The sequence below is a fragment of the Lissotriton helveticus genome, chromosome 12 (assembly GCF_964261635.1).
Source record: "Lissotriton helveticus chromosome 12, aLisHel1.1, whole genome shotgun sequence".
Taxonomy (NCBI): Eukaryota; Metazoa; Chordata; class Amphibia; order Caudata; family Salamandridae; genus Lissotriton; species Lissotriton helveticus.
Genome location: NC_136073.1, coordinates 656,642,605 through 656,786,783, shown reverse-complemented (window position 1 = coordinate 656,786,783; position 144,179 = coordinate 656,642,605). Strand labels below are relative to the sequence as shown.

At 43.9% G+C, this 144,179-nt stretch overlaps 1 protein-coding gene and 2 non-coding genes across 3 annotated transcripts; 1 reads left to right on the top strand and 2 right to left on the bottom strand.

Moving 5' to 3' along the window:
* Nucleotides 1–1,796: 1,796 nt before the first annotated feature.
* Nucleotides 1,797–1,910, bottom strand: LOC144801095 (U5 spliceosomal RNA). Its single transcript, XR_013604971.1, has one exon. It is a non-coding gene; the product is annotated as a U5 spliceosomal RNA (small nuclear RNA).
* A 5,276-nt stretch (nucleotides 1,911–7,186) lies between these two features.
* LOC144801094 (U5 spliceosomal RNA) lies at nucleotides 7,187–7,300 on the bottom strand. The gene has a single exon (XR_013604970.1). It is a non-coding gene; the product is annotated as a U5 spliceosomal RNA (small nuclear RNA).
* Nucleotides 7,301–41,102: 33,802 nt separating this feature from the next.
* LOC144799681 (uncharacterized) lies at nucleotides 41,103–141,136 on the top strand. The gene is made up of 3 exons (XM_078671164.1): nucleotides 41,103–41,282; nucleotides 64,430–65,104; nucleotides 139,418–141,136. Exons 1-3 carry the CDS (start codon nucleotides 41,249–41,251, stop codon nucleotides 140,998–141,000), a joined length of 2,292 nt encoding a protein of 763 aa, XP_078527290.1. The 5' UTR covers nucleotides 41,103–41,248; the 3' UTR covers nucleotides 141,001–141,136.
* The last annotated feature ends 3,043 nt before the right edge of the window (nucleotides 141,137–144,179 follow it).

The window sequence follows — 144,179 nt, the reverse complement described above, 5'->3', positions numbered from 1 at the left end:
CCTTTGTAACCAAGAACTGTAAATGATGTATTGCAAATTCGAAGAATGTTTGCCTGAAGCTGAATATTCTGTATAAAAAGAGAAACCTGACTTTGTAAATTGAAGCAGTCTCCTGAGAAAATACTTCCCGTGTGTTGTACTTCTAGGACACCTGTTACCTTGGTTGCAGCCAATAAAATCGATCCTTGACTTCACCTAGAAGACTCAGAGTTTCTGTGGTCTGAATCAGGAAGAACCCGAGGTCTCTGGGTGTACCCTGACACCGCTGGGTTGCCGGTTCTGTGCCGGTTCTGAAAAACCCAGTACCTCAGCATGAACAAATGCCAAAGAGCTCAGCACGATTAACAGGAACCTAGAGGGTTGAAGAGGAGGTCAGCGCTCCACCTTTCTCTTACACTTCAGGCAGTGCATGCAGGAGATGACATGTGCAGGCATTTGCAGACTTGCGGAGATTTAGCGGTCAAGCTCTCTCCTGCATAGTAGACATAGATTGACCTTGATGCATATGTGGGAGAGGTGCTGCAGGCGGAGGCGAGCATTGCAGATTTAAGGAGTTAGCGCACCAGCTCTCTCCTGCACTGATTACGACGTCCGTCCTTTCCGGATGTTCGGGAGAGAGCATTATACAGAGAGAGGGATCAAAGACCCCCATGGTCAGTGAAAGTTTTGAGGGGAAGTGCTGCAATTATTGAGTGCACCTAATAGAGCCTCGAGGCAATAATGGAAGTGGGGAAGAACTTTGAAAAGTAAGTCAAGTGAGAAACCGTTGGCCAAGTAGTACAGTTACTTGATGAGATAAAGATTGTACATGCCCACTGACAATGCGCAAATCCCTGTAATATAAAGTAAGTACTGATGACCTCTTAGAACCACTTCGGGTGAAGTCCTTGTCTAATAAAGTGGCACACTGTGGTTTCAGCGGGTTATTGGCTCAGGTGAGTGTGGTGAGGCGGCGAGGGGGGACAGGGCGCAGCAGGGGGAAAGCCGACAGATGACAGAATAGGTATTATTTATTTTTTTCATTATACTTATTCCGTCATCTGTCGCCTTCCCCCTCTCCCATCCCATCTCGCCTAGCCCCACTGCGTTTACCTCTGCCAGCCGCCGCTGGGTGGTTTGCTGATGTCCTTGTATAATGAAGAAGCACACTGTGGTTTTTGAAGATCTTCTCATTCGGGTTCATGGAGCTGGCTACTACGCCAGTGTGAGAGCCTGAGCTTAAGTTGCTTGAAAGGACCAGTCAAGGCAGGTATGAATATGAAAATGGAGGTTTAATCCATATGAGGACGATCCCATCCATATCACAGCAGCTGAGCCCAGAAACAGCTCATACAGTTTGAATACAAATATTCCAACCCAGCAGTGACATGGGTGCCACTCCAGTGTCTACATTCTATCGTCACTATGGAGAGCCCCAGAAATCCAAGACACAGATGCCACACCACCTTCGCACCTCTTAAGGCACAAATACCAGGCAAGCCCTGTGAAAAGCACAGCCTGAGTTTTGGTGGCCACCTTTGACAAGGAAGCTGACGGTTGGCCTCTGGCAGCAGAAATGTTGGGAGCAGAGAAAATATACCGCTTGCTATCGTAAAGATTCAAGAAAGTCAAGAAAAGCAGTCTCATGCACTGCACAAACTCTTTCCCATGAGCCACCTCTCCTACACTATGTCAATGCCAATGAGCAAGCAGAGGGGTCAGGAACAATACATCAATCTCAAATCCCACAAACAATAGCAGACAACTCACAGATCTTACCTAACTTCTAGCGCTTTTCTTTTAAACAAATGATAAACAGCCTCACCAGTGGCAAGCCCTCAAAATATTGAATAAAACTCATAAATGATCCTCACCAGAGTAATCTTTGGTAAAAGGCGAAAACAATTAGTTTTGAAGAGAAACCAGAGTGTGTTACAATATGATTGCAAAGGTGAGGACCTGAGAGGTAGTTTGAGGATCTACGTAACAGGGCAAGAACCAGTCTCTGCTCAAAGTACAGAAATGCAAAAAGGTGGATCATTCACATGGGTCTGCCTTGGCATATGCACATTTTGTTGCACTCACCTCAGCTCATTGGGAGCAGTTGGGCCTGCTGGGGATGGGGAACGGGGGAAGCGTGAAGCAGGCTTTAAGTGAAATGGCACCGTAGGCCTTTCATCCCCTAGCGATTTTACGCTTTCCCCACCATAGCACCAATCGATATGTAGTGTGCCAGCACTGTACTCTACACAAGCCATGCACTTTATGCCCATTTTTCACCCAAACTGTCTCTGACCCTGATTCTAGAAAGACATATCTGTCTAAGCAAGAGGCACAAGAGACAAGAAAGATGTGCTCCTTCAAGTGCACCTAAGAGCAAGCTGACTCAGGATTGGCCACCCTCACACCTCTAACGGGCACAAATCATGGGCAAGTCCTATGGAAAGCAAAGCCTGCGTCTTGGTGGTCACCTTTGAAAAGGAGGGTGATGCTGTCCATATGCTTCTCCCCTTCTACATGTGTAGCTCCACATTGCTTTCCCTCTCATCCATTTGCTCGCTCTCATGCCCTGTGTTACTTTCCACCCAACCTGCACTCTCCTTGTTGTTTCTAGCCCCCCCATGTTGCTTCAGCATCAACTGCCTCTCCATGTGACTTCAGTGCCTCCTTTCCGGCGTTGTTGTTTCCCTGCAACCCCCTTTGACCTTGTGTTTTTCCCCAACCGCTCCCCCAGAAACAACACCTTTTTTCTATTTATTTACCAACCCCAGTTTGATTGTCAGAAAAGAAAAAAGGGGCTGTGTCATTATGCAGGCACATGCATGTGTCAATGCACAATTTAGTCCTAATACGGACTTTGAAGGTCCCCAAAAGGAACCGTCCTATTTCTAGTTGCGTAAATTTGCATGAATAGGCAGAAACATTCTCTTAAGAAAAAATGACAGACAAGGGTTGTCATTTCAAACTTTCATATAAAGAATTAATGAGCAGATTAAAATAAACATGCCATAAGAGAGATTAGCATCAAAGCATACAAATCACAAGTACAAAACATTCAGTACAGTTCTAAGTGAAATCAGGCATAGATTTGCCTTCTAAAAGTGAGGAAAGAGAACTCTCTTGATTACAGAAATCCACATACTTTTATAGGGGCTTACACAAAGACTTTCACACATCCTGTGGGAATAAATGGTTCTCAGGATTTGCACCAATAAGGAACAAACTAGAAGAAACATTTTACTATAGAATACACTTAAGGGTTCTCTCATAACAGTAATACATTGAGATTTAGTCATTCTCACACCTTTAGCTAAATGGTTGAACAGATACATTGTTTGATTAAGATCCTGGGTCGGTTAAGAATGTCCTTGGTTCGGTACAGTGAGAACATTTCTCTGCTTGGTCATGTAGACACTAGCGATACTTTACTTAGAACAGAACACAGCAGAAGTCATCAAATGGTATAATGAGACGTTGATGCATCACCCATACCTCCTCCTACTGTTACCTCCCATTCTTTCCACCCCCTTCCTGAACACGAATCAGCTAGGAGATTAGAGTTTATTAATAACTCCTTTGTTCAGCTTTTACACCAACACCAACTGGTAATGAACACAACTAACTGTTGGGTTTGTGGCCTTATGCCTCACACTACAGACAAAGGTATCCCTTATCTAGTCCTGCCTTTCAGCCATAATGGTTCTGTGTGGGCATTCAGAACAATGTTCATATACGCACGTGAAGTCCAACCCCTACGTTCTGTAAAAGATAACCTCAAGACTAGCTCCCTAGTCAAAGGCATAGTTGACATGATTAAGGAAGAAATTTCTTATGAAAATACCCCGGAAGATGAGATATTTGCATATATAGGTTGGAACGTGACCGGATATGGAGTTACTTTAAGTGAGAAACAGCAAACTAAAAGATCGTCCCCGATTTGGATTGTACCCCATCAGGGTAACCTATGTCTGCAAGGTATTGGCAGGAATCCCAGGGCTCAGTTAGGGAAGAGTGTCTGTACTGAAACGTATGTTTTTGGATCTCAGACTTCCCCTGCGTTTTTAGCAGCTAAGGGTACCTATTTCATCTGCCACGATAGAGCCTATACATGGCTGCCCCCTGACTTTCGGGCTCATGTTTTGTTTCCTTCCTGTTGCCTCCCACCTACACAGCAGCGGCAGACTACCACAGGACAAGGGTAGTTAGAGGTGTTTTGAGTGAAGAAGACACTGCAGGTCAACAATTTGGGGACTTTGCAAAGGGTTTTCAGCCGTTCTGGGGATCCATGGCTAACAGCAGGAACATAAGGCAATTGACAAGGGTAGTTGAGTCCACCGTGATAGAAACTACTGGCGCCCTTAGTAACCTGACTGCTGAGCTCCAGTCGGATCGTCTAATGACCCTTCAGAACAGTCATACTTGCAGACCGAGGTGGGGTATGCAGATTGATCCAATCAGGTTGCTGTATTTTCATCCCAGATAACGCTCCAACAGTGTACCAGGCCATCTCCAAACTACATAAGATTTCCGAATCTATTCATGTGGATAAAGGAGATTGGTCGTTAGTGGGATGGTTCTGGTAACTGATATCCGCCTGGGGATGGAAAATTCTAATGGTCATTGGGATGGTCTTAGCCATTCTTTTCCTGTTCTGTCTGTGCATACAGTGTGCTCCTGCAATATGTGGCCTCTGTGTTACATCATGTGTAAGGAAGCCTGTATCAAGAGATGAACTGAGTACTAGAATGATGTTACAGCAACATCTCAATGACTTTAGGAATATAGATCTGGACTCAGATTGACATAAGGATAGATTAATTGCCTATGTAAGGGCAAAAGGAGGGTTTGTGGTTCTGAAAATTCTGGACTCGTGTGATCATTCTGGACTCGAGAATTAAAATTCTCCGAAACATGATGAATTTGGTATCAAAAGACCGAGAATGACGAACACACCATGTATAAATATTTTCAGCATATTCGAGTAACGATTTCACCTCGAAATTGTCATTTGCGTTCTGAACCCTTGACTTCCATTTATGTGTTGCCCTTTACATAGGCCTTAATCCAGCTGAATTCAATCCCACAAGGACACATACTCCCTAATCGACTTTCCTATGACCTATGCAAGTTGGAACCATTGCCCCAGGAGAACTCGTTAGGTCAGTTCCCCTCCCAGTGGCCGAACAAGATAGCATCAAGGTTCAACAAGCCATAAAACCATTTCAGCGCACACACCTGCCGTATCTTGCTCCCATCTGTCTCTACTCTTCTTGCTTCACTTACTTTATTGTGGGGAGGTGCCTGTTTTATTGGGGGTCCACCGATATCTGATGAAATGTTGGGCCTTGCCGGGTGATTTGTTGTGGGCAGCACGACGTGAAATATGTACATGTCATCATGACTCTGCTTTTCCTTTGTAACCAAGAACTGTAAATGATGTATTGAAAATTCGAAGAATGTTTGCCTGAAGCTGAATATTCTGTATAAAAAGGGAAACCTGACTTTGTAAATTGAAGCAGTCTCCTGAGAAAATACTTCCCGTGTGTTGTACTTCTAGGACACCTGTTAACTTGGTTGCAGCCAATAAAATCGATCCTTGACTTCACCTAGAAGACTCAGAGTTTCTGTGGTCTGAATCAGGAAGAACCCGAGGTCTCTGGGTGTACCCTGACACCGCTGGGTTGCCGGTTCTGTGCCGGTTCTGAAAAACCCAGTACCTCAGCATGAACAAATGCCAAAGAGCTCAGCACGATTAACAGGAACCTAGAGGGTTGAAGAGGAGGTCAGCGCTCCACCTTTCTCTTACACTTCAGGCAGTGCATGCAGGAGATGACATGTGCAGGCATTTGCAGACTTGCGGAGATTTAGCGGTCAAGCTCTCTCCTGCATAGTAGACATAGATTGACCTTGATGCATATGTGGGAGAGGTGCTGCAGGCGGAGGCGAGCATTGCAGATTTAAGGAGTTAGCGCACCAGCTCTCTCCTGCACTGATTACGACGTCCGTCCTTTCCGGATGTTCGGGAGAGAGCATTATACAGAGAGAGGGATCAAAGACCCCCATGGTCAGTGAAAGTTTTGAGGGGAAGTGCTGCGATTATTGAGTGCACCTAATAGAGCCTCGAGGCAATAATGGAAGTGGGGAAGAACTTTGAAAAGTAAGTCAAGTGAGAAACCGTTGGCCAAGTAGTACAGTTACTTGATGAGATAAAGATTGTACATGCCCACTGACAATGCGCAAATCCCTGTAATATAAAGTAAGTACTGATGACCTCTTAGAACCACTTCGGGTGAAGTCCTTGTCTAATAAAGTGGCACACTGTGGTTTCAGCGGGTTATTGGCTCAGGTGAGTGTGGTGAGGCGGCGAGGGGGGACAGGGCGCAGCAGGGGGAAAGCCGACAGATGACAGAATAGGTATTATTTATTTTTTTCATTATACTTATTCCGTCATCTGTCGCCTTCCCCCTCTCCCATCCCATCTCGCCTAGCCCCACTGCGTTTACCTCTGCCAGCCGCCGCTGGGTGGTTTGCTGATGTCCTTGTATAATGAAGAAGCACACTGTGGTTTTTGAAGATCTTCTCATTCGGGTTCATGGAGCTGGCTACTACACCGGTGTGAGAGCCTGAGCTTAAGTTGCTTGAAAGGACCAGTCAAGGCAGGTATGAATATGAAAATGGAGGTTTAATCCATATGAGGACGATCCCATCCATATCACAGCAGCTGAGCCCAGAAACAGCTCATACAGTTTGAATACAAATATTCCAACCCAGCAGTGACATGGGTGCCACTCCAGTGTCTACATTCTATCGTCACTATGGAGAGCCCCAGAAATCCAAGACACAGATGCCACACCACCTTCGCACCTCTTAAGGCACAAATACCAGGCAAGCCCTGTGAAAAGCACAGCCTGAGTTTTGGTGGCCACCTTTGACAAGGAAGCTGACGGTTGGCCTCTGGCAGCAGAAATGTTGGGAGCAGAGAAAATATACCGCTTGCTATCGTAAAGATTCAAGAAAGTCAAGAAAAGCAGTCTCATGCACTGCACAAACTCTTTCCCATGAGCCACCTCTCCTACACTATGTCAATGCCAATGAGCAAGCAGAGGGCTCAGGAACAATACATCAATCTCAAATCCCACAAACAATAGCAGACAACTCACAGATCTTACCTAACTTCTAGCGCTTTTCTTTTAAACAAATGATAAACAGCCTCACCAGTGGCAAGCCCTCAAAATATTGAATAAAACTCATAAATGATCCTCACCAGAGTAATCTTTGGTAAAAGGCGAAAACAATTAGTTTTGAAGAGAAACCAGAGTGTGTTACAATATGATTGCAAAGGTGAGGACCTGAGAGGTAGTTTGAGGATCTACGTAACAGGGCAAGAACCAGTCTCTGATCCACCTTTTGGCATTTCTGTACTTTGAGCATTCACATGGGTCTGCCTTGGCTTATGCACATTTTGTTGCACTCACCTCAGCTCATTGGGAGCAGTTGGGCCTGCTGGGGATGGGGAACGGGGGAAGCGTGAAGCAGGCTTTAAGTGAAATGGCACCGTAGGCCTTTCATCCCCTAGCGATTTTACGCTTTCCCCACCATAGCACCAATCGATATGTAGTGTGCCAGCACTGTACTCTACACAAGCCATGCACTTTATGCCCATTTTTCACCCAAACTGTCTCTGACCCTGATTCTAGAAAGACATATCTGTCTAAGCAAGAGGCACAAGAGACAAGAAAGATGTGCTCCTTCAAGTGCACCTAAGAGCAAGCTGACTCAGGATTGGCCACCCTCACACCTCTAACGGGCACAAATCATGGGCAAGTCCTATGGAAAGCAAAGCCTGAGTCTTGGTGGTCACCTTTGAAAAGGAGGGTGATGCTGTCCATATGCTTCTCCCCTTCTACATGTGTAGCTCCACATTGCTTTCCCTCTCATCCATTTGCTCGCTCTAATGCCCTGTGTTACTTTCCACCCAACCTGCACTCTCCTTGTTGTTTCTAGCCCCCCCATGTTGCTTCAGCATCAACTGCCTCTCCATGTGACTTCAGTGCCACCTTTCCGGCGTTGTTGTTTCCCTGCAACCCCCTTTGACCTTGTGTTTTTCCCCAACCGCTCCCCCAGAAACAACACCTTTTTTCTATTTATTTACAAACCCCAGTTTGATTGTCAGAAAAGAAAAAAGGGGCTGTGTCATTATGCAGGCACATGCATGTGTCAATGCACAATTTAGTCCTAATACGGACTTTGAAGGTCCCCAAAAGGAACCGTCCTATTTCTAGTTGCGTAAATTTGCATGAATAGGCAGAAACATTCTCTTAAGAAAAAATGACAGACAAGGGTTGTCATTTCAAACTTTCATATAAAGAATTAATGAGCAGATTAAAATAAACATGCCATAAGAGAGATTAGCATCAAAGCATACAGTTCACAAGTACAAAACATTCAGTACAGTTCTAAGTGAAATCAGGCATAGATTTGCCTTCTAAAAGTGAGGAAAGAGAACTCTCTTGATTACAGAAATCCACATACTTTTATAGGGGCTGACACAAAGACTTTCACACATCCTGTGGGAATAAATGGTTCTCAGGATTTGCACCAATAAGGAACAAACTAGAAGAAACATTTTACTATAGAATACACTTAAGGGTTCTCTCATAACAGTAATACATTGAGATTTAGTCATTCTCACACCTTTAGCTAAATGGTTGAACAGATACATTGTTTGATTAAGATCCTGGGTCGGTTAAAAATGTCCTTGGTTCGGTACAGTGAGAACATTTCTCTGCTTGGTCATGTAGACACTAGCGATACTTTACTTAGAACAGAACACAGCAGAAGTCATCAAATGGTATAATGAGACGTTGATGCAAGATGGAGGACAGTGTGAACACAATCTAATGCTAATATAAGCTTCATTAGTAGTGCTCGTTGTTGACAGAAAAACAACTCCCACAGTCCCTCCTTTGATGATTTTAATCATCACTTAAAATTCTTTATTACAAACACATCATTCATCAACTTCGGATTCTTTTATTTGGTCTCTCCCACATCATTCAGTGTCATAAGGTTCACTTTGCATCTCTTTAACCTTGACATCAAGTCTTTTCCACTTTCTTCCTCTCATTGTTGACTGCTTCTTATACCCACAATTCATCCCTTTCAGTGATGAAATTCCTTTGCAAAACATCAAAGAAATGAGCACATATGCAAGTCCGATTAGTTTAATCAAAGGAGGAGTTCAAACCAATTTTGGAATTCCTCCTCCTACTCTACCAAGCCAATCTCCTATGTTAGCAACTCCCTTACCAATACGTCCAAAGATTGAACCTAATCCTTCCCAGACACCTGGGATTTCCATCTCAGTTAATGTATGTGCTATATTTGTAATGTTAGTAATATAGCTGCCAAGCTGCTTATTTATGCGGGATTGTATGCACAACATTGCCGAGCACGAATGAGTTTGGAAACTGTGCCTTCCTTCGTGAGTAGTATATCTAGCAAAAGGCAGTTTTGCATATTCATAGCTCTCATTGCAAGCAATTCTTTATAAATTACTGTCAACACACATGTGGTCAACTAAGGTGGATAGTTGTCTATTCTTTACATCATTTAATGCCACTCCTATGGAGGGTATGCGTGCTCCAAAAATATCCCTACAGCTGTACATCGCAACTGCCTGACCTCACTTTTAAAGTGAATTCCTTCATCTGATTCAAGGTGAATTGCTTTCCTGAATTATGGTAGCAACCCCTGCAACAATAGTGTGGCAACTGTTAGGTTGTCACGTCTCCAGTGGGATGTGCCACAACCCATCATGAGAACAGAGGTACAAATACAAGATGTACCTCAATTGATTGCATCATAGCATTTCCATTAGGTCAATCTGAAGAAAGTTGAAAAGACCATCAGACTCTCCAATGTGACTCATGGACACCGCCACTATCTTGCCCACATTTTGCCTCCGACCTGTCCTACATCGTTGGCACAAATCTTCAGTAATTGTTGTGAAACTAGGATTAAACCAATATGAGCAGAAGGTAGATACTATTCCGCCTCTACCTACATGAGTATTACCATGCATGTGCCTCACCATCATGGGCAGGAGGTAACCAGGAAGAACTGGTTTTCCCTTATTGGCTACCCGAATATCACTGGTATCTCACACATCCCATACTCTCCAATTTGGCTGTTTGTATGTCAGTGGCAGTGTACTGTAATTCGCATAACTCGTTGAAGGTGTGTACAGTATTCAACAACATATTGGACACAGTCTCTTCCTCTGTAGTACATGGTTCATCTAGATGGAAAGTACTGGACTCAGGAGCGAGGTATCTTGCATCTTAGCCGGCATAATGATTTCCTACAGTGATAAAGGTGCTGCCACTCTTGTGTGCAGACACACTTCACCACAGCAACTTCCTTTTCCATTTAGAAGGCATTTAGTCAATTTTAACACACAGCCCATTTCAGATGAGTGTAACAGCTAAAGCGAGAAATCCTTTTTTTCTTTTTACAGATATGTTAATGACATTGAGGTCATTTTCTGTTACCTCACATTAGTGTTTTTCAGAATATATACTTTCTAACATTTAAGCACCCACATGGAACGCACCACACAATGTGTAAATGCCAGGCAATATGGATGAGTCAACACAGTATATATCAGCATATGTTCAAAGCTCTTATACATAATTCCATTCCACCCTGAGAATCAGCAGATAACAGCGCTGAGATCGTAAGGATCTTCCCCTTGCTCCATAGCCGGCTTATCTAGGTGTGTTATGTGATAAGCATCTTGTGTTTCCATGCATTGTGTTTTTGGACTATATAAATGGAGGCCAATTGTAAAGGGAGGAAATTGGAGAAACCAATGCAAAATAAACTAAACAGCTGCTAGATAGTTTATCAATTATGTCTCCGGGGTGGGGGGGCATCGGCCAGTCTATAGAGATGTATGTATATTTGTAATCATCTGTTAACAGCTGTAACCTCTCTCGGGTCCTGTGGTGACAGTGACCATCAGGTCCATGTCCAGGGGGGTGAATGAAGAACGGTAGTGGCTGCACCGTGCATATTGCTAGCAGGGGTTTGTTTTACCTATAATTTAGGATGGCGAATGCCCTGGGTCTCTGTTACTCATTCAGCAGAGCTACTATCTCCGTCCACATCTCCCTCAGTATCAAGCTCCCTGGGACCACCCCTTCCCTCACCAGGGTTGTCCAATTCTGAGTCTGTGTAGTCCCCCGGGTGGTCCCAGCTCATCAAGATCTCCCTCCACTGTTCAGTCAATGGATGTCTGCACACTCCGAGTGCATCCTCCCTCCTGGGTGCCTGTCCATCCGTTAGTAACATCCCTCTCACAAGTCTCTGGGTTCGGCCCCATGTCTGAGTTCCATGCCATTGCTATTCTACAGCGAACTAAAGGCAGTGCCGGCTCAATTAATCCAGAGTTCCCTTTACGTGACCTGGGTCAGGGAAGCCACCCACCCTCCAAAGAGACAGATCTGTATTTTACAACCCAGGGTGGTCTGATGCCGCTGTCTTATCGCGGTCAAAAAGGACTGCAGTACTTGGCATCCCCAAGTCATATGGCAAAAGTCAGCGTCAAACACTTGACAGTGTGGACAGCATCTATGTTCTCCCTGTAGTCTGTGTGGGGTAATGTATGACATGTGTACAAAGTTAAACTGTATATAATTTAACTTGGTATTGTAGGAGACCTTCTTGGGGTATGCTAGTACCCTTTCACATTCTTTATCCCTGATATCATGTCCCATATTGTTTCACAACGAGCTCTCAGTGTCTCTAATGGTTTTCTTCCCATCTCATTCAGTGCTCGGTAGAACCATGTCACTAAGTGTTGTGAAGAGCTTATTGACAGCAGGATTTGAAGGACAGTGAGGGCTATGAGTTCTTCCCACCCCTTGGGCCATAGGTCTGCAAACTTACTAGTGCTTCATAGGTCAGAAATTGACCTCTTGGTAGGGTATGAGTATCTGAAAAGTCTAATAATAGGACTAGGACTCCATGCAGAAAACAATCTTCCACAGTCCGATGGGCGATCCAGTGGTTGAGGGGTCCTCCTTACGCACTGGAATACTGGTTACGTTCAAGGGTACGTTGGGGAAATAGAGCATTTTCCATTGTTGCTCCCAAACTATGGAATCTGCTGCCTTATGAGATTAAGATGCAACCTTCTTTGATCTCTTTTAAAAAAGCGCTTAAGACCTGGTGTTTTGGCAGAGCTTACCCGTAATCAGGAGCATACTATGGTAGCTGGTATTGTTTGGTTAGGCGCCTTGACGCCCCCCGGGCTTAGTTGCGCGTTAAAAATTGTTTTTCATTTCATTTCATTTCAAGCCTGATATAGTTCCAAAATCTTCCTGGAACTGAGAGGCCCTCAGCACTCCAGCTGAACCACCCATCAAACATGGTAGGTGATCATCAGCATATAGCGTTAGATCATGTGTTCATGGCCGTCTTTCAATATACCAGTACCCATGCCCTCCTTCTGGAACTGTTCTGCCAGTGGCTGTGTGGCCAATGCAAAAAGCAAGAGAGGCAGTGGGCGGCCCTGCAAGGCTCCCCTAAATATGCTGTATGCGGTGGAAAATGTGGAACAGTCTTCACTCTGGCTGCCGGATCTGCATAAAGTAGGGAGATCCAGTCAAGTCAGTCAAAAGTACTTTATTCGGTTCATAGCAAAAACCATAAAAGTATACTAAGTCAAGACCACAATCAAATACATAAGAAAATTGTGCAAATTAGCAGTTCATACAGTACATTATCATATTTAAAAACATACACTAACGATATAGGCAAGGGAAAATGTCATTATATCTGCAAATATCATATACAAAGACCATTAAAAAGAGATCTGACTGTAGCCGAAAGGTCCCTATGCAGGTCAGCAAGGAAGTACACAATATTTTTTTTGATGCCAAGCTTAAGAAGCAACCCCCATAATTTGGACCTATTCACACGGTCAAAGGCCGAGGAAAGGTCCACGAAGGCTAAATATAGCGTGCCCCTATTGGCGATTGTGTATTTCCCAATTAATAATTGAAGGTTAAGGCTTTGATCTACAGTGCCTCATCCTTTCCTGAACCCAAATTGTAGGCCTGAGAGGGTGTTTGTTTCAGCCAGCCAGTCTGTGAGTTTGCCTAGGACCACCCGACCCAACACTTTCACAGCTGAATCAATGAGGGAGATCGGGCGATAACAGCTAGGTTCCCCTCTATTTCCTTTCTTAAAAATGGGTACAATGACGGATTCAGACCGGGATACCTGATTTACATACCCTATTAAAAACATTGGTAAAAACTCTAGACCAGGTCTTGACGTCTGATTTAAAGAGGTCGGCTGGAACGCCATCAGGGCCCGGAGCCTTGTTACTTGTCATCTTCCAGATGGCGTCTGCCACCTCTATCTCAGTAACCACTAAAGTATAGGGATCCACAATAGGGGTAGGTATAGTCACCTCCCCTGAGTTTTCCCCTTCATAGACTGACTTAAAATGAGAACACCACACCTGTTCCGGAATGCCACAATCCAATTGATCATTACAAAGATCATTGAAAAAAGGTTTGTTTACAACAGCCCAAAATTTGGAGCTATTCTTAAGAACATCTATATAGGTTAATTCTTCCCAGGCTGCTTACCTAATTTCCCGTCTTCTGACTTCCAGCGCGTTTTTATAGGCTTTCCTTAATAGAGCCACAATGGGATTATCCACTGGTTTACATTTCAGGGCAGCCATCAGCTTTTGATTAGCTGATGAACAATTTTGGTCAAACCAGCCCACCCCAGCAGGGTCCTTCGCTTTACCTGGTCGTCTAAGATTGGCTGCGATCTGGGTACAAATTTTTGAATAAGCCTCTAAAACCTCTTCATTCCCTGCTTGCACGTTCATACACGTGTGCAGCTCAATTCCTACTTTGGTTGGTAGGTTGTTAGAAAAGTCTCCAGGTACAACTCTGCTCCATCTAATTCTGCGGGCCTGGTCTGTCGGACGGATATCAAACTTATCCGTCCTATTATGGCCTCACTCTGGTTTTTTAATCAGGTCCATAATGCTAACAACCACTGGGTTATGGTCACTAAAATGTGACCAAACCGCCGAGTAACCATGGATCTTATCCCCCAGTGTGGAGCTAATAAAGATGTAGTCCATAAGTGAATGACTTCCATTCCCTTTAAAAGTAGGTATCTCCTCATCCACCATAGATGGAAGCATTAAACCTGGGGTTCCCAAACTGTGCGCCGCGGCGCCCTGGTGCGCCGTTATCAGGAGCCAGGGGCGCCGCGCACGATCTGGGAAAGGAAGTGTGAAAGTCACACTAAGAATGTGTCACTTTTGCCTCGTGATGAATAGGTTGCTCTGCCCCTAGTCTCTGCCTTACTGAAGCAGAGCATCACGGCGGCCGGCGGGGTGGGTGGGGGGGAGGGGGGCAATCAACTCTTTCAGCTGCTGATGAGCAGTGAAAGAGATGCTGGTCAGTGGCAGAAAGGAAGGTGTTGCAGCACAGGAGGGGGGTCATGCTCCTTGTGGAGTCATGAGCACCTTCGGTTATTTAGATGCAAATAGCATTGAAAGAGTAAATTAAACAAATTTTTTAATTTTTTCCCCTCAATTTTTATATAGAGCAAACCCAACCCAAACATATTGGAGTGCTTTACATGAACACCAATGACATTTCATAAGGACATGTTCCTTTTTTAGATACGGAGAGATTAAGTGATTTGCCCAGGATCACAGGATGTTGAGCCAAAACCAGAATCAAACCTAATTCCTCAGTTCCAAAGTGGGTAGCTCTGACCTCAAGCTCCATCTTCTCCCCTCCTCTACCCATGCTCAGGACCTGTCCAAGGAGTACACTCTTAATATGTATGTCATACATCTGTGGTTCCCAAAGTGTGCGACGCGGTACCCTGGTGCGCCATGAAGGGAAGCCAGGGGCGCCGCACCGCTGTGCAGGATGTGGGTCTGAAAAAAATATATAATTATCCTCAAAATGTAGTGAAACTGCGAGCTGCCAATTTTGGTGCTGGGGAACCGGGTTCAACCCTAGCTCAGAATCCGGTGTCATTCTGGGCAAATCACTTAATCTCCCAGCGCCTACAAAAACAGAATACATGACTGTATCCTTGTGTAATGTGACTGGTGCTCTTTGGGTCGGGTGCAGGGTCAGGGGCCTGGTGGAGAGCGTTGGGTGGGTGGGTGCGGGGTCAGGGGCCTGGTGGAGAATGTTGGGTGGGTGGGTGCAGGGTCAGGGTCCTGGGGGAGAGCGTTGGGTGGGTGGGTGGGTGCAGGGTTAGGAGCCTGGTGGAGAGCGTAGGGTGGGTGCAGGTTCAGGGGTCTGGTGGAGAGTGTTGGGTGGGTGGGTGCGGGGTGGGGGCCTGGTGGAGAGCATTGGGTGGGTGCAGGTTCAGGGGCCTGGTGGAGAGCATTGGGTGCGTGCAGGGTGAGAGGCCTGTTGGAGGGCTTTGGGTGGGCGTCTTATGCCCTGATGCAGCCGCACTCTGCCAGCTTCTGTCTTTGCCTCACTCCTCGTTGAGGGGTCGTCACTCGTGACTGCTGCATGTTGGAGAGTGTGAGGGGAGAAGGGTGCAAGGCAGAGGGGAGAAAGGGTGCTAGGCAGAGGGGAGAAGGGTGCAAGGCAGAGGGGAGAAGGGTGCAAGGCAGAGGGGAGAAGGGTTCAAGGCAGAGGGGAGAAGGGTTCAAGGCAGAGGGGAGAAGGGTTCAAGGCAGAGGGGAGAAGGGTGCAATGAGGAGGGGGAGAAGGGTGCAAGGTAGAGAAGGGTGCAAGGCAGAGAAGGATGCAAGGCAGAGAAGGGTGCAAGGCAGAGGGCAGAAGGGTGCAAGGCAGAGGGCAGAAGGGTGCAAGGCAGAGGGGAGAAGGGTTCAAGGCAGAGGGGAGAAGGGTGCAAGGTAGAGGGGAGAAGGGTGCAAGGCAGAGGGGAGAAGGGTTCAAGGCAGAGGGGAGAAGGGTTCAAGGCAGAGGGGAGAAGGGTTCAAGGCAGAGGGGAGAAGGGTGCAATGAGGAGGGGGAGAAGGGTGCAAGGTAGAGAAGGGTGCAAGGCAGAGAAGGATGCAAGGCAGAGAAGGGTGCAAGGCAGAGGGCAGAAGGGTGCAAGGCAGAGGGCAGAAGGGTGCAAGGCAGAGGGCAGAAGGGTGCAAGGCAGAGGGGAGAAGGGTTCAAGGCAGAGGGGAGAAGGGTGCAAGGCAGAGGGGAGAAGGGTGCAACGAGGAGGGGGAGAAGGGTGCAAGACAGGGGAGAAGGGTGCAAGGTAGAGAAGGGTGCAAGGCAGAGAAGGGAGCAAGTCAGAGAAGGATGCAAGTCAGAGGGCAGAAGGGTGCAAGGCAGAGGGCAGAAGGGTGCAAGGCAGAGGGCAGAAGGGTGCAAGGCAGAGGGCAGAAGGGTGCAAGGCAGAGGGGCGAAGGGTGCAAGGCAGAGGGGAGAAGGCTGCAAGGCAGAGGGGAGAAGGGTGCAAGGTAGAAAAGGGTGCAAGGCTGAGGTGAAGTAGGGTACAAGGGGAAGGGGGAGAAGGGTGCAAGGTGGAGGGGAGAAGGTGCACGGCAGAGGGGAGAAGGGTGCAAGGGGGATGGTGATGAAGTAAAAAATGTGCCCCCCCCCCCCCCCGAAAACATTTCTGCGGATACCCATGATCAGAGCCCACCTCACATAAACTTCTTGTAACGCCACAGAGCTCCTTGAGCCTTTCTCTAGCCTGGTTACTTTTAGTGCGAGTGTGTTATACTACTCTATGTACGCATTGAGATGTACTTTATAAGATCTTTGTGATTGCAAATAAAGTTTTATGATAGTGATGGCTACTCTCTGAATCCTTTATCACGTCTAGGCTTGATTCTTCATGTAGACCAGTGGTTCCCAAAGGGTGCGCCGCGGCACCCTGGTGTGCGGGTAAAAAATTGTGGGGAGCCACGGCCAACTGCCAATTAGGTCAAGGGAGCCACGGGTCAAAAAAGTTTGGGAACCACTGCATTAAACCGTTATCTGCCAATATTGTTTCAAGGAAGTCTCCTTGTGCAGAATGCTCAAAATGGGTATCCCCTTGCTCTACGGGGCCTAATTGATCTACTGCCTGACATTTATCCGAGCAGCCATGAATGTTAAAGTCTCCCAGAACTATGATGAAGCATTGACTTTTATTGACCTCTTTGTAATCTGCCAAAAAAAGATTTAGCGTGGCCAGATGTTCAATAGTGGTGACTCTATCATACGAATTATAGAAATTAATAATTAAGATACTGCCCACCCCGCTGCAAGCGATTTGTACTGCCAAGCAGTATGGTGACCCTGTATCTAATTGGGTATGGATGCCTGGGATGGTAGCCGAGATTAGTGTAACCAGCCCACCCTTTGCCCTCCCCATATTAGATGCTACTGCAGGAATGAAGTGGGTGGAATAGCCGTCTAAACTAAAAATATTCCCTGTGTCCCACGTTTCTTGCAGCCCAATTATGTCATCCCCACATAAAGATTTTCTCCAGATCGGGTCGTATAATTTATTTTTAAGGCCAGCGATGTTCCATGTTATAAGATTTATACTTACACCCATAACTGGTTGAGCCACCCCGTCTAAGAGACACATTTTGCTTACTGGTGGGTCCAAACTAAGGGCTATAGGTGGAGTGACAGAGGTAAGAATAACTTCTGGGGAACCTAGTCACTCAATATCTCCCAAATTTGAAAAAGCATCAAATCTATTAAAAACTGGTATAAAGAATTCATATGGACCTTTCCCTTTTAGTGGGTCTCTATACGCTGCCCCAATATTATGAGGGGGGATAAAAAAATCTCAATGGGAGTACATTTACATACTCATGATGAGTTCTAACTGACCCGGCCTGCCTCAGTATGTCATCAACCAATCTGGGGGACCGAAAGCTTATAACAACGCAATCACCTTCCAAACTTTTCTTAGCCTTGCCCACCCAAGGCACCCTTCTTATCATTTTAAAATTGTTATACAGGTGATCAGCTAACACTGTTTTATTAGACAGGTAGTGAAGAGCTTTATTTTTTAATGAGGTCCAATGTTCATCATGGCCATCCTGGATTTTTGGGACATTGGCCAGAATTATTGTATATGGGCATGCCTCCGATGGTAGATACAATGGCAGCTCTCTTTTAGGGGGCGATGCCCGAGGGCTTCATCTCCCCACTGGACCCCGAGGACCTTGATTCCCTCCCTGCGTAGCTCCCGCGGCTCCTAAGGCTGAAGATAAAATATTTGGTGCTATAGCTGGCGTTACAGCTTGTGGTACAGATTGAGAAAGTGGGGTGATCAAGGAATCCACCAAGTTATTGACAGAAGTTGTGACTGCACTCAAAGAATGAACTACAGGTGGATTAGTCCCCGGCATTAGGCCTTTGTAATCTTTAAGATATTTTTCAATTACGTTAAGTCGACCGTCTATTTGCTCTAATTTATCCATTAACGGAGAGGTAAATAATCTGAGCCGTTCATCCATAAGTCTCATGAAATCAGACACCTTTCCCCCCCTGTTATTTTCTACATCTAGAGCAGTGATTTCGTTTCTTCCTGCACCCCTGTCCTCAGCAACCTGATGGGAGGCATTAGTTCCCTTGCGACCCAACCCAGATGCGGAATTTATGCTCCTCGGCTGTTTAGCCGGTTGACGACTCCCTTTGGGGGTGTTCTTAGCCTTCCTTTTCCCCGGTATAGTCTTACTGCAGGTAGCCGTCGTATCCGGCCTAACCCTTAACTGCCTGGTACATATAACCGTAGGTGAAGGGACTAGGCTAGGTACAGGAGAATCAGCGGAAGAAATTAATAGGCTATCCTCTAGTACTGACCCATTGGGAACTTGATGGGGATGCATGCAGTCTGGTAGGGCAACAGTGGGAGCAGGAATCTCCATGTTTGGTAATGGAGAGACTGTTTGGCGAAGTGGGTCCAGGGACAATCTCCTCTCTACTAGCTCAATTTCTTTTGCCACTACAGATTCAACCCGTTTCAAATAGGCGTCAAGAGTCACCACGCCCCCAGCCCCGGTACACACTTTAAGGTTAGTTTTAGCCATAACAAAATATTAAACCTTAGTATCAACAGTCATCTCTTTAAGTTAAATAGTTCGATATCAATGGCCCATATAATAATGTCTCACACCTTGCTTATAGAAGGGTCAGCTAATGTTCATCCAAGAATCGAAAGGAGGTGGGCCCAGCCCGGACTCCTCTGGCCTCTGAGGGCCTAAGAGGGCCTGCTCTTTGCCCGGGCTTAGCCCAGCGCAAACCCGCGCGCATCCCGCGGCGTGGCGCTGTGAGTCAGTTTTAAGGCCTCCTGTCGCCTCCCTAGCGCGCTGCCGTCATGCGCGCCGCAAGGGATGATGGGAGTGGTAGTTCAATGACTCGTGGCGGTGGCGGCTACTGCGGGGCCCCCGGTGCTGCTTCCCCAGGTTGGTGCTCTCGCTAGCAAGTTCAGCGGTGTACTTGCGTTTTTGAATTGTTCCCGCTGGCGCTGTGAGTCAGTTTTAAGGCCTCCTGTTGCCTCCCTAGCGCGCTGCCGTCATGCGTGCCGCAAGGGATGATGGGAGTGGTAGTTCAATGACTCGTGGCGGTGGCGGCTACTGCGGGACCCCCGGTGCTGCTTCCTCAGGTTGGTGCTCTCGCTAGCAAGTTCAGCGGTGTACTTGCGTTTTTGAATTGTTCCCATTTCATCCACTGCTTTCCCAACCCCATATTGTTCATAACCTGTATTAGAAAGTACCACTGAATGGAGTCAAAGGCCTTCTCGATGTCTACAGCCATGATAAGAGCCTCCCGATCAGCCTGCACCTCAGGGTGATAAAGTATATCATACAGTCTCCTGAGGTTGAGTGATGTGCTACGGTTTGGTATAAAACCATTCTGGTGTCTGTGTACCAGGGTCTGCATGTATGGGAGCAAACCACTCACCAACATATTGCTAAGGAGTTTAAAGACCACATTCAGCATGGACAGTGGGTTAACCGACCATGGGGGGAAAACTAGTTCATCAGTCTTAGGAAAGGGAATTACTGTTGCACTCCATGTGGAGTTAGGAAGGCGGCCTATCCAGAAACAATCAGCATAGTGTGTGACCAGTAAAGAGCCAGAGTGCCAGCAAAGGCAGAGTAAAACTCCACCGGGAGACCAACTGGACCCGGAGTCTTACCTGTGGCAATGTATTTCAGTGCACTGCGCATTTTCTGAACCATCAGAGGGCCTCCCATGTCTTCTCGGGCATCTAGTGGAAAAAACAGGAATGACTCATACAGTTACCTCATACCACCACTTTAAATGTCTCTCATTCGGTCAAAGAACAACGTGGAGCCCTGATTGTGTTTAAAATAGTCAATAATACATGCATGAAGGGACTCCCTGTAACCGGTGTCTTCAAGAGAGGGCTGGACACACCAAGTCTAGACAGCAGGTCTGTCATAAATGGGCCTTAACCCCAGTAAAAGGGGGGCGTGGTCAGAAAGTGTACGCCCAAGGTATTCAGTAAAGGTGGCATATTAACTCAGCCTCTCTAAACATAAGAATTTGTCCAGTTGGGTATGGAGTGTGTACAAGGGGAAAAAGTAGGAATATTCAAAATATGTGTGTAACCTGCACACCACTATCTATCATTTGTACTCAAATGTTTTAACTAAATGGTGCAGACCTGCTCACTGACTAACCCCTGTCAGGTCTCTATAATAACTGAATCCACAGACACAACTGTGTCTAGTGCAGGAATGCACTGTTCAAATTTGCTTTAGTGCACTGCGTTTTCTCAATATATCTTGAAACGTATACCAAAATTTTCAAAATTTCAACCAAACAAATTGACTCAACAATACTTGTGCATTCTTGTACACATATAAAAATATCAGAACACCGACTTAATCATGTTGTCAAATTCATTATTTTTTATAGGTTCATAAACATTCAATTCCTTCTTTTTTTAGACCTATTTAGCAATTCGATATCATTGCAAGTACATTTCAAGTGTTCAAAACAAACATCAATTCAAGACGAAAATACTGCTAGCTTCATCTGTGCTTTCGTGAATTCCCAATGCATTTCGATGCCACTGCATCTTCGTCAGGGGAATGAACTGTATAAACAAATAACAATAGCCATATGTCCTAAATGAGAACTGTATCATTTTTTAAAAAAACATTTCAAACAGGTTATCTCTTAGGCATTTCTCTCGAAGATAGAATACAACTCTATTTTATCCAAACACACTGCCCTCCCAAGCAAAAATATGTTAATCATACTGTGGAAAAAGTAGGAATAGTCACTTGTGGGGCCATGTTGGGTGCGCCAGAGGTCGGACAGCCCCCAGTGTGGTGTCCAGTCCCAAAAGCCTGCTGCTAGGGTATGAGCTGCAGCTCCCGACAAGGTGGGAGGGTAGAGCGGTCTAGGTCCACATCTTCAACACAGTTAAAATACCCACCCAATAGAAGATTGTCACCTTGTGTTAGGCTAAGTGATCTTGACGAGGGGCATAAATGCATCCCAGTGTGATATCTTTCTCTAGTAATCTACCTCTCTCTAGTACATATTGCACTTCTTTGTCGATGAGTGAGTGCAAACACTCAATAGGGGTCCCAGCTATAACTCATATCCGTGTTCTTCTCGCATACGCAGTGTTGGACGTTGCATACAATTGACATCGCCATCTGCGGCGTAATCACTCCACTTCCACCCCAGGAAGATGTGTCTTTTGGAGAACGGCAATTTGTACTCCCCTACATCTCAGATAACAGTGTATATAATGCCTTTTGGTGGCAGACCCCATTCCCCGGTCATTCTACGTCATACATTTAAAATCTTGAGTCCTGGTGGCCATGATAGTGTCATAGAAGCTGATGGTGACTTTATATGTAGAGGTTATCCCGAGGCCTACTCCATCCCACCCTCCCACTCCACAGAGACAAAAAACAATGCATTCCTCAACACAAAACTCACCATTCCTGGGCAGAGCAGCAATGATTGTCCGTCCAAACAATTTACAATCTGGGAGCAACAACATTAATAAGGTTCCACCAGACTCCTAAAATGCATCACGTAATAGGGGCAGGTGAAAACAGATCAATTGGTGCTATGGCCACTCCCCCCCATCAGTGTGCATCCAAAGATATTGGAAAAGGCCCCCTGACCCGCTCTACAAAAACCTGTTGTAGAACGTCCGCTCCAGGGAATGGAGCCTCCAGCAATCTCCTCAGGCCTGCATCAAGGAGCATTCACAGCGTCGCAAGGGGCAAGGTCAGGAACCAAGGGCAACCCCCTATGTGTCAATCGTCCAAGAAGGGCTCATAGCCCTCATGCACAGCAGCCCTCCGCTCATGTCATCCACAAATCAATCCAGGTTCGCAACAGACTGCAGGGCCACCACAATGTTGTTGCAAGTCTGTGGCCTAAATCCCGGGGGGAGAGTTGCGTCCAGATTCTTGCCCCTTCTGTGCAGCCATGTCTGCCACTGCCCACAGTGCCTTGGCCCACCCCTGCTAGGTCTGTGCCTTAGTCAGTTTTCGCAGAGTGCTCCTGGACAGGCTAAATCACCATTTGCTCTTGGTTGTGTTCGGCCAGGGCTCTTGGCGTGTGCCCACTGGTGATCCAGCCCTGTGCACCTCGAGCCAGTCCCACACCTCCTTTGGGTCCTCGCAGAAGTGGGTGTTCCCATCTAAAATGATCTTCAGCTTGGCTGGAAACATGAGGCAACATTGCAGTCCTTCCTCTCTCTGTGCCCTCTTCACTTCAATATTTAACGCTCCCTATGTATGCATTCCAAGAGTGTAGTCAGGAAACAGGGTCACCCGCCCATTTCCAACTTGGTAAGTAAAGGCCCTCAGACCTAGCTCTCTTCATTAGGAAATTGCGGTCTCAATAGTGAAAGAGTTTGGCCACCACAGAGTGTGGCAGTCTCTCCAGGGCAGGTGGTGTCATACCCTCTACACCCTGTAAACCGACTGTCATACCCTCTACACCCTGTAAACCCTGTAAGCATTATCAGTGTCCAGCTGATGGAGCAAGGATTTGCATTTGAAGCGACTTGCTTGTATTCATGAACCTCGAATAACGATAACGAATTAACCAACATGTTTGTCTTATTAATTTTGCACCTTTTACATTGATATTGGGAATCCGAGTGAAGCTTGCTTATGTGTATTACTAATCCTAATACGCTTGAACCTAATATGGCTGCTGCTACGCTAGATTTTCTATTGCGCATGCGTCTGTCATACCCATGTGACATGACGTATTCCTTGCATTGGAGGGAAACTGTCGCTTCTGCGCAGTAGTGTTAATATGGCTGCTCTATGTTCTCACATACGAGAAGCTTGCACTGCTGCTTTTGCTAAGCTGTTCGTTCTGCCTAATCCTAATGCTATAGTTAAAGTTAAGGTAATGGGGATAGAGTAGAAATTCATGGTATACAGTGTACTAATTTTATCTGTGTTCTAATCATGTTTCTTTTTACTTTTCATGTGTTGTAATGTTTGGGCCTGGGAGGTGCTATTACTCCATTTTGAAAGTCTTTCTGCACATGACAAGATGCAGAGAAAAGTTGAAGTCATTTGTCATTGAAACCCAGCCAAAGAAAGTCACAGCCAAGAAGCACCTGGAAAGATGAACTCTCACCTTGCTAGAAGAAACTAAGCTGTACTTGTTGTATTACAATGTATTCAATGATAGAACCCCCATTGTTGGGTGGAATAAACCAGCATGAGAACCTGAATTTGATGGTCGGGAACGTAAATTTGAATAGGAGACTGTAAAAGTCTCAAATTTGGTGTGGTGTGATGACCTCTCCTCCTCTTTTGTCCAATCGAAATTGGGGATCCTTACACTTGCAACTGCCCTGGAAAATGGTATAACTAGAGTAGGTTTAGCTAGAGAAATTGTTCGACTTGTCCGAAAAGCTGACCGGTCACTGACCCAAAGCACTCAATAGGTGACTAAGAGCAGAGGACTGCGGAGCACTCTGTCAAAGACTTTTACTGACCCAATTGGGGTTCGGGAAGCTGAAGTGCTGGCGGAGCACTTTGTCGGTGAATGCTGTAACCCAATCGGGGTTCTGGATGATTCCTTGCAGAGAGGGAGTAGCGCAGGCGTTGCAACTGAATTGCGGGTGCTGGTCTTAACCTTTGATGGTCTGCGCCTGATCCAAATCTGGTTTTCACTGTCCTGATTCTAATCTGCACCTGCTGGCCTACTGGCGACTGCAACCTTTGGGGTTCTTTTCTATCCTTAACTGACCCGTGGCCAGGGTTGGTCTTCACACCATTCTAGGTAAATATAAAACTGTGTGGATAATCATCATCATACTTTGCGTCTTATTCTTTACCTTCCCTAAATCGTTAAAAGCTTTGATTGCATATGTTCCTTTTCCTTACCTTTTCATTTGAATGATCAAATCGTTATTCTGAATTACTAGTATGTTCCACTTTCTTACCCTCCTATAGATTATGCTGAAATATTCTCATGATTGCATAGTATATTTCTTTCTTTGAAAATACTTAAGTTTTGGTTATTAGATTTAATAGTGTGTTCCATTTTTCTTACCTTCCCTATAGTTATATGCTCAGATATTTTCATAATTGCATCTTATGTTCCCTCTTCTCAACCCATCCTTTGACAATTGATTAAAGTTATGATATTTAGTATGTTCCTTCTTTTTCCCCGCCTTTAGACAAATTTTGCAAACCTGTGTTAAATGACTAGCATATTCCTTGTTCTTACCTTCCCTTTAAATTCGAAATGATTGGCATAATATTTCTTTTGCATAGCTATACGCTGTTTCTAATGTTCGTTATTGATAGTTTAATAGCTTTTAACCTCTGGATCATGACTTATGATGAAATTTAGATAAAGTGATTAAAACTTTCCCGAGTCTGTGGTTATTTTATGAGACCATATGTTGTTTGCTACCAAATTTAAACTAACTCCCTGATCCAATAGGTTTCAGGTACCAGTGACAAGGAGTGGTAAGTCAAGGGTATAGGACCTAGTAGAATAAAATATCTGGTAGATAGCGTGGGTTACCGGATTAAGTAAATGTGTAATTGATTATGGGCCCAGGTGTGTATTGGTAAATTCCCAGTCGGTGACCTGCGCGCTCGATCAGTATATTTCTTTGGTAGCAGAGGATGGTTAGGGATTAGTGAAAAAGGTAGTTAGTTAGTTAGTTATGATTTTTTTTCATTTGTGATTGATCGATCAAATGTGATATTGTTTGAAATGTTTTGAAGTTTTATTGACTGTTGATACTTCATGAATTTTATGTATTAACCAAAATTGTTCGTACCTGTTATATGTTTTGTCTGGAATCCCCGTGGGCAGAATAGCAGGTGGTAAATGGAAACCACATCGCGTTGAGGTCGCTTACTCAGAGGAAGTTAGTGCATGGTTGGGCAGAACCGGAAGCACTATTTAGGGTTTTTCTGTATGAATGTATGAATAAATGATAGCAAAGAGTTCGCTGGCAAAACTTTTGTTGTGATATCACCTAGAGAGGGTCACACGGAAGGAGTAGCAGGTTCGTCTGAGTTTGATTGACAGCAAAGGGGTTCGCTGGTGAAACTTTGGCCTTAGTATAGCCACTGAGAGTCGCCGCGAGTCACCGCCACGAACCTTTGGGACCTACAGAGCTGAGACAACTGAGGCATTCTGAAGGTGAAGATGCAGGCGTTCTGCCCAGAGTTGCCTAGAGCTGTTCATCCATGTGCTTCCTTATCTGCCCGGACACTGCGGCCTGCGACCTGTGGATCTTTCACGATCTTCTAGACAACCCACGGACAACCGACTACTGACAACTGCCAGCAGGTGGGTGCAAGCAGTGCAAAGTAGTGCAAAGCAGCACCGAGAAGAGCAGCTTTGGGTCCAGGGTTGCCAGAGTTTAGCACCCTCCTGCCCTCCATGCTTGACCTCAACCTCGTTAAAGTCAAGGGCCTCGGGCTCCAGCCAAAAGTCAAAAGCCACTCCCAATCAGGCAGCCAAGACCGCCAAAAATAGCACAGCAGCGTAGGACCGACCGAATAGGGATACCTGCGGACCTAACTCCAGTCTCTAACTCCGGTCCCACTTAAGAGACCGTCAAGCGAGTGAGACTACCTGTCAAAGAAAGAGTGTCTACTTGTTCCCTCACGTATTTCCTTTCAGGCCCCCCCACAGGACCCCGCAGTGGGCGGGGTTTTTTTCCAGCCAGAGCCCTCACAAGTAAAAGAGACAGATAGATAGCAAGCCAGAGATCCAGCCAGAGAATCCGTACAGCTGCACAACAACTGACAATCGACAACACAGTCTCCCAATTGGCTCTCATTGATAAGCCGCTGCGGTTCTCACAGAGCTCCTACATAGCTGCCCCAAAAAGACCCGAAAAGACCCTTGCTGTCCAACGGATCAATGACCACCTAATTGAGAGTTATGAGATCGGGCAGAGTAAGAAAAGCTCTGGCAAAATCAAAATCAGATCCAAGTCTACACTCTAAACCAACAAAACGGAAGAGCGAGAGCGTTACTAGGATAGATCTTAGGGACAGCAGCCCTCAGGACCATGACCTAGGAAGTCTAAAGACAAAACGCGGGAAACTTGAAGAAACACAAAATAGCTCAACGGAAGACAAGGCAGACGGCCTCATGAGCAGCTTGCACCCAATAGTCTGCAACAGTAGCATCTTTTTGCCCCTGGAAGGCCGTACAACAGTTGAAACAAGGCTCGCAAATGCCACAGAGAGCTTCTGTTTGGCGGATCAGGATCTAATCAAAGTAGAAGGAACACCGACAAAGAGAAACCCATGCTTATATCAACCAAAAATATATACAAAGTTCTCTTTTTTTAAAGATCCTGGAACAGCAATATTCTCTAAGACCGCCACCGTAGAGGGGCTCCAATCCCCTCTTTTACCACTTGCAACAAACAGCCTAGACCAAAAGTCACTATTAGTAAAGAAAACAGTAGTACAAATCCATTCCAAAGAAACATCCCAAATAAGCTCATCATTTGAAACTAAGGATCAACTTGGAGCAAGCCACGGAATCAAAGACATGACGACTTCTTGTACAACAAAAGTAGATAAATGCGGACAACTAGGACAACCGGTTCCCCAACAAAATCACCAAGAGAAGAGTATTAATAATTACTCCAGCCCACCACAAAATAACTTAGCGGAAAGCACAAATACAGCTCAAATTAGAATCCCAACCTTCCATCAAATCAGGATAACAACTGGGGGAACACAGAAGCCATCTCAAACTCTTGACCAGCAATTGGGTCTAGGTCTTTGTTCCGAACCGCAGAACACCCAACTCCCCAGTCATACTGCAGAGAACACCTCAGGCCAAGGACCTAACTGCTTAGTTCTCTTAACTCAAAAAGCGACTCCAGATATAGGACCAGTCTCAAAGCCCAGCTACAGGCCATTATCAGTACCAGACAAGTTGGATGATCAAAACTTAAGGATACAGACACCACAATCAAACTACCCTCCCCTATAGATCTCATCACCTACCCTATAAACCACCAGCACGGATGACATACTTCCTCCCGCAGATTTACCAGCTCTTGACAAACAAAAGGGACCCACGCAATCTGAGCAGGGTCAACTGCCCCAAACTGACGACCAGCCCGCCACTGACTGTGACATGTCCCTCCTAGACTCTCAAGAGTGGGAAGACCTAGTCGCCCCAACAACTGTTGGCAAACCACAACTCACCTGCAAAGCAGCGTGACCATCCCTCGCCACAACCTGTCACTACCTTCACCTCTCCTGAGGAGTAAAGCTCTCTGGTGTCACGCTCTCACAATGCCCTCCACCACGGTAACCCACACTGTTCCTCCCTCCTCAAACCTTACAGCGCTGCACGGACTGAACTCCCGCACGATCAGTTTCCCGCCTAACCTCTCACCTAAAACGAAAAAGAATTTTAAACAAAAACTGATCAGACAGCACCCAGAATCACTCTTTGCTGACATTTATCACTGCTCCTCCAAAGGAAAGGTAAAAATGGACCTTATCTTTCACACTGAGAGACAAGAAAAATTAAATCCATCCTCAGAGCGCAGCTCAACATATCAAAACCACCAACACTTCACATAGCTGCAAATTGTCACCCTCACTCTCGTACCGCTCAAGGCGCACTGGAAACACCACGGTGACCATCTACACCAACTGCAATGTCCTGATACAAGCCAGCAACGACAATCTAGAGTCCTTCGATACCCTATCCCCCTATTTCCGGAATACACCCTCCCACGAACCCTACCCCCACACTCCCCTACTCCCCCTCCAGAAGAAACGGACGTGCCAACTGAACGCACCCCGCTCCGGTAATCCCTAGCAACCACACACGCCGTTCTCTACGCGGCATCCACCCTACCACCCTTTGGGAGAACAAGACCCTTCCACCTCCCCCGGACGGCTCCCACCGCCACCCGCCACCCACTCCGGTAATCCCTAGCAACCAAACACGCCCATCTCTAAGCGGTATCCACCCTACCACCCCCTGGGAGAACCTTCTACCTCCCTCGGACGGCCCCCACCGCCACCTACCGCTCAAACAATCCCCATCAACCTCACTCCCCCCTCACCACATGACATCCGCCTCACCACCCACAAAAAAAACAGGAACACTCTTCTTCCCGCTTTAGACCCCCTCTCTCACCCACCTCCTATAGGCACGCACCCTCACCTGCCTCCAGCCTCCCTCCCACACAAACCTATATGAGCAATTTGAACACCAACCTCTCCAAGCGCTCGGGCAATATAGCACCCACACCCCAACTAGTCCCCTCACCCCATGACACCCCTCAACACCACAGAGACCAAGACTCAACCACCCGAACCCACTACGAACAACCGGAACACCAACCTCCCCAAACCCAATAAAGCTCCTACTCCCCAGCAAGACCCCTTGCCTCATGACATCCCGCCCACTCCCATCAAGAACAATACCCACCCCCCCCTATCTTCAGCACCCTTCCCCACTCCCCAACTACCGGCTCCCACCCCACCCCCTGCCAATCCTCCACGCAACCAGAAATACCTGAATGCCCGCCTCCCCAAACCTCCAGGCAACATTGAACTCACGCTCCAACAAGACCCCTGCAACCTTGCCCTCACGGTCCCGCCCAGACCCCACACGGACAAAACACACAAAACAAGGCGATCCAATCCCCTGAGACTCTCTCCCCCCGGACCCAGAACCAACAACTCAGCCTCCACTAGGCCTCCCAGTAGCCCGGGTCTCCTCCTCCCAGACCCAACAGTCCCACCCAGGTCCAGCCCCGTTATCGCAATGACCCCAAAACTGAGCAGCGTCTCTCCAAATGGCAACTATTATCCGGGGCTTTACCCATATCCTAGCCAACCTCACGGAGCCCTAGCAGCCCCAGCATGCCCACTCCTCCACCCTCCACACACAACAAAGATCGTCCGTAGTACCCCCACGGGGATGGGTAGCAAAACCCATCCCCTCTCGGACACAGAGACCTAAAAGAAGCAGAGACGCCATGTCTGAGAGTGATGCGGCGGACCTCGCCTCCTCATACGACAATCAGTTAGCTGTCACCCCCAATCTAAAATCCAGGTGATCGCTGGACTGGGAAGAGTCCAAGCTCCTTCTAACTCACCCAGACCGCCGTCCACCCGCACTAGCAACCCAACTGCCCCACTAACGAAAGAACCCACAGCAGAGACTTCCCCACTAACTGCAAGCTCATAAACTGCAGCTCAGCCACCAAACATGCCACAGAATTATCAGAATCCATCCTCACTCACGAAATAGACATAGCATTCATCTCTGAAACCTGGCTCAATGACTCCTCCGCACATCTCCTAGACACTCTCATTCCCCCAGGCTTCACTATTACCAATAAAGACAGAAAAGACCACAGAGGAGGAGGCATAGCAATCATCCAAAGGGACAATATTTCCATCTCGGAAACAGACTCCCTCAACTACAACACCTTTGAGTGTCTAACAGTCAACATCAACACAAGCAACAACAAAACACTAACCTGCAACCTTATTTACCACCCCCCAGGCAACCCCACCACTTTTGCTGAGCACCTGTCTGACCTGATCGCCCACTGCTCACTACGAGAGGTGAATAACCTAATTCTGGGAGACCTCAACCTACACTGGAATGAAGATAGCAACCCGCTAACTCAAAACCTGAGCGAGGTACTACATAATACCAACCTCTCGCAACACTGCACAGAAGAAACTCACAACAAGGGAGCAATCCTTGATGCCATTATCGCCAAACGTGACACAGTGAAGATAATCCACACCCTGCCCTTATACTGGTATGACCACCACCTAATCCTCTTACATCTCAATCAGCCAGCCACTCTACAACCCCCATCCAAGAAGAACCCAAATGGACCAGAAACCTTACCCAGATCAACATGACCGACCTGGAAGAAAAAGTAAATTCCCTCCTCTACACCTCCACGGGGGACCTATCCACGAAAGAACTCACCGACCATTACAACACGTCCCTTACATTCATTCTTGACCAGATAGCCCCTCTGAAACAAAAAAAAGCCAGGAACATCCCCTCCAGATCCTGGTTCAATACAGACATCAATAACGAAAGGCGGCAACTCAGACCCACAGAAAGACTGTGGAGAAACAACCCTTTCACCAGCCTACTCGAACAACTCCAAGCAGCTCAAAGAAACTACAAACAACACATATGTAATGAAAAGTCGAACTTCTTCTGCTCTGCCCTGGACAATGCAAAAAACAGGCCCAACAAACTGTTCAAAATCATCAAACAACAAACCACTAAGTCCCCCGTGGCATCTACCCAGGCTTCTAAAGAACTGTACGGAATCTTTGCCAGCTTCTTTGGAGAACAAATCTCCAAGATTGAGCTCTCACTTAACATCACCACCAATCACGCCTGCGAAAGCCTGCCCCTACTCCCAACCGAAAGCACTTACAGGCACATCACTAACACTTGGAAATCCTTCAATCCAATCTCGTAAGCCGAAGTTATCAAACTAATCTCCACCTCCAAACCCGCCTCGCACGTCCTTGATCCCATACCTTCTCAACTGACCACGAAACTCAAACTCACAATAGCCGCGTTCTGGTGCAGAATTATTAACAGCTCCCTGAGAAATGGCATCATACCGGATTGCCTCAAAGAAGGCCAAACAACGCCTTTACTAAAAAAAAAAACAGGCCTGGACTCCACAGACCTGAACAACTTCAGGCCTGTCTCCAATCTCCCCCTCCTTTCCAAAATTCTCGAAAAATGCGTCCTTTCTCAACTGACTCAGCACATGGACAACATCAACCTTCTCGATCCCCACCAATCAGGCTTTAGAAAAGGCTAAAGCACGGAGACGGCGATGCTAAACATCACAGATGACATTCGCAAGTCACTCGATAACAATCACTGCTGGTAACTCATTCTCCTTGATCTATCAGCAGCCTTTGACACAGTAGACCACCATCTTCTCATCAAGGCCCTACAAGAAAGGGTGGGTGCCGATGAGATGGTCCTCCGCTGGTTCACCACCTTCCTCCACAACCGATCGCAAAGGATAAAAATAAAAAACTTCACCTCATCAACAGGGGGGTGCCACAATGTTCAGTGCTCTCATCACAACTGTTTAAAATTTACATGGGACCCCTCACCTCCATACTTAAAAATGCCAATATCCCCTTCTACCTATATGCTGATGACACCCCGATCTATCTGGAAACTTCCTCCCCAGATGACATCCTCAGATTAAACAACACCCTAAAAGAAATTAATCACTGGCTATCTCTAAATCACCTTAAACTTAATCAGGACAAAACAGAAATCCTCCTCATCTCCAACAAAGAAGAGAACCCACTTATTACAGAATGGCTTAAAGCTCTGGATACTCTAAATGGCAACCTCTCCCAGCTAACTCCGTAAAATCACTAAGAATCACCCTTGACCCCAAACTGGACATGACCAAACACATCAGAAATTCAGCAAAGACCGCCTTCCTCAACCTGAAACTTCTCTACAAGATTAAACCATTCATTCCCAACAAAGTCCTCAAACAAGCCACCCAAGCACTGGTGCTTTCTAGACTTGACTACGGTAACGCAACCCTAACTGGCACCGCAAAAACTCACCTAGCTCCCCTCAAAACAACCATCAATGCAGCAGCCAGAATGGTCACTGGAGTCAGGAAATATGACCACATTTCGCCTGCTCTAAGAGATCTAAAATGGCTCCCAATTGATCAGTGGGCGTATTTCAGAACAGTCTACCTCACGCACAAAGCCCTACACACAGGGAAACTGGACTACCTAGATGCCAAGCTCAAAAGGGCAGGTCAGGCAAGAAACCTCAGGAGTTCCAACTCCCTCCTTCTCATCCCCATGAGAGCACGCAAGCAATCAACCGCTGCTAGGTCATTCGTGGGAAAAGCACCCAAATCTGGAACTCCATCCCAGCAGACATCACAACGATCCCGCCCTTCACAAAATTCAAAATGTGCCTTAAAGCCCTCCTCCTCACCCGCTCCAACCCGAAGGGATAACCCATGCCTAACCCTACCCCCGCGCTGGCTCCCCACCATCTGACCTGCCACAACCAAAACCGAGACCTCCTCAGGTCTCCTGAACTACCTCAACAATGCATGCAACAAGACCACCCCAAGACTCTACTACTACCTCTAGAGCTTGCAGCACCCTTGAACTACCTCTACAACTGCATGCAACAAAACCTCCTCAATACTCTACTACTACCTCAAGAATTAGCAGCATACGTGGACTTTCGAACTTTTGTTTGATACTGCTTTATTAAAAATCTCCACTGAATCACTGTTGTAAAGCCCTCCGATACCCTCGGGTCAGGCTAGCGCTATATAAAACTCCAAATATAAAATAATAAACAAAACCATAATTTGTGAATCACTATTAAGTTCCATGCAATACTCAACCACGGCCTTGCAGTACCAATCCCATAAAATGGAGCTTCAGCTTACAGTATTACAGTCGCTTGCCAATTTTACCTCGGGGATTGACCAGAAGCTAGGCGAGTTAAACGGACTAATAAAGAGAGGGTAGGAAGCAGCCCTGAAAATGCAGTTTGTGCAGCAAGAATGTCTATGCGCCCGATAGTGGACAAACTACAAATGCTACCCACGACATTGGCAGACCTACTGTCGACTCTGAAACCAACAACAGCATCACAGATAATAGGAAATAAAGGCGTTCAGAGGGACAAAGCGGCATCACTCAACGAACAGCCGCCAGCGCCATTACCACTAACTAGTGATTCTTAACCAGAAGGAACCAGTCTCCCCCAAGGATCAAATAAAACCGACCCTCCCGGAAGCAAAAGTCTAACAACAAAATCAGGACCCAAGCAAAAAAGGAAAGGCAGGAGTAAGAAACCTACAGTCCTGGTGCACTACGCAACCGATCCCGGCCCGGAAGGCTTATCCAAAACAGAACTAGTAAATGATAAAAAACAAAACGAAGTAGAGCAAGGTAAAGCAAACAGCATGAAGAGCTCGACTGCAAGCCCCATAATTAATAAACAGTTGCAAAATACAACAAGCTCCCTAATAAGTGCCAGCAAAAAAGAAACGGAAAAGTGAGTATAGACAGTGATCCAACCTGAAAAGATTCCGCCTCCAACCATCTCCGCCCAGGAGATGCACCAAATAAGTATACATGAGAGGCAAGAGGCGTCAAATGCCTCACTAGGTAGAACGGTGTCACTCAAAGGAACACACCAAACAATAACATCACTCGGTTGAGTCTCTTGGGAGGATCAAAATAGGCACCATCAATCCCAGTGCCATAATCACGAGAAAGACAACAAATGCATGTTACAGACAGCGCTCCATCCAACCACGCAGAAAACTCAAGCTATGGTCACAACTTCGGACCACTCAAAGAAAATAACCATGATCATGGGCCCATTCTAGATAATGCAAGTAACAAAACAAGAAGGCCATTTCAAATCCAAGGAACTTCTGCCCATAGAGAGACCATTAATAACAGCACAAAGATACAAGATCAGCCCAAAGTGATAGCCAAAGGGACAAACACTATAATATTTCACTCTCAATACAAATCTAGAGGCCGTATGGACACATTAAATAGGGGGAACATTTTACGGCTTCTACACTCCATCCCATATCTAGCAAATATTGAAACCTTTGACTTACTGTCAGTGGAATTCGTACCATCTAACAACACCGAGAGTACAGAAGCAACTAGAACAACATGGCGAAACACAGAGGTCGCAGGCAGAATCTTACGGGAAAGGGCAAGTTTTACAAATTGGGGAATAGGCCTGGAATCTATCCCCAAACCCTTATACCCGGCTCCCTTCCTTAAAGCAGATACAAGCAGCTCAAGTCAGACGACTTTTTCAGTCTTGAGAGGAGCAAGAAGTAGTACACTAGGTACTACAATTGATGCAAACTTGGAAATTGCACTACAACCGACTCAAGCTCTCTCAGACTCACCATCCATTTCAACGTTCAACAACTGGACTGACACACACCAGCTAATAGTACCGGTATGCCCACAATGACAGGCGACAGACTTAGTACCGTCTTCAAAGCCAGAACGCGACGGAATAGCTGTATGTGTCTGGAGTTCAGTAACTATCTGACCACTTTTGACGTCATCCTGCTTCAAGATACTTGGGATGATAAACCCCTTGACCTTCAAGGCTACACCACTTATTCGTTGCCAGCAGCAAAGATGTCAGCCTTTGGTCGCCATTTGGGGGGCTTACAGTTTTCTGCCTCAATAACTAAAATAGGAGAGCTTCTCCCTGTAACCATGCACCTAACTTCACCAAGTAGTATCCAAGGAACAAAGGTAACTCTCACACTAAATCACCTTAAACAGGAAATTATAATAATAAACATTTATGTTCATCCGAAACAAAAATCAAAGGCAGCGAAAGAGATGTTACAGAAGTAAATGAGAGCAATGGAAGAAGAATCTACAGACCTCATGGTCCTGGCTGGTGACTTTAACATGCATCTTTTAGGGTCTACCAAGGAAGAAGATTTAATGCAGGACTTCTCAAGAGCATGGGGAATTCCAGCACAATGTCAAACACAGTCCACTAAACCACCAAGTGTAGCAATGACCTTACTTAGGGGCCTAGAACACCTAAATATGAGATCCCTGAATGGACGGTTCAAAGACGACATCCCACCAGCAGCCATATACCACTCAACTGCCACATCATCATATCTAGGCTTCACCTTCACAACACTGACCCTGTTTAACAAAGTAGCTCCCTTCAAGATCGGTAATAGCGATTTAAGTGACCACTTCCCACAAGAGGTGAATCTTCTTACATGGCAGCGTAGTAAAGGTCGTGCGGTGTAAACACCGCGTTGTAAACGACGTTTACCGAGATAAGCCTGGCTGCTCGTGCAAGCTACTAAGGGGGTGAGCAGGGCTATCTCAGATGGTGTCCTTACTTAGCCTACCATTGAAGCAAGGGGTCGGGGACTCCCGCCTCCAGCATTTGGTGGCGGCGGTAAGCGATAAGGACCCCCACTTCCAACAATCGGTATTCTCTCTAAACTTTGGTAGCGAGCTGGTAAAATGGAATAGATCTGATTGCAACCACAGGACATGCACATATGCGCCTTCCTGTATTTCACGCAATGGAAACTCCGTTACCTCTCCTCCAGCGGCGCCTTCCTTTCCCTTTACCATAACCTTTCCTTCTTAAACCACAATTCTCTGAACATTTCAGTGTCCTTCCATTCCCTAATGCTTTTAATCAACTCTCTCACATTGGTTCTCAGCCCTCTCAACATCACCATTTGCAATTCTTTCTCATTCATGTCCATCCTAGCATTCTTCCACAACTTTTTTCGCTGGGTTATATCAATGCCACATTGATTTGCCACCTTCTCCATTCTGGTATGTGCCTCTATTGACATTCTTGCGGCTTCTTTACTCATGTAACGCAAATCATTCTCCCCGTAATGTCCTAGGTAGTCCATACTCACATTTCCCTTCAAAGTTTCCTCAAATTCCGTTTTCAGCTGCTTGAGATTTATTACCAGGATGCTATGACCTGCACCTGTTGAGCTAATTGACAAATTTGTGCTGGTCGTTTGACCTACTAATTCCCTAGTGAGTGTGTTAGGTTAGGAACTATTGCCTTGCTTCCTGTACTTGATATTGAGTCTTGAGGTAAACTCTGGACATGTTGCCTTTGGACGGAAGCAACAGATGCCTCAACCATGGTACTGATACTTGGCAAAGGCAGGACAATTATTGCAACTGACACGGGATCTGAGTGAAGAATGGAACTTTTGTCTCTGTATAATGTTGGGGTGTTCGAACCTCTGTTGAGAGTCCTACGGGTATTCCTGTCTCAGGCGGCACCGATGGGATAGCACTTGGTACATCCGCTGTTGCTGCATTATATGGGAGGGTCAGGGTCTTGTACTAAAGAGATCTTCTATGGAGGCATCCTTCTCCTTGCTCTCTGTGTCCGACTCCTTTTTTGAACTATCCTTTTCTTCATTCTGTAGCAAATGATAGGACCCAACGGTCTCAATGACTTCTTCCCTCCAACTTTTCTACTTTTCCTTGTTCTGCTCCTTTCTCCATTAATGGGCCCTACAAGGAATTTTAAATTCAAACATCAATATGTTTTTTTCGCTTGCCATTAGTTATCAGAGCCACTTAATATTAGTTCCCAGTTATCGTCCACTGCATCCTCTCTCTCTGCTCTTACTACAACTCCAAACATGCACTACACCAAACCTATTTAATTTCCTTAATTTGCAAGCAATCCCTATTGATACGTCGCTGTTCTTCTTCAGCCACCTCGTCTCTCCAGAACCAGGATCGGTTTGGGACTGGGTCAATTTAAAAGTCGGAAGTAAACCATCTGAACCATAAAGGTACAATGCTCGGTTTCACAGCCAATTAATTTATAAGTTTATGGGTTGGCTCTAATCAGAATCTTCACCTCTGCTACGAAATCTGTCAGCCCACAATTTCTAGCTGATGGTGAGCATCAGCGGCTAGGACTGGGAGTGGTGTAGTCCCGATATAGACTTTGGTGCTCCCCGCATTCAATCAGCACTATATCTAATTCTGTATATTCGCATTATAGGCTGAAGCATTCTCTTAAGAATAATAGACAAAGGTTGTCAATGCAAAGCTTTTTGTAAAGAATTAAGAGGCAGAATGCAATTAACATGCCATAAGAGAGATTAGCAGCAAAGCAAACAAATTACAAGTATAAAGACCTTGTTACAGTTCTAAGTGAAATCTGGCATAAATTTACCTTCTAAAAATGGGAAAGGGGGCTCATTCTCTGCTATAGAAATCTAGGTACTGGTATAGTGTTTTAGACAAAGACTTTCTTGTATTCTGTGGTAATACATGGTTCTCCGGACTTGCACCAATCTGGAACAAGCATGAAGAAACATTTTTATTATTGAGTACATTTGAGGATTCGCTCATAACAATAAAACATTGAGATTGAGTCATTCTCACAGCTTTAGCTAAATGGTTGAACAGGCACATTGTTTTAGCAAGAGCCCAGGATGGTTGAAAACGTCCTTGGTTGGGTACAGTGAGAAAATTTCTCTGAGAACACTTTCTGCCTACTTATGTTGACAGTAGCTGTGAGAAGTTGGCCTGGTATATGATGCTCACTAGTTCTAGTGATCACCTTGTACCATGCCAAGCAACCCTTATGATGATTGGTTGTAAGTCAACCTTATAGACCAGCTATCCTAATGGTAGCATGGACAAAGCAGTCTTAGGCTAAACTCTGTAAAGGCATGTGAAGCAAGCTGTTTTACCATATACACTCTCCTTAAATACCAAATGAAAGGACACCACACAGATATATATTGAAAATATATATATATTTATTTACTACAAGTACCCCCTATACTCTTTATGAGCACAGAAGCAAATGCGTTAAAACAAAACAGGGTTTAAATATACAAAAGTGGCACAATATGGATAGGCCCTGGTGGCCCCTAAAACCATATACTAAAATAGTGGTATAAGAACCGCTATACGAACAGTGGTAAGGCTTAGGGCCTTCAGAATCGCTGGGACTACAAAGAGCTAACAAGAGTTAGTGACCAGGAGGCCCACGGAGTGTGTGTGCTGTGTTAGAAGTTACACGCGGGCGCCCATAGACTTTCAATGGGTGCGTAAAAAGTAGAAAGTTACTGCAAAGGGAACCTTCCGGATGGACCAGAACCTAACAACTTAAAACCTAGACACTAGAGATGTTTCTCTCAACAGGAGCACCGGAGTGCGAGCGTTACCTCACCCACAGGAAGCGGGTGCATAGGGTTCAAAGTGCGTCGGGTTTCGTCGTGTAGTTCAATGGAGCCTGAAGATGATGATGCTGCAGGCGGCCAGTCGAGAAGAGTTCCGGTGGATCCAAGGGTGGATCTGAAGAAGTGAAGACCTGAAAGCAGAGGGGACAATGTTCAAAGCCACTAGCCAGTGACTACCGTGGAACCAGGAGGGAACCAGGCGATGTCGGGTGCCAACAGGTGAAAAAGTGAAGATTGTCTCTGCAGCCACGTGGACACGAAGAGGTCAGCGACTTCCAAGAGTCGATCACGAGCTGTCCCACGACGGCTTAAGCTGATGGCGGTCTCGGCTTCTTGATTGGAGCAAACAGGCCTTGGCTAATGCAAGCCACGCAGGAAACAATGCAAGCTTCTTACTCTGACCAGCAAGGTCAGAGGGGCTTCTCCTTTTTACAGGAGCAAGGGCCAGTCTGGAGCAACCAGACCAGCGGTGTTGATTGTAGATTTCGTCGCCAACGGGCCAGTAACCGGGATGACGCGTCGAGTGGCAAAATGCAAAAGGGCCCCACGCAGATCGTGGAGATGCTGGGGGGCTGATCTTCGGTGCAGATGTTGCTCGGTGGAGGGGCTTCTCAAACCCCAAAGCACAGCATTGAGGATGCCTCGGGTGCTGCGCAGTCAGCTTCTCGGGGGTCTTTCAAGATGGCCGGTCCCACGTCTCTCGATGCCTCCACGGGTCTCTTCTTTTCAGGGACTGTGGATCGGGCTTGGAGATGTCTGAGAATCCAGGTCTTGTCGGGCTCTGGGCTCGGGCTTCGGCGGGAGGCGGCAGCCAAGCAGACGTCGAGTTGCTGGATGGTGCCTGTATTCACAGGGTGGTCACTCCTTGGCCACAAGGGAGATGCTCTTCAGTCTTCTGTGCAGCAGAATGTCGAAGTCCAGTTTTCTTCTTAGTTGCAAGTCGAGTTCAGGATGATCTGAAGTCTTAGGACACAGCTCCTACTCTTAAACCAAATCTAGGGGCTGGATCACCTACTAGGTCCCTTATCTGGGTTGGACCAGGAAGGGCGGTGGTTACACCCCCTTTCCTTTGTCCAGTTTGGCGCCAGGACTGGGGCTGGAGAGCCCCAGCACCGGTTTGAACTGGCATATGCACAGTGACACCTTGTGTGCCCCAGGCATGTCTCATTCTATTCAGCCCTCCCTAACCCACTACACAAAATCCTGTCTGGGGTGGTGCAAGCACCTCCCCTGACAGGAAACCCTTTGTCCAAGCCTCCCAAGCTGGAAGGACTCCCAGCAGCAGGAGGTCAGACTTGTGTCTGTGGTGGCAGCATCCATTTTGTGATGCTGAGGATCGTGTTTAACTTTACCCGAGTTTCAGGTTAGGTACATGTCGTGTCCCTCTAGGAGGGTGGAATGCTACCCCCGTCGCCAGAATTGGCGAGGGGGTAGTATTCCAATTCGTATGACACCTTACTCGACATGTTTTGATAAAGCCAAACCAAAGATAGCATTTAACCGCGAGGTTCATAATGCACTTAAGAGTATATGGTATGGCAATATCATGAAACAGCTGAAGGACGTTGTTCCGAAAGCTGCAGACAGGCTCAGCTCATGCCAGAGCACCATCTCACATGAAACCGAGCACTCTGCCTCCAGGATTGTCGAGGCCTTCCATAGGAGTGACTCATAGGTTAACATGTGTCCATATATGTTAGATATAGATATACTATACCTAAGTAAGAGGTGATTACACCAACTTACCCCAGCTGAGTGATCAGCCAGTTGTGTCAAATAGTAAAGCCGGGCCAGAGGTGGCACAATACATGCTGCAGCCCCTGGTAGGCCTTGGATACACCTATGCCCTGGGTACCAAGGGTACACTGTTACAGGGGCCTATAAGGTGAACCAGTTCCAATTGGTAATGCACCTAGAGTGCATTGGATTTAATTTAGAGAGAGAACAGCAGGCTGGGGGTCTGATTAGCAGGCCCACAGCCACATTAAGTCAGAAACCAGTGAAGCAAAAAGCAAAAATGTGGGGTGACCATAGGATAGCAGACCCTACTCTCCTACAGTAGCGATATTTTATTTAGAACAGAAAAGAGCAATAGTAATCACGTGGTATATTGTGACATTGGTGCAAGATGGAGGACATTGTAAACGCATTGTAAACGCAATCTAATGTTAACATAAACTCAGTTCGGAGTGCTCTTAGTCAGAAAATCAACTCCCACACATGCAAGGTGCACTGGTCTACAAATTAAAGCAATAGGCTTTTCTTTTTCTTGTTCAACCATGCTGCAAAGCATTTAGGATTGTGTATGGCAAAGCCAACCGGTCTCAAAGGCGAGACTTCTTGGCTTTGCCGATGCTTGTTTAGTGAAGAGGTTGACAGGTATGTATTATTTGTACAAACGAACAATAATGCATATTGAACAGCTAATAGACTGAACCATACAGTGGGATATCCCTTTTGAATGATTTGATATCCATACGAAATAAGAAAAAAAACGTAACAGAGATAGCAAAGAAAAATGATATAAATTTGAAGCGCATTCATTCTAAGTATATTGGTACCATTACCAATTTGAATATATGTTCGTCTACGTTATTTATCTGAATGTCTTAGTTTTTCTTACATATATTTTATAAGAGTTTACATTGATGTCTTGCAGCCCCGCTGCTTCCCTCCCGTACTCCTCCCCCCTCCCACTAATCCGACAATGACCCAGATGTTTGCTGCTGTGCTCTTTATATGTTCAGTAAACCCAGGCAGGGCTAGCACGATCGACTTCCGGGGCAGCGCTGGCAGAGCTAGTACAGGCAGCAGTCTCGCCTGTTCTATTGTGTGTGAGTGAGTGTATGTGTGGCCTGCCGCGAAGCCGTCTGGCCCGGCCCTGCGTACATCTGCTCCGGAGTCTCAGTGCATCTTCCCGTTTGTTGACAGATAGCAAGATATTTTCACGATGGCGGATCCAACTGACCCCGTTAGGATTTCGGGTAAGCGCGCAGGAAGGGGGTGGCAGGCCATCTGGCTTTGGGGCTGTGCTGTCCAAGAGGCGGGGTCCTCTGAGAGACTAGACTGTCCCAGCAGCGAAGATTCACTCTGGTGATGTATTCGTGGATTTCGACACACAGTCACTGCTACACGGTTCTGGCAGCAACCTCTGAATCCTCCTGACCCATCCCAGTTATCAGTGACGTAACGGAGCATGATGGTTCCCTGGCAGAATACGACGAGGGTCCCTAGACGCCTGTACCTCACAGACAGTAATACACTTTAAAATGGTAACACCCCCCGCTATGTTCCCTCAAAGTAACCTGCTTCACAGCCTCTGATCTCATATGACCTAACAACAAGCGCCGCCGACCTTGGAACTGGGAAGGGAGGCACGAGACGAGTCCTGGCGTCGGCTGAACACATCATGTGATTCTAGACAAATCACGTAATCTACCCCTGCCTAACAAAATAGAATGTGATCGTGTGAATTTAATTTAGTGCTCATGTTAAGCGCTTTAAATCTATTATGCCTAGTTCGCTCTACACTAAACTGCAAAAAATGACTAGTCCAAAACACATATAACACAAAAGACGACTGTGCCCGAACTGCCTCTGCTACAATGCAACACTGCTTCTATTTCGTGGCGCTAGTCCTGTTTAACCGCATCACCTGTCTCCCGACTCTATTGGCTCCTACTCGCTGTTACCATGTGGTCCACGGCCCCAATCGTCTTGCGGCATCCACGCCTGGACTCATCATTTAACTGTTTTTTAAGCTGGGCAGTTATATTTGAAAAGCAGAGTCGTCAAAGATTACGTCTATTGGCGGTCGATTTTCATGAAAATTTCCCAATTTCTATTAGATTACATTTACAATGGAAAGACAGTGGGGCATATTACCAAGGGGGGCGATAGACAATTATCGCCGATTTCGGCCGCTAAGCTGCGATAATTCTATCGCCCCATTAGCAAGCTGTCGCTAACTGATGTTAGCGACAGCTTTTAGGCGATAGCAAGCGGTTTGGGGCCCGCTTTGCATGTCAGCGATGTTTATCGCTAATGACATGCAAAGTGGGCGTACCCAACCCGTTAGCGACTGAAAGCAGTTGATAACGTCGCTATCGCCTATTAACAAGGCAGGCGTTGCGTTGGAAATATTCGCGCTAAGCGCGAATATCTCCAAAAACTAACGCCTGCTCAGACCAGTTCTTAGCCATGTTATCCAATGGGAGGTGGATAACATGGCTAAGAGCATTTTGTCGCTAATGCGTGAATATCGCTGTATACTCAGGGCTATCGCCGGAAAATGTATCGCTTTGGAGATAAACCTTGCTAATAGCAATCTATCTCAGCGATACTTTCCGGCGATGCTTAGCGATAAAAAATTTGTTGCTAAGCCTAGTTAGCGATAAATATCGCTAATAGTTGGTAATATGCCCCTGTATTTTTTGCTATTTAGGAGTGAAGTATATCACTGTGCAAAACTGATGGGTTTGAAAATCCAGTATTTTTTAAAAACTAAAGGTAATTGACATTACTCGGGTACATACTTACCTCACTTGTAAAAAACGCAAAAGTGTAGCATGATTATCGTGTGCATCTTTCTTCTAATGACAGCAATCAGGTTGGGCCGTTAGTCTGCCGTGTTTCAACGCCTGCTCAGACCAGTTCTTAGCCATGTTATCCAATGGGAGGTGGATAACATGGCTAAGAGCATTTTGTCGCTAATGCGTGAATATCGCTGTATTCTCAGCGATGTTCACGCTATCGCCGGAAAATGTATCGCTTTGGAGATAAACCTTGCTAATAGCAATCTATCTCAGCGATAATTTCCGGCGATGCTTAGCGATAAAAAATTTGTTGCTAAGCCTAGTTAGCGATAAATATCGCTAATCGTTGGTAAAATGCCCCTGTATTTTTTGCTATTTAGGAGTGAAGTATATCACTGTGCAAAACTGATGTATTTGAAAAGCCAGTATTTTTTAAAAACTAAAGGTAATTGACATTACTCGGGTACATACTTACCTCACTTGTAAAAAACGCAAAAGTGTAGCATGATTATCGTGTGCATCTTTCTTCTAATGACAGCAATCAGGTTGGGCCGTTAGTCTGCCGTGTTTCAAAAGACTAAAGAACAACGTTAACAGTTAGATGACAAGTTACTCTCATTAAACAAATTCCTTTGTCAACCTTTACTAATGTTTTAAACGGTTTAAACATGACGTATTCTTTTCCGTTCCACTAGCGAAACTTGTCAATATGCCAATGTAATATTTGCTTGCTAATATTTTGAGGAGGGAAACGGACAGTTCCATTGTTTTCAAACATAACTCTTGGAATCTAGGGGGTATATGTACTAGAACTGCTGCTAACTAACGCTAATTAGCAGCAGTTTTATTAACGCAGCATAACACAAAAAACTATCCCCCTGTTAGCGATATATTTACAATACGTCGCCACATGGTGATAGTTTTAGGTAGCCCCTGTGAAAATTGCCGCTAACACTAGCGTGAAGACAATAAAAATTCCAACGTTAGCGGGTGAAAACTGACAAAAGGCCCATTAGCGGCAACAAAAACTAACGTTAGTCATCCCAACGTGACTTTTTTTGCTTCTTGAGGCAAAAATAGCCTATAAGACCACCTCCAATGAAAAATAGGAAACAAAACCAATGGAATGCTGAATGGGGCAGCCAGGTCCAAGTGCAGCACAGATCAACAACCCCCCAACAGCCAGGATGACCAGCCAGAGTCCCAGGGGAAGAGGAAATTCAGGGCTACAGTCATGAAAAGAGGCGCATCGCTGGGCAAAACCAGTGATGCATCACTTATCATTGCACACTCCTTGCAGCACCATGGCATCCAAAACCTTGCATCAGGAGGTTCCCCCATGGACGTGGCGGTGACTGCTGTACCCAGGCTTGTGGAATCCTGCTGAGGCTCCTGCTGGCTGAGTCACTTATTTGGAGAGAGAACAGCGGATTTTGCCACAGTGTCAATGTCCAGGTGAGGAGAAGGTGAGAGGCGTAGCAGAGGAGCCTGGGGGTGAAATCGGGCCCAGGCTTAGCACCTGTGGGTGATGCACCCCCAGTGGCGACTCATCCTCTATGTCGAAAGAGCGTCGCTGCACTGCTTTAAAGCAGTGCAAGAAGGGGAAACATAATATGATGATAACTTTCTGAAGTACTCATGCTATGTTTCCTTTGCCGGAGGGATGGTGGGTGGGGCTGCACTACCCATGGAGCAGGGAAGGGGCGGAGCGGTATGCCCACTCAAGTGCGCTATGACTGTTTGGTTGGCCCTCTCAGACCGCCCAAAGTAGCCATGCACACTTTCCTGATTGCAATGCAGACTGCATTACAGTTTGCATGGAGTACATACCCACCCCTCCAGCCCCTGGCTGAACGCCTTGTCACGGTGCTCAAGAACAATCACAACACAGCATTGCAGCTTTGTCATTGACTTAGGGAAGGGAGCCAGGCTGCCTGCTTCATGTGCCTGGAAGCAGACTCAGGAGAGCAAGAGCACAGAAGACGCGTGACCTGGCCTCAAGGTAAGAATTTAAAAAATATAAATTTACAATCCCAGGTCCCCACCCCCTCCAGTGTGCTTTCCTGCATTTCCCGCCTCCCAGCTGTCCATTCCCCCCAATGCACTACCTAATGGTGCCTGCTGTGCTGCCATGCGCAGTGGGCGGACCACTGGTACGCCAACGGCAAGCCCATCTGCGTCCGTCTGCGCCCAGCACCGAGGCCCTCTCCTCTCAGACACTCCTCTGCTACGACTCCAGCACCCTCCTTGCCATCAACCCTGGACGCCACACTGCCTACCATCTAGCAACACAGTAGAATCCTCTTGCACCCTGTGCCTGTAAAAGCTGCAAACGCACCTTCTGCCACATCAGCGCCTCCTGCCGACCAACAGCGCAGTCTACCGGCTCAATTGCATCCTCCTCAACGTGCAGTACCTCCAAAAACATGCAACCGAAATCTGGGACCTCCTTGACACCACCTCTTCAGATATGGCCTTCTTTATGGAAACGCGGACCAACCTCTGCTCTGGACCGTGCATCGCAATCACCATCCACAACGGCTAAAAGTGTACCCGCACGGACCACCCCGAGCGCCCAGGAGGAGGCATCGCTATTCTCCAAAAAAAGCACACTCCGACTGACCACACACTAGGATCACCCAACAGTGACCATGGAACACCACCACTTCCAGATCCGGACCAACCCCAACACGCCCCTCCGCGGAACCTAATCTACAGGCCCCCTAGGCCATGAACCCCCATTCACCAATGCCATTGCAGACCTCATTGTACCCCAGTCCCTACCATCCTCCGGCTACATCCTACTCGAAGACCTCAAGTTCCGCCTGGACAACCCCAGTGAAAAGAACACCACCCCCATCCTGAGGAACCTCGCCAACATTGGTCTCAAGCAGCTAGTCACCGCACCAACCCACATAGCCTGACACATGCTCAAGCCCGTCTTTTCCACCAACTGGAACTTCAACTACAGCCACACCACAGGACTCTTCTTTACCAACCATCGTTGTTTACATCACGCCTTCACCACGCCCATTGTACACCATCACCATTATTGCCCCCCCATCGCAGCTGGATCAAGGCCACAGAAGAACTTCCCGTCAACTCCCTCAGCACCACCACTCCGCCAACGGATACATACACCAACACCGCAGCGCACAACATCCACCGATGGATCTCAAACTGTGCCGAACACCCACGCACCCCTCAAGAAAATACCAGGAAAATAACACTCCAAGCAGGCCAACTGGTTTACTCCTGCCCTCCACTAGTCCAGCCCAACCTGAAAGCATCTCCAGAAGAGATGGAGCCACAACATCAATCAACTCCACAACACAGTCACCCTTGCACCATGGCGCAAGATTGCCTGCGTTAGTGCATGGCAGCCATTATGCGCCAACGTAGGGGAAAAAGACAGAGGGCTTATTCATCAGCCCCTTCTGACAGTTTCACCCCCCCAGTGTGTTATTTTCTTGGCGTACTTGCAGCATGATTCTTGCACCACGTTGCACCGTATTTGCAAAGAGACGTATTCAGGCATATGTGTGACCTTGTGAAGCCCTGTGCCACATTATACCTGTATCAGGTATGATGTATGCAGGGTGGGCGTTCCCACGCAACAAAGGAGTGGCGCAGTGAAATCCTTCAGATTTCACTGCAACAATTGTAGGATAAGGGTGACGCTGTGTCACATGGATAGGCTGGCCCCATGAATTGCTGGAGTTGCGTCATGCTTGTGACACACCTGCAGCAATGCGTGACTTTATCGCTGACAGATACGTCAGGATTCCAGATGTATCTTTCATTAGTAGCGACATGGAGCACCGTACAGTGAATACAGCGCATCCATGGTGTCACAAGAAGGGCGTAGTGAAAAGTGTTGCAACGCTGTTTTGATGCAGCGATGCAACACTTTATAGGAATGAGGCCAAGGAATGCACCCTATCTTATTAATGGTGCGCATTCCTGCCCCATAGTTTTGTCGCAGGACAGCAAAATTCCTTGGAGCGCTTTCCAGCACCAAAAACCTTTGAAATGAGGCCCCAAGTGTTTGCACCATTTATAAGACCAGCTATTTTCTGATCTTAAAAAACTGCCTCAAACTGGAGTTAGAGGTAGTGTTTTTGGTTTTGCACCATGGTTTCCGTAATCGTATGGGGGTCCTACAAGATAATGATTGAGTAGGGCCTCCCCAAGTTTAGCGCAGAGGAACGCCTGGAGACACCGACGGAGAGAGCGGTGCTCCTCATTTACCTGCGCTGCAGCCAGGTGAGGTGAGGCGCTAACCCCACACTAATTGGATTGTGGTGGAGCATTTGAACCTGAAAACCAGGTGACATTTTTCCTTTTAATACTTATCACTATTTTTCAGCAGTAGCACCAACTAGGTCCTGATGAATGCATGGGTACTTCCTTAGATGCAGAAACATGTTGACCACTCGCTGAGCAGATATTTTGTTAAATCTGCCTTGTACACCCCTTTTTTAGAGTTAGGAAGCTGAGAGAAACTATTAAAAAAACATTTTCTACTCAGTTTTACCTACTTTTATATTACCACTAGTCACTTTTTTTGCACTGCTTTTTGCTACTGTGTTCGCCTAACAGATAATATCTGTAGGGTCTCTTTACTTTCACAGTCCTCCATTGCGTTTGGTGTGATTGTGAGGGCACACACTCCTGGGTAAGGAGAACCCAAATGATGTGATAGTGGCGGCACAGTTAGACAACTGATGGAAAATTTCCACCTAGAATATGTGCCTCGCGTGAATGTGCTGTCATCTTGTCACGTGATGCAATTAATGAATGTAGTTTCCACCTGTCTCTTATTTTTTCATGCCAATGTTTGTTTGTGATTAGATTTCACTTCTTTTAGACTCCTAGATACCCTTTGTTGTACACTAGGGGTCCAGTATGCCATTATCTAAATCAACCTAATTGTGCTAAGTCTTGTCACAAAGCATTCTTCCAATGATTGTTCCATAAAATGTGTATCCAGCTTTGCTGGGCTGTCTTTCCAAATGAACAGTTGATTGTTTTCTTTTTAATGTTTGTACATCATGTCAACTTAGTAGTCATATTTTCTTTGTATAATTCTTGATGTTCTTCTTCTGTGATTCCAAAATGTTTCAGTTTTTATTTAGCAGTTTCCTTTTTGTCTCAAAGCTTATATTCTGTCACGTCCTCTGTAGGTAAGATTCATCGGTCAACCCTACTGAATTTCAAATTCTTTGATCGATGTCCTGCTTTTACAAAGTGTACTGCCATTGCATTTCTATAGTCACATTATTCTGTGGGTCTGCAGTACCATATTATTTGTGCCTTTAAAGTTGGAGGTGCTACCTCTATATATTTTGTGGCATGGCTGCACATATATTTTTTGTGGCAGTTGATAAAATGTTCAGTATTAAACTATCTCATGGTTTTGTGCTGTTGATCCTGAGATGACCAAGCATTTTGTGTGCAAAGAAAACCTGGTTTGTGGTGAAAGTCTATTTGCTTTCTTATTCTTGCCGTTTATTTAGATAGACTCATACTCTCACTTATTGTGCCTCATCTTTTGAATGCAAATTCAGGTTTTAGACCTAATATTTTCTACAGCTCTGTCCATAACAAATACAGTTTACAATCGGTTGCATAGTTTTCCGGATTCATAACGCTATATTAGCCTTATTTTTCGCTTAGTAGTTTCAGTGTGTTTTGTTTGCTACACCCTTGTTGCAAGAATCTTTCATTGGGTTCTTTCATTTGGTCTTGGAATAGAGCATCATTTTTGCATTTTTCTCGTAAAAAAAAATTCAACATAAGGAAGTTATGAATTTGGCTTTTTGAATGTTTATTTGTAGTGACAGTCTTTGTATGGAGGGATTCCCTGCATTACCCCTAAGACTGGCTCTAGTCAGTTCTTCCCCGTTCCTCTGGTCCTAGCTCCAAACTGTCTATGGGGCCAAAGACAGGGGCAGAGTTGGTACCAGGTTCCTTTTGTGTGTGCTGCAGGCAACCAGGTCAATTGAAGCACAGTTAGGGTAGGGCACCTTTCCTCCTCAGTCATCCTGTCAGAAAGATCCACTCCCCTCAAACCGAAATCTTCTTTCTTGCTAAATCTAAAAAGAGTGCACAAAATGTCTTCACATCAATCCACTTCAGATTGAGATCTGTGTTTTTGAGTGTGTCAGCATAACTCTTTAGTTCACACTTTGTTCCTTATAAAATTATAATCCTCTTTGTAGCAACCCTAATATGTTAGAGATCTGTGCAGATGATTCAGTTTATTATTATAAACCAACAATAGTTTATAGCACCATGCTTGCTCACTTCCTTCAAACCCTGCCATGAACACGTTCGCATACGAGGGAGCGAAAATGGTGGCCATTGCTGTCCCTTGTTTCTGTGCGTATGATATATGGCAGAATCTAAAAGCATTTTTTGTTTAATGGAAAGCAGGCCATTTCTAGTTACATATTGAATTAACCATGTAATTTGCATATTTCCCCTTCAAGAAGCTGAGCAAGGCTTCTAAACCTTCCCATTGCTGTATAGTAGTACACACATTCTTACATTTAAATTAGCTAAATAGTAGATTTTATCTCTGACAGAGGATGGCAGTGCTTACTCCAGTGGTTACAAAAACTTGTCTACGGTCAGGGGAGTTCCATTAGAAATCCTATGCTTGATATCTTGGGCTTTCGTATTGCAAAATGTTTTTTTGCAGATTTTAAGTGCTAGGTGAAAAGTCTGTATCCCAGAATCTTAATTTCTTTATCCAGAAGCCCTTGCTATTTCAATTAATTTAGCTTCAGTTTTATTTGTTTTTGGGTTTCTTTAGTTGGATAATTAATGTTTTTTAATTGCATTCTTTTTTAATCAGTAGCTTGTGCTCTTCTTTAAAGTATTTGATGTTCACTATCACCAATGTTTCACCTCTGCCTGACCATTTTTTCATTGTGATGGCGTTGTCATTGTAATCGGGCCATAGATATCTGTAGCTGTCTGTTTCTGTTACCTAATGACATAAGTATTGACAGTAAAAGACATGCAGATGTATAAACTGCAGTTTAGAACATTATGTTGTGGCTGATGTGGGCCTCAGTCATTCTGTATTTAATTGGTAATGTTTGTATTAATGGCCTTACAAATTGTCTATTTTGTGAACTACGTGCGTACATGCAAGCCAGACATCTTGGCTTTGCCAAACACTTATTCGGTCTTGCATTGTCTAGTTGCAAAACACCTATTGTGGATTTACCACAACCTATAGTGGGCTTCGAGGAAGCTCATTTCTGGGTTGGTGTAGGAGGGTGAAGTATTGTGGTGAGGGGATTAGGCCTGACCATGTAACACTATCACAATACCTGAAAGATGATCCATGGATTTACACTAATAATTCCTTATCTCAGTCCTGTTAGTGTGGCAAAGAGCAGCTAGGCTTTACTAAAGGAACATGTGTTAAGCATTTATGATTTCCCCCTACCCCGCACCCAGTGTTGCTCTCTTTCATATGTTGCTATTCTCCTCCCTACAACTGGCTTTATTTTTAGTAGGCGATAAATTCCGTTCCGCTCGCGGAATTTGCGAAATGTGGGTAATTTGGCGTTTCGCGGAGAACGCGGAATTGGCAAAAATTCCACGACCCGCGGCATTGCGGAATTTTTTGCTGCTTCGGGCTTTCAAAATGCATGTTCGCGAGATATTTCTCCCCGAGCGCGCAAACAGTGTTCGCGAACAGGAAAAAAGCATTGCGAACGGGCGGAAAAAGCAATTCCACGTGTTTGCAGAATTTTTGCGTGCTTGCAGAGATTTTTCACTGTTTCGTGGAGCTTTGCGTAGTGCGACTAGGCAAATTCCGCCCACTCCTAATTTTTAGGCCTCTCTTAGGCAGTGCTTGCACTGTGTCTTCGAGACATGCAGTATAGGATATGGGCTTGAAAAAAATACGAATCTTTTTCACTGGGTTCCTGTTGCTGTCCTTTAGAAATGCTGCCTTTTCATTGGTGATTACACTTAGTATTTCTTCCTTGTGGAAATTTGCATCCTCACATTAGAACTGGCTCTCTTACATTTGTTCTTACTGTTCAGGTTATTTATACTTACAGAGAACTTTTATTTAGGTAGCCTGCCTCTTTGTTCATTCACTGACCTTTTCACTTATGCAGTGAAACTTCGGTCGCATCATTTGCTTGCTGAAACTTTAGCTCCCTGTGCCTCTCCCCCAGCCCTCCCACAACACTGCTTTGGTTGCTTCATGTTCCTTAATCTCCTCATGCCTTCCTCTCCCACAACACTGCTCTCAGGCACCCACTACCCCTCCGAGGCCACTGTTGTTTTGCTTGATTTTTTGTTACCTTATGCATAATTTGCAATACAGTGCCCTCGTTTAATATCCTTTAGCTGTCTACCCCCAGACCCAGTGCGGCATTACTTTCGCGCCCCTGAGATCGATGCATTGAATTCTTATGGTATTTTACATTAAACACTTTTATTTATATAGTGCATCTAGCCGTGGGCTATGGATAATAACCAATCTGCCCGTTATCACAGAACGTTGAGTCGACAGCGGACTCGAACACAGATCCCCAGCTCACCAGTCAGCAGCTCTCACCACTGTGCCATATCCTTTGCCTAGCCATGTTGAAGGGTGCACTCCCATATGTGGCCAAAAGAGGTCCCAAGGGACACCTGGTGACAGCCTGTGGTACTTCACCCTCATAACACAACTTTTTGGTTTTTGCAGTTGTAGCATGAACCCGATGGGAAGGTATTGGAGCGCTTTACAGAAGCACCTGTTATCCAGTTCCAAAGTGGCAGCTCGCCGTGCTAATATTTTACATCAAGAACATTTGAATTTTATTCAGCGCAATTGCTCTGTGCACTAATATGAAGCAGTGTTTAATTTCCTTTTGCAATCAGGCGTGCGTGCACAGTTGGGAGCGCTTCGGTCTCTACGCTCACTAACGGAGGCACCCCTTTCCTGTTTTTTTTGTTTTGCAGTTGTAGCATAAACCCGCCTGGAAGGTATTGGTGCGCTTTAAGTGAGCACCAGTTCCATTGTGGCAGTTCGCTGTGCTATATTTTCCAACAAGGACATTTGACGGCATTAGGTTTGCTCCTCCGCTCACTTGCTGAAAACAATGACAACAAATGGCAGCCTCAGAACGGAGAGAAAAAAAAGGTTCAAAATACATAAAGTGGGCAGATTGGTTTTATTCATAACCAAACACATTTGTGCCACTTTACTAAGTTTTCCAGTAAAGCGCTGGTTTAATTTCCTCTTCTTTCTTCAAACAACACTGTTCACTTCTCCTGCTCTGCCGCTGCCCCTCCCCAGCTCTCTCTCTTCCTCTTATTCCCTCTGTTCCTGTCTCTGTCTTGTTCCTAATCCCTTGCTGAAAACAAGGACTCTTATTCTCTCTTTCCTCTCCTTTCATTTATTTGTTCTTCTGTGAAATGGATACAAAAACAAAAAACAAAAAAAACACTTTGGCTGCAAATGTCGTCTTTTACAGACATTTTTCTATTAGAAAGTACAGCCTGAGGATGGAAAAAAAGGTTCATAATACGAAAAATAAACAATAAAGCAATACAGAGTGGTTGCAAAGAGGCCAGATTGGTTTTATTCACAACCACACACATTGGTGCCACTTTGCAGAATTTCCGAGTGAAGCGCTACTTTCTTTTTCTCCTTTTTTCTTTGAACAACATTGTTTTCTCCGGGTGGGGAAGTGCACCATTCCTAGAGGTACTGCAATACCTAGTTGATGCATAAAGTGGAAAACCTTTAATGTGATCCTTATCAGCGTTTTCCCTGATTTTAGCTTATAAAATGTGTACAGTGGTTCTGTGATCAGGGATGTGGACTTTTTAAACCATACTGCTTACGTTTTGTCCTAACTTTTCAGGCAAAAACACTCATGATTTCTGAATAATAAGTGTAAAAGTGTTAAGGTAACTATGTTGTTCCTGCTTACGTTGCACATGTTTTACTTAATCTTGCATTCCCTATGAGTGTTTCCAGGATGTTGTTGAAGTGTTTTTTTCAGCCAGCATATTACTCTCCCCTCCCTCATAACCTATTTCCCATTTTCTTGTTCTCCATTGCCGCAAGGTCATACGAATGCCAATATCGGTATGCAAACATCATCACTTCCCTTCATACAAAAATACAAAAGTAAAAAACATTGTCATATTCAACATCAAGAGCTCTAACTTTCACAAATGCAAAACACATTGCATTGCAAATGCTTGCTTATACGTCCACTCCAAACCAAAACAAATGGGTAAAATACCTTGTCATTTACAACGCCAATAGCTCTAACTCTTCCAAATGCAAGACCTTTTGCATTGCAAATGCTTGTTGTTTTAGTCCATGGGTTTGCACCTACCACATATGAACTCTTTGTAAATGGTACACCGAGTGAAACATTTTGCTCTTTCATATACATGGTTACACTCTCACATGGGTAAAATTGAGGAAAAATTGGTGCTGTAGAATAGAGAGACTAGAAATATATAGTACACCTAAGCAACCACCTAAAGCAGACAACCCAGTCCTACTCTCTACCATAAACAAGAAGAAAACAAATCACTTTTTCTGTGTCTACTTGCCTACAATTTAGGGCCCCAGTATGGAATAACATAAAACTAGAGATTAACAGAACTTCCCTCTACTGGGAGGGATAGTCCAGGATAGGTATAAAGCGTGTTAGAGACATGATAATAAATAATTATACTAAAACATTTCTAGAATTGAAAGCAGATTGATTACACATGGAGCCTCTCAGAATATTGGAGACACAAGTGATTCACTTGCTGCGCAAAGTGCTGGGTTCCCATACCTCTGACCCACCATAATCTCCCTTTTGGAAATGTCCATCAGCGTGGGAGCATTCTAAAGCGGCAGTTTCAGGTTTGTCCTTGTTGTCTGCCCCACTGCAGAAGCACTCAGCCTAACATGGCAAGACAGACTCCCCAAACAGTTTACTGATGAGATGTGGTCTGGGATCTTATTCCATCATGGTAAAGGTCTCCGAGAAGCTTCTTTAAAATGCTAGCCAAATGGCACTCGACACAACGGAGACATTGCAGAGCTAATCGGAGTCCAGTTTCCTATTGTTGCGGATATGGAAAAGAAGTATGGTAAAGAAGTAAAACATATCATACATATTCTGGTCATGCCCTATATTATCTACATATTTGTCTCATATACATTCAATATGCTGTCCCAGTGGACATAATGTTAATTTCACCCTTGCACTGACTATGCTACATGACACTTGTGACAGAGGTAGTGACACTGGGAAAGGTGGTTTGTAAAATCTCTAGCTGTGGGGAAGATGTGTATGTTAAGACAATGGAAGATGACAGTATATCCTGCTAGTGAAGATTTGCTTTGGGAAATTATAGTAGTGGCTGGACATGAAAGGTCGATTTGTAGGCTAAATGCAAGAGAGAATTGATTCTGACGATAGCCTGATTCTTCTAATATACCTCAGAATATCTATATTTATGACTATGGTCTGATCACAATCATCTAGGGTAGATTGTGTAGTGAACACTGGGTGTCCTTTGTATTGCTTTGACACTGATGCTTGTATAATCACTGTTTTCTCCCCTCCCCCAAGGCCGAACTCTCAAATAGGAAGTTGGGTACTGTAAAACAGGACGCTCAATGTTTCTTTAGCACAGGGAAATGTAACCACAAGCTACTTAAATGGTAAATAAATATAATCTCTGTGATATGGTAAGCACCAGTACATGATGGGAACTTCCCTTTTATCCCCCACCCTTGTACCCCCCCCCCCTTTAAAGTTGTATTGTGCGACAGAACTACCCATTTGTACTACGTATTGGACTATGTTAACAGATCCTTTGAAATGTTGTTGGACTAATGCCTCGCCTTAGAAATGTACACATAGCGGGAATGTCTTTTTATTAATGGATATATTTTACAATATGTTTATCTTAGTGCACTATGCATCAACCTACTGGAAATGATTGCACATTCATGTGTTCACTCTGGCGCAGTGATAATGATTGATTTTTTTTTAAAATAATTGTTTTGATTAGAAAAAGTAGTCTTAAAGATTGTCCTTATCTTTTTGAGGTCTTGTAGCTAGAATCGTACTGTGTCTCCTAGCTGACACGTTATAAATGCGTAATGTACACTATTGTTCTTCACGGCTCTTTCTTAATGGAAAGAATTGTTTTGCCGCATGAATCCTTTTCTGTGTTCACGTGCTGTGCATTATCCACCATTTAGTAGTTGGGTCCAGAATCTTCCTGCTAGTTCATTTTTCACGTCTCGCATTTATTTATTTATTGGGAGGGCGTCGTCTGTGGCCATGTGGTGCTATGTCCGTGCGCCCATGACTTCTGCCGTGCGCCCTGGAAGCCCTTATGCGTGGTCACCATCTTCTGCTTCTTTTGTTTTTTGCTGTTGTGTCTGGACGCGTTAGCCAAGCCTCCATGGACACCAAGAAAGAAGAGAACTGAAGTCGACGAATCTAATCACTAAAGACATCTTTGGAGAGAAATACAGAAAATCACTAAAGATCACCAAAAAGTAGATGTATCACGTGGGAGGACAACCACGCGGTCGAAGAATGCTCCAGCAGGGGACAGAATCAGTCGAGGGGAATGGAAAACACTCCCTTTAAATTCTATCTCAAGAGTCACTATAAGTTTGTCCAGAAGGGCAGCCACCAGGTCTGCAACCTCTGCTTGCTGAGAGACCATAGCCAGGCCGCTGCAAGCCAAGCTGAGACAGGCACACTACACCACCATGCAGACATAGAAGAAGGAGGGCATCGTTAAGAGAGCTCGGACTATCAAGCAAGGAAAAGGGCAACGTAGGTACAGAAGCGACACTAGCCAAAGGTTCAGATGATGAGAGAGAAGTCTTTCACCCAAAGTCACAGGTTCTGTCAAAGAGACATAAGGAGGGAGAACTCTAAATACACCCTCAGGTAAACAGGCAAAATAACAGGAGGGGGGGTGGATTATAAAACATCAGACCGAGTCCTACAAGACTGCCTCAGCACCGAAAAGTAGTCGATCGCAAGAAAGTCGAAACACGTTGATCCCCCACGGATCCAGTTTTACAGCTACTAGTGGAGGACATCTCCTGGTGAAGCACTTGATGTTGAAAGACAAGCAAGAGAGTGTGAAAGAACCAATACACGTCGGAGCCCAGGCTCCAAAGAAAAGACCACCAACTGCGACTGAAGCCAATGAGTAGGCGCGTGAGGTAGAAAGAATTAAGTGCTTTAAAGCTGGAATGTTGTCCATTCTCCTGACGAAGAAAGATTTTGAGCCATCCCTTTGGGAATTTCAAATCCCTTTGAAGGCTTTGGGGGAACCGAGCCGAGAAGAGATACAGGCGGTCAAGCTACAGCTACTGACCATACCATAGCCAAAAAAGTAAGAACAAGAAAGTTCTTTGAAGACCATAAGCTTGACAAGGATCAGAGATTCTCAGACATTAAAAAGCATCGACAACCCATGGCAAGACCTATACTAAGATTCACCAGAAGAGGGAGCCACCTTCTACCCCTTGAGGCCATCACCTCCAGACAACATCACCAACATCATCACCAACAACATCACCATGTACAACTCAAAATTCAAGCCAGGTTCCACTCGAACCATCTCAAACTTAACCCCAAAAAAACTGAAATTATTCTTTTCTCCCCAAAAAACAACCAGCTTCCCATCCAAAAGTGGATCACAGACCTTAACGCCCTCAACTGCTCCTTGTCCCTAGCCACCTCAGTCAAATCCTTGGGCATCTCCCTTGACAACCGCCTAACTCTCAACGTACACATCAACAACTCTGCCAAAGGAGCCCTCTTTACCCTCCGTAACCTTAAGAAAATTAAGCCCTTCATCCCAATTGATGACTTTAAACTGGCAGTCCAATCGCTTGCTCTATCGCGCATTGATTACGGCAATGCCATCCTGACCGGAATTCCCAAAACCCACCTGGCACCTCTTAAATCTGTGCTCAACCTCGCGGCTAGGCTTATCACAGACTGCAAACGATTTGACCACATCACTCCCGCCCTTAAATCCCTTAAATGGCTCCCCATTGAAGGTAGATCCACATATAAAACAGCCTGCATTACACACAAAATCCTCCACCAAAACACACCAACATACCTCTCCAACAAACTGACCAAAGCAGGCTGCACGCGATCACTGAGAAGCTCCAACACCCTCCTACTTATCCCCCCCCTACAGAAAAAGAATTCCACTCAGTCACGCTCCTTTTCAGGCAATGCCCCACTTATTTGGAATGCCCTCCCAAAAGACCTCCGCTGTAACCAGTCCCACCCTAGCTTCAAAAAGAACTCAAACTTCTTCTCCTTAATAAATACTGGGGTTTCTAATCGCTCCCTGGTAGCCCCGCCCCTCTGCACCACCCCGCCTAGCTGCTCCGCTTATGACTTGTGACCACCCGCCTGGCCAACTTCTTTTCCGTCTATCTGATCACCTTTACTCCCCTCCTCATGACCCTCATTTCTCTTGCCTGTTTTTTTTTTTTTTTTTTTTTTTACTTAAGTGAGGCTTCCTGCCAAACTGTGACCGCTATTTTGTATTAATCAGAGTGTCTAGCAATTTGTTTTTACTCTCTTATCTAGATGTCATGTATCCTATGTGGACTTGCTCTTTTATTTTTCCATTGTCTGTGCTTATACACACTGTACCTGTTGGAAACACCTTTGTAAAGCGCTCTGATACTCCTGGGTCCAGCCAGCGCTATATAAAACCTCTTAAATAAAAAAAATAAAAAAAAGTGATTAAAAAGATGGCAGCAGGTATGGAGTCCACCTCAAGCAAGAGAAGGCACATACCTGCTTTGCTAGGATACAAGAGTTTCAAGGAGAAAGCACAAGCCAGTACCTTCCAATGCTCATCAGCATTTAGGATCAGGGAAGAGCGGCTTTCAGAGAGCCTGCAGCCTGTAAGGCTTTAGCCCAGAGGTGCAAAAAGAAATATAAGCACTTTTCCCAAGACCCACTATACATCCAGGGAAATGCTATGACCGATTCTATAATTGTGGCCTCAGCAAATACCTTCAGACACAAAGGAAGCCAACAAAGACCAAGGAAAGTCGACAAAAGGGATAAATGAATCTGAAGATGGCGACCATGCACAGGGGCTTCTGGGGCGCACCTCTGGCGTCATGGGGCCACGGACATAGCACCGGATTCCCACAGACGGCTCCCAGTAAAAAAAAACAAGCATTTGCAATGCAATAGGTCTCGCATTTGTGAGAGTTTGAGCTATTGGCAATGTAAAGGACAATGCCTTTTATTTATCTTTTGAAAACCTGCAAGCGGTGCGTAAACACGCACTTTGTACTTACAGTCCTTGCATACGAGAAGCAAGGCTGGCAGTAAAAGAGGCGCATTTACTGCCAGCTTGCTATTCGTAAGCAACAACTGTAAGTGCATAGTTAGTGTTCAAGCATTGCTTGTAGGTTTTGAAAACACAGATGTATTTCAGTGAGTATTGTGCTCCACAAATGTCACTCTCACTCACTTGTACTGTACCTACCCACTCGCTCTAAGTGATGTATAAACACTGCCCTCAGGCCCTGTGTGTCGCAATACCTTCCACTTGCTTTTTAGCCAACAGCACTTTTGTTCCGGAGATAAAACCAAAACGTTAAACTGCAAGTCCTAAAAATGCAAAGTGCGGTTGGCTATACACGGGGTTCTATGGGGTGAGAATGCACTAGTTAGCTGATGTGTCGCGTGTGAAAAGGGGACAGCCTATGCTAGATGAACGTGGCACATGTTCTCAGGAATGTCGGTTTATCTACATCCCTTGTAACGCGTTACATGATTTATTCTAAGGCAGGTGGCTACAAAAAAGGACGCTGTTTAGACTGTAGCTACTAACCCCTGATCTTTAATGTACTTTTATTTATCTAGAAATAGTTTGACAATTTTCCATTAAAATGTATGGATGGGGGGATATCAGATGGGGGGGGGGGGGTATACCAAAGCACCTTTACATCGTATGCTTGCACTGTATTTGCATTTTACTAGTCGCTTTCTTTATGCGTATGTTGCTCATTTAAGCCTGTTCCGTTTTAGCATTCTGCTAGTTGTAGCTGTGAGATTCCTGTTAGAAAGCACATTGAATTAACACACATTCTTCGCACGTGGTGGGGGTGCTGGTATTTTTTAATTATTCAGAATAGTGAGTACCTGTAATACTGCAGTCCTAGTTCAGGCACTGTACAAGTACCAGAATGCAAAGAGTAAAACAATGATTTGTTCACCCACATGGAACAATTTGTATGGAGTAAATTCAATATAAAATATTAGTAAGGCATAACGTTTGCAATCGTCTACTTTATTTTATAGCCCAGTGCAATCAAATATTTTACTGATTCAGCTAAAGTGAACCGAGAATTTAACTCCTAGAATGCATCGACAAGTTAAAGTCCAAACTTGTCTCCTTGATAGACCCCTGGCGACGTGGAATCACATACTAAAAGTAATTTAAAAATTGAAATCGGCCACGAGCCTGAACGCGATGCCAAGGTATTGTGTACATACAACAAATAATCAAATAAAAACCAGTGGCCTGTAGAAAAGGGCGTAAATGTCCCCCACTCCAGGTACTGACATGGATGGACGCTGCACTTGTGTGTGTGGGGGCAGGGTGTGCGAGTGAGTCAGGAGATGGCCAGAGCTGGCCAACCAAAAGAGTCAATTGTTGATGTCCACTGGGAGGGAAACAAGCTTCGAAAGGCAAGACAGATGCACAATATCAACCAACCAGAGAAAAGGAATTTTAAAACGCAGTCCAACTCTCCAACCAAAAGCGATGGGTATGTCTAAAGTCCCCAAAAGCCCATAGACAGAATACAGCAAGCCTCTCAGGGCAGCGCATGCGCTGCCCAGGCTCGATCTAAAAATGGAACAGGATACTGCTGATCAACGAAAACAAAAAAATTTGGAGTGATTATGAAACCAACCAATGGAAAGTAATGGGCAGGCTTAAAGCCTTTTTCTATTTTTTTGATTTTATAGATAACAAAAACATTTTGTAAGGAACACCATATGCTCTGTCTCAGCTGAAACCTAATCAAGGAAGACAAAGATACCAGTAACTACAAAACGTTGATAAAAGCCACTTACTTTATGAGAGGGCATGGCGGTTATGTTCCATAAAGTGAGATCTAATTAAAATCTCAGGATAATTAAGTCACAGTCCACAACGAACTAGAAACAAAACAACCACATGTTAAGATCCTGTTTGGTAAACCTTTGCACAACGGTTATTAATTTTATTTAAAGAACTAAAAATGTCCATTCACAAGATGTAGGTGAGTATCAAGGAGGCCCACTGGTGATGAGCAACACTGTTTATCTGTATATGGCTTCAGAAATACTACCACCTCTACTACACCCCAGAGCAAAGTGGCATTACCTCTTCCCCACTGTTTTCCAACATGGTAAACTAGTGCTCAGGAAAACTAATGCCACACACAGCTCTTTCTCATGCATTTAAAAACAATCTTCTCGGACATATCGCAGAAAGATTAAACCAAATTTACCTTCATGGTGACTACACCAGTTCCAGTCCCCAGACTCTGTCCCATTATCAAATTTTATAATTTGTGGCAGGATTACAAATGAATGGACACCTGATATAACACATAAGATAGTGTGACCTATGCAGCCACACCCAAATGCATCCTCGTCAGGTCCATTTTGGTAATAAGGAGTCTACTAATGTTTAGGTGGCATGGGAGGGTAATGGGGACAGCAGAAAGAACTAGCAGTAACAGTCCTCATAACAGTAACTGGGTCTCATATGCTAGCTCTTTCTCCCTCTTAAAGGAGGCAGGTAAATTCCACAGCCCAGATTAAAGAAAGGGCATAGGAGTAAGAGGCATCAGACAACCTAATTGTAAGCTGTTTTTTCCTTTACCCTTTAGCACAGGACACTTCTTTGGAGTTAGCCCTCTATAAAAGGCGTCAATCATGTTTCTCAGAACCTCCTGCTTCGTATGTGCATTGTTGCTTTATCAGGAAGCATATACAGTGTAACAGCTGCGAAATGCATACAGAGTAGGCCATGTAGCTGCCAAACATACATCTCTGATAGGCTGTGCATGAATAATGAAACTGAAGACACCTTAATCTCTGGTGAAGTGCAAGGGCTGGTCTCAAATAAGAACAGCAGTCGTTAATCTACCAAGCAGAGCTGGCCGTGGACAACTTGGACAGCATCACTTCCCTCAATCTTTACAGTTTGTCACAAACAGTTGGTCTATGGACCTGAAGAGCCCTTTGTTGCTCTATGTAAAAGCATAAAGTTTGCCCAACAGTATAGTTTTGCAGCCTATTGACCATATATGAGCAGAAAAAGTACGAATAAAAGTGTTACAGGGAATTTAGTCATAAAATGGTAACGGAGGTAGAGTGAGTCGTCAGCGGTACATTGGTGTGGAAAACAGTCTAGGGATCAGGAGGAGTACAGGGCTTGAATAGAGGGGAGCCCAATGTCTCAGGAAGTCATAGGATTGATGGGCCTTTGCATTTACCAGACAGAGCCCAGTCAGAACTGCAACTCATCATGGTAGATCTAATGTGACAAACAGATACCAGGTAGCAGTCTAGTACGGGCTCACATTTTACACACAAATGCTCAAGGTCCCAAACGCCGCACACTAAAACGCTGTGATTTGGCCCCTAAAACTAACATACAAATATTCCTGCTGTAGCCTCGTGAGCTGCATATAGAATCAAAGTACTGGGTTGCTGAACTTTGAGAAAAATACTCTAGGTATAGCCCTCACACCTGCCCACAAATACATCAAGATTTTACCCAAGTTTTCTACACAAATTCTCCAATACCTACACGCCAGAGAAGCACACAATTACTCCAAGCTGCACAAATATGCTCCAGGTGTAACACACAATTTCTTCAGCGCCTGGCTACCCCAGCTGTATGCATATTTCAGGTGTTTCCCAAAGCCGCACGCCCCAAACTGACGGATAACCAATATGGTGCTATACTACTTTATGGCCACACACAATTTTACCCAAAATTAGATCAGCGTAACCGTATTCCCAGCTACGATATCGCCATCCTAAGCCACCTCCAACTGAGCCTTTTATTTAGGACTATTGTGCACCATGTTAATATTTCACAAACTGCACTCCGTATAAACACGGGTCCCTCAACCCAACCTAAAGAAATATCAGCAACACTTAATAGACACTGCTCAAAAAAATGAGAATGGGAGTTTGTGTTTTTTACGGATATTGCGTCCATAAGTAGTTTTCCCTCTTAATGGTACATTCGCTCCAAGATGAGAGATGCACCTTTAAAACAATGGCAACGCACCTTTTAAAGAATGGCAATTAGAAACTACGTCCTCCAAACTTCACTTTGCACAAACACCTGTGTTAGTGCAAAATATGGGCCAGCCTGCTTGACGTAGACATCGGTCTCAACAATTAAAATTAGTCTCACCAGAAAACAAGCCCGCGAGTGGTGCGCCCGAGCAGCCCACCTCCCTTTCCTTCATTCATTTAGTTGCTTCCTTGTGAAATTGATCCAAAAAAGAAGAAGCCCGCGAGTGGTGCGCTCGCTTGTGCCACAGCGAGACATGTGGTTGCAATTATCACGCCCGTGTCTGGGCACGATAATTGAAACCACATGGCAGCGGTGCTCGTAAGACACCAATAGGCCATGGGCGGAGCAATGCGCCCGCCTATGGCAAATTGCGTGCTGTCTTCTATAAAAAGACGCACGCAAAGGTCAATAGCGTGTGCCAAAAGCGATTCCTAGGTCCGTTTCTAAACCCCCTACAAGAGGCAGGCGCGAAACCTAAAAAAGAGAGAAGGGAAAAGAGGACTACCAAGATGATGATTCTGGATCCAACCACTAGATGGCGGAATAATGCACAGCACTGAATCCAGAAATTTCTTTAAGCTGCAAAACTATTCCTGCGGGTAAGTAACCTTTTTGTTTAGAATGGTCCACATATGGGTGCATGGTAAACCATAACCCCGTGCATGTTCATGACGGCCCCCGGGACGTCATAAGTCACGTGGGCGTGTGCTCACAACGGCCGGGGGCCGCCTGAATCACGTCTACTATGTAAATGATCCGCACAGCGCGAAAATTTGCAGCGCATTCAAGGAGGTAAACAGAAGACCAGTCCTACAACATATCTGGGATACACAGAAAAAAGAAGCACCTTTCATTACAATGAGTGTGCACATGTAGGCTTGTTTTCTGCTGAGTGCAGCAACATTTCTTCACTCAGCAGAAATGAAGCCTTTCTGCTTACATACTTAAATGATTTGATATGTATTTTTGCTGTACTGCATTTCTTTTTACTATAAACGTACTTGCAAGTCTTCCACATTTGGGATGTTTATCCTTGGTATTATTATATAGAGCTCCGGGGTTAGGTCTGTGCCCTGTAAATGCCCCCAACAAAATAAAAAAAATAAAAAAAAGTGCACACTTTCAACACACACTGTTCTACTGTTTGAGTTAGAAGGCACAAAATCATTATTTGTTGGTGAATAACGGTTTCAGCAGGACCTGAGACGGTATAGTTTTCTTTCTTGCGAAGCCATTGTCTTTTGCACAGTGTTTGCAGTGACTTCGGCATCAATATGTGCTGAAGACTCGAAACAGCAAATTAATACAATATCATCATCATAACGCTTTTTCAGCCAGATTCATCAAGCTAAATTGCGCTCGCAATGAGCCAGATTCTGAGAATCTTGCCCTTTGCGAGTGCAATTTTTGCATTTGGGATTCATCATCCCAAATGCAAAAATCGCTAATAAAGAATTCGCACATTTGCGAGGAATTGCATTTAAGGAATCTCTATTTGAGATTCCTTAAATGCAATTCATGAACCATTTAAAAATTGCGAAATCGCAATTTTGGGCCGCTATTTACCGCGAGGTCAAACCTCGTGGTAAATAGCGAAAACTTAGAAAAATGCATTTCAATGCATTTTTCTAAGTTGCATGTTACACACACACATGTCCTTTGGACATGTGTGTGCACAACACCAATGTAGATTACATTTCAGGGGTGCTACAGGGTGTCCTTTGGACACCGTGGCACCCTTCAAATTACAATCTTATTTGCGATTAGCTATAGCTAATCGCAAATAAGGAATCAGTGGGAATCGCAAATTAAATTGCGATTCCTACATGAATCCCGTTTTGCGAGTCGGTAATAGCGATTCCTTATGAATCGCTATTACAGACTCGCAAAACAGGACTTTGATGAATCTAGCTGCTTATGGTTTTGCCTTGGAATAGACATGGGTGCAGTAGGTCGTGAGTGAGCAGAATTGGCCGAGCTACATGTAGGTCCCAGTGCAGGATGTGCACAGATTTATTTGTGGAAGTTCCAGTTATTTTTGCATCAATTAGTGCTAAGATTGAAGGAATTTGGTTGGTAACTTCATGAGCAACATTATCTTTTATGATAACACGGAATGTGCTCTATGTGATATACCACGCTTCACTCAATGTATTGTGGGTAGCATTTTAAATAGACATTTCTAACAGTCTTGTGTGCCTTTTGTTTTATCTCTCTAGGGTGTGTGTCTGTGAGACCTGGAGTTATAGTAAGGGTAAAAGAAGAACAACACTCTGTTCCAGTGCTCCAATATGCAATGGGAATAGAGAGAATGATGCAGGACAATGACTCTGCTTGCAGAAACCCCAATGGTTCGAATGAGGAAAATGAGATACGGCAGAAGCCGCCTGTTAAATGTCACCAGGTTTCAATAACGAGGGGGGAGATGAAAAGGAAAGCGAGTTCATCTGCCCAAAACTGCCAGGAACACAAGAAAAGAGGGAGAAGGAAAAGAAAGGAGCAGCCGCCTCTTCGAGAACACCAGGACCCAAGGATGGTTGAAGAACAGGAACAGGGGTCTTTTGGAACCTTGGAGTGGCCAGTGCAGGTTGAGAGAATTAAAAAAGAGGAGACTTCAGTCGAAGGGAAACTGGGTTCAAAGGGCAGAGGGGCAATTACAGAAGAGGGAGAGCAACAGGGCTCAGAGAAGCAGATGGGCATCAAATTGGAGGAGGAGACACCTGTCGGAGATTGCCAAGAGGAAAGGCAGGAGACATATTTTGGAAGTTACCATGGTGCAGCGGAGTCCGAAAGAATAAAGGAAGAGGCAGCTACCGAAGTTCACCAGGACTCCAGGGTTGACGAGGCGCAAGCAGGTGCAGCAGAGACCAGAGACATTGAAAACTATTGCGCAGGTCAGTAAAAATAATTAAAAGTACCATGGACATAGCAGATATTGTCCAGATTTGCCTAGAATTCTGTTTTAACCTCGAACCCTTCTAAGGCCAGGCAGCTAATGGTTCTGAATAACCTTTTTCCCTTTGCCTTGTACTATCTTTGCCTCTTAAAACCCTCTGAGAATGTGTGAGCGTTGCTCTGAATACTTCATCACATGCTACACATGGTGGAATAACCAGCCCCTCCGTTCATTTGAAAAATGTATCCATGAAAGTGTTTGCCCAGATCCTTTGTACATATGCATTAACTTTGACGGGTGGGGTGAACCTGAAAAGCAAAGCACACCCACTCGCCCAGTCTTCTTTAGCCACATGCCATTCTAAGCTGGAGAGAAACTAAATAAACTGGATATAGGTTAAGTACCAATAGAACATCCAGGAGCTGCCCCCCTGCGCCTTGAGACCCTTTCGGATGAGTGGCCGCGCTCTACAAACCCCTGATCGATTGATTGATTGATTAATTGATGGATACAGAATATAAAAGTACTTAACAACAGGATGATTTCTTTGTATTGGATAAATGAAAATAGTGTCGGTCCTCAGCATAGCATAGGTACAAGTTATATGTTAATGATGCAATTGATGCAGACGCCGCTGCAAAACGAATAGGGTGTGTCTCCAATATCTAGAACGCGATACTTGAGTACATAGCTTCTGGACTCCTTTTGCAGCTCAGAGCAGGATTTAGAGTAGGGCTCACCATTGGCCTTGTGCTGTGTGAGGCAAAGACAACGCGTCTATGGTTTCATGCTCAAAGTGGACGTTTTTATTCGCTCCATGTTTCCTGCATCATAGCTCCATAGTCAGAGACTCTTTACAGGCCATGCGGAGCACTAAATACAGGAGATGGAAGGCAAGGTACAAGGTACGAGGAACGTCAAACGTGGGATAGTTCTTCCTTCACATGCCACTATTTGGAACATTAGATTAGGCAGATGCAACCGTATATCTATGCCTGTCCTAGATGGTTGTCCCATCAGTGTTTTTGTTCCGAAAATCCCAAACCAATAAGGCCTCCACCCCTTTTCCTGTAATATAATTTTTTTCTTTCTTAATCATATATTGTGGAAAGCTGGCTTTTTATGTAGTGTCCGAAAAGGAGGTACACTATATATAAAGTCCAGACGACTCTTATTGGCTTAGAGGGCTTAAATTATTAATCCCAAATGCTCTACCTTGTGGTACAGTGGGCAAGCTGTTTAGGCTTACCAGAGGGTAGTGTAATCATTTGTTGAGAACACAATCAGTAAATGAGACACATTCAAGATAAAACTCACGCCCAATTTAGAAAAATAACAGTTATTTTTATAAATATATTTTTTTAACACCAAGAACTTCGCAATTGGGTAAGTACTTTTTGAGTTATCAATTTTTTACAGGTAAGTAAATATGTCACATAAATGCGTTTTTGCGTGGTAATGCTTTCCTATTGAGAAAGAAACATACTGCATACCAGTATTTACAATCGTATTTCGGGGGGTGGGGGGACCCTTTATGACTTAAGGTGCTAGGGGATCACGGTCACAGTATCCACCAGCAGTTCAGGCTTATCTGCCCTGGAGTGTCCGGGTGCAGAGGTGCTTGACGGGTTGGTAGCCTTGCGCTACACCACAGGCAAAGAGGGTGTCCACCTAGAAACAGGCTGCAGAGGGGAACTTGGGGATAAGTCCAGGAGCTTCCATCAGGGGAAGTCAGTATGTGAGGGTCTTCGGAGCAGGAGGAACAGTCGTTGTTCATGGACCCGGGCCGGGGAGCTTGGGTACAGAGGGTTTTGGTCAGCTATTCCTGTGCATCTTAGGTGCTCAAGGTTCTCGTTTGGACCTGCAGAGGGGGGACAAAACAGGACAGCTGGGCTACTCTCGGTGCTGGCCTCTACAATACTGTCCCTCATTGGCTGGTCAGTCTTTGCATTGTTGGAGTCTGTATTGGACTTACAAGCTTTGGTTGCTGCAAGGAGTCTGGAGGGCGACTCCTGGGGATCGTGGCGTCTCAAATCTCAGTGGGGAGATGGACCTGACTTCTGGGAGCATTGACCACCTCCTGGTCGACTGCTGCATTGGTGTACCCGGTGGTCAGTAGTTCTGTGAACTGGACGTTGTGGTTTTTGTTTGCAAGCTGCAGGGACGTGGCTCCTCCACTTCAAGGGAGATGCTGACGGCTTGGCAAAGTGCTGGTGCCCCTTTGAGGCTTTTGGAGAATGCACAGCTGCAGCTCGAATCAGGTTGTCTGTACTGGAGCAGGCAGACAGGGGTTGGCACCAAAGTCCACCGGTAGTCCTCAGTACTCACTTCTTCTTTTGTCAGAGGAATTTGTGTTCCTGGTGTAAGGGGGCCACCAAAATACTGAATTTAGGGGTGTAAAAGGGAGTGAAGGGTAGTGGCCAATGTGCTACTTTCCCTTGAGGTCACTACACCCCCTATATGACCACTTCCTGTGGGTAGTGAGCATAACCCTTTTCCAGATTTCCTAATTCCACCACAACCAAGATGGTGAAATCTAATTTTCATATTCACTTCAGGCAGCCCACCATAGGGGTGTGACTAGCCTGGAGGTGCAACACGCCTCCAGGGATGTGAAATTCCTATTGCCCGATGCCCAGGACATATTGTTTGGGGTCAAGGGCAATACGTTTTCATGTGTATTTTGTCCTTGGGACAAGTATGCCCAACCCCCTGCAGCAAAAACCATTTGGCTGCCAGTATGCAGTACCACATTATGGATCAGGAAGGTCACTGTCTGCAGTTAAGGTAATATTTATGTCCATATGTAAATGCTTTTCAATCTTGTATTCATGGTTCATTAATTGAAAACCTTTATTATTAGGGTGAGCACTCTAAGTAAATGTTGTAAGCTCTGATTGCACTACTGACAGTGGTTCCAGTATAAAAATGTGTACACGTTTTCGAAGTTTAGCAATATGAGGCTATGCTTAATGCTCCCAGAATGCTCTTTGATGCAAGTATTTGCTGAAACTTGAAAGCAAGATTGATGATTCTTTGATTTCAAAATAAAATGTTCATAAAAAAAGTGAAAGCAGGGAAAACAGCATTTAGCTAAACTACTGCAACATTTCAGGTACCATTTCTTTGCTGCATCTTTTAGTAATGTGTTGATGCATGCTAGTATTTCCCTCAAATATTCATAATGGAAAATCAGTGCAACCAGTTTCAATAAAATTATGGAAAACAAAAATAAACAAGCTCTAGAAAAGCCAGTTGTTCTGAAATTGGTGGTCAGCTTTTTAGTTTGTCAATGTGTGAATTGTTTTGGCATGGTTTTTGTAAAACCTTATTGGTGTGGGAGCTGGCGGGCCCTCACCAAACAAACATTGGCAAAACCAAAAATTGTTTTTGGTCTCAAAAAGCACACAATTGTTATTGGCACTGAACTATACTACATTGTGTGCCGATATGCTCCTTGTGAAAGAGCAGAATGCTGTCACTAACAGTGAAGCCAGCTGATACAGAGAAGGAGAGAGAATTTTAATAAACACAAAAGGTCATGGTCAACGCCAGACCAAATTAGGTGCCCAATTATTAAAGTTAGTCTCAAAAGTGCACCCATGGTATATGTCCTTGCATTAAGTGCAGCTATACGGCTTTGTGAATTCCCAAGAATTTACAAATGCAGTACAAGAAATAGTACGCCTAGAAAATATTTGTTAAGTGCATTTCAGCATGAGCAAATATGCATGTGCAGATTTACTCATGCCAAAATGTGAGTGTTTGCAAGTTCACTTTCCCTCCAACCACTTTTTTCCCAACTCTGGAAGAAGGTTTACGTCTGCAATTGTCAGGAGTAAATTTACAACATTTCTGAGAATTGGAAAAGATTAGAGAAAAGTTGTTGATAACCCTTAAAACTAGCAAAGTAGTAGGTTTGCACAGACTCAAAAGGGCATTCTAACCCTGGAACTATTGCTTACCACTCCCGTCAGGCCCAGTATGTAGATCTGCGGAAATGTAGCAACATAAGGGGATTGCATGTATTCAAACACTACTGTGGTAGGAGCCCTGGCATAATCACAGAGGCTATATCAGAGCTCGTATATAATGAGATTGCTGCCATAATTTGTCGCTGCACTACATGGCACCAAAGGGACAAGTGGATTTTGTTACAGGAAAGTAGATTTATGAAGCAACTTTCCCCATAGGCAAGTAGATAGTTTATTAAATTCCACACCTCTGCGCCCTGCGCCTCCTTGCATAGCTAATTTCCCACCTGTCCTGGTGCTAGATGGGCCACAGGGCAGGGGTTTACATTCCTAGGTCTGGGAGGAAGCTGGGGTCGCATATCAAAGGCGGCAATGGATTTAAAGCCTCTGGCTTTGGTATGCAGATTCACTAGCCATCTGCTGGGTGAGGTGATAACACCTCCTACCAGATCAGGCATTGTTCCTGACCTCCTGAGAGGATGGGCTGTTGTGTGGCGTTTTAGGTTCCGATTGAATTTTCCCGATTCATGCCCTCATATAGGTACAATTCATGTTACCCTTATATAGGCATAGAAATCAAGCCCTTATTTAGGCATAGCCCATGCATACCAAATACAGGCATGGCTACTTCCATCCATTCACCAAACGTCACAACGATTTCTTGGAAAACCATCTTAAGCCGTTAGGGACTTCCCCTTGCTTGAATATTGATTTCTCCAAGAACTCAGTTAGTTTTACAATGAATAGCTATTCTTTAGGGGTTCATTCATGACGTTCATATGCCCGACTTTACGTCAAACGTGGCATTCCTGAACACCTTCAAGGTATAAATATACCTTCACTTGCTATGGCAAAGCACGGTGGTTCGGAGCAGATCGACGACCTACTTGCCCAAAGCAGCTCGCTACAGCAAGTGCTGAAAGAAGCCGACTCTCCATTTGACACACTGATCAGGAAGCTGCCCTCCTCTGCTGAGAAATCCAGCTCCAGTGTTTGGGACTCTTCTTGCGGGGTGTTGGGAAATCGAGTCCCGAGAAAGAGATACTAGACCTCCTTCCTTCTAAGGTATGGAGCTGATTAGAACCTAGAGAAACCTCTGGTAGATTCTTGGCAAAACTAAACCTATGCTAAAGACCACACTTACTTCTTCCCTCGTACTAGACCTAGGTTAGGTACATTGGGGTAGGAGTATTTTAGAAGCACCAGTTGAGTATTTTAGCCTGTGTTATTTATGTATGTATTTGTATGGCTAGGACACCATACCATGCTATTACAGTATTATTTCATAATACTATTCTCGCTGTACCCATTATACTTTGAATTCTGTCTAACGATTGTAGCAGTTCATATCTCTTGTATGAGAAATAAGACTGTTCAATAAACCCTTTTATTGAAACACCCATCTCTATTTTCTCTGCAACTCTGAAGAAACGAAGCATGCACGACTGACTGAGTAAAATAGTTTTGTATTGTTTCTACGACTGAAGATATTTTCCAGTGCTAGGGAAACAAAGTTGTCATGTTAATTCGGTTGTCAGAAACTAATCCCTTCTTGTGAATTTGAGAAAGTTTCTGGTGACCTCTGAGCTAGCTTGCACTCACAATTAAGTTAAGTATATTCGATAGAGACCTACTGACCTAAGTCCTACGTCAAATCTATAGGATATATTATTCCAATGCGCAGAGCCTATTGGGAATATAGGAACTACACTACATGGCGCCCAACGTTTGGTAAGGCACTAATTTAGTGGAGTAAAGGGATAATATCCACCATAGCTAAGTAGGACGAAAATCCTATGTATTAGCTTTTTGGTTTGTTCAACGTTGAAGGATACAGTGTTCCAAAATATTGTGCACCTTATCTTTGTTTCCTTGAAACTTGCTCTGCAATTTTCATTAAACAATGTCGAATAACGGAAATTACACCAAAAACGGTGGAGCCTCGGCTGATCCAGCAGTTTTTGACACAACAGGTTTTAAGGAGAACCATTACTCTAAAACTTATAAAAAATGGCCTAACATCGAGAGGTTGTAGGGTAGTTTTTGTGATAGAGGCACATGAATGTCACCAGACAGAGGTACTCTATTCATGGATAGTCTTCCCTGAAGCAAATCCAGTAACAAATGTGTTTCACTACTACAAAGAAGATGAACCACTAGCGGAATACATTCCTTTCGAGGATATTGAAATTCCACTATCTTACCAAGAGCATGCGCTCTGGTTTAATGATGCCCTAAAACATTTAAATCACATTACAAGGCTCGGTCCAATAGGTAGACCAGGAGCAATATGGTCGGCCATAGCCGGCTACACACCAGGCCCTGACATTGAAGCAATGTCGGCTGATGAATTACTTAGTAATATACAAAGATTAGTAGAATTATACAGTTAAACCACAACTGTCTGAAAGTCCTGAAAAGGTCTTTACTAAAAACACTCCTACTCCTCTAAAAAGAAGTGGGAAAGCACTAAACAAACTTCTAAAGAGAAGCGTTCTCATTCCCAAGGTAGGTCTCCTCAAAAGGAGCCCTCTGAAAGGAGGTATAACCACAGGAATAGGGATAATTTGAGAAAACCTGACAGATATCAAGATACTGATACACGTTCCTCTCGTACCTTTCAGACTTCGTCACAGAAATCCGAAACAAGAGGACGGTCAGAAAACAAGGAAGAACGCGTGAAGTCCAAAGACGATCAACACGTTCAGAAAAACAAGAAAACTCTTTTCACCAAAAAGAAGGTATCCGGTCTAAAAATCAGACATGCCGAGGATCTTGAGGACAAAACTCAAGAACGGGGAATGGGTTCAGACAATGTTGGGCAGTGCCGCAGAAGTCACCATAGCTCGCAAGAACTTGAAGGATCATCTGGAGACAGTGGACCTGAATGAATTCATTCATGTTGAAACTGCAGATACCAGGGTTAGTTCTCCACATACGTTATATGAAATAACACTCCGGATGGAGGGAGACATACCGAGAAAGATAAGAGCACTGTTTTGGGAGCGACTAGCTAAGGGTTATGAGATTCTTCTAGCTGAACAAGACTGGCCACCACAATTTGTCAGGGAGTGCCCTGATGGCGAAGACATCATTATGCCAGCCTTCTCCAACCACATTACAATTCATTCAAAATATGTCTATGCAGGAAATGGGCAGTCGTCCAGGCTCCAGCATTATACAAAAATCATGTAGGATGGGATGAGGACTCTCCTCACCATAAAATCCAACCTCAACCAACTGCGCAAAGGCAGTACCCAGTTAAGCAAGAAGCTAAAAAACAGGTCAGGGAGATATTAGATCAACTTGAATACCAAGGGGTGATTGAGACATGCACCTCATCAATGAAAAATCCTTTGTTTCCTGTCTCCAAACCAGACAATACATATCATCTGGTATTTGATTACAGACATCTAAACTCTGGTTTCAAAACATTTGCGGTACAAAATGCATACAGTGCAGAATTAATGAATAACATTGTGCGTAAGAAGTACAAAACCACATTAGATATTTCTAATGGTGTCTTCTGTCAAAACATTGCACCAGAAAGTAGGTATTTGACCGCTTTCTCAATCATGGGGTCACAGTGTCACTTCTGTCGTCTCCCCCAGGGATTCAAGACTAGTCCTGGGTTATTTTCAGCGAGAGTAACAGAATTAATACAAACATATGATGACGAAGCATTATCATATGTGGATGACATCTATCTGACAGACGATGACTTGGACAGGCACTTGAACAGGGTGAATACCATTATACTTGGATTCGCCTCTGAGGGTTATAAATTCAATTTTAAGAAATCAAGAATTAGCCATCTCAGCGTCCTTTTTCTAGGATACAAACTTTCAAGTGAAGGCAAAAGCCTGGCAGCAAACTTTCTAGAGAAATGTGCACTGCTCCAACCTCCAAAAACTGCTAAAAAACTTAGTTGATTCTAGGTTTCCTGAATTTCAGAAGAACTTACATTCTAAATTACGCAGAAAGGGTAAAACCTCTCTACGAATTAATCAAACCTGATTTCAAAACAGTTAATTGGACGCAAAAACACACGGAAATTTTGCGCTCATTGCAAACAGACATGTTAGCAACTAAACATTTACAAACACGCATAAACGTACGCAACTTAGTGATCCGCATAATTCCAGGACAATTCGGATTCATGTACTTAACTTTTAACGAAGGTAAAAAAGTACCAATAGCTTACAAATCACACTGGTACACACAAGCAGAAATGAAATTCACTTCTACAGAAAAAATTCTGACAGCGGTTCAAACTGCAGTAGCAAAAGAGAGAGCCCTCGCACAGGGTAAGCGCATTATGGTGTTATACCTGTACCTGCCTTAGAGGCAGTAACAAAAGCGATCATACCAAATGCTAAACCTTTACATCCGAGATGGATACAATGGGTTAATTCTCTTGCTGCAACAGACGTTGAATACGTTTTTGATCCTTATTTGAAAACACAAGTATTTCTACAGTAGAAACAAAAATGTCCTCTGCCTACTGAAATTCTGCCTCTAGAGAAGTATGAATGTATAATTTATACTGACGGATCAGCTTAACCCGCTTCGGGGGGTAAACAAGCCTATAGTGCGGCGTGAACGATCGTTAAAGGTCGCTGCCGCGATGGCAAATTCCGACCAATGGTCAATAAGTTGCAATCTTTAGGAGATTGTACAGCTCAGCGAGCTGAACTACAAGCTTTCAAGATGGCACTTGAGAATACGGATTGCGAATTCCCCCACACTCATAGTGTGCGATTCATATTATTGTGTTCAATCTTACAATGAATACTTGCAAAACTGGATTCAAAACGGTTACAAAGATGCAAAAGGTGGCACAATCAAGTATAAAATGCTTTGGGAACAAGTAGTTCAGTTAAGAAAAGGAACTACAAAACACTCATTTGATACATACGATGAGTCATCAACGTGATGGCGTTCACGTTGAAGGGAATTCGTTGGCTGATGAAGCCGCGAAGGCAGCTGTGCAAACGGCTTCCGTAGCTGCAATCACTCGTTCAAAAAACTAAAATAGCCAGCGAAATAATGCTGGCTGTCACTGCGTCCAGCAAAGACAGTTTTAAAACATTACCTAAAGGGTTTTCACTCAAATACTCATATGTAACTGAAGCGAATAATGTTCCGTTTGCTCGAATCCCTGGAGTGGGGGATAGGGTAATTCCAAACATGGAACATAGATTAGGACTCATTTTAGCAGCACTTGAAGGGCTCGCCTCTGCACATGCAGGTGTTTCCGCCACAGTATCATTATTAAAACAGAGATACTGGTGGCCGCGCATGAGGAAACAGACCAGAAACTATGTTTTGGAATGTGAAATATGCCAAAAGATGAAAGTCTCTACTGTGAAACGTCCTGCGCAGATGCCGCTGTTAATTTCACATAAACCATTAGCTTGCGTTTACCAGGACCTCTGCGGTCCCTTACAGAGGGATGGTAACTATAAATATATCATGGTCGCAGTGGATTCTTGCTCAAGATTCATTTGGATGTGGCCTCAGCGCTCGGCTGACGCTTGAACTGTTATAAAAGATTCGCAAGACTTTAATCGGCACATACGCAGTTGGCACACTACATTCTGACCAGGGTCCTGCGTTTAGTTCTCGAGCTTACAAGGAGGCCATGGTCAATTTGGGCGTTGCATTGGGGTACTCTAGTCCATTCCATCCTGAGGGAAATTCGGTAGTGGAGAGAAAAAACAGAGACATAAAGCAATCTATAACAGCTAGGGTATTAGGCTCGGATGACGGGTGGGTAAAACATCTAATAAGTGTCCAACGTAGTCTTAATAATCTGCCAAGAAGTTCTCTAGGGGGTATCACTCCATACGAAGTCCTTTTTGGGACCAGAATGTTAATATCGGATCTCGATTGTCAGATTTCAGTGGTAGACCCAAAACCCTTTGATATCAAAGACCGTTTGGCTGTTTTACAGGACTTAAATGAAATAAGACGAAACAAAGTAACGTGTTCCTGAAGCCAACCATCACTGAAGAGAAACCAACCATCCCAGCAAGGCCTGTCTGGATTCCCAAGCTTGGGGATCTAGTCAGAGAAAAGATCGCGGACAAGAAGGAATTTGGGCCTTCTTACAGACAACTAGTACCTGTCCTAACAATCCACGGATCAAGAGCAGTATTACTGCCGCCCCTTACTGGTAAGAAGGAGAACAGGTTTGTGTCAATCGACCTGGTAAAACCGCATCATGTGGCCGAACATAACCAGTAGGCCAAGTGGACCCCGCCAATGTAGCAGACGACTTAATCTGTATACTATCCAAGAGGTTCAAACTGAGAGACTCATCACCTTTGAAGAATCTGCAGTGCAAAAAGGACTATGCAACAAATCAATGGAACTTGTACCTCTTGAAACCCAAATAACAGTTAGTCAAGAAACACCTGTCTACAACTATGTAGCATCTGACTACACAAATGTATCAAGTGGTTCCAGTGATTTCAATGAATCCTGATGCAATCACTACAGTTGACAGAACTGCCTCTGGCTATTTCATTAACTTTGATACGTTTTCTGAGGATCCCAGCGAACGGGAAACAAAGCCAGTATAAAGAACTTTCAAAGAACAAACAGCAGAACTTTTTCATCACCTGGAAAAGACTTATCTGGTTTCACCATGGATTGAACTTTGGATTGTGTTGGGTGTGCTTTTTCTTCTGCTTTGGTGGACTCTGGTAATAACGCTGGGAATGCTGATAAATGGAAGATATGTTAAACAGGACACAGCAAGTAAGAACATCAACTTACTCCTCAAACCACACAAATCATCTCATCGTGAACAAAGAGACTTGTCATCAGTAAACATCACTGCCGTTCCTATACCAGGGGGTATAGCTTGGGACAGAACTGATTATGCCATTTTTGGCCCTGCAGAGCTGTTGAAGATTCCACATCAGTTCAAGATTTCCTTGAATGACTGTGTGTCATCTAGTACCTTTTCTGATGATTGGGACTTCGAGACTGTTACTAATATGATGTCAAACTTAGAAATGCTTAGAAGGTTCATTAGATTATGAACAAATGTATTGCTATAATCACTATGGTCATCATTTCTTGCACAAACTGCAAATCCTATAAGTGTACTAATGTATAACCAATGGGAACATTGTCCTACGCCACTCAAGGGTAGCTCAAAAACATTTTTGGGAAAATTTCCATACTTTTCAGGGTTCAATGTATCTAATCCAAAAAACATTTTACTTTAAAAATGAAAACAAAACCGGATTGAAAAGTATGTTGTCAAATACCAAGCAGATTTATTCTGCAGCCTTTTATGCCCAAGTGTCTAAACTAGGTTTTGACTTTTGGAAAGACAACATTGAGACAAAAACTGTCTGGAGTACAAAATATTGGCAAGTGCAGGATATAGAAGCTTTATTTCGAGCCTGCATCATCCCAGAGCAAATAATGTTTTTGAATGACACTGTCCAACGGACGTCTTGTCTTGGGTTAGCTAAGATAATAGACTTAAACAACCCATCCATACCTACACCTACACCTGATAGTAACACTTCAGAGTGGGAGGTCGACGTACATACTATTTTGCTTCACAACAGAACAGATCCAGATTGGAAAAAATGGTTAATCTGGCCCACAGACACAAACACCTGTCAAGATAGATTCCTGAATAAAACACGGGGGTGCACATTCACTAGGCCAGACCCAAGATATGTTCAGAGACAGCATCCAGGAATAGTAACAACATACAGTGTAGGGAAGCTGTGCCTTTCATTGGCTACATAGATCTACACTTAAGGATGTAAAACAACACTTATCTTTACTTAAATATGGCGCTGAAGGGAATTCTTGCTAGGACCAAGAACACTGTGTCATAGACGTTTTATATATGCCAGTATCTATGCTGCTTATAATGAAGCATGGAAGATTACACAAGCAGAGACTGCAGAAAGAATACGAGAAATTGATCGTATTCATTTAGAGAAAACTCTCTGTAGTTCACATTGGGTTAAGGGCTCTGTCGTCCAGGATATATTCTTTGGACAGCATAGTATCCTCTGCCTTAGACATCCTGGAGCAGGACTTGGTCATGTTGCAACATGGTCAGTCGCAATTACGTTCTATCATGCTATTAGGCTGGACGTTGCAAAACCTTCATTCAGGCTATGTGCCTTGGCGTTTAATCAATACTACGTCACTGTTTTCAGAATTCACTCTCACTGATAAACAGATCAAATTGGCGCAAAGGGGAGCAGACTATACGGTGCTGAGCATTGAAAAACTGGAAAGATTGCCATTTACAGTCGCTGAAAAGCCAGCTACTGAATGGATTATACATGGAACAATCACTCTGCCAGTTCCAATTTTCCATTTTCGATATTGCTTAAAACACATACCAGCAGGCAAATATGAAAGGTTGGGTAAAGAATACATCAATACATCCTGACAATTACCATACACACACAAATGTTGGAGTGGGGGAAAGGAAGTATTTCTTAGTGGAATGAACTGTGAAAAAGCACTAAGCGGTTCTCTCCTTTGTCAGGGTATAAACTTACACGGGGCCTGCGATGGTTCCTCAAATAACTTATCCTGCCACCTGCAAGGTTCACCAGCTGCGGTGATTGATCAAATTTTTGTACAACATTCAAATGGAAGTTACATTATGTTGAACGATCACAGCTGCTGTGGCATGTTGCCAGGTGTACCCTATCTAGTAACTGTGTCAGCCAGGGTCACTTGCTATATGCAAGTATTGTTTCCAAAAACCAAGACAGACCGGGAGTCGCCTTTATGACCTTCACTGAACATCTCTTCTATACAAATTGATACTTTAAGCAGAATGAAAGCCATTCTTTTGCAAAAAACTGTGCAACTGACCTCGACCAAAGACACCTATGATCTGCAAGTCGTAAGGACTTATGCAGACATACATGCCTTATTAACTACAAACTAACCTGTACATTTCTCAGAAATGTTAGGTCGTATCTCAAACATATCTGATACGAGTGGTATTGTACATGTATTTAAGACGATATTTTCTGGACTGTTAGCACCTTTTGAAGTGGTCCTAGGAATATTTCCAAACTTCATGCACTCTGTGTTTGGCGGATTACCTCTCATTTTGGGACTCGCTGCAGGGATACTATTTTTGCTCCTGCTGCTGCAATATGGCAAGCCAAATCACCAGCGACACCCAGTTCACCGTGGAGACAACTCTACTGGCAAAGAAGTGTCATGAGCGCATCGTCCAAACTTTGGGATTAACTTGTTTACGAGCATTAAATACCACATGGTTTCTGTCATTCAGACCAATTTGGCAACATTGCATCTTACCTGTTCTACGCTGCCTGCTATGCGGAGAAGAATGCGTGCTAGACACCTGTCTAAGACTCCCATCAGTCATGCCAACAGATGTTGATACTTTGGTTGAACCAGTAACGGCCCATGCACTATGTTGTCCCCAGCTGCTACCAATTCTGATGACGGCATTCATTGAGGCCTCACAGATGCAAAATGCTGACGGTGATGCACGAGAGGAAATAGGCACACAGGTATCATCCACTTCGAACATTGCTAATGCGACCAATGCTGACGGCCATGCTTCTCATCTATGTGCGGTTAATCTTCTAAACGAGGTAATCCAACTTTCACCTACAATGGCAGACACATTTTTTACAGACTTAGAAGATTTGATGGTTTCTCCAAGCACAAACACTGACTTTTGATTTGGCACACACTGTTCTGAGAGACTCTGAATTTAACCTTCAATTTTTCAAAACAAAGTTCTAACTTTGGGACTTTTTTCCTATGATTCATTTTTTTTCTCCAAATTTGTATTTTTCATGTTTTTTTTTACACAAAGTAATCTGCTTAAAGTAGAACTATACATAGAGAACAAGAATTCTTTGAAAAGCTTCCAGAGACAATATTTGACCTTATCCTCATAACCAACAGTTATATTTAATATGGCATGAAATGGTTTCGGCACCTTTCTTTTCTGTATTTAGAAGCCATTTCATTAATGTTTTTTTGTGATTCATTCGGATAGCATTTCCAAATGTCAACTATATGCTTTGAATGGAGCATTGCCTTTAATGCGTACAGCGCACATGCTTTTTGTACAACCAATACCAATGCATTTTTTATGTATTTTTGGGTGGGTTTTAACACATCATGTTTAAATATGTTTAACGTGTTTAGAACTTAGTAGAAATCGTATATAAGAAAGTGGAGTGGGTGTTGTGTGGCATTTTAGGTTCCGATTGAATTTTCCAGATTCATGCCCTTTTATAGGTACAATTCACGTTGCCCTTATATAGGCATAGAAATTAAGCCCTTATTTAGGCATAGCCCATACAACCCAAAAACAGGCATGGCTACTTCCATCCGTTCAGCAAACGTCACAACAATTTCTTGGAAAACCAGCTTTAGCCGTTAGGGACTTCTCCTTGCTTGAATATTGATTTCTCCAAGAACTCAGTTGGTTTTGCAATGAACATCTATTCCTTAGGGGTTCATTTATGACGTTCTTATGCCCGACTTTATGTCAAGTCAAGTCAATTCGTTTATTTGTTACGGAACTCCAACGGAGGTCCACAAAAATACGCCAATACAATAAAAAAAAAACATGCTTTATAACAAATACAAAAATCTACCTTAAGCAATCAGCAAAACATTACACATATCAACTAAACTAAAATTCTGAAATTCTAATAAATAGCCAGAAATGTTTAAAAAAATTGAAATATTCAATGGCAGATCATTTCATTAGGAGGTGACAACACAAAAGATCGGGCCTCCTCAACGGAACGAATATTAAATTTAATAAAAGAGGGTCTCAAAAACATACGCCTTGCCCTTAAAAGTTCTGGACACACAAATAGCACATGATTGAGATCCTGTATTTGGGAGCGGCATAGTTCACAAATTCTCTCATCTCTAGCAGTTTTTTCCCAAATGCCCAATACGTCTCTCAAGGGCAATAGGTTAATTCTTAAAAGAAGTATTAATCTTCTGATGCCATGTGGAACATTCCATGAGAGATAGGGCTGGGGTCCGCTCCCCGTCGCACTCACACGGATCACCTTGTTACGAACTTTAGGATCACTTAAAGCTATATCTCTTGTTGTACTAATTGTGCTTACAGACCTCTTTAAAAACGACTTCAGTACAGACTTTGGCATGGGTGAGTCACTATTTAAATTGAGCCCAAATAGATGATTTGCATGGGCAAAAGATCTAAAAAAAAAAGCTGATTTCTCTTTTAATTTTACAAACATTTCCAGCTTCAGAGTGGCCCTTAAAGTGCCCTCAACCCCACAGCAGAGAGAGTTCCCCCACCTCAGGACCGCTGCCAAGGAAGAAGTGTAAGAAGAAACTAAATGGAATTCCAAACGAAGAACATGTGGGGCTGCCATGGAATTTAAATTACAAATTTGACGGAAAAACCGGCCTTCAGCCTTATCGAAAGAGAGCCAGTAATTCCTATCCAAAACTTCTGCAGCATAGGTTAAAGTCGGGGGAATTTTAACCTTAAACACTGACAGAACATGATTAAAATGACGTCTCCCACAGGTCTTATCAAATCTATTTAGAGCTCCAGCCTGGGAGGCGGCCTTACCAACACACCGGTTGATGTGCTCTGAGTCACGCCCGTTTTTTAAAAAAACCTTCCCCAAATACAGGTATGCATTGACCAATTCAAGTTCTTCCTGCCCCAACAGCCATTTATACCCTTTCTTTATTCTAAGCCCTTTCTTGCGAAAGACTAAAATTTTACTTTTGGCGATGTTGATTTTCAAACAATGCTTCTCCGCATAATTAGTCAAGGCATCCAGACAACGCTGCAAGCCAATGGGGGTTAGATCAAAAATAGCAACGTCATCTGCATATAGTAGAGTGCCAATAGACATTGTACCAATTCTAGGGGCATCCCCCTTCGCTGAGTTTACTTTCTGGGGGAGGTCATAGATATAAAAAGAGAACAAAAGAGGGGCCAACAGGCAACCCTGCTTGAGGCCATTATATGTATTAATCCTGCAGGAAAGCCCCTGCGAGCCACCCATCATCACTTGACACCAAGTGTCTGTGTGTAATTCTATTATGAGGCCCAGGAGATGGTGTGGCATACCAAGATGAGAGAGCTTTCTCCACAGCGTCTGATCCACTTTGTCAAACGCCGTGGAGAAATCAATAAAAGCTGTGTAGACCAACATGCCTTTACGTCAAACATGGCATTCCTAAACACCTTCAAGGTATTTGCTATATATAAAATATATGCTATAGCAAAGCACGGTGGTTCAGAGCAGATCAGCGCCCTACTTGCCCGACGCAGCTCGCTACAACAAGTGCCGAAGGAAGCTGACTCTCCACTTGACACACTGATCAGGAAGCTGCCCTCCTCTGCTGAGAAATCCAGCTCCAGTGTTTCTGACTCCCTTGCGGGGTGTTGGGAAATCTAGTCCCGAGAAAGAGATACTAGACTTCCTTCATTCTAAGGTATGGAGCTGATTAGAACCTAGAGAAACATCTGGTAGATTCTTGGCAAAACTAAACCTATGCTAAACACCACATTTACTTCTTCCCTTGTACTAGACCTAGGTTAGGTACATTGGGGTAGGCGTATTTTAGAAGCACCAGTTGAGTATTTTAGCCTGTATTATTTATGTATGTATTTTTATGGCGCAGAAACCATACAGTATTATTTCATAATAGTTTTCTCGCTGTACGCATTATACTTTGCATTCTGTCTAACGATTGTAGCAGTTCATATCTCTTGTATGAGAAATAAGACTGTTCAATAAACCCTTTTATTGAAACACCCGTCTCTCTATTTTTTCTGCAACTCCGAAGAAACGAAGGATGCACGATTGACTGAGTAAAATAGTTATCTATTGTTTCTACGACTCTGAAGATATTTTCCAGTCCTAGGGAAACAAAGTTGTCCCTTCTTGTGAATTTGAGAAAGTTTCTAGTGATCTCTGAGCTAGCTGGCACTCACAATTAAGTTTACTATATTCAATAGAGACCTACTGACCTAAGTCCTACGTCAAATCTATAGGATATATTATTCCAATGCGCAGAGCCTATTGGGAATATAGGAACTACACTACAGGGCTGTCATCTGCAGGAGGTCAGAAACACATCAGTGGTGGAAGGCTGGATGGATCTAGTCAGCTAGCACACTAGAAGACTAGTAAGGTTTCAGGGGGCACCTCTTGGGTTCTCTCTGGGTGCATGTCATAATAAATCGAGTACTGGCAACAGGACAGATTTATTAAGACAAGGTGTTTAAAACCAAACACCAATATGTTCAGTGAATCCATCATGTAGCTGGGGAACTCTTAATGACTAGTGCTCAGTACATATATTTAAGATGGCTTCCCTGTTCACTTGCACTATCTAGCAGTTGAACTAGGCAGGACAAGGGCATAGCTGCTCATGCAGATATGTCCTCAGATGTAATATAATACACTCTGCCTTAGGGCCATAAGGCCTGTTGTAGGGGTAACTTACATATATTGAATGCAGTTCCTCTGGGCATAGCAAAACCAAAGGGGATCATGGACCGAGTGTTGAACAATGCAAGCACTCACCCCCAGTCAACTGATCTGGGTTTAATCCATCATCATCCTTTAGCTCACTCCGCCACCCCAGTTCAGACAAGGCCATATGCAAATCAGTCTGACCCTGTGCCTCATGGGAACAGTCCAGCCCGAACTGCCAAGCCATGTCTTCCCTGGACCGGAAACAAGCATCCTGGAACCGGTTTCTGGCTAATCGGCCGTCATAAGCCAGGCTAGCTTGAATCCAGTGGCAAAGTGAGCAAGGGACCCACGTCTGGGCATACCCTGCCAACATAGGGCGAACAAAGCAAAACCAAAGGGGATGAGGGACAGAGTGTTGAACAATGCAAGCACTCACCCCCAGTCAACTGATCTGGGTTTAATCCATCATCATTCTTTAGCTCACTCCGCCACCCCAGTTCAGACAAGGCCATATGCAAATCAGTCTGACCCTGTGCCTCATGGGAACAGTCCAGCCCGAACTGCCAAGCCATGTCTTCCCTGGACCGGAAACAAGCATCCTGGAACCGGTTTCTGGCTAATCGGCCGTCATAAGCCAGGCTAGCTTGAATCCAGTGGCAAAGTGAGCAAGGGACCCACGCCTGGGCATACCCTGCCAACTTAGGGCGAACAAAGCAAAACCAAAGGGGTTGATGGACGGAGTGTTGAACATTGTCAAACATTCACCCCCAGTCACAGATCTGGGTTTAATCCATTGTTATTTTGCTTGTCACGCCATTCCAGTTTGGACCCAACCATATGCAAATCAGCCTTGGCCCTGTTCCCCATGGGAACAGTCCAGCCCGTAATGCCAGGCTAGGTCCTCCCTGGACCGGAAAACAATTTTCCTGGTACCAGTTTCAGGGCATCACTCCTCATCAGCCAGACTAGCTTGATACCAGTGGTGTAACAAGCACGGGACCCAAGTCTGGCCATACCTTTCCAACTTAGGGTGAAAATACAAGACAAGAAGATAATGGGCGGAATGTTGAACATTGTCAAACATTCACCCCAGTCACAGATCTGGGATTAAACTATTGTTATTTTGCTCGCCACAACATTCCAGTTTGGACCTAGCCATGTGCAAATCAGCCTTGACCTCGTTCCCCATGGAAACAGTTCAGCCCAAACTACCAGGCTCGCTCCTACCTGGACCAGAAAACAAGCATCCTGGCACGATGATGGATTCAACCCAAATCCGTGACTGGGGGGGAGTGTCTGAAAAGGTTCAGCGCTCCGTCCACCATCTTTTGTTTGCTGTGTTTGCCCTAAGTTGGCAGGGTATGACCAGACGTGGGTGCCTTGCTCACTTTGCCATTGGATTCAAGCTAGCCTGGCTGATGAGGCGTGGTAACCCGAAACTGGTCACAGTATTCTTGTTTCTGGGCTAGGGCAGACCTGGCATGACTGTTTGGGCTGGACTGTTCCCATGAGGAACAGGCTCAAGACTGATTTGCATATGGCTGGGTCTGAACTGGGGTGGCGAAGTGAGCTGAAGAACGAAGATGGATTCAACCCTCTGTGACTGGGGGTGAGTGTCTGAAACTTTCAGTTCTCCGTCCATCATCTGCTTGTGTTTGATTTGTTCTTAGCAGATTTTTTTTTTAAATGGGGTTTCTAACCAGTTATCTTGCTGAACCTAGCTTGGCTTGGACTACCCAATTGGTTACAACTAGACTTTTGCCTAAATAGGTATGATACATGTGCCTTCTCTACACGGATGACGCAGTGCTTGTCTCTTATATAGCAAATGGGGTACAGGAACTAGTTGACTGTTTTAAGAATTTATGGGGGATTTGAAATTAAAGGTTAATCACCAAAAATTGTATATAGTGACCTGTGGGCCAGAGAATACCTATTCATGCAGATTTACTATCGGCGAGACCCCTATTACTAAGGTGCCAAATTTTTATTCTCTTGGAATTATGATGGACTCACATTTTAAGTGGGATAAGCTTTTATCACATGGATATCTTAAAACTTCAGGGGCTATAGATGCAGTATTTTAAATGTGCCTGAAAACCTGGCCAAAAACCTATTGAAGAACTCATTTCACTATATAATGCCACATGCCTCTCTTTGGGAACGTATAAAGCTGGGGTTTTGGGCTATATTGACCCTGGGCACCTGCAGGTAGTTGAAAATAAATTTTTGGGCATATTGTTAGTGGTCCCGAAGAGTGTGGCCAGTTCTATAACTTACATAGTAGCTGGTCTTTCCTTTATAGATAATACAATAAAAATTGCACCCGTTTTATTATCGATGAAGATATGGTATTCGCCTTACACAAATTTCTCACGGCAAGTTTTAGCAGATTGTGTCAAATTGGATCGCTTGGATTCCATCCCTTGGCTTACTTATCTCAAAAATCACTTACAGAATTTGGTTTACCAAAAGTATTTTTCCCCACAAACAAAATTGATAATAAATCAAGGCCCCTGCTAAATTCCCTATTCTATGATTATAGAAAAACTATAAGAATCACTATGATTCAGACGATGGACACGGCTTGCCGCTACGTAGAGCTTAAGAGCACTAAAGGATTGAACCTTATTTTATAATAGATTCCCAACACTGAACACAGATTTTATCTAACGTGTTTTAGATTGTACACACTGCACTTACTGGCAGCCTTCCCACAACATGGCACTTGGTTTTTTACCTTGCCCTTTTGCCCCTGTGATAATATTAGTCAGCAATCCCTTATCCATTTTATATTTTTTGTGGTTTTTACACTATGCCTAGAGTCCAGATTTTAATGCTTGTTTTACGCTTAAATAACCTATGGTCTTGTAGGCTCTGCTTCTGGTTTTTTTACAGCAGCTTTACTATTTATTCCTATGTCATGCTATTCTTAGTTATGTTCGTCAAGCACTGAATTAGGAGATATCCCAACATTTTGAAGCGGATGTAGAGTTTGGTGGACTGGGTTACTCCATCACAAACGTAACAGATAACCCATCCACCATATTACTAGTACATTATATCCTAAGGCACTTGTAATATGTGATGTCACTGACCATGTCATGAGTGATGCAATATGTGACGTCATCAGCAGTGCATTCCGGGCGCGCGAGTTATAGTTAGCTGGATTAACTATAACGGGGGAATTTCAATGGTTTTGTATGAGTGAAATGTCCAGCTAACTATTAACATGTGTGAAACCTATGGTTTTTTCACTGAATTTGCAAGGTTTTTGAAATGCTAATTCCTAACTATAACGTGTGTGAAACCTATGATTTTTTCAGTGAATTTGCAAGGTTTTTTAAATGCTAATTCCTAACTATAACGTGTGTGAAACCTATGGTTTTTTCAGTGAATTTCAAAGGTTTTGTAAAAGATAATTTTTTAATTTACTAATTATTACATTTTTTTCTTTTTATACTAATTTTTCTTTTTTTTAATAAATACATTGTACATATTATTTTTCCCTTCTTTATATTTCACATTTTATAGTTAAATAATTATAAAACAAAGTACAAAAATATATATATATATTTTTTTTAATATGATTACAAGGTCCGCGCACCGTGACTGCTCCGCAAGCACACCGTTAACTTTCTGTGCGCTTACCCCTGAAAGTTTTTTTAATTCCAAAAACGTAATATCCACTATAGTTTATCACGCTCTTGTAAATCGAGGTGCGCAACCGAGTGCGGGCACCTCGCAACTTTTTAGAAAAAAAATGGGTTTTTTTGGCCTTGGGGGTCCTTAATGGACCCCCTGAGAAAACCTAGGGGGTCAGGGAGTCTCTACCTTGCCCCCCTTTCCAAGATCTCCACTATAGTTTCTCACACTCTTGTAAATCGAGGTGCGCGGGGGGTGTGGCCAAGATGGCGACCGCGCCTGAGACGTGTGTCGTTGAGGCTCCCGGCCCCAGTTTATGCCCGCAAAATAGCTTACAACCCCCCCCCCAAAAAATATCGCCCTGTGACGACGCTGGCAAGCGATTTGCAGCGCTGATTTTGCCGGTGAGGCTGAGGCTGCAGAGGTGGACGGAGGCGGCGGCTCTTTCCCTGTCGGAATGGCCGCGGTATGCGAGCTGAGCGCCCCCTAAGTGCGGCGTACCCGGGGCTGGCACTGACTGGCCTGGGTGCCAGCGGAGCACGGGAGGCTGTAACCGGGAGCGGCGAAGGCTGGCAGCAGCTCCGGGACGGAGGCAACAGCGGAGGTGAGAGGTGGGGGTGGCGCCCCCGGACGGGACGTGCATAGACCCCGGGGGCGCGAAAATCGAGGCCCGGGATTCGGGGCCTACCCCTGGAGAGAAGGTCGACCCAAGGGATACCAGCGCCCCGGGGGCTGCGGAGGAGGTGCCAGGGGACCCCCCGAGGAGTGATAGCCGGTGGAGGACGGGGAGATATACGGCTGAGGCAGCGGGAGGAGACAAGGCCCACCTGCGGGCAGGCGGCGTGGGTGGAACTGGAGGCCCAGGCTTCGGGGCCTAGGCCTGGACGATTGCTTGGAAGCAGCGGGGGTGAATTGGAGACCACGCCTACTGGGGCCGGGGCTCGGAGGTTTGGGGAATTACTCCGCTGCCCCCGCTATCTAGGGGCCTGCCACAGAGCAGCGAGGGAGCGCCATCGGGTTGGCAGGACCACGTGGCAGTGCATAGGGGATCCCTGCAGCGACCATTGCGGAGTAAAGTGCCCACCGGGACTCTGTGGTCCGCCCATAGCGTGAGGCCCGAAACAAGGGTCTGGTCGAGAGGGGGCCCCTCTCTGAGGATTTGGCCGGCTGGTGAAGAGCAGGATCGGGGGGGGGAACCCACAACAGAGTGAAACGTCTGGAGGGGCGCAAGTGCCTACCCCCACTGGGGACCGGGCGGTGACCGGGACCCGGAACACTGTGGTCACTGCCGGCCACGTGGACAGAACTCTCGGTCTGCAGCAGCGCAGGGTTGGAGACCCTGTTGGAAGCGGCGGGCCCGGGTGACGGTGGTGGGCTCAGAGTGGCTGGAAGCTAACGCAGTGGCTGAGTTCTTTCGAGGAGCAGGTCAGTGGTGTGCCTCGTGATGTCGGGTGAGTCGCGCAGGGGCGGCCGCACCATACCAGACATGTTAGCAAAGGGGGCCGCTAAGGGAGAGAAGAGTCCTGTGGGTCCGGAGGTGGTCAAGGAATCTACGGGGCGGGAGGACGGAGGAGCTCCAATCACTAAGACATTCCTGGAGTCCCTGTTTAACTCATTGCGGGATGACTTTCAGACTTTGAAACAAGAAATGGCGGGCGAGTACAGAGAGCTCCGCCGGGACTTGGACGGCCTGGGAGAGAGGGTGGCCGCAGTTGAAGATGCTGATCAAACGCGGAGCGAGGAAGTTGAGCAGCTCCAGCAGGAAGTACTACGCCTGCAGGAGCAGCAACTGGAGTTACAGGCTCTTGCGGAGGACCTCGAAAATCGTTCCCGGAGGAACAACATACGCGTCGGCGGGGTGCCATCCAAGACGGAAGGGGCTGATATCACTTTGTTCCTGCAGGGCCTCTTCAGAGACATTCTGGGGGAAAGTGAGGACTTCTTGATCCGCATTGATAGAGCTCATAGAGTGGGCTTACTACGCAGAGCGCCCGGTCCTCCCCCGGATATATTAGCATTTTTGCCTGACTTTCCATTAAAGGAGCGGATAATGCAAGAAGCTCGTCGAAAACAGCCTCTAAGTTATCAGGGACAGCAAGTGGCTCTCTATCAGGACCTATCCGCTATTACCCTGCAAAAGAGAAGGGCCTTCAAAATCGCCACCGCGTTCCTGACTGAGAAGGGGATCCCGTACTCATGGGGTCACCCCTTTTGCCTGGTTTTCAAGTGGAATGGTGTGCTGCAGCAGCTTAGATCTCTGAAGGACACGTGCGCCCTGTTGGGGATAGATATGGCGGAGGACTCGGTAGGCAGCGAAGATGCAAGCGGGCCCTCACAGGGGAGGCCCTCCCGCTCTGCAGGGGAGGGCTGGCAGCGAGTGCGACGCAGGCGGTCATCCAGGGCGTCACGCAGGCGGGATCAGACGACGGTGGCGCAGGAGCAGGCTGCTGCCATCAAAGAGGTGTCCAGGGACACGGCGTCACAGGACTAAGTCTTTTCCTCATGCTCGAGGGGGGGGGTTCTACGTTTAGCTCTGTCATCAAGCGGGTCTGATTGCGGCAGGGTGGGGGGCCGCTGGGGTTGCCAGTGCCACGTTTCCCTTTACTGCTTCATTCCAATGGCCTGCCACGGGACTTGACTGGTCCAGGACTATTTTGACTGATGGGGAGTTTGAGGTTGCTTTAGGGTGGGCACTGGGAGGGGGAGTTGGGGGGCAGGGGTTGTTTCGGGTTCTCCGGGGGGTACTGCTGGGTTGGGGGGGGTTCCAGGTCCGAGTGAGGATGGAGATGAGCGCAGAAGTGGGATCCTAGGGAGAGGGAGTTGGGGCATGGGAGAACACGGGGCCAGGGGGGCGGATAGGGGAGTGAGGGGGTCGGTTCTTGAAAGGGGCGCTGCCTAAGGTTGCAGGGCTCGGAATGTGGCAGCCTACTGATGCCGCAGACTGATTTGCGACTCCTTACCTTGAATGTCCGAGGGCTTAACAATCCTGTGAAGCGCAGAACAATCTTGTCGCTTCTGGAAAACTCGAGTGCAGACCTATGCCTCCTACAAGAGACACATCTACTTTCCAAAGATTGCCACAGGTTAAAATCTCGCCATTTCCCAACGCAGTTTTTCTCCTCAGCCACCACAAAAACTGCGGGTGTCGCCATTTTGATGTCCCATAGGTTTCGGGGCAAGGTCCTCAGAAGAGCGCTGAAATCAAGGGGAGATTGCTCTTCTATAGGATTTCATTGGGAGATGCTACTTTCACTGCCTGCTCTGTCTACGCGCCTAAAGAGGGGCAAGAGAAGTTTTTCCACAGGGTACTCAACGAGGTGGCTGCGTTCTCTGATAGGCACATTGTGGTTGGGGGCGACCTTAATGTGGTTTTTGATACCTTGCTGGATAGGTCAGGACAGCGCTCCACGCAGTCGGGCACTCTATCTGAAGGAGGGCTGTGCAGGATGAGGGAGGTGGGGTTGACTGATTTATGGCGGACCTTGCACCCAGGGGACAGGGATTACACGTACTATTCTAATGCTCACAAAACATACACACAACTGGATAATTTATTGACGTCCACCTCACTCACAGCGCTGGCGTCCCAGATAGACATTGGGGCAATGGCACTCTCTGATCAAGCGCCGGTCACGGCTACGTTTGCATTCCCACCCCTTCCCCGCGCCCCGCGCTGCTGGCGATTGCGGGACACACTACTCTACAGGAGAGAGGTGCTAGACAAAATCAGGGGTGCCATAACGGAATACCTAACGCACAACCAGCCCACTGACACCTCATAGGCCACGCGTTGGGCGGCGCTCCAGGCAGTTCTACGGGGCGAGTTCATAGCGCTGTCTGCGGCGGAGAATTTGGAAAGGGCGCGTAAACGGGAGAGTTGACGGCACGCACACGCGAACTCGAAGCGATGCAGCAGCGCACCGGCGCGCCGAGAATTTGGCGACAGCTGCGCCTAGCGCGCCAGTAATTGGTGGCTCTCGATGAGGATCGAGCCGAATACGCGACCCTGAGGGTGCGTCAGATGTATTACACAGGCGGGGACCGCTGCGGGCGCCTGCTGGGGCGTGCGCTCCGGGAGCGGCAACAACGATGCATGGTGCAGGAGATCAGTACGCAGGAGGGACGAAGGGTGACTGGAGACAGAGAGATAGCGGATGCCTTTAGCGATTTCTACTCCTCTTTATATGCTGGAGCCCGTCTGGATCCGGCGGACAGTGCAGCTTTCTTGCAATCTGTCACGTTGCCAACCCTGTCGGCGGACCAGGCGGAACTCCTCGAGAGTGCGATTCGCCCAGAGGAGGTGATATCTGCGATAGCGAGACTCAAACTGGCGAAGGCACCAGGCCCGGACGGGTACACAGCGATTTTTTTATAAAACTTTTTGCCCCCAATTGGCGCCGCTACTAACTGCTCTTTTTAACTCGTTCTCAGACGCCGGTACCATTCCGAGAGACCTGATGGACGCCACGATCTCGGTAATCCCCAAGCCTGGGAAGGATCGCACGAATTGCGGGGCATATAGGCCCATATCCCTCCTAAATGTAGACCTTAAGCTCTATACCAGCATTTTGGCAGGACGGCTAGCGCCTCTTATGCAGCGGTTGGTCGACCCGGACCAGACAGGATTTATTCCTGAGCGGCAGACAGCCGACAACACCAAAAGGGCGCTCCACCTGATCGAACGGGCCACGAGACTGCCCGGCGAATTCATGATGCCGGCGATCGACGCCGAGAAGGCATTCGATCGGGTCCATTGGCCGTATTTGGAACATGTGCTACTGCGAGCGGGTCTGGGCCCCAAGTTCCGCACTTGGGTACTGAATTGTTACACCTTCCCCACGGCCACGGTGCGGGTTAATGGATGATCGTCGTCCCGTTTCCCCATTGAGCGCGGGACTCGGCAGGGATACCCCTTTTCCCCCTTGCTTTTTGTGTCATACATGGAACCGCTAGCGCAGGCCTTTCGGGAGGACACTAGAGTTAAGGGGGTCAAAATGGGTGCATACACACACAAGATCAGTTTGTATGCTGATGATGTACTCCTCTCTTTAACTACACCGAGGGAATCATTGCCGGCCAGCGTCGAGATTCTAAACGCGTTTGCAGAAGTCTCCGTCTTCAAGGTCAATATGACGAAATCCCTAGCTCTGGACCTCTCCCTGGACCATCAAACCCGCTCCTCTCTAGAAGCGGGTTTCCCCTTTAGCTGGGCGACGGAGGCGGTCCCCTATTTGGGGATTCAACTGGCAGCGACTTTACAAGGTACGGTGCGTATTAACTATGCCAACCTCCGCCACACCATACGCACTGAGTTGGGGCGCTGTCGGCATCTGCCGCTCTCCTGGCTGGGGCGGGTAGCGGCAGTAAAGATGACCATCCTGCCACAGGCCTTGTATATTTTCCGAGCCATACCGCTTCGTCCCCCCGAGGGTTGGATCCGCCAAACCCAGTCGGAACTCGCACAGTTTATCTGGAACGGGAGGCGCCCCCGAATGAAGCTAAGGCTGGCGATGCTCCCTCCTGAGAAAGGGGGTTTGGGGCTGCCTGATTTGCTACTGTATTATCAAGCGACACAGGTCTGGACCCTGGTAGAGTGGAGTAGGTGGGAATCGGAGCGGCATGGCTTTTTCAGGATCAGGCGGTGGCGGGTCGACCGCTACAGGAAGTCCCCTTCCTACACAGACGACATCGCCCCCCCCAACCTTTATGCGTCTTACATCACTAGAGTGCCACTGGAGGTATGGGACCAGACTAGCGTCCGGCACGAATTGACGACCTTCCCGTCGCCCATGACGCCCCTGCTGGAGAATGCGGACTTCGGGCCCGGCAGGGATATACGGGCATTTGCTTGGTGGCGTCCGGCGGGTTGTCGGTTCTTATTCCACATGTACTCTGCTGAGGGCGTGTCATCTTTTGAGCGCTTACGTCAGGAGCAGGGCCTGCCAGAGTCAGAGCACCTGCGATATTTTCAGGTACGTCATTGGGCGCTTAGTCCCCAGGTTCGGGAGAAGGCCGACCGGAAGTTTAGCCGGCACGAATATTGGCTAATTACGCGGACGACGGACAAGCGGCTCATTTCGGACCTTTATCGCATGCTCTTAGAGAGATACTCCTGGATATATAACGCGGGGAGGGCACGCTGGGAGAGGGAACTGGGGAGGGCTCTGAGCAATAAGGAGTGGGAAGATATTTATTATCGAGCTCGTCATTCTGCCTACCACATGGGGCTGACGGGTACTTTCACTAAAGTGGTGTCCTACTGGTACTACACGCCGGAACGGCTACACGAGATGGACCGCGCCAGGGACGCATCCTGCTGGCGGGGCTGCTGCGAGATAGGCACACTGACGCACCTTCTGTGGGACTGCACACACGTACAGGGGTACTGGAAGTTGGTCCTCGATGAGATTGATACCCACTTCAAAACAGAACTTCCGAGACTCCCGGCATATATTCTTCTGGGGCTCCCCAATGCTATCACTTTCCCTTTGAGAGCGCGAAGAGGCCGCCTGATCGCAATTCCACTGGGCTCCGCCATCCAAAACATTTTGGCCCTTTGGCGCACATCGCAGGTCCCATCTTTTCAGGGATGGTTAGGCCGCCTTTGGTCTGTTTTGGGGATGGAGAAACTTTCCTTGGTTCAAGCAGGTGAAGGGGCCATGTAGGCGGAGCTATGGAAACCATTCTTATCTCTGTTGGCCACGGAATTCAGAGAAGTGACATGCCCCCGTTACTTACGGCTGTTGCAACTGTGGTCGCCTGATGTCTGATTTGTTGTCGGGAGAATGGATGAGTGCTGGGAATCGAGTGATGGACCTGGAACGGGGGTGGAGGGTGGGTAGGTCACGGGGTAGTTGGGGTTCCCGGGGGTGGGGGAGGTGGGTGTTCCCTTATATGGCTCTTTCGCTTTTGACTCTGGAGGAGATGCTGCTGCGCTTTGTTCAGGGGTCTGGCTGGGTGTATACACCCTTTAGGCAACTTCGATTCGATGTTACCACCCTGAATCTGGGTCTAAGTGCTCACGCTGTGTATGCTGCTTGCCTTTTGCATTGTCTGAGAGCGTTCTGTTCAATAAAAACATTGTATACTAAATCGAGGTGCGCGACCGGGTGCGCGCACCTCGCAACCTTTTGGAAAAAAAATGGTTTTTGTGGCCTTGGGGGTCCTTAATGGACCCCCTGAGAAAACCTAGGGGGTCAGGGAGCCTCTACCTTGCCCCCCTTTCCAAGATCTCCACTATAGTTTCTCACACTCTTGTAAATCGAGGTGCGCGACCGGGTGCGCGCACCTCGCAACTTTTTAGAAAAAAAAAAATTTTTTTGGGGCCTTGGGAGTCCATTATGGACCCCCTTAGAAAACCTAGGGGGTCAGGGAGTCTCTACCTTCTCCCCTTTCCATGTTCTGCCCCTTTGTTCTCTACAATATGTTGACTCGCACTGACAAAATGGCGGTCAACACTTCCTGATTTCCTCCGAATCGAATGTTGACAGACGTCAAACAGCAAGTCAAAATTCCGCTCGCGCACAGGGGTGCGCGCACGGTGCGCGCTTATAGATATATAATTGATTTCAACTTTAATTTTCTCAGCAACTACTGGAAGGATTTACACCATTTAAAGAAAAGCGTAATCTGCGAACCGGACTCTACCTTTTTGCCAAATTTCATATAATTCCATTCAGCCGTTCGGGCTGTTGCCGTGTCTAATCGTCCTATGGAAAATAACAACGGGAAAACACGTTTTGGGACCCCCCCTTTTATCTCAGCCCCCACTTGACGAATCCCCCCCAAACTTTCAGGGAAGGAGCAGAGCGGGCCATCTTCTTTGAGAAATTCGCAAAGATTCGTCCACCGGCACCAAAGTTATTCCCAATAGAATGTTGCGGATTTCCTATGGAAACTAGGTCCTAACTATAACTACCTACTGGCGACCGCCAGTAGGTAATATAAATATATATATATATGGCTTAGTGCTCGCTGTGCTATCCCCTCAATCTCTATGTTTTTTACCCTTCCCAGCCACAGGTCCTTGGCCTACCCACATAAGTGAGGTATCATTTTACTCGGGGACAGAGGGGACCGCTGGGTGGTAGGAAATGTGTGCCCGCACAATGATATCATCTCCAACAGAAGTGTGAGAAAAATTTGATTTTTTTAAAGCTAAATTAGAGGTTTACAGGGGATTTTGGGTAAGAAAGAGTCAGGGGATCCACGCAATCCACATATCCTTGGACTCAGTGTCTAGATTTCAGAAATGTCTGGATGTGGTAGGTTTCCCTACAAGGGTCGCAAAGCCCGGACCATAACTGCAGGTGACCCCCTTGTAAACATAGGTCGTTTTGTAATCAATCATTTTTGATGCCTCCACAATATGCTTTTGGCCCTTCCCTGTCACAGGCACTTGGCCCACCCACACAAGTGAGGTAGCATTTTTATCTGGAGACCTGGGGGAACACTGGGTGTAGGAAATGTGTGCTTTCTTTCAGATTCTGGAAGAAAATGGCACGGTAATGAAAGTAAAATGTATGACTTTAGTCACATTTTGAGGTTTGCAGGACATCCTGGGTAAGAAAACTTGTTGAGATCCACGAGAGGCACACCACCCTGTACTCCACTGGGTTTTTAATTTACGAAAATAACTAGAATTGGTAGATTTTCCCTAGAGACAATGTTAAAGATTGCTTAATTCTTTGCTCTCTCAGAACATTTTAGAAGAGAAAAGCATTTCTACAGCGTTGTACAATGCAAAGAACGCAGCTGCTGGGAGCGCTGCAGCACAACATCGTAGCTCGTGTGTAAACCTTGCAATTCACCAATCCCAAAATAGTGCAAACATTATTCAGAGCCTGAAGACTCCAAATGTGTCTCTAATAATCTGCATTTATTTCAAGTTGTGCATTTCCAGGATTCAAGAAACTATTTCACTCAGATTAAGCACAGGATACATTTTGTGTCAAACAAAGATGTGAAAATGATTATAAAAAAATATGTTTTTCAAATGAATTGTTTTTGGTCAAGCTTCAATACTCGAAGGGCGAGGAAGAGGGAACTGTCAAGACCACCCCCCCCCACACACACACACACACACCTCCCCCTGTTAACATATATACAGAGCTAATACCTTGATGGAAGAAGCATATTTTCTTTAAGCCAATGAAAAATAAGTTTTCCAGCAGGAGATAGAGAATTCTGGAATAACTGCCTTATCCACAACGTATCGTGGCATGCTTCATCATACTCATACCTGAGTAGTTCAATACCACTCTGGTGGATCTTATGGAGGGTATTCTTTCATAATTGTTTAACTGGAATAGAGCAGTGGTCCAGATAAAAATAACAGAAGGTTGTACCGAAAGGAGTTTCCCTTTATTTGCTGGGGAATCATCAATACCCATTGTCTGCCCGCTGCTGACCAGGATGTGGACCCTCTGCGGTCTACACTATGCTGACCAGGCTGTGGACCCTCTGTGGTTTACACACTGCTGGCCAGGCTGTAGATCCTATGCAGTTTACACACTGCTGGGAGGGCTGTTGCAGGCTGTAGATCCTATGCAGTTTACACACTGCTGGGAGGGCTGTTGCCCCTACAGTTTTCCCACTGCTGACTAGGCTGTGGACCCTCTGGGGTTTACCCTCTGAAGGCTGTGGACCTTCTGCAGTGTACCCACTGCTGGCCAGGCTTTGGACCCTCTGTGGTTTACCCACTGCTGATCAGGCTGTGGACCCTCTGTGGCTTACACACTGCTGGCTGTGGATCCTTTGCAGTTTACCCACTGCTGGCCAGGATGTGGACCCTCTTGGGTTTGCCCACTGCAGGCTGTGGACCCTCTGGAGTTTGCCCTCTGCTGACTGTGGACCCTCTGGGGTTTGCCCTCTACTGACTGTGGGCCCTCTGGGGTTTACCCACTGCCTGCCAGGCTTTGGATCCTCTGCGGTTTATCCACTGCTGGTCAGACTTTGGACCCTCTGCGGTTTACCAACTGCTGGCCAGTCTGTGGACCCTCTGTGGCTTACACACTGCTGTCTGTGGATCCTTTGTAGTTTACCCACTGCTGCAATGGCTGTGGATCCTCTGTGGTTTTACTGCACATTCTCTCCTCACTCAGCATGTATGTAGTACTGATGCTCAGACACGCCTCTCTCCCACAGCCCTCCCTCCCCACCTCAGATCCTGCTGACGCATGGAGACGCACCTTGTGCCACATCAGCACCTTGCACCAGCTTGTGTGGGGCCTGCGAGAGATCAGGGAGGGAGGGGGAGTGTACAGACACTGGAGCACACAACTCGAGTAAATTCTAAAAGTATCACCCACTGTGGTAAAGGGGCGTACATATGTATCTTTATATTTATTACTTTACTCGTAATTTAGCATCTCCAATGAACCTTATACGTCTCTCAATATATCCTCTACCTTCACTCTCTGACTCATCTCAAACTCCATTCTACTACTGTGATCCCCAAAATAACCCTTTCTAGACTCTTCCCTCCTCTACCCTTCCTTGTATCATCTCAAACCTCTTGTACTCTTCAGACCTCCCAAACAAGCCTCTCTAAACCCTACCCTCCGACTCCCCTCTCATCCCAAACCTCATCCTGCTACTATGATCTCTCAAAAAACACTTCCCTTTTCTATCCAACTAACAGACTCACATTTCCACCGCTCAAATTAATTTCATATTTCCCTATACTAATTCACCACTAATCCTGTTTGGGTTCCGGAGTCGTGTGCTACTCGCCAATAAGAGATTTAATGCCTCTTCAGGGATACCAAATGCTATATTAATGAAAACCCTTCTCTCTTTAATCCCTCCACTATCCTTTTTCAATCGAAATAACAGACTCACATGTCCACGCTCAAATTAAATTTTCATATTTCCCTATACTATTTCACCAATAATTATTTTTGGGTTCCGGACTAGCGTGCTACTCGCCCGAAAAGCACTTTGACGCCTCGTACAATGACACTTTGGCATGACTTCCCCTCCATCTATTCCTCAAGTACACACAAATACTGGTTGGAGTTGGCACAAGGGTGAGTGAAAGGTGCAAAATGTACGTTTTTTTAACAAAAGATTTCACAACAATAAAAGTCACTGTTAATAATTGAAAGGTCGAAATCCTGAACTTATGACTCACACCTCGTGAGCTATATAGATGCGACAAGGCACCAACCTCTTTACAGGTTATTCCTACACCTTTCATACTTGACACATACAAGACCATTCACACTGTCAGCTGTGGGTCCAGCACAGTACAACACTCACATCAACTGACAGCACCATTTAAGGGCCCATCACTTTCATACGTTTACATGACTGACAAAGCCATCATCGGCTGGTAGTTTACGTAGTGTGTGCACTGGAATTTAGCTAGCAGGATGTGTAGTGACCAGCAGCAAGTCACTACTCGCACACCACAAGCCAAGCGCCAGCCCAAGCACACCACCAGCCAAGCACCAGCCCACGCACACCGACAGCCAAGCGCCAGACCACCCACACTGCTAGCCAAGCACCAAACAATACACACCGCTAGGCAAGCACCAGCCCACACACACCGTCAGCCAAGCGCCAGCCCCTGCACACTGCCAGTCCACGCACACAGCCAGCCAAGCGAAAATTTCAGAGCTAGAAGTTCATCGCTATGCTCGGCACTGCAATGTCCCTTCTCAAATATTTTATAAACAAGCTCTTATGGGTAGCTTTTACGGTTAGAGCAAATTGTGCCACAAGCAACAGTGTTACTCTTTGAAAAAGTCCCAGAACAATGGCACACCAGTGTAAAAGTTATCTATGTATAAATGGTGACCTTTGTTAAAAAGTCCTCTACCAAGTTCCCACACAATTTTCTCTGGAACCCCAAAAGTGGACGGACAAACGGGGAGGGGGTCATTACTGAAATCCCTACCAGTGTAGACCCTGAAATTATAGACGTATCCAGTGCTACTTCCAGACAGCATATACATCTTAATACCATAACGTGCCATCTTTCCAGGAATGTACTGCCTAAAAACGAATGGGTTCTTGAATAGGACCAAAGACTCATCACAGCTATTTGTTTCCCTGGCACATAGATCTCTGAAAATCAATCTACCAAAGTGATCAAGGACAAGTCAACCTTATAAAGACGATCACAAACACGGTGATCTTGTTGCAACGCTGAAGCATTATCAACAAAATGCAGCATCTGAAGTAGAAGTTAATACCGATCATGGTTGCAGGAAAGAATAGCCATTCCAATCAATGGATTAGTAGGCTAATATTAAGACAGCGACAGTTCCTTATCAGGCCCATCAAAAAAGTTAAACGCAAGAACTTATTGAACTCATTCCGAATTGTGGGAGTCCACCAGGAAGCTCTAGAGCGGGGCTCAAGTCTGGCACGGTTGTCCCAATTAGTCTGCTCAAGAATCTCATAAAAAAATACATCATCCATCAACAACCTGTACCAATCCACATGACCCTTATGATGTATGAGGTCAAAGATAACCTTTATGAAAGCTATCCTAGTGGTAGCTGTGAAGAACAGCCTTGAGGCTTAATCTTGAAGGAATATAAAGCAGCTTGTTTTACCAGAATATCACCTCTTAAATGACTAAATAAAGGAGAACCACAAAGTAGTTATATAAAAATATGTATTTATTAATATAACACTCTCTATCCTGTACGAGGTTAGAACACAAAGCACACAATACTGGATCAATAGAACAGTTTTAAGTAGCACAATACACAGCGGGCTCCAGGGGGAGACCGAACCATAACTAAAATAGTGGTATAACAATCACGACTTGACTAGACACACTGTCTAGAGAATGTAGAATTGCTGGGACTCCAAGGAACAGGAGACCCACGGAGGACAGGTGCAGTGAGGAAACACGACTGTGTGCTCCGTACAACTCTATGGGAAAGTTGCGGTTGCAAAGTTAATGTTTAAGGACCCTTCTAGGAGGACTTCAAGCAAACACTTTGGAACTTAAGAGTTTAAAAAGCCACCCCACCCGTGGATACTGTAGTATCTGAGTTACCTATCCCATGGAAGCCAGCTGCATAGGTCAGAAGTGGCGTAGGAAACTCTTGTTGTTCTGTATGGAAGGAAGTGAAGAAGTACTGCTGCCTTGAAGGATGAAAAGGATCCGGTGGAATCCAAGCCTGGATTCTGGATGGAAGGAACCTGAAAGCAGAGTTGACAGAGTTTGGGTCACGTCAGAGTGACCAGGGGCTCGGTAGACGAATGCCCACTGATGTTGGGTGTTTCAGGTGCGAAGAAAGGATGCTTGACTCTGCAGCCATAAGGTCCTGGAGGAATCGAGGATGACTAGGAGCCGGAGGTGAACTGCCCCACGAAGGATGTTGAGTGCTGAGGGATCGGTATCCGGCGGGAGCACCAACAAGCCTTGGCAACAGCAGCCCACGCAGGAAGGACAAACAGGTTACGGTGTGGAATAGCAAGGTCCAGGGGACTCTCCAAGCAATGGAGAGTCAGGACACATCTGGAGCAACCAGGAACGCCCAAGAACAATCAAGATGACCCTCAGGGGGACCCACAGGCCGAAGGACCAAGATTCGGAGGGGACCTCGAGGAAGTTTGCAAAGCACCTGCCCACAGAGCACATGTTGCGAGGAAGCCAGATTTCTTTGGTGCAAATACTGCTCGGAGTCTGGACCATACTAGGTCCAATGCACAATCTCAGGAATCGTCAACAAGCATATGCACTTGCAAATGGAGGCGGTGCACAGAGGTTCGGGTTACACAGTCCCCACAAGGGATACTGGACTCAAACTCTGTGAGAGGGCAGATCGACCTCAGGGACCTTCAGGAACCCACCTCCTGTGTTGCTGAATTATTCAGAGTCTGCAGGAGCTCAGGAGCAGCTCCCGGTCAGTTGCGCTTTAGGTGCCTGCGAAGCAGGGGAGTGACTCCTTCACTCCAAGGGAGATTCTTCTGTTGTCTTAAGTGCCCCACAAGTCCTGCACGGAGCCTTATGGAGTCACGACACAAACAACGTTTTAGACAGAAAGGGGGACGAAGTCCAGCCCAGTCGAGGTCCAACAAAGTTCAAGGTGTCCAGACGGTCGAAGGTAAGTGGTTTATTCTTGTAGAATCTTGTCCACATAAAATCCAATGTCCTGTAGCCAGGTAACCAATTTCATACCCACGGGCGAGGGTTGGACAGATTCTGGGGACCCTCCTAGGGGAGGGGCAGGACAGAGGGGTGAATACACCCATGTCCTTTGTCCAGTTTTGCGCCAGAGCAGGAGCCAATGGCTCCCAGAACTGGTTTGAGCTTAACTATGCACAGGGACACCAAATGTGCCCCCAGTGCAGACTTTCAGGGATCTCTGAGTGCACCCACTCAGCCCCAATACTCTAAACCCTGTCAGGGAGGGGGTCACACCTCCCTGTGACAGAATGCATATGGTGCTGCCCTCCTCTGCTCGAGCTTGGCTCGGCAGCAGGAGGGCAGAAATGTGTCTCTGGCTGGCAGCATCTATTTTGTGCTATCCGGGTCAAGAAGGCTGGTACCGGGTAGACCGGTGACCCCACGAAGCTCGCTTCAGAAGGGTGGAATCATACCTCCCACACCAGTTACTGGCGTGGATGTATGATTCCAAGGTGTTTGACACCAAACTCGATATGTTTCTATGCAGCCGTTCTCGAGATACCATTTACCTCGAGGTTATAATGCACCTCTACCTATATGTCCGGCAGAGTCACAGACAACCCAGGAGAATGGTCTCCGAAGGCGGCAGAGAGGCTCTGCTCATGCAGGGGCACCCTCTCACATAAAAACCAGCACCCTGCCTTCAGGATTGATAAGGCCCTTCTATAGGGGCGACTTATACGTTTTAAGCGTAGTGACCATTCGATATAGTGAACCTATATCTAAAGTAAGGGGTGCTAGCACCAGCTTACATAGGCTGCAGTAGCAGACCTAGAGTTCCATTTTGCATGGCCTCTCAAGGGTGGCATAATACATGCTTCAGCCCTTGAGAGACCTCTGGGGTACCTATGCTCTGGGTACATTGTGTACCATATACAAGGGACTGATAAGGGTACCCCAGTATCCAATCTGGAGTGTACCAAAGTACATGTATGTCAATTTAAGAGAAAAAGCAGATAGGCTATATCCAAAATCCTGGAAAGATGTGTGCTCCAACAACTAACCCAACACATGGATAGCATCACCCTCCTTGAATCCCACCAGTCAGGCTTCAGAAAAGGCAGCAGCACTGAAACCGCGATCCTCAACGTAATTGATGATAACCACAAATCACTTGATTCGGACCAATGCTGCATCCTCATTCCACCAGACCTATCAGCAGCATTCGACACAGTCGATCACAAACTTCTCATTAAGGTTCTTCAAGAAAGGGCTGGACTTGATGAGGTGGTCCTACGCTGGTTCTCCTCCTTCCTACACAACCACACCCAAGTAATTAAAATCAAAAACTTTGCGTTCGACCTACACCCAGTCAGCAGGGGAGTTCCCCAAGGTTCAGTGCTCTCCCCGCAACTTTTCAAAATTTACATGGAACCCTTCACCACCCTACTCTAATAAAGCCAAAATTCCCTTCCATCGGTATGCAGACGATACACAGATCTACTTGGAAACCTCCTCCATCAAGGACATTCAAAGACTCAACATCACATTAAGAGAAGTCCAACACTGGCTGTCAAGTAACCACCTAAAACTTAATCAAGACAATATGGAAATACTCCTCATCTCGAACAAAAAAGAGAACCCTCAAATTGCGGAATGGCTAAAAGCTATTGATTTGCTCAACGGGAACCTCACCCTGGCCGACTCTGTAAAATCACTAGGTATCACGCTAGACTCGAAATTGAACATGGCCAAACACATTAAGAACTCAGCTAAGAGCTCCTTCCTTATCCTGAAGCTACTGAACAAAATAAAACCTTTCATCCCACCCAAGGATCTCAAACAAGCCACCCAAGCAATGGTGTTGCCAAGACTAGACCATGGGAATGCAGTACTCTCAGGAATAGCAAAATCAAAATTTTCTCCCCTCAAAACAACTCTCAATGCGGCAGCCAGAATGTTCAGCGGAATCAACAAATTTGATCACATTTCACCCGCACTCTGAGAACTCAATTTGCTCCCAGTTGAAATGCGGGCGAGCTTCAGAACAGCCTGCCTCACGCACAAAGCCGTGCACACTGGCAAACCGGAATATCTGGCTTCCAAACTCAAAAAAGCCGGTCAGACCAGGAACCTCAGGAGTGCAAACACTCTTCTACTCATCCCGCTGAAAACACGCAAACATAAAACTGCGACCCGGTCCTCCGCAGGGAACGCGTCCAAAATCTGGCACTCTATTCCCCCTCACATCAGAACTATTCCCTCTTTTGCAAAATTCAAAAGACCCCTCAAAGTCTTGTTCCTCGACCGTTCCCTAGTGAACTGATATGAGACGCCAGAGCGATGAAGCAGGCACCTCGCACCGCTTCGACTCCGTGTCCTCAAGACTTCTACCCTCACCTCTACCCTGACCGAGTTCCCGTCACTCCTCCCCGAAAGTAGAGCTCTGCTCATGACCGCAACTTTCCTCTAAGACTTTCCAAGACCTCAGTGCCTCATGGTTACGCTACGAATTGGAACTCTCCGTTCATGACCAATACTATTAATGTATTGTGTGATTTTCTGCAACGCAACTGGTGTTAAGCGCTTCGATACCCTCGGGTCAGGCCAGCGCTATATAAAACTTCTTAAATAACAAAGGTTGGGGTCCTGATTAGCAGGATCCCAGCCAAACTAGTCAAAAACAGCACTTTCCTACAAATCACTCTACACCCTGCAACACCACGAAAGGCAGGGAACACTGGTTGCACGATGTTTGGGTCAACCTAGAGTCCAGCCCTTCCAATGGGTAGCCGTGCAGTCCCAGGCTGCAATCCAGATGGCTCTTGCGGCACTATTGGCACACCAGTGTCTTCCTCTAAAAGGGGCACTTCATCCGCACTGAGAGTGGCTTCATCATCTGATGATTCTCCTCTGACAGAAAATTCACTGCTAGAATCCTGGCCTTCCTCCTATTCCTCAGATGCAGAGTTAGTCTCATAATCATGGCTAGAAGAAGACTCAAAAAGCATATCAACAACCTGCTGCGCGGTCTTCCTGCAGCTAGCCATAATTCTTAGTTAGAAAGGTAGCTTGCTAAAAAAGTCTACAATCCCCAACACTGTAAAAAAAAAAACTAAGTAATAAACAAAGTGTGGATTTATAAAACAAAAAAAAATGGCATATAGCAGTTGTAGGTTAAGTCAATCAATACAAACCACATAAAGACCTGTGTACTGTAAAACAATATACTCACTTGCCAGAGACCGCTAGACTCACCAGCACCTATGCTTTACAGGCAAAGCAAGCGCCATTGATTTTCCACTAGAAGAGAAAACAAAAGGAAATTACACACATGGCAACACAATACACATTGTGCACAAATACAAGACAAATTTCACACACATTCAAACAGAAGCTGAATAGGTTGCTATTATAACAGCATTTCCTAAAACACCTTTATGCAGGTCATTGATACTTATTTGGAGTAAACAGTATAAAAAAAAACGTTTCCTTACCAAACACTTGCAACTACACAAACTGCAGTTCTACCAGTGCTGACAGCGCAAGCACAAGTTACACCAAAATAAAACAAAAGCTGTGCACTAAAATAAAAGGAGAAAACTAAATTTCGATCACAAATGATGACAAAATACACAGACTATTAGCCGAACTACATTTCACACACAAACTTTCCCTGTGGTCTAGTTGCTTCTGCCCCCTCGGGGGGCAGAAGCAACTAGGCCACAAAATAGGCCTCAAATGATATGGCCAATCTGCCCACAAGGGGTCAGAAATGGCCAAATCCTTCACCCACTAAAGGGGAGCGACCCTTGACCAAGAGGCAACTCCCCAAATCATTCTGCGCCATATACAGTAAAATCCCTGGTGTTCTAGTGGCTTATGCCTCTGATGGGGGCAGATGGGCCTAATAATATATGGCCAAACTGCTGTGTTAATTCTTGGGAATGATCACATCCTCACTGCATGTTTTTCAAGGTGCTCTTATTTTTGGTGGCTTAAAAAAGGATGCAAAATGAAATCAAGAAAGTACCTAAGATTACACAATTTGGTTGAGTGGGTAAGCTGGGATTGGTCCCAGTTTTTCTGGTTTCAAAGTGCTCAATTCAGCCACTAATGGTTACCTCTCTTTCTTACTCTCATTTTGCAACGAAAGTTAATGCTAGATCTTTAATTCCTGGCGCATGAGGATAGAGCATGGGTGGCAGACAGAAGCTACATAAAAATTGGCTCATTTTGACCTCAGAGGTTCAAGAGAACCTTGAAGTGAGCAATAGCCAGGCTCTTGACCCAAGCCTTTAGGGGCAGATTTATGAAGGACTTGCGCCGCCGGTGCGTCACTTTTTCCCATGTTAAAAATGACGCACCGGCGGCGCAAGTCCTTCATAAATCTGCCCCACAGTGTCTCACCCACCTCTATCACATAATGGCAATTGAGAGTACAAAGGCGTAGAAAGGATATGATTTGACTATGGTAGAAAAATTTAGTGAAGCAGTAGTACCAACACCACAGTGCAGGACTCCTTGTTTCAAGATTCATACCCTTTTCACTATTCCATATTTTACTGTGTGCACTATGAGACTGGGTGCTCCTTCGCCATGGGTAATTCCAAATGATTGTTCAGTTACAGTGCTGTTTTCTTATCAAACACATACCACCAGTGTTTAGTGTGGTTTAAGTTTTTCCTATCACTTTTTAAAAAAAAGGTACAGAGAAATAGGTTGGGAAAGTAATTGTCCAAGATAGCACAATTTGTCACATGGGGCGGCCGAGAGTAAAACACAAGCATGCCCTTGGTTCCATAGTTTCCATCTTGCACATTAGAGAACAACTGGGGTCGGAGTGGTTCTGATGGTAAGACCTGGGGACAAATGACTCCAAAGAAATGCCTCTGTGCTGTGGAACATGCTCAGACCTTTAATACAGAGTTCACAACTAGAATATTTTGGCAAAGTGGACAAATACCCGACTAAATATCTAGTCTCCTAGTGCTGTGGCTAAAACATTCCCACTGTCCCATGTCTAGTGGTGGAGTGTGTTTATGTCTGCCATCCTCAGTTGATGGCACACCTTGCTGGTGGGTCTTTGTCGAGGATTTTTTTATAGCACTCGCTACTGTAATTGAGCTTGTTTCTAAGCACTTCCAAACTTTACAGCTAAGAGACTAAAGGCTTAAGGAGATTGTGCAGCCAAATATTCTATTTCTTTGCATTTTAACATCAAGTTACTTCCTTTGTACGCTTTACTCGCCCAAGGCAGCGATAGGGAGCAGAAAGGGCTTACCCCAAGGTGCAGTAGATGGATAGTGACTCAGATGTAGCACAACACAGTACTGTCAAATCTGTACGTCTTCAAGAGACCAGCAAAGGACAGAAATGGAATGAAACCCTCAAAGTAACTCCAGAACTCACTGTTCACACCATGTACATGCTTTACGTCCACTGTGATCACCTTGCAACGCCCTGCCTCCCTGCCCTCACCCAGCTGGCATCATTGCGGCCCTCAGTCACACCACAGACAATATTTTTTGCCTCCTGGGAAATGTTTGGGAGTACCTATGCTGTATCTGTACCTGCAGTGACTCAATATTTTCATTAGGTGTTGCAGTTCCCAGTTATTTATGAATTCTTAGAAAAGGTGACATAAGATATTACAGTCATTATACAACTACCTCAGCCCCTTATAACAATTACCCCAATTACAACTCAGGCCCGATTCACTAAACTAGCACTGGTACTTACAAAGATAAGAAAGGCCCTATGATTGATGAGAACAGAGCTACCTAGCTATACTCCTTAGTTGCTAGACCTTGCTATGTGTAATAATAAAGAAGAAAGTTGATGCATCCTGGCCAATACTCAAAAGATATATAGATTGCATATGGCTAAAGAGGATGACCCAGATAACAGTTTTTTATAAATGAAAGTTCCTGGAATACGAGTTGAGATGTGTTCGACAGTTTATTACTGTATAATTTGTATGATTGTGGTGGGACTGAGCTTAGATAAGTAGATGGTCACCAGTGAATATTTTGATTGTCCCTTGTGCCTGCAAATTTACACTTTTTGTACAATTTGCTAGTAAGACAGTCATTTTGGTTATAAATAAAATTAAAGGAGAGAACGCTGCATCAGGCAAGAAGTTTTTTTTTTTGGACTAACAGACTCGATTTTCAACCTGTGCGGGCTATATGCCTTGGGCCCTCTGGGATATGGCAAGGGAGTTCTTGACTTCCATCGACTTTAAACGGACTGCTTTACCCAAACTGTACATAATACCTTGTGGTCAGCTGGATACTACAGATTGTTTTACCAAAGCCATGTGCACCAGTGGAGTTATCTAGTGCTGCTTTTGGATGTGGCACCAGCTCTTTCGACACAACAAAGCTTCCTTGATAGACATGCCTTTTGATGGCGCCAAGCACCCGTAGTGCCATGGCTCACTCCTTGGGGTTACTTTTCTTCACGCACCTGTTACACCAGCAGTATTGGAAGTTCAGGGGTTACTCAAGGTGCCTTGTCTGTTGACAGAGACAACCCTCATACCTTGTCCAGCAGCCAGCCCAACCTGTGGCACTGAAGGAGGAAGTGGCAGCAGAGGTTCAAACCACCAGAAGATTCTTCTTTCATCTATTGCCATTAATGGTTTCTATACCAACTGTCATGTGGGGCCTATAGGGCATAGAATTTGCTTTTGTGTGCCTGACAGTTATGCAACGATGTCGGACTAGTGGGTCCTTCAAATTGTTCAATAAGTTTACGCTTTCATTTTCTTGTTTATCCCTCCCCATGCTCTTCCAAGTATTTAGCTACACATCAGTGGACCATGTTAATATTCTCTCAAGAGATGTTCTCATATTGCGTGCCAAGGGCGTGATCAAGGTGTGCCAGAGGCTGGGAGGGATGCTACTTCTGATACTTTGTGATCCACATGAAGGAGGCGAATATTGGACTCCAGTTTTCTGAACACTGTCCTCAGGAGTGAAGTCCAAAATTATGATGTTAGTGTTAGACCCCCACCCCCTGAAATGAAGGTACCCTTGCACTGTGCGTACTTTCATGTACCAAACCTGCAGTCCCAAGGGAGTAGAAGGCTTGTGGTAGGGTCAGATCATTTTTAATTCACCATTCCACCTTTCAGCCTTCTATCGGCCCCCCCAGGCATTAACTGAAGTGAGGGTGGTGGTTGTGGCCCATCTTCTTAGATCAGAGATACATGTAGTCCTGTACCTTGATAACTGTTATGGGGCTGGAGGGGAGCACTCCTTAAGGTCAAGGAATATCTCGCTACAGAGGTAGTTACTTAACAGATTGTTATTTGGCGAAGAAGTATAATGGGCACAATTAATTTACCATGGAACCAATCAATGTTCCTGGTCCCCCAACCTTGTCTTCCCCTGTACATCGGTCCCGGCTTTTCACCTTCCTGGCAACGCTTTGACAGCACGCCAGCGAGAATCGGGCACCCCGCCGCCAGTCCCAAGCGGGACCTTATTCCACCAGCCCCTTGGCCCACTCGGTCTTCCCGGCTTGGAATCTACCAGCCTTCTCCCCTTCCCTTTCCTGACCTTTACCTATCCCGCCCTACTCCTGGTACAAATGACTGTGCCTCTCTGTTCCCCCTTCTGATGACCATCGTGCTTATCCCAGCGCCCCTAGCACGGCCCTTGGCATCCACTCGCCCTCCCCTGCCTGTTTGTCTCAGCGGTTTGCTTACTCGAGACCCTACAGCAGGCCTTCTCTTTTTCCTGCAGATAACACTTGGGAATCCTGATTTGGTCTGGTATCCCATCCAACCCACTGCTCCTCCATTGAGCCGCGGACATTCCGTGTCCCTTTGGACATTGCCCGGATTTGATTCTTGAGTGAGTCGACGTACCTTCACACTCTTGCGCTGGTAGTTCACTCACTCTTCCCATCATTAGTCACACGATAATTGCTAGCCATGCGCCTTTCTTCTGAACCCTTGGCTTTAATTTAGCCACCCTCTATCTTACCTGTCTTCTCTTGGTCCACATAACATTATCCTTGTACTTACAAAATTTCCTTTGTCCCAGCACTATTACCTTATTTATGTAACCGAGTCCTGATGATGGCCTAACTTACCTACTGGCCAGAAACGCCATTGACTTCCACAGCAGAATTCCTGGCACCTATCTATACCGAATACCCTACCTTACTTCTTTGTATCAATGCAGCATTCATTTTTGGGTATCTCAAATTGTGTGAAGACTTTTATGTTCACTTACCTTTTGTTGCGCACACCACAATCGCTATTTATACCCACTCACGTGTCACTTGCGTCGTCACCAAACTTCACGAGCACTTGTAAACAGTATATTTTTGGTTACATGGCATTTAATGTAACACAGCGCTTCCTCCTCATGTGATTGTTCATATGAATTTTAATATGTCTAACATGATGAACATTTGAAATACATTGAATTTCTGTTGTAAACTTTCTCCCTGGCTTCCTTCCCTCTTGATTGATTCCATGGTAAATTAATTGTACCCATTATACTTGTTCGCCAAATAGTACCCTTGTTTGAGACATTGTTTTTGTTACACATTACTGCCCCAGTCTCCGTGAGGTTTAAGGGTTACCTCCTGTAATCCGATACTTCTTATGCAGATTAGCAGGCAAGGACCTACACCAAGATAAAAAACAACTAGATAAACAGGACAGAGAATGCAAGTCAACCCTAATATGCACAAACAGAAAAGGGAACCAATAATGGACAAACACACAAAATTGCCGCTAGTGTTGTACACATGTAAGACTCAGAGCTTCCCTCAGCAATTGAGAAAGTCAGTGTCTCCTTGCAGATTACTCTTAAAGGTAGTCTAATGCAAACCGTATGGAAGGGAAGCAGCTGAAGTGATTCTGAATCAGGACCCTAGGGCCCAACTAAGGATTGCACTTACAACATGCGGCAATCCTGTATTTGTCCAGCTTGACATTCCTATGAAAAAAGCATTATCACACACTGCCACACTCAAGACTGCATGTAACACAAGACAAAGGGTGGAGCTGAAATTGCCTCCTGGAATCCAGGAGCTAACCCCAAAAAAAATCATGTGCAGAAAAAGGAATACAAGTATTCACAGTTAAGGACGAAATAGTATTTACCAGACACGAAGATCCCAAGAGGAGTACAAGGCGAGCAGCAGAGAGAAAATTATGGTATGTACATGAGCATAGATACACAGAAAAATCTGGAATGCAAGAATACGACTAACATGACTAAAAGGCAGTAATAGATCAAAAAATCGTTTTAAATTGAAGAACAAAAAATATAGGACACGCACAAGGGTTCTAGGAGCTGAAGCAAGAGACTGGTAGGGCAAGGAAAACTCTACAGCAAGGAGAAACACCGATAAAGAGCACATTAACAAGGAACTCAAGCTAGGTAACTTGAGAGCCAATACAGGAGCTAAAATATGAAGAAAAGGAATACAAAAAGGGGAAGGATAGCAAAAACTAAAGGAACAAATTAGAAAGGGAGCTGCCTGGGTGCTGTACCTGACTGTGAAAATGTAGAATTTAAATACACTACTTAATTTGAAGGAATCAACTATTTGAAATAGTTTGTCGTTCCTCAAATTTAACAACAGGGGGCGTCCATGAAAAAGAGTGTTAAGACATTTCAAATAGTTGATTCCTTCAAATTAACCAGTATTTGAATGACAGATATGCATGTCTGATTTGTTATAAGATGTTAATTATACTTGTGTACTGTATTTTTATTAAATATTTGAAGTAAGATGATATTTATAATTGTACAATTGGTTTTTTACATGTTTTAATAAAACAGATCTTGTATAATTTTGGGTCCTGTTAAGACTGATAGTGAGAAGATTTTGGTTGTGGAGTGTGACTTGTCTGATCGTTAATTTATTTTTATTGATCCATACATTCTAAAACATGACTGTTTAACCAAGGTGTCTAGGCTTTCATTCTCGTATAAATGACTGACTGACCGTTCTCCCTGCCTATAGATCACTGAGACAGCTCTTCATAAAGGTCTTGAACACTCCTTCTCCTCAGATTCTAATTCAAGTAGTCCAAGCTTGACCTTGATTTATCTCATGTTCTTCGTTTAATCAGATGGTGTGCGTTTCATTTTAGAAACTATCTTTTTGGAATCCGGGAGTAGATCCTTCCTCCATCAGGGAGGATTTGGGTGCTGCATCCACCAATCTCTTTCTTTTACTATCGTGGATGGGATCCCAGCCTGCCAATTCTAGCATTCTTGGATTTCAGAAATCAGTATTTTATATAAAATAGCAGGGTGTTGTTGTCCTTAGTTTGAATCTGCCTCATCTGAATCCAGCATGTTCTTGGTTGTCTTTTAACTGAGCCATTCCATCAGAATGTCATCACCGGCGGTGCATTGGAGTGTAGGTGGGGTGCTCACATAGGCTTATCTCAGCCCATTAGCTTTGGTTGTCAAATAACAAATGCTCTCATATTAGCATCTCTGTCAAAGCACTCTTCCTGACCCTCAAGCAATTACTCTTTTAATCAGATGATTGCTCTTACCTAAATATATAAAACTATTGCCATGCTTCGTTGCATAAAGGGGATCAAACTGTTCCTCCAGTCATCTGCAGGTTAATTTAACAGTGGTGCCTGGATTACATCTCCCCTTTGCCACCAATCTCTTTGGAGTACAGAATGTAGAAGCAGGAGCAGCCAGTGATTTTCAAAAATGTTATTGGGTCTTTTTTAGCACATGACAGGTGACAAGGTTACCATTACCCTTCTTATGAAGGACACTAGGTGTCCTTTTGTTGAGGGGCAGATCCAGATTCAAGTACTGTTGAGCATTTCCCCAAAATGTTAAATATTTTATTCAAAGGTCGCTTGTTTTACTTTTGAGACCATATTTTGTAGATTTTAATATTTCAATTATTTAATACGAGATCACTGTTAGTACATTTGCAGGGGCTTGTGTCTCCATAATCCATTGTTTTGCCTTCTATTTTTCACAATTACTATTTTGTCTGCTTTTGACAGTTGCTTAAAATCATGGGGATATATTGGTCAAAACATATGACCTATGTCAACCAGAGACCGAAGGAGAGTGTCTTGGGCAGTTGCAGACTACACATTGGAAGTCAAGCCCAGTAAATTCTCTCCTGGAAGAACTAGTTTTTCACAAATGTAATTGGGCCATTTTTACCACATGATAAGTGAAATCCACCCCTTCTCATCCCGTACATAGCCAGGTGGGACATACACTACACCCCCGATAAGTTCAGCATCCTGATAAGATACAGCACTACACAAATGTTTTGTCTCTGGGCCCTCAACTGCTATCCGGCATTATCATTTACGTAAAGCTAAACAATTAGGCATACAAAGATCGCCAAATAGTACAAAGTACCTGAAAACATACAGGTGGATGTTATGCTATCTTAACTTACCACATTTATTATAGCTTTCACTGGCGATGGTTAAACAAAAGTACAAGTCTCAAAACCCCTGAGTGCAAACTAAAAGGTAATGGGAAGTGATTTAGAAACCAATGAAGGTACACCATAGTCACCGTAAGTCCCCCGCTCAGCCATCAGCCCCTTTCCTTTATGCAAAAAAGCAATGAAACTCCATTGAGGATGCAAAAGCAGTTCATGTGCAAGAAGAAACTCAAGATGAACAGCAGAACTTCAGTCTTTGAACTCACATGGGATTATTTAAGATTTGAGTTGCCAAGACTACTGAAGGTGAAAAGAATAGAAATAATCTTATTATTTGACAAACATTGAAAGAAACAGTATCTGAAAAAACGCACAGGAGGATGAATATTTTCCTCTGTGTCATTAATAAAATCAGGATTTCCCTTCACTGTTCTCGATAGGAAAATCTGGATTTTTTTGACAAGACTGGAGATTTTTTTTATTTTTTTTAAAGCTCAGTAACATCTGTAGAAGATGTGTGAACCACTAGTTTAGAATAAAACATGCTGAAAGTAGAAACTCTAGACCAATCTTCAATTCTAAGAATGTCCTTAAATCTTGCTCCCGCGCAGAAAGCTGTAGAATCCACAGCATCCCTGTTTAAATGTTCCCCTAAAAATGCTGTCAGATCCAGCAGAAGCCACTGCCCATTTGCCAAGTAAGCCAAGATATCAGAACTAAAGTTCGATCCTCATATTCTTTAAGACATTGAACGTCACACAACCTAGGGTTTGCAGGAAAGTAAGATTGTAACTCTGATAATTGAGTGTCTTTCTTGTGATATTGGAGTAGGCTTCAGCTGGTGAGTAATGTCTGTTCGAGACATACAAAGTCCTAATATCTGAAACACATATAAAATAAATTCAACATAAGATGGTATTTAATGTAGCAGACAATTTGATCGAAAACTAATAATTGATTGGCTGTCATTGGAATAATTGTATAAACAAATTGACATCTCACATGTAGGAGCATCTGGGTGTCTCAGGAGGGCGTTCTCCTGTAGGTTTATTATGCAAGCAAATATCCACCAAGCACTCGTTTTCAAATATAGTCTCTAGGGTCTTGAAGTTCAAAATTCTTTTATTCCAAATAATTCTTCATCAGATTTCTTCATCCAATGTACGACAAATACCAGCCAACACGTGTTTCGTCTGATCAGTATATGATATACAGACTTCTTCAGGGCTGTAATTAATGCAGTAACCAAAAATTACAAAAGATACTAAATACTGCACTCAGTTTTTACAATACAAATCACTACAAAATTCACCGAATCCGTGAGAGAGAAAACGTAAAACTAAGAAGTACCCGTCACCAAGAGTAAAGCTTGAAAACCCAAAGTGTATCTATCATACTCTAGTACCCAGGTATGAGTACGTTTACATAAAATCATATATATCAATCCCTTCAATGCCAGTTAGGACCCAGTCACCAACCACACCAGCAGGTTGGTCATCGTGTTAATGATAATAGTAAGATCGCAGTGACTCACCATTAAACTTAATGGTAGTAGTTGTAATTCGTAATCCTTGTTGCAAAAAACAAATTCTTCAATCCAAACCAATCGTAATAATAGTCTGAAAACAAAACTAGTTTCTCTTAATATACACTCTGTTCGTGTTATCACGCACATGTATCAAAACTGAGGCTTAAATACATTTCACTATCTCTCTACTAAAAAATTATTCTCAAGAGATTGAATAGGAGTGGTCTCAGAGTTATCTTCAGATTCACTACTAGAAATATTACTTGAACCAGGGTCACTCTCGCTAGATGATGGGGTGCCACCCTTCTGTTTCTCAGTATTAGATTTAGTAATTAGATAATCGAATCTTCTTGCAAAAGTATATACACGACCAGACTGATAGTCCTTTTCGTCGCGTTTTATCTTTCTTGCTTTCCTCTGTTTAATTTCATTCTGTAAATCATTTAATTTCTCATCCAAAACAGTGTAGTTTTTAATTGTTGCTTCAGGGAGATTCATTTCTTTAATTTCATCCTCCACCTTTTGAATCTCTATAAGAAGTTTCGCTATTTTTCTATCAGCGTTTTCAATAAGAATATTAATTAGATTTCTAGAGCTGGTATTAAGCTCCTTCTCCCATGTAATATAGAGATCAGGTTCCAGATCCTCGTAGGTAGGTATAATCTGGGACCTTAGACCTCGTGGGATTCGATTAAGCTTTAGATATTGTTTCAGAGTGGCGGCATCCCACCATTTATTTAATTCAGTACGTTTAAGGGATTCGAGTTTCACAAACTTAGCTCTCAGGCCTTCTTTTTTCGTCTCTTTAGGTGGTCCCATGGCAGCTCCTATTGTGCCTCCTGCCACTAATTTATCAAATAATTGTTCAGCTTCTTTATCTCTGTTCATCTTTGCTTTTGCGGCTGCTCCTAAACCTTAAATTACTAAAAATTTGATGGTAACAGTTATTATGAAGCGCACAGCATGTATAAGCCAGTAAATACAGTTGCAAGTCCAATTGGTGCTCAAAGCGGAGCGAGTAGGTTACCACTACTCAGTAATTGTCATAAATGACTGAACGTAAGCAAATATCCACCAAGCACTCGTTTTCAAATATAGTCTCTAGGGTCTTGAAGTTCAAAATTCTTTTATTCCAAATAATTCTTCATCAGATTTCTTCATCCAATGTACGACAAATACCAGCCAACACGTGTTTCGTCTGATCAGTATATGATATACAGACTTCTTCAGGGCTGTAATTAATGCAGTAACCAAAAATTACAAAAGATACTAAATACTGCACTCAGTTTTTACAATACAAATCACTACAAAATTCACCGAATCCGTGAGAGAGAAAACGTAAAACTAAGAAGTACCCGTCACCAAGAGTAAAGCTTGAAAACCCAAAGTGTATCTATCATACTCTAGTACCCAGGTATGAGTACGTTTACATAAAATCATATATATCAATCCCTTCAATGCCAGTTAGGACCCAGTCACCAACCACACCAGCAGAGTGACCCTGGTTCAAGTAATATTTCTAGTAGTGAATCTGAAGATAACTCTGAGACCACTCCTATTCAATCTCTTGAGAATAATTTTTTAGTAGAGAGATAGTGAAATGTATTTAAGCCTCAGTTTTGATACATGTGCGTGATAACACGAACAGAGTGTATATTAAGAGAAACTAGTTTTGTTTTCAGACTATTATTACGATTGGTTTGGATTGAAGAATTTGTTTTTTGCAACAAGGATTACGAATTACAACTACTACCATTAAGTTTAATGGTGAGTCACTGCGATCTTACTATTATCATTAACACGATGACCAACCTGCTGGTGTGGTTGGTGACTGGGTCCTAACTGGCATTGAAGGGATTGATATATATGATTTTATGTAAACGTACTCATACCTGGGTACTAGAGTATGATAGATACACTTTGGGTTTTCAAGCTTTACTCTTGGTGACGGGTACTTCTTAGTTTTACGTTTTCTCTCTCACGGATTCGGTGAATTTTGTAGTGATTTGTATTGTAAAAACTGAGTGCAGTATTTAGTATCTTTTGTAATTTTTGGTTACTGCATTAATTACAGCCCTGAAGAAGTCTGTATATCATATACTGATCAGACGAAACACGTGTTGGCTGGTATTTGTCGTACATTGGATGAAGAAATCTGATGAAGAATTATTTGGAATAAAAGAATTTTGAACTTCAAGACCCTAGAGACTATATTTGAAAACGAGTGCTTGGTGGATATTTGCTTACGTTCAGTCATTTATGACAATTACTGAGTAGTGGTAACCTACTCGCTCCGCTTTGAGCACCAATTGGACTTGCAACTGTATTTACTGGCTTATACATGCTGTGCGCTTCATAATAACTGTTACCATCAAATTTTTAGTAATTTAAGGTTTAGGAGCAGCCGCAAAAGCAAAGATGAACAGAGATAAAGAAGCTGAACAATTATTTGATAAATTAGTGGCAGGAGGCACAATAGGAGCTGCCATGGGACCACCTAAAGAGACGAAAAAAGAAGGCCTGAGAGCTAAGTTTGTGAAACTCGAATCCCTTAAACGTACTGAATTAAATAAATGGTGGGATGCCGCCACTCTGAAACAATATCTAAAGCTTAATCGAATCCCACGAGGTCTAAGGTCCCAGATTATACCTACCTACGAGGATCTGGAACCTGATCTCTATTACATGGGAGAAGGAGCTTAATACCAGCTCTAGAAATCTAATTAATATTCTTATTGAAAACGCTGATAGAAAAATAGCGAAACTTCTTATAGAGATTCAAAAGGTGGAGGATGAAATTAAAGAAATGAATCTCCCTGAAGCAACAATTAAAAACTACACTGTTTTGGATGAGAAATTAAATGATTTACAGAATGAAATTAAACAGAGGAAAGCAAGAAAGATAAAACGCGACGAAAAGGACTATCAGTCTGGTCGTGTATATACTTTTGCAAGAAGATTCGATTATCTAATTACTAAATCTAATACTGAGAAACAGAAGGGTGGCACCCCATCATCTAGCGAGAGTGACCCTGGTTCAAGTAATATTTCTAGTAGTGAATCTGAAGATAACTCTGAGACCACTCCTATTCAATCTCTTGAGAATAATTTTTTAGTAGAGAGATAGTGAAATGTATTTAAGCCTCAGTTTTGATACATGTGCGTGATAACACGAACAGAGTGTATATTAAGAGAAACTAGTTTTGTTTTCAGACTATTATTACGATTGGTTTGGATTGAAGAATTTGTTTTTTGCAACAAGGATTACGAATTACAACTACTACCATTAAGTTTAATGGTGAGTCACTGCGATCTTACTATTATCATTAACACGATGACCAACCTGCTGGTGTGGTTGGTGACTGGGTCCTAACTGGCATTGAAGGGATTGATATATATGATTTTATGTAAACGTACTCATACCTGGGTACTAGAGTATGATAGATACACTTTGGGTTTTCAAGCTTTACTCTTGGTGACGGGTACTTCTTAGTTTTACGTTTTCTCTCTCACGGATTCGGTGAATTTTGTAGTGATTTGTATTGTAAAAACTGAGTGCAGTATTTAGTATCTTTTGTAATTTTTGGTTACTGCATTAATTACAGCCCTGAAGAAGTCTGTATATCATATACTGATCAGACGAAACACGTGTTGGCTGGTATTTGTCGTACATTGGATGAAGAAATCTGATGAAGAATTATTTGGAATAAAAGAATTTTGAACTTCAAGACCCTAGAGACTATATTTGAAAACGAGTGCTTGGTGGATATTTGCTTACGTTCAGTCATTTATGACAATTACTGAGTAGTGGTAACCTACTCGCTCCGCTTTGAGCACCAATTGGACTTGCAACTGTATTTACTGGCTTATACATGCTGTGCGCTTCATAATAACTGTTACCATCAAATTTTTAGGTTTATTATGCATTTGCTCTTGCCCTGCAAAAATTCCAGACCTATAACTATGAATGGTTCTAAAATACTTTTCCTGAAAAGCTAGGGAGGACATGAAATTTAGAACTGCAGTGATATTTCACAAAATGAGATTAAGATTTCTTTCCATACTAGACTAAGCTCTCCAGGCTGTCTTGTAAGTCTTTGAAAGTTATCAGAGGCGAGAATGATTGGATTAGACTTTCTGGTGAAGTTGAGAGACTACACGGACCTGAAAAGTTCTGTGCCTTTGCCCTATCAAACCCATTTTTGACCCAAATCCTGAGGAGCTAACAGTGGAAAAGGATGCAACAGAAGGAGGAACAATATTTCAACAATTCTAAGAGAGGGAAACCGAGCCAGTGCTCCCTGGTGGGGTTATAAAGGTTACTGAGGTTTGCTGTCCCTGACATTTGGGACAGACACCTTGATATCCTGAAAAAGGTATATAGAAGACCTTTTGAACAAGCTTGCAAGAATGTGTCTGCGGCTAAGGAAACCTGATCCTATCTCAAACCGTAATTTAAAAGTGATGCAAAAACAATCATGCAAAAGAAGGTCTCAGAAATGGTGTAAAGTTTGAAACTCCATAGTATGCACCACCCAATTACTGGAATAATTCCATTGTGTGGAATTCCAGTCTGTCACAATGGTATGAATACCCAGAAGAAACACCAAATACAGAAACGCTTGATAGTTTCGCCAGCAGTTTGGATTTTTCCCTCCCTGATGGTTTACATAATAAACTGCTGAAATGTGGTCCATGTTCAAAAGAACTGCACACCGAGTTGCCCTTCTTAATGTAACTGTGGCTGGGGAAGGCACCTGCAACAAGCACTAAACAATTTATATGCATTGAGAACTCCCTCTATGTTCCACTAGTCGATAACTTGCCACATTGTGTTCCCCATCCACAAAGGCTTTTATCAGATTTGAAGACACGTTCTGGGTATATAACAAAAATCGTTTCCATGTGTATAGATGAATTAACCACCAGTTCATTTTCTCTTGTGTGCTCCATTCTATGGGAACCAGATCTGAATATTGCAGACCCTTCCTAAAATAGTGAATCTTCAAGTTTTGAAGAGCCTTGTAAGGAAGAAACCCTGGAAAAACAGCAGGGTTTGAAGAAGCCACAAGACTTTACACTTGCTCGATATCTGAGAAAAGTATGAGGAAAAATATAAAAATGTTCTCTCTTGATAACAATTATATTAGAAAATAGCATCCACCTATACTTCATTAGAAGAAACAAGACTGTTTGCTGGTACTATTATTAGGAGCACCCATGGGAGTTGTGTTGGAATCAGGTGCCAAACTGGAAGTGTTCAGCAGACCAGTTCCTGTAGCTTCCAGCCCTTTCAAAAACAGTCTTCCAAAACCACAACTCAGGAAATATTGTAATTTGTTCATTGATGTCAAAGGCAGCTATCTACTTGTTAGTCACCTTTATGAAATTATTTCCAAAATGGAATCCTAGTGCTTCAGGCCCTGTCTTGCGGCTAGCTAATGTTCCATAGTTTTGAGTCTGTCTAGAGACATTTCCAAATTGCCATTGCCAACAATGCAAAAAGCTCCCTGAGCCCAATTTGAGAGAATATCCAAGTTTGGCAGGTCGCTAGACTCACTGAAATATTCAGACGGGTCCAGGATCTTCCTTAGGGAACCCACTACATCTAGTAATTTGTCCGGGCATGAAACCTGTACGCTTTTTGTTCCTTTTCTGAGATTTGTCCCAAGTTTACAGAAAAAGGTGACCACTTTTGGATCTAAAATAGGAGTACGCACCACCTTATCAGGAATTACAGTTCTCTGGCTTTCTGCTTTAATTTGTTTCCTTGTCCAATGGAAGACTTACTCTTTTTATATAGGGTACAACATGGTCTGATAGGCTCAAGTGTGATGAATCCAGTTAAAAAAAAATATTGAGATAAAAAATTGGATTACCATAGGCATCTACAATATTTAAAACTATCTCATCCAAAGTCTATTATTTAGGGGAAGAAGAATTGGACAGGGTCAATCTATTTGATATACTTGGTCCAATCCAACGCCCATTAGGGTCATCCCCATCATCATTATCTGTAATTGAAGAAGTGGCTGTATTACCTTTATCAGAGTCATTCATACAGAAGGCATTATGTCTTTTCCTTGTTTTATCTTCTAGTTCCAAACCTCGAGGACTGTCATGTGACTGGAAGTGACCATTACTTTGCAGTGTTACAGCTAATCACTACTAGAAAAGTATCAGAAATACAGTTTATCAAAGAAGATTGGATAGATATATTTGACATATATCTAGACTTATTTGTGTGTTTACTGTCTTTGAGTACTGTCCGGATATCATTCAAAACAGAGTTTCAGTAGAAATGTGTTTACTACCAGTAGGAAAATGACACCACCCACTAGCATGAGGAAGCCCCCTAAGTCCAAGTCTTCAGGCACTGCTTGTGGATGTTGGTTCCAAGGCCTTTTAAAGAGGACTCCCATTGACCTCAGTTTGATCGTTCTTGTCGCGGGTACTTGTCCCAGCCACACAAGTGGAGTGGTACAAATGGGGTAACAGTGGGTGGTAGATTTTTTTGCGGATTCCAGAAGTTTCAATCACAGAAATGTAAGGAAAATGTGTGATTTCAGGCATAGTTTGAGGTTTGCAGGGCATAGTGGGATTCATGCAAAGCACACCACCCTGGAATCCCCTGGTTGTCTAGTTTTCAAAATATCTTTAGTTGGCTGGTTTACATCGGTAGTGTCCGAGCACTGCTCGAAATCTTTCAGCTACCCCTATCTCTGACCTCTTCACGTAGCGCTTTAGGGCCTTTTGTCTTAAGGGCTCTTGGCTCACCTACACAAGTGAGGTACCATTGTTATCGAGAGACTTGTGGGAATGCTGGATGGTGGGAAATGTGTGCCCTACCACAGAGTCCAAAAGTTTTCTTCTCAGACATGTGAGGAAAGTGTGTGTTCTTAGTCCAAGTTTGCTGTTTCTAAGGCATTGTGTGTAAGAAAACATTGCGGGATCCACGTGAAGCACAGCACCGTGAACTCACCCCGGTGTTTAGTTTTCAGAACTGTCTGGGTCTGGTAGTGTAGTGTAGTTCCTAGATTCCCAATAGGCTCTGCGCATTGGAATAATATATGCTATAGATGTGACGTAGGACTTATGTCTACTAGGTCTCTATCAAATATATTAGACTTAATTGTGGGTGCCAGCTAGCTCAGAGGTCACTAGAAACTTTCTCGAATTCACAAGAAGGGATAAGTCTCTGACAACCGCATAAACATGGCAACTTTGTTTCCCCAAGATAAAACTGATCTTCAGAGTCGTGGAAACAATAGATAGATATTTCACTCAGTCAATCGTGCATGCTTCGTTTCACCAGAGGTGCAGAGAAAATAGAAAGACGGGCGTTTTCAATAAAAGGATTTATTGAACAGTCTTCTTTCTCAAGCATAAGAAATAAACTGCTACAATCGTAAAACTGGTTGCAAAATATAATGCATACAGTAAAAAGAGTAGAATAAAATAATACTGTAAGAAAGAGCATTGTATGGTTCCTAGACCATAAATAAATACATACATAAATAACCGAGGCTAAAAGTACTCAACTGGTGCTTCTAAAATACGCCTACCCCGGTGTACCTAACCTAATCTTAGTATGAGGGAAGTAGTAAGTGAGGTGTAGAATAAATAGATTATTCTTTTGCCAAGAATCTGTCCAAGAGTTCTCTTAGGGTCTAATCAGGTCCGTATCTTAATTTGGAATGAAGAAGGTCAGGCTCAGGACTCTATTTCACAACAACCCGCAAGGGTAGCTTGGAAACACTGGAGCTGGATTTCTCGGCAAGAGAAAAGACAGCGTCTCTCTCAGTGCGTCTGCTGGAGGCTCGGCTTCCTTCGGCAGAGTGCGTTGGGCAAGTAGATAGTCGAACTGCTCCAAACCACCGTGTGTTTGCTATGGCAAGTGTGGGCATATTTATACCTTGAAGTTGCCGAGTTTGACGTAAAGATGGACATAATAACGTCATTAAAGACTCTCAGTTCTCTGAAAACACCATGAGTTATTGGACAATTCAGTATACGAGCAAGGGGAAGTCCCTAGTCGTTGAAGCTGAGTTTTCCAAGAAATCGTTGTAGATTTTCGGAACTAGTGGAAGTAGCCCTGCCGTATTTGGACTGCATGAGCTATGTCTAAATAGGGTTATGATTCTTATGCCTATATAAGGACATAGTGATTTATTATACCTATATATGGGCATGAATCGGGAAATTTACAATAGTGTCCTAAAATGGTTTACAACACCCACTCCACGTTATCATGTTCATCTAAGATCAAGTACTTAAAACATATAAGGTAGAGTATGTGTTTTTACAATCCCCCCCAAAAATATATGAAATGTATTTAAAAAATGGTCGTACACAAAAATGAGCATTTGTCCAGTATGCATTTAAAAGCAATGATTTAATTGTAAGCATATGATATGATATTAGCAATGCTAACCAAATTAATTACGTAATTTACATTTCATGAAATGTCTCTAGATACAGAACAGAAAAGAAAGAAGTCGAGACCATCCCATAGCAGAATATACAAGCTATTTTGGTTTGTGCATTAGGACAATATTGTTTCTAGGAAGTAGTCAAAGAATTCTTGTTCTCTAAGAATAGTTCTACTTTAAGCAGATCACTTTGTGCCAAAGTTTAGTTTGTTTTGGAAAAAAGTCAAATTAAATCGAAGTGAAATAGAGTTCCAAACTTGGAAGCTTTTGTTTTGAAAAAGTGAAAGTCGAATTTCAGAGTTCGAAAGAACGCTGTGTACTTCTTTCAAAAGTTATTCTCGGTGTCCGGAGAAAACATTAAATCATCAAGGCTGGCAAAGAAATTGTCTACCACGGTAGATGAAAGTTCAACCACTTCATTAAGAAGGTCAATTGTACACAGATGTGAAGCATCGCCGTCAGCGTCAGCCACATTAGCAATGTTCATTGCAGATGGTAACTGTGTGCCTGTTGGTCCGCGTATCTCACCTCCAGTTGGATTTGCAGGTGAGATCTCAATGAATGCCGTCATCAGGATTGGTAGCCGTTGGGGGCAACACAACACATGAGCCGTTACCGGACCCAGTAATGCGTCAACATCCGTTGGCAATGACGATGGTAGTGTTAGACAGATATCTAACACGCATTCCTCTCCACAAAGCAGGCATCGTAGAACAGGTAAGATGAAACCTTGCCAGATTGGTCTGAATGACAGGAACCATGTGGTATTCAGATCTCTCAACCGAGCCAAGCCAAGGATCTGTGTTATTCTGTCAAGATACCGCATGGCCCGGAGCGCATTCTCCATGCTGACTTAAGTATCGCTGGTGGCCGGATTTGCCATAACAGAGCAGAAGGAATAAAAATAAGATCCCTGCTCTGAGACCCAAAATGAGAGGCAGGCCGCCAAACACAGAGTGTACGAAGTTAGGAAAAATGCCCAGGACTGCTTCAAAGGGTACTAACAGTCCTAAAAATATCGTCTTAAATACATGTACAATACTGCTGGTATCAGACATGTTTAAGATACGACCTAACATTTCTGTGAAATGTACTGGGCAGTTTGTTGATAATAATGCATGTATCTCTGCAGAAGTCCTTGCAACTTGCAGATCATACGTCTCTCTGGACGAGGTCGGTGGCACAGTTTTTTGCAAAAAAATTGCTTTCATTCTGTTTAAAATATCAATTCGTATAGAAGAGATGTTCAGTGAAGGCCATAGTGGCGACTCCCCGTCTGTCTTGGTTTTTGGAAACAATACTTACATAAAACAAGTGACCCTGGCTGACACACTAACGAGATAGACTATTCCTGGCATCATTCCACAACAGCTGTGATCATTTAACATAATGTAGCTACCATTGGAAAGCTGCCTAAATATTGGATCTATCGCCGCTGCGGGCGAACCTTGCAGGTGGCAAGAAAGGTTATTGGAAGAACCCTCGCAGGCTCCGTGCAAATTAACACCTTGACATAATAGTGTACCGCTTAGTGAGTTTTTACCACTAAGAAATACCTCCTTTCCCCCACTCCAACATTTGTGTGTGTATGGTAAATCCCAGGTCGACAATGTATTCTTTACCCAACCTTTCATACAGGCCTGCTGGTATGTGTTTTAAGCAATACTGAAACTGGAAAATCGTCACTGGTATCGTGATGGTGCCATGTATTATCCATTCAACTGATGGTTTCTCAGAAACGGTCAATGGTAATCTCTCCAGTTTTTCTATGCTCAGCACCGTATGTCTGCTCCCCTCTGTGCCAACGAGATTTGTTTATCTGTAAGGTTAAATACAATAAACAATGACGTAGTGTTGATTAGACGCCAAGGCACATAGCCAGAACGAAGGTTTTGTAACGTCCAGCCTAACAGCATTATAGAACGTAATTGAGACTGGCCATGTTGAAACATTAGCAAGTCCAGTTCCATTATGTCAAAGGCAGAGGATACAATCCTGTCCAAAGAATAAATTCTGGACGACAGAGTTGTTAACCCATTGTCAACTACAGAGAGTACTTTCTCTAAATTAATACGATCAATTTCTCGTATTTATTCAGCTGTTTCCATTTGCGTGACTTTCCATGCTTCATTGTATGCAGCGTGTATACCGGCGTATATGAAACGTTTATGACGTGGATTACGAGGTCCCAGTAAGAATACTCATAAATCAACGCCATCTTTAAGCAAAGATAAGTGTTGTTTTATTTCTGGAAGTGTGGATTTCTGCAGCCACTCAAGGCATAGTTTTCCTACACTATAAGTTGTTATTATCCCTGGATGTTTTCTTTGGATATATCTTGGATCTGGCCAAGTTACTGTAAACCCTTGTGTCTTGTTCAGGAATCTATCTTTACCATTTTTCCCATTCAGGATTTGTTCCCTTTTTGTAGTAAAATGTAATGTACGTCTACCTCCTCATCTGAAGTTAAATTACTATCAGGTGTGGGTTTAGGTATGGACGGTTTGTTTAAATCTTTTATCTTAGCCAGGCCAAGACAAGATGTCTGTTGAACAGTGTCATTTAAGAACATCATTTGTTCTGGGATGATGCAGGCTCTGAACAATGCGTCTAAACCTTGTACCTGCCAGTCTTTTGTAAACAGTTTTGTCTCAATGTTGTCTTTCCAAAAGTCAAAGCCTGAGGTAGACAATTGAGCAAAAAAGGCCGCTGAATAAATTTGTTTAGTATTTGTCAACATACTTTTTATGGCTGTCTTATTAACATTTTTAAAGTAAAAACTTTCTGGGTTTGTAACATTAAAACCTGTAAAATATGGACATTTTCTTAGAATGGTTTTAGAACTACCTTTTGGAGGTGTTGGACAATATTCCCATTGATTATAAGTTAAAACATTTTAGGGTTTGCAGATTTGTGCAAGTAATGATGACCAAAATGATTAAAACAATACATTTCTTCATAATTAGATGAACCTTCTAAGTATTCATGTTTTGCAAATTTTGCTGACATTTCTAAGTCTGTCATCATGTTATTAACAGTCTCAAAGTCCCAATCATCAGAAAATGTACTAGGTGAAACAAAATCACTCAAGGAAACCTTAAATTGGTGTGGAATTTTCAGCAGCTCGACAGGGCCATACATGTCATAATCAGTTCTATCCCATGCTATTCCACCAGATAGAGGAACCGCTGTGAGGTTTACTGATGACAGGTCTCGTTGTTCACGATGAGATGATTTGTGTGGTTTCAGGAGCAAGTTGATGTTCTTACGTGCTGTGTCCTTTCTAATGTGTTTTCCATCTATCAGCCTTCCCAAACTTAAAACTAGAATGAACCATAGTAGGAGATAAAATACACCTAATCCAATCCAAAATTCAACCCATGGTGAAACCAGATATGTATTTGCAAGCTCTTGACCAAGTTCCGTTAATTGTTCCTTGAAAGTTTTGTTTTTTGGCGCTGTTTCAGGTTCACTGGGATCCTCGGAAAAGGAATCAAAGTTGATGAAATAGCCAGAGGCAGTTCTGTCAATAGTGGGTATGCATCCGGATTCTTTGAAATTGCTGTAGTTGCCTGTTCCCTTGACATGTTTGTATAGTCAGATGCTACATCATTGTAGACTGGAGTTTCTTGACGAACTGTTATATGGGTTTCAAGAGGCACAAGTTCCATGGCATTCTTGCATAGTCCTTCTTTTCTTACTTTAGAATCTTCAAAGGTGATGTGTCTTTCAGTTTGAACCTCTTGGATGGTAGCAAGATTTGGTCGTCTGCTACATCGTTTGAGTCCACTGGGCCTACTACTTATTATTGGCCACATGGTGTGGTTTTACCAGGTCAATTGATACAGACCGGTTCTCCTTTTTTCCAGCAAGGGGCGTCAGTAGCACTGTTCTTGATCCGTGGACTGCTACAACTGGTCCTGGTTTTCTGTAAGAAGGCCCAAATTCATTCTTGTCCGCTATTTTTTCCCTGACCAGATCCCCAATCTTTGGAATCCAGATTGGTCTTGCTGGGACAGGTGGTTTTTCTTCAGTGGTCGTCGGCTTTTGTGTTGTGTTACTCAGACTTCTTCTTGTTTCATTTAAGTCCTGTAAAACAGCCAAACGATCTTTGATATCAAAGGGTTTTTGTTCCACCACTGAAGTATGACGATCGAGGTCTTCAACCAACATTCTAGTACCTAAAAGGAGTTCATATGGAGCGATTCCACCCAGAGAAATTCTTGGCAGGTTATTAAGACTACGTTGGACATTTATTAGATGTTTGACCCACCCGTCACCCGAACCTAATACCCTAGCTGTTATAGATTGCTTTATGTCACGGTTTTTTCTCTCCACAACCGAATTTCCCTCAGGATGGAATGGACTCGAATATCGCAATGCAACGCCCAAGCTGGCCATGGCCTCCTTGTAAGCCCTAGAGCTAAACACAGGACCCTGGTCAGAATGTAGCATGCCGATTGCGTATGTGCCGATAAAGACTCGCAAATCTTTTATAACAGTTCGGGAGGCAGCCGAGCGCTGAGGCCACATTCAAATGAATCTTGTGCTAGTGTTTGTGGGACAGCTTTTGTCCATAGGGACATTTGAGCGTGGATAGTCTAATGCTATCTAACAGTGATGTCTGTACCGGGCTGGCTACGCTGTAGTCAGGAATCTTTTGGTGTTCCGAGCTGTGATATTTGTAACAGTCATCGCAATGAATTCCAAATTCGTATACGTGAGCTTTCATTCCTGGCCACCAGTACATCTCTTCTAATTCTAATAGAGATTTTGAGATCCCTTGATGTATCAGACCCTCTCCCATATGTGCTTCGTGAATCAGAGCACCTCTCCGGTTCCTGTTTGGAATTACCCTATCCCCCACTCCAGGGATTCGAGTAAAAGGAACACAGTTTGCATCAATTATGTATGTATACTCGAGTGGATAGTTTAGAGGTAAAGCGGCTCCGCTGCCTTTGCTCGTGGCATTGACAGCGAGCATGGTTTCACCGTCTATTTTCGTTTTTGAACGAGTGATTGTAGCTACGGAAGCCGTTTGCACAGCTGCCTTCGCAGCTTCATCAGCCAATGAATTCCCTTCAACGTGAATGCCATCACGCTGATGACTCAGTGTATGGATCACGTGAGTCTTTTGTAGTTCTTTCTGTAAAGTAACTACTTGTTCCCAAAGCATTTTATGCTTAACTGTGCCACCTTTTGCGTCTTTAAATCCATTTTGAACCCAGTTCTGCAGATATTCATTGTAAGACTTGACGCAGTAATACGAATCGCACACTATTAGTGTGGGGAATTCACAATCAGTATTTTCAAGCGCCATCTTGAAAGCCTGTTGTTCAGCTGGCTGAGCTGTACAGTCTCCGAGAGATTGAGTTTTTGTGACCATAGGTCTGAATTTACAATCGCGCCAGCGACCTTTAGCAATCGCACACGCAGCACTATAAGCTTGTTTACCCCCAATTGCGGGCTGTGCTGATCCGTCTGTATATATTATACAGCCGTAATGTTGTAGAGGCAGAATTTCAGTAGGCAGAGGACATTCTTGTTCATATTGGAGAAATTCTTGTGTCTTCAAGTAAGGGTTAAAAACGTATTCAACGTCTGTCGCAGCAAGAGAATTAACCCATTGTATCCATCTCGGATGTAGAGCTTTTGCATTTGGAATGCTTTCCTTCGTCACTGCCTCTAAGGCAGGTATAGGCGTAACAACTTTAATGCGTTTACCCTGTGCGAGGGCTCTCTCCTTTGCTACCGCAGTTTGAACCGCTGTTAGAATTTTTTCTGTTGAAGTGAATTTCATTTCAGCTTTTGTGTACAAGTGTGATTTGTAAGCTATTGGTACCTTTTCACCTTCATTAAAGGTTAGGTATGTGAATCCTCATCTCCCCAGGATGATTCGGAATACAAGGTTGCGTACATTGTCGTGTGTTTGTAAATGTTTTGTCGCTACCATGTCTGTTTGTACTGAAAGCAAAATGTCTGTGTGTTTTTGAGTCCAATTAGTAGGTTTGAAATCCGGTTTGATTAGTTTGTAGAGAGGTTTAACCCTTTCTGCGTAGTTTAGAATGTAAGTTCTTCCGAAATTCAGGAATCCTAGAATTGACTACATTTTTCAGCGTTCTTGGAGGTTGGAGCAGCACACATTTTTCTAAAAAGTTTGCTGCCAGGCTTTTGCCTTCACTTGAAAGTTCATATCCCAAGAATAGGACGTTGAGGTGGGCAATTCTTGGTTTTTTAAAGTTGAATTTATACCCTTCAGAGGCGAATCCAAGTATTATGGTGTTCACCCTGGTCAAGTGCCTGTCCAAGCCATCATCTGTAAGATAACGGTCATCGACATAAGATAATGCCTCATCATCGTACGTTTGTAGTAACTCTGTTACTCTGACTGAAGATAATACAGGACTGTTCTTGAATCCCTGGGGGAGACGACAAAAGTGCTGTCGTGTCCCCATTATTGAGAAAGCGGTCAAGTACCTGCTTTCAGGTGCAATGTTTTGACAGAAGAAACCGTTTGAAATATCTAATGTATTTTTTCTTTTTGCACGATGTTATTCATTAGTGCTGCACTGTGTGCATTTTTTACTGCAAAGGTTTTGCAGCAAGAGTTTAAATGTCTGTAATCCAAAACTAGATGATATGTGTTGTCTGGTTTGGAGACAGGAAACAAAGGATTGTTCATTGACGAGGTGCATGTTTCAATCACTCCTTGGTATTCAAGTTGATCTAAGATCTCCCTGACCGTTTTTTTATCTTCTTGCTTTACTGGATACTGCCTCTGAGCAGAGGTTGATTTTTTAACTGGATTTTATGGTGAGGAGAGTCCTCATCCCATCCCACATGATTTTTATATAATGCTAGAGCCTGGGCCACAGGCCATTATCTGGCATAGGTGTATTTTATATGAATAGGAATATGATTAGAGAAGGCTAGCATAATGATCTCTTCGCCATGTGGGCACTCCCTGACAAATTCAGGTGGCCAGTCTTTTTCAGCCAGAAGAATGTCATAACCGTTGGATAGTTTTTCCCAAAAGAGTGCTTTTATTTTCCTAGTTATGTCCCCCTCTATCCGGAGTGTTACTTCGTATAACTTGTGGGGTACACTAACCCTGGTGTCGGCAGTTTCAACCTGAATGTATTCATTCAGATCCACTATCTCCAGATGATATTTCAGGATCCTGCGAGCTATGGTGACCTCTGCTGCGCTGTCCAGCATTGTTGTCTGGGCCCACTCTCCGTTCTTGAGTTGTGTCCTCAAGATCCTCGGCATGTCTGATTTTAAGACTTGCTACCTTCTTTTTGGTAAATTGAGTTTTCTTATTTTTTGGAACGTGTTGATCGTCTTTGGACTTCACACGTTCTTCTTTGTGTTCTGATCGTCCTCTTCTTTCGGATTTCTGCGAGGAAGTCTGAAAGGTACGAGAGGATTGTGTATCAGTATCTTGATATCTATCAGGTTTTCTTAAATTATCCCTATTTCTAAGGTTATACCTCTTTTCAGAGTGCTCCTTTTGAGGAGATCTACCTCTGGAATGAGAGCGCTTTTCTTTAGGAAGTGACTGTCTACTATTTTCCCATTTCTTTTTAGGAGTAGTTAGATTATTTTTGATAAAAACATTTTCAGGATTTTCCGTTAGTTCGGGCTTTACAGGTTTCCCTCCCAAACTATCTCTTCCTAGTTCTTCATAGGATTTTTCAATAATTCTGGCAAGTTCATACGGTTGCTCAGTAATATCGAGTTCTTTTAATTTTTGGCGGATTGCCACCGATGCTGCTTCACCTTTAATGTTAGCTAATAGAATAGCTGAGACCTGTTTGAAATCTTTCAGTAATTTCATACCAAGATTCAAAGCTGGTTCTCGACCGTATTAATTTTGAATCTGTCTCAGAACGTCTGGTATTACGGCCATAGACGGGACACCATGCGTTTTTGTGTAGATTGAAGCAAAGACTGTACTCCAAGTGTCGCAGACCTCCACATGTGGTGCTATCCCCATTGGTAAACAGATTGGTAGAATCCTATGTTTCTCATGAGGTGTACTATCGAGAAATACTGCCTCTATTTGAGTAATTTTCGGCTAACCAGAATAGAATTTGTTCCCTTTTTGCGGGCAACTTACTGATGACTGACTGTATAGCCTGTGGTGTGATTTTGTTTGTGTTCCCCTGATGAGGGGTGTGCTGTGGAATTCTTATTGCAAGTTAGACTGTTAAAGTCCGCATGACATATTGTACCAATTGGCTATGTATTTTAATTAATTGTTTTAGCTGAGCTAACAGTTCTGGACTTGTCATTTGTTCTATGGCAGGATGTGGTGTATAGCTGGCTAGTACTGGCCATGTTGCTCCTGGTCTACCTAGTGGACCGAGCCTGGTAATGTGATTTTGATGTTGTAGGGTGCCTTTAAACCAGAGCTGATGCTCTTGGTAAGTTAGTGGAATTTCAACGTCCCAGAAAGGAGCGCATTCCGCTGGAGGTTCCTCCATCTTGTAGAAGTGTAACACATGTGTTGTTGGATTTGCTTGTGGAAAGATAATCCATGAATAGAATACCTCTGTCTGCCGATATTCATGTGCCTCTATGACAAATATGACTCTACCACCTCTTGGTGATAGGCCATTTTCTATAAGCTTTATAGCAATGGTTTTCCGCACATTTTCCGGGATGTTTATAGCATCCGCATCGTCATGTCGTAAACCTGTAGTGTCAAAACCTGGTTGGTTTGCATTTATTGCAGTTCCACTGCCCCCTGGATTGTCTTCGTCTGACATTTTGTTTAACAAGTTTGCAGAGCAAGTTTCAATGAAATAAAGAGAAGGTGCACAATATTTTGGAACACTGTATCCTTCAACGTTGAACAAAACCAAAACTAATACATAGGATTTTTCGTCCTACTCAGTTTATGACGGATATTTTATCCTTTAACCCACTCCAGACGTCTATTGGAGTTTTTACGGGATAAAAGGGTCTCTGTGAAAAGCACGACTGAGTTACTCTAGTATCTAGCGTTAAATTAGTGCCTTACCAAACGTTGGGCGCCATGTAGTGTAGTTCCTATATTCCCAATAGGCTCTGCGCATTGGAATAATATATCCTATAGATGTGATGTAGGACTTATGTCTACTAGGTCTCTCTCAAATATATTAGACTTAATTGTGAGTGCCAGCTAGCTCAGAGGTCACTAGAAACTTTCTTGAATTCACAAGAAGGGATTAGTCTCTGACAAGCGCATAAACATGACAACTTTGTTTCCCCAAGATAAAACGGATCTTCAGAGTCGTGGAAACAATAGATAGATATTTCACTCAGTCAATCGTGCATGCTTCGTTTCACCAGAGGTGCAGAGAAAATAGAAAGACGGGTGTTTTCAATAAAAGGATTTATTGAACAGTCTTCTTTCTCAAGCATAAGAAATGAACTGATACAATCGTAAAACTGGTTGCAAAATATAATGCATACAGTAAAAAGAGTAGAATAAAATAATACTGTAAGAGCATTGCATGGTTCCCAGACCATAAATAAATACATACATAAATAACCGAGGCTAAAAGTACTCAACTGGTGCTTCTAAAATACGCCTACCCCGGTGTACCTAACCTAATCTTAGTACGAGGGAAGAAGTAAGTGAGGTGTAGAATAAATAGATTATTCTTTTGCCAAGAATCTTTTCAAAGACTTCTCTTAGGGTCTAATCAGCTCCGTACCTTAATTTGGAATGAAGAAGGTCAAGCTCAGGACTCGATTTCCCAACAACCCGCAAGGGTAGCTTGGAAACACTAGAGCTGGATTTTTCGGCAACAGAAAAGACAGCATCTCTCTCAGTGCGTCTGCTGGAGGGTCGCTTCCTCCGGCACTTGCAGTAGCAGGGCGCATCAAGCAAGTAGATAGTCGAACTGCTCCAAACCACCGTGTGTTTGCTATGGCAAGTGTGGGCATATTTATACCTTGAAGTTGCCAAGTTTGATGTAAAGGTGGACATAACGTCATTAAAGACTCTCAGTTCTTTGAAAACACCATGAGTTCTTGGACAAGTCAGTATTCGAGCAAGGGGAAGTCCCTAGTCGTTGAAGCTGAGTTTTCCAAGAAATTGATTTTCGGAACTAGTGGAAGTAGCCCTGCAGTATTTGGACTGCATGAGCTATTTCTAAATATGGTTATGATTCTTATGCCTATATAAGGACATAGTGATTTATACCTATATAAGGGCATGAATCGGGAAATTTACAATAGTGTCCTAAAATAGTTCACAACAGTAGATTTTTCCAGGTGGCATCCTACCCAATTCTAAAATGTGCAGACATTCACTTTTGCAAGTGGGTCAATATTGGCTAACAACTGCACCTAAAAGGTTAATGGTAAAGTCTGAATTTAAGTCACAGTTCTGAAAATAACAAAAGTTAAAAAGTTCCCTTTTCCTGGTTCAAGTGGCCGATGAAAACTGGCCCGTGGTTTTTCTATCCAACCGTATATTACACTGGCCTATGAGTATAATCAATTGGGAGTCCCACACTATAAAGTAAAAAATTTACAAACGTGTTATTGTTTTCCACATTTGCAGCGAGGACACAGGACGGTTGTGGAGGACTTTTTCCAGAAATCGGCAAGAAATTCCTGAAAATATATAATCAGGCAAACCTATCTATAATAAAACAGACATAATAGAAGGTCTTCACCAACATAAAGCTTTAAGTAAAATAAATCTGGGACCAAAACCATCCTGTTAGGAATCCAGGCTCCTAAAAAATAAAGTAAAAATTTCAGCCCTCTAGTACCTACCGTGAAGAGATTTTTTAAAATAATCAGTTGAACGGGCATAATCACCAAAAGGAGTTTTTAACCATGAATCAAGTACATCTACCCTCTCAATTTTGAATTCAGATTAGCAACACCCATAAATAAGAAATAAGGAGTTAAAGACACTAGGAGCATAAGGATATATACAAGATCTGGCCCTAGAGAGAAAAAGATTAACGACCAGCTGGGGCCCTAGAAATTCTCTGGTACTACAATCCACAAGTCAATCTATTATAACTGCAACCAGATAATTAAATAATAATTGATTTTTATAAAAAGAAAGCATGTCATGAAGCAGGTGATCAACTCTTTCACCGAAACGCCGCGTCGACAATTCCTTGTTTTTATTTGTGTTTTCTAAATGTTTTTTAGATATTGGAAATGTAATACCATGTTTTAATAAATCAGATGTGATAAATTGTTTTTATGGAATAACAACAAATGAATAAATCTAGCTCTATTTTGTTATAATAAAATTGGTATATTTAAATTACAAAAACCTCTTTGATTGTATTTTGATTTAAAGTTTTACTCTCTGCTAACTATTGATGCATATTTCACACTGTTTTTGAAGAATGATCATCCAAATGTGGAAAACAATAACACATTTGTAAATGTGTTACTTTAGAGTGTGGGACTCCCAATTGACTATACTCATAGGCCAGTGTAATATACGGTTGGATAGAAAAACCACGGGCCAGTTTTCTTAGGCCACTTGAACCAGGAAAAGGGAACTTTTTAACTTTTATTGTTTACAAACCCATTCCCTTTTTCTTTATAAAGGGTGTCTCCCAATATATTTATTGTTACAGTTCTGAAAATGCCACTTCTAGAGCATTGGCGGGTTCTAGTCCTGGCTATGTGTGTCTTCTGTCAGTATCCTGGGTTACATGACTGTGATTAACTTAGCTGTTGTACTTTGTTTATTCTTACAAGACAGTGAGGTAAACGTAGACTAGCTGTTGGCAGGATGGGCCATCCTGACCGGATCGGAGGGGTGGAGCGGTACCCTGCCTCACTTACATTTCAAACGGCTGCCTCCACCAGTCTGTTGTCACCCTAAACTACTTGGAGCTCTTGACAGGGTTCCAGAACTTGAGGTGGTAGTGGTATAAAGAGTCCCCCACTTCAAAGGCCAGCACTAGGTATAAATATTGGACCTCCTCAGCCACTCATCAGATCTCTTCTTGACCTGTGGAATACTCTGAAGGAAGACTGCTCAGTTGCCCTGCAGCTGGAAGGACTGCCCTGCTACCTGACGAAGGAAGTCTGGACTTGCTCCATGAACCCAAGACCACCACACTGCAGTGGCTAGCTGGCTGCCTTCTGTGTGAGCTAAGCTAATATAACAAGCTCCAGATACCTGCCCTGCATCTGCCCAGACCCTACTGTGTCTGCCTGTGCCCTGCTCCTGTCCTCTACTGGAGTGAGTCCTGATCCCCAAGCGGTGGCTCCCCAGGTCCTGGACCCTTGGCTGGCATCAGAGTGAACTTCTCCTTGGCCAAATGTGCATTCCCTCAGAACCCACGCAGCGCAACTCAATGCAGGACCTTCCAAAACAGCATCTCGAAGCTCTTGACCGACGGCCTCGTTGGAACCGACGCAACTTGATTGTGCATCACTGCACCTTGCATCTCAGTCCAAGTACAACAAGGTACACTATGCAGCAGGCCGAATGCAGTCCTGTATGTGGCCTACACTCCAACGGGGTCTGCTTGAACTTGTGACTGCACGACCAGATAACTGCAATTGGCACTCTGCACTTTTTGGAGCTACTTTTACTTTAGACTTTGAAATTGCAAATCTCCATTTCTCCTGATTGGATTTTTGTTGTTTTGGAATCATTTTGTATTTTTAAATGTATTCCATTTTTCTAGATTGGTTTGGGAATTTCTTGTGTTGGGTTTTTCACTTTATCACTGTTCGAGTGCTATATAAACAAATTCCAATTTGCCTTTAAGTTAAGCACGACTGCTTTTATACCAAGCTACCAGAGGTTTAAGCACAGGTTTATATAGTGACAATTTGTGGTTTGCCCAAAGAAGTATTGTGGTTATTGCTTGAGAAGGGCTTCACCCCCTCAACAAATACCCCATTTTCCTAAACCTGGTCTGCACTACACCATCCTGGTGCTCAGTATCTACTGGAGACTTGCCCATTAGACAAGCAGAGTTTACTTTCTTGGGTAAGCACTGGGTATAGTACCTGTCCCGGAGAGGTCACTTTGGGAGCAGGGTCCTCTTTCCATGGGCCTGTCACTCCTGTGCTGTATCTGCAAGTAGTTTCTCTTGCATCTGTCTCCACGGGTATGTTATTTCCTAGGAAACTTAAGCGCTACTTTTGTGTTCTCCCTTTGGTAGTGCATCTCTGGATTCCTGCTGGATTCTTCAGCTAAGGGCCAATCAGGAACCCCTGGATACTTGGCTGCTGAGTGTATGGTTTTGTTGTCATTGTTGTCCTAACTTTCCAGTGAGTGATTGTTCCACCGGCAGGTTCTTTAGATCTGCTATAGATCCCACAAGCATGGCCAGTGGTGCACTCTGATACAATGGTCGTGCTGCACCCCCTTTTCTAGTGTGGGAAATGCTCGATTGGGTGAAACCATTGTGTCAGTAGATGACTGTCTTCCTCTGAGAGATAAGTGACCTTTTTGGATACTGGCGCCGAAAAGTGACCAACCTTGACTGACTGCAAAGCAGGGTGTGTCCGCAGACGGTGAACACCCTAAATTTCGATTCCAAAATATAGACTGCCCAAAATATCGAATAACCAAAATAAAGTAAGTCAGAATATCGAATTTGGGGTATGAAATATCGAATTCCATAATATCGAATTTAAAATATCGATTTCCATAATAGCAATTTTTTTTGTGTTATGTATGGTAGTATATGTATTAAAATTATGTATTAATTTTGTTATGTATGTTTAACTTTTTTTAAGTAATGAATGTTATGTACTTTAATTTTTGCGTAATTTAATTCCGTAGCGGTTTGTGGGTTTATAGGGAAATAGGGTGGGAAGTAATTTAATTATAGTAAATTAAATATCAATTTTTATTTCTATGTATTGATAGTTAATTGATAATTATTAATTGGTAATTCATTTTTATTATTTGGTAAATTATTTTTATTGATTAATTAATTGATAATTATGTTAATTGTATTATTTATTTGGAGCGGGTTGTGGGTTTATAGGGGAATAGGATGGGAAGTAATTTAATTGTAATAAAGTTAATATTTATTTTCATTTATATGTATTGATAATTAATTGGTTGATAATTATTAATTGGTACTTACATTTTATTAATTTATAATAAATTTTTTGAATTGATAATTAATTTGTATTAATTGGTAATTATTTGTAATTAATTTTTTATTGGTATTGATAGATTAATTTACTTTTATTTTAATATTAAATCATTACTTTCCCTACTGTTGCACTCTCTGGAGTGGGAATAGTAATTTTTACCCTCCCGCTAGCCAACGCTTTCCTTACTGTTGCACTCTCTGGACTGGTAATAGTAATTTATACCCCCCCCGCCCGCTATCCAACGCTTTCCCTACTGTTGCACTCACTGGAGTGGGAATAGTAATTTTTACCCTCCCGCTATCCAACACTTTCCCTACTGTTGTACTCTCTGGAATGGGTATAGTAATTTTTACCCCTACGCTATCCAACGTTTTCTCTACTGTTGCACTCTCTGGAGTGGGAATAGTAATTTTTACCCCTACGCTATCCAACGCTTTCACTACTGTTGCACTCATTATTAATTAACATAAACATTATTATTTTAATTATTATATTTTCTTTATTTTTATATTTAAAGAATGTTTATTTATATATTTATGTCAATATATTTTTATTAATGTTCTAAATATTTTATAATTGAGATTAATAATTATTTTATAATATTAAGTAAATATGTTTTAAAAAAAATATATTTAATTTATTATTTTTACATTTTAAGCCATTTTACATTATTGTAATTATGTTTTATTTAATTATGTTCATTATTTAATTACATTTCTAGAATTTTTATTACATTTAAAAAATTCGATATTTTAGTTAACTATATTTTAAAATTCTATATTTTGGAATCAATATTTTAGTACTTACCTGTTTGTAGATAGGCATTCTATATTCTGTCCGTCGATATTTTGATAAGTCGATATTTTGTCCCTTGATATTTCGATACTGAACCTCCGCAGACCAGAGACAGAGCTCTGGGTCACAGACTGCTGCAGGAGTGAGGTTCACTGATCTCCCTGGATAAGCATTGAGTCCCACAGATGTTTCAGGACCACTGAACATTTACAGCCATGACCAGTGGCATTCTGTGTTTCTTGGGAATTCCTCTGTGTCCATCACAGTCTCTGGAATTTGTCCTCTGTCCCTTCTCTGGAGTCCCTTACGCTTTTCTTACTGGTACTGCACATAGACATGGTGTAACAAGGTAATCTCGGGCATTCCCAAACATTCTGGTGCTTACACAAGGCACAGTTGTCACCAGGCTCCAATGGGGGAATAGGGATATTAGAAATCAGCAAGATGGTGCCAGCACTGCCATTCTGCTATCAACCAGCTATCCTTCTGTCATAACTCTATCTTACTGAATAATGGTCGCTGACTCTATCTTACTGAATAATGGTCGCTGGCAGGCATGCAGGGGGGTGGCAGGTTGTGGCGATGTTAAGGCCGTAGAGCTGGCAATACCTCCACCAATGTCTAAATCAGGGCCTTTCCAACACTTTCCACACTGTTGCTTGTACCTCATTCTCTCTTCGAATCCCATCCACACTCCTCGGAGTCCGATTTTCTCCCCACAAGTAATTTATTAATTGTAAAGCATGCGTTCATCTCCTAAGACTTTTTGGTGTTAAGCAACAGTCAGCTAAAAAGTAGAAAATGTTAGACCTCTAAAAGGCTGAAAAATAGCGGAAGGAGTTAGAAAAATTGAAAGGTTTTTAAGGACTTTGTCCTAAAATGTTGCAAGGTGAGAGTGAATTGAGCTTAGATGCAGTGGCAAATTGTTTCATAGTTGAAGCCCTAATATGCTAATAGAGGGTTTCCTAAACCGCAATCTTTTAAAACATAAAAAGCTGAATTTCATCATGAGAATTCGGTGTTATTAACCAATGGAGACCAACCCAGGACTCTGATTCTGGCAACCTTTTCTTGCTGTCCCAGATTTCCACTTCCCATTCAAGGAGGACACTAGGTAAAAATGTTCAGTCCTCTTCCTGGGCTCTATAGGATCATTGCTCTCTTGCTTTTGCTGGCCCCCTTCTAAACCTTATCGCCCCCTTTTACCTCTAATGGTGTCAAAATCTCTTTCTAAACAAGCCATTCATGCCTCAAACAGTTGTGTGTGTTGATCCTTACACGTTTTATTCTGTGTGAAGCGTGCAGGCTCTACAACACCAGTTGCCTCCAAATTAGCCCCCTACAGATCACTCAACGACATCATCACAGAATAACATCAGGTGCTTACCACCTCGACTTATTTGCATTTTGTGTACTAAGAAGGCATGGCATGGGCTCTAGGGTAGCTCAACCTTATATTAGGTCATAGCTAGGGCCCAAGCGCTGCTGTAGACTACTCCTCTTACCACAGTCACCTCCCAGTGTCCAAATCACTTTTCAATCGAGGGCTCAAAGGTTTTCCCAGACATTTCCACTCTCTCCCCGCCATCACTGCTACAGCTGGGCCTACTTGCAGTGCATCTCTCTCAGCATGAACACGCCACTGTCCTACTAGTTTCCGGGCTTCAAGATGTCATTTATCCCACTAGACTCACCAGAAAAGTGGCACCACTATTCTGTTTCTCCAGCGCCCATCAATGAGCTCTCTCCATGAACCCAGAGCAGACCCGAAGGATACAGCCACACTAGAACTCCACCTCCCTTCCGCATACATACTTTTTAGAAGTAGGCAGATTCTGTACTAAGCAGAGAGATCACTTGAGGGAAATTTCAGTTCAGTGCGTTTTGTTTTCTCCAGTGCCAAAGATAAATACAAGAGTTTAGATATTTTTTGTACAATGAAGTGGCACCAATAATTGAGATAGAACAGGGTCTCCAAAGTTGGTCCTGAGGGCCGGATCCATGCCACATTTTTAGCATATTCCCAATTCGATAAATGTAGTTCAAAAAAAATATGGCATGATTCTTTCCCTCCAGGACCACCTTTGGAGAACCCTAAGATAGAGCATTGATATAAAATATGTATACAGTGCATGTAGGGTGTTCTCATCATCCAAATTGGGTTAGATATTGTATGGACCTCCGTCTTAGATGAAAGGCTCAGTCTGCCCTATTTATATTTTAATCAGAGACCCACAGGTTATGCTTAGACGTTTATAGTGAGTAACAACCTGCTGAGTTACCTTCCTGAATCCTTCCAGACAGACCATAACTTTAGTGTTTCCCAGTACATCCACATGAAATGACATGACTGCTTGCAGTTTCTTGAAAGAGTATTGCAGTCACATAGTAACCTGATTCACTTCTACCCTTGTGTCGTGTAAAATACTCTAACAGAGGTCATCTATTAGCCACTGAATGGGGTTTATCAGCATCCAAGCTTATTTCCCTGAGATATTACAACTCCGTAACTGGTTTCAGAGTGAAAAACCAACACTTGTTGACAAATCAACAGGTAGTCTCCATCTCAGTTCTTAAACCTTACATAATTCAACAAACTTCCTTTTGGCCTCTCCTAACGTGAGGCAGAATGTTGTAATGTACTAAAGTATTTAAATATGAGCTAATCAGGTAACTGGTAAATAATTTGTCTTTGAAGAGTTCCTCTCTAATAAGTTGTGATGTGCTACACTAAAACAGAATGCAGGACAAAGCTTAATGTGATACATTATTAAGTACAGATTTTAATATTAACTGTATATTAATATGAGAGTTATTTTTCAATCCCACAGAATCTGGACAGGTGAAACAATCTAACAAGAAGCTAAAGGAAGTCTCAAAGACATTTTTGAAGGATGATGAAGGAGAGTTTTCAGATCACAGAGAAATCAGCACAACAATAAAAAAGTCACCAAGAGTGAAAAAAAGCCCAGTAAGATATGGTTCCGATGCATTCAGTCAGTATGAAAGAGATTTTATTGATTGTCCAGTGTCAGTTGAAACGCAATTGACACAGGAAACTGAAACAAACTCATGTAATGAAAGTGGGAAAAGCTTTAATGAGAACTCAAGTTTTATTGAGCATGAAAGAACCCACTTTTCTGAGAAACTGCATGATGATTTTGAGGAGAGTATCATACCTTCCTTGGAAATAATCACTCACCGTGTAGTTGACAAAGATGCAAAGATGTATGGTTGTAATGAATGTGGGAAAAGTTTCAATCTGTCCTCAAACTTTTACAGACATCAAAGAATTCACACAGGAGAGAGACCATTTGTTTGTGGAGTGTGCGGCAAGAGTTTCAAAGTATCATCGCATTTGAACTCGCACATGCAAGTGCACACTGGAGAGAAACCATATTCATGTAATGAATGTGGAAAACGATTTGGTCATTCCTCACATTTACTTTACCACAAACGAACACATACTGGAGAAAGGCCATTTTCCTGTGGTGAGTGTGGAAAGAGTTTCATTAGACCAGCCCTCCTCATAGCGCATAAGAGAATACACACTGGTGAGAAACCCTTTAAATGTAATGAATGCGGGAAAAGTTTCAGACGTTCTTCACACCGGCACACACACCAAGTAACACACACAGGAGATAAAGTATATACATGTAATTTTTGTGGGAGAAAATTCAATAGGTCATCATCATTGTGCACTCATCGTAGAATACATACTGGAGAGAAGCCTTATTCATGCACCCAGTGTGGAAAGTGTTTCAGGCATTCCTCACATTTGGTCTCTCACCAGCGTGTGCATTCAGGAGATAAGCCATATAAATGTAGTGTCTGTGGGAAGGATTTTGCTCGATCATCAAGTTTGGTTATTCATATGCGCACACACACTGGAGAAAAACCTTATTCATGCAAGGAATGTGGTAAAACCTTTTGTCGATCATCAGATCTTTCAGAGCACCGGCGAGTGCACACAGGTGAAAAACCTTACACATGTAATGAATGCGGGAAAAGCTTTGGGAGGTTATCAACCTTAATTCCCCATCGACAGGTACACAGGGTTGAGAGAGCATTCCAATGCTCCCTGTGTGACAAAAGCTTCTGTCATTTGTCAAAACTAATCATCCACCAGCAAGTGCACACTGGGGAGAAACCGTACATCTGTGAATGCGGAAAGAGTTTTTGCCGAGAAATCAATCTGCAAATGCACAAGCGAACTCACACTGGAGAGAGGCCATTTGTTTGTAAAGACTGCGGGAAACGTTTCCTCAGGTCACCTGATCTCATCACGCACCAGAGAACACACACAGGTGAGAAGCCATTCTCGTGCTTTGAATGTGGGAAGTGTTTCACCCGATCAACAACACTAACAGGACATCATCTACGGTTACATGGAAGAAAAATCATTAAAATGTAGTAATTGTGGGAAAACATTTCAACTGCTCACCTTCAGACATAGTTAAGAACTCATGTAAGAGACACCTGATACTTGTCCTGAATTGTTACTATTTTACCCATCATCATCATCTAGTTATTTATCGTACAAAACCTACCCATCCTAAAGTAGCTGCTGAGCAAGCAATGGAGTGCACATAAAAAGGTTTATGAATTAATGGAATGCTAGATAGGGAAGACCTGTATACATCAACAAGTACTCCACACATACAACATTCCAGATCTTCTTTGTAATGGAAGTCCAGGATATTATATATTTGCTTCTGAAGGACAATTAGAGAAGGATCAGCAGGACAGAGCTTTGCCAGATTGAAGTACCAGTATGTATTATTCTGAACTCTGTTAAAGATCAACTTTGCAACAGAGTAGACCACAAACGTGCTTTTTCATTACTGACACCTAGGCTTCAACATGAATCTTTGCAAAAAACATGTAGAGAAATTTCCTGCATAGAGTATACTCAAGTGGAATGGCATACCAAACTTATCCAATTTCATTGACCAGTCTCTCTCAACTTGAATTCCAGGAAGAAAGCACTGACCCCAGTTATTCTATCCCTTCTGCATTATTAGTTTTGAAATGTGTTCAAACAGGCACAGCTTACAGACATTTGTGCATGCAGAAACATGTCCTGTGAATCGTTTTGTAGTTTAAGTTAACCTGCTTCTCAAATGATTTTACTTCATCACATTGAATGCATGTGTCCAGTTATTTTTCAGCTCTTCAGGAGAAATCAAGATTGGTCAAGCTGAGTTTGTAACACTAACACTCAAATTTCAGGTACCACCTCTCATTCCCTATGTTACATATTAACTGTACATCTTTTTCTGGGTTTTCATCTTCGTAAGCCTTCATCTACTTAACATGGTAACATTGAATGCTTGTGACTTGTTGTTGTTCAGATCTCAAAGATTATCCATGCAGTATAAATCAATTATATTGTTAATTACATCTGTGATCCCTCATGCCAGCTTTCAAAGGTAGGTTTCAGCTTCACTAAGATTCATTAAGCTATTCTTGTCAACACAAGACTTTGTGTGACTGAGAAGTTATATTGTTGAAAGTCCAGAGAAATCAAAAGTTTCCTGTGGCGTTAATGAGGTAAGCAAACACTTGTGATATCAAAATATACATATCTTATAAATTCTACCATGTTACTGAAAGGTGGAAACCTAAAATAATCCAAGTCCAGAGCAGTACGTTAGCAACTAGAGAGTCAAGCCTGAATGGTGATGTTTAATGAAGTAGTTCTTGGACCAGCTTCACTAAGCCTTAAAGCATAAGATCATTATGAAAATATAGTATTTAAGTGAGGAAAATGGGTCACCTGGGGCTTCTAATAAGGCACTTTCTTAGAACAGCTCCAGTGGTCTGGCTCACTGTCTGAATGGTAGGCCATTGGGCACAGAAACACATTGCTGATGTCAGAGGGCCAGTGCACCTTTGCCTTTAACAAAATGCAGATGCAGAAAGTAACTGCAAGCACACACTTCTGCATTAATTTACATCCTGTTCCAAGTAACCACATTTGTACAGTTAAACTCAGCAGGATTCAGGACACTGAAAGGAGATCACAAGACTAAACCGGTCAGAGATTTCTGAATCAGTTTTTTCCAAACTTAACTGGATTTGTGCAATCTGTATATCCATTCGTCACAGAGGTCTCACTTTCCCATTCCTCTTTAGATCAATACTAATAGGAAAGGGATGAGTACCAAAAACGCTCAATTTGTGCTAAATCATTCAGAATATATTTATAGGTTATATCACGCCACATATTGTCCTTTTGTACATCATAGAGGGTGGTTCCCATGCTAAATACACACAATTTGGATGACAGATGCCACTCACTGAAATATGGGTCAGCGTGAGCAATAAATAAAACTCCTGTGTAGAAGCAAATGACAACCATTGTATTGACAAAAGTTAAGAAGTATTGTTGTAGAGGTCACTTCCTTGTCGTGGATTTTCCTCTTACTTTGTTGTAATTTTATCAGCTAACTATAGGTGTTATATTTTTTTCTCTTAGTGTTTATGTACTTTGTGGCAGTCTTTTTCTTCAACATGACCAAAGATTTAGATTTATTGAAATACTAGGGCCCTGATTATGATCTTGGCGGGTGGAATACTCAGTCACAAATGTGATGGCTATCCCGTCTGCTATATTACCATTCCATTATATCCTATGGAGCTTGTAATACAGCGAACAGGATATCCCTTACATTTGTGACGGAGTATCCCATCCACCAAGATCGAAATCAGTCCCTATGTCAGAAAATATGAGCAATAACTTTCTTTACGTTTGAGCATCAGTAAACAATTACGGTGCATAACGTCTATGAAAACTACATAACAGGAGCCAAATGATGGCTTTTAAAAGAAAAGCAGTTTTAAAATCCAAATGTTCAGTTATTAAGAAATAAAATACATTTTCACAAAATTGTAAATGCTTATGTATTTACGTTAGAAACCTTTGTAAGCTGCCACTTCTTTTACTTATTGGTTACTGAATGTAGGCCATTCAGTCGTAGCCCTTGTCAAGGTCCCTTTAACCCATCTCTGGAAATGGCTGTCTAATGCGATGAAAATTTTCCAGACAGCATTATGTCATTCAGGTTTTGAGGAATATTTAAGAAATGGCAATTTTTGCTCCTTGCGAGGGTTCCTCCATTTAACAGCACATTTTCCATTAAACAACGTAGATAACACTATTTCATTGTGCAGGGATATTGATGGAAACATCTAATTAAAAAAATCCTTGTTACAAATGCAAACTTCTAACATAAGAAACTCGTTGGAATAAGAATTGCAGCTGAGAAGAAAAAATTGTCCCTCCAAGAGATGAACTGTTGCCCAATCCTTTTTCTTTACTTATAGTTATATGGGTTCACGTTGCGTAAGCTTTCTTGATGAGACCTCACAACATTTGAAAGCCAAAGGAAAGAACCGAATGAGCTGAAACTTTGTAATCCTTCAGGCTGGATTGATTAAGTAGGAAATGGACATGATGGGGGCAAGTGTGGTGACTTTCAGATCTACCAAAGGTTTCAGAAGGACAGATATTCTGGATGAGGTTTCTAGGAGTTACTCGCTGGTAATATATGCATTACCTACCCTTGCCCTGAAATCAGTGCAAAGAAG

Coding starts and splice junctions, on each gene's coding strand:
- LOC144799681 (XM_078671164.1), top strand. CDS start 41,249: ATGGCGGATCCAACTGACCCCGTTAGGATTTCGG. Junction 41,283..64,429: donor TGACCCCGTTAGGATTTCGG/GTAAGCGCGCAG, acceptor TTATCTCTCTAG/GGTGTGTGTCTGTGAGACCT. Junction 65,105..139,417: donor CATTGAAAACTATTGCGCAG/GTCAGTAAAAAT, acceptor TCAATCCCACAG/AATCTGGACAGGTGAAACAA.